The 140,972-nt window shown below is 40.9% G+C and overlaps 11 protein-coding genes across 13 annotated transcripts; 4 read left to right on the top strand and 7 right to left on the bottom strand.

The window, feature by feature from the left end:
* The first annotated feature begins 32,249 nt into the window (after positions 1 to 32,249).
* LOC134640384 (alpha-1A adrenergic receptor-like) lies at positions 32,250 to 43,773 on the top strand. The gene is made up of 2 exons (XM_063492145.1): positions 32,250 to 34,221; positions 42,571 to 43,773. Exons 1-2 carry the CDS (start codon positions 33,258 to 33,260, stop codon positions 43,122 to 43,124), a joined length of 1,518 nt encoding a protein of 505 aa, XP_063348215.1. The 5' UTR covers positions 32,250 to 33,257; the 3' UTR covers positions 43,125 to 43,773.
* Positions 43,774 to 45,655: 1,882 nt separating this feature from the next.
* LOC134635186 (gastrotropin-like) lies at positions 45,656 to 46,892 on the top strand. The gene is made up of 4 exons (XM_063484624.1): positions 45,656 to 45,826; positions 45,935 to 46,095; positions 46,203 to 46,292; positions 46,419 to 46,892. Exons 1-4 carry the CDS (start codon positions 45,760 to 45,762, stop codon positions 46,476 to 46,478), a joined length of 378 nt encoding a protein of 125 aa, XP_063340694.1. The 5' UTR covers positions 45,656 to 45,759; the 3' UTR covers positions 46,479 to 46,892.
* Positions 46,893 to 50,355: 3,463 nt separating this feature from the next.
* Positions 50,356 to 67,720, bottom strand: ccnjl (cyclin J-like). Of its 2 annotated transcripts, none has more exons than XM_063484622.1 (6): positions 67,464 to 67,720; positions 66,696 to 66,782; positions 63,054 to 63,264; positions 54,024 to 54,323; positions 53,773 to 53,932; positions 50,356 to 53,681 (listed from the first exon to the last, which is right to left on the bottom strand). In XM_063484622.1, exons 2-6 carry the CDS (start codon positions 66,762 to 66,764, stop codon positions 53,168 to 53,170), a joined length of 1,254 nt encoding a protein of 417 aa, XP_063340692.1. In that variant the 5' UTR covers positions 66,765 to 66,782; positions 67,464 to 67,720; the 3' UTR covers positions 50,356 to 53,167. The 2 variants fall into 2 exon arrangements, with proteins under 2 accessions (XP_063340692.1, XP_063340693.1); XM_063484623.1 differs by having other exon boundaries at positions 66,696 to 66,779.
* A 2,489-nt stretch (positions 67,721 to 70,209) lies between these two features.
* Positions 70,210 to 73,973, bottom strand: c1qtnf2 (C1q and TNF related 2). Its single transcript, XM_063484621.1, has 3 exons — positions 73,824 to 73,973; positions 73,257 to 73,514; positions 70,210 to 72,045 (listed from the first exon to the last, which is right to left on the bottom strand). Exons 1-3 carry the CDS (start codon positions 73,843 to 73,845, stop codon positions 71,402 to 71,404), a joined length of 924 nt encoding a protein of 307 aa, XP_063340691.1. The 5' UTR covers positions 73,846 to 73,973; the 3' UTR covers positions 70,210 to 71,401.
* A 1,905-nt stretch (positions 73,974 to 75,878) lies between these two features.
* slu7 (SLU7 homolog, splicing factor) lies at positions 75,879 to 81,124 on the bottom strand. The gene is made up of 15 exons (XM_063484620.1): positions 80,982 to 81,124; positions 80,596 to 80,752; positions 80,351 to 80,504; positions 80,178 to 80,258; positions 79,862 to 80,026; positions 79,695 to 79,760; positions 79,462 to 79,593; positions 78,842 to 78,939; positions 78,651 to 78,718; positions 78,062 to 78,201; positions 77,063 to 77,224; positions 76,872 to 76,973; positions 76,679 to 76,756; positions 76,470 to 76,589; positions 75,879 to 76,383 (listed from the first exon to the last, which is right to left on the bottom strand). Exons 2-15 carry the CDS (start codon positions 80,742 to 80,744, stop codon positions 76,204 to 76,206), a joined length of 1,695 nt encoding a protein of 564 aa, XP_063340690.1. The 5' UTR covers positions 80,745 to 80,752; positions 80,982 to 81,124; the 3' UTR covers positions 75,879 to 76,203.
* Positions 81,125 to 81,790: 666 nt separating this feature from the next.
* LOC134638259 (histone-lysine N-methyltransferase NSD2-like) lies at positions 81,791 to 95,409 on the bottom strand. Its single transcript, XM_063488782.2, has 23 exons — positions 94,936 to 95,409; positions 93,502 to 94,370; positions 93,016 to 93,157; positions 92,693 to 92,865; positions 90,811 to 92,608; positions 90,600 to 90,715; positions 89,600 to 89,819; positions 89,392 to 89,495; positions 89,228 to 89,287; positions 88,934 to 89,128; positions 88,746 to 88,838; positions 88,509 to 88,632; positions 88,227 to 88,427; positions 86,356 to 86,535; positions 85,512 to 85,668; positions 85,214 to 85,419; positions 85,017 to 85,129; positions 84,657 to 84,926; positions 84,444 to 84,560; positions 84,192 to 84,333; positions 83,957 to 84,063; positions 83,645 to 83,849; positions 81,791 to 83,348 (listed from the first exon to the last, which is right to left on the bottom strand). Exons 2-23 carry the CDS (start codon positions 94,351 to 94,353, stop codon positions 82,570 to 82,572), a joined length of 6,354 nt encoding a protein of 2,117 aa, XP_063344852.2. The 5' UTR covers positions 94,354 to 94,370; positions 94,936 to 95,409; the 3' UTR covers positions 81,791 to 82,569.
* Positions 95,410 to 96,392: 983 nt separating this feature from the next.
* On the bottom strand, positions 96,393 to 98,320 carry LOC134635106 (UPF0461 protein C5orf24 homolog). Of its 2 annotated transcripts, none has more exons than XM_063484614.1 (2): positions 98,094 to 98,320; positions 96,393 to 97,937 (listed from the first exon to the last, which is right to left on the bottom strand). In XM_063484614.1, the coding sequence occupies exon 2, from the start codon at positions 97,850 to 97,852 to the stop codon at positions 97,106 to 97,108; it is 747 nt and encodes a 248-aa protein (XP_063340684.1). In that variant the 5' UTR covers positions 97,853 to 97,937; positions 98,094 to 98,320; the 3' UTR covers positions 96,393 to 97,105. The 2 variants fall into 2 exon arrangements, with proteins under 2 accessions (XP_063340684.1, XP_063340689.1); XM_063484619.1 differs by having other exon boundaries at positions 96,393 to 97,828.
* A 334-nt stretch (positions 98,321 to 98,654) lies between these two features.
* On the bottom strand, positions 98,655 to 102,780 carry LOC134640372 (ATP synthase subunit O, mitochondrial-like). The gene is made up of 7 exons (XM_063492119.1): positions 102,703 to 102,780; positions 102,385 to 102,435; positions 102,180 to 102,290; positions 101,769 to 101,898; positions 99,962 to 100,074; positions 99,701 to 99,787; positions 98,655 to 98,910 (listed from the first exon to the last, which is right to left on the bottom strand). The coding sequence occupies exons 1-7, from the start codon at positions 102,727 to 102,729 to the stop codon at positions 98,800 to 98,802; spliced, it is 630 nt and encodes a 209-aa protein (XP_063348189.1). The 5' UTR covers positions 102,730 to 102,780; the 3' UTR covers positions 98,655 to 98,799.
* A 4,759-nt stretch (positions 102,781 to 107,539) lies between these two features.
* On the top strand, positions 107,540 to 111,255 carry LOC134640364 (serine/threonine-protein phosphatase 2A catalytic subunit alpha isoform-like). Its single transcript, XM_063492108.1, has 7 exons — positions 107,540 to 107,799; positions 108,223 to 108,432; positions 108,759 to 108,932; positions 109,018 to 109,107; positions 109,309 to 109,470; positions 109,585 to 109,703; positions 110,616 to 111,255. Exons 1-7 carry the CDS (start codon positions 107,698 to 107,700, stop codon positions 110,686 to 110,688), a joined length of 930 nt encoding a protein of 309 aa, XP_063348178.1. The 5' UTR covers positions 107,540 to 107,697; the 3' UTR covers positions 110,689 to 111,255.
* A 447-nt stretch (positions 111,256 to 111,702) lies between these two features.
* sfxn1 (sideroflexin 1) lies at positions 111,703 to 120,738 on the top strand. The gene is made up of 11 exons (XM_063492095.1): positions 111,703 to 112,112; positions 114,163 to 114,332; positions 114,426 to 114,596; positions 114,899 to 114,997; positions 115,111 to 115,186; positions 115,447 to 115,532; positions 117,543 to 117,670; positions 117,756 to 117,805; positions 118,017 to 118,066; positions 120,315 to 120,362; positions 120,530 to 120,738. The coding sequence occupies exons 2-11, from the start codon at positions 114,169 to 114,171 to the stop codon at positions 120,624 to 120,626; spliced, it is 969 nt and encodes a 322-aa protein (XP_063348165.1). The 5' UTR covers positions 111,703 to 112,112; positions 114,163 to 114,168; the 3' UTR covers positions 120,627 to 120,738.
* A 154-nt stretch (positions 120,739 to 120,892) lies between these two features.
* Positions 120,893 to 139,519, bottom strand: atp7a (ATPase copper transporting alpha). The gene is made up of 23 exons (XM_063492084.1): positions 139,240 to 139,519; positions 137,805 to 137,935; positions 136,151 to 136,655; positions 134,068 to 134,850; positions 133,727 to 133,939; positions 133,475 to 133,638; positions 133,134 to 133,295; positions 132,947 to 133,023; positions 129,779 to 130,001; positions 129,391 to 129,624; positions 129,183 to 129,274; positions 128,728 to 128,855; positions 127,693 to 127,847; positions 127,468 to 127,602; positions 127,191 to 127,385; positions 126,427 to 126,609; positions 126,117 to 126,330; positions 125,879 to 126,025; positions 125,647 to 125,789; positions 125,254 to 125,457; positions 124,782 to 124,899; positions 124,573 to 124,675; positions 120,893 to 124,474 (listed from the first exon to the last, which is right to left on the bottom strand). The coding sequence occupies exons 2-23, from the start codon at positions 137,922 to 137,924 to the stop codon at positions 124,198 to 124,200; spliced, it is 4,575 nt and encodes a 1,524-aa protein (XP_063348154.1). The 5' UTR covers positions 137,925 to 137,935; positions 139,240 to 139,519; the 3' UTR covers positions 120,893 to 124,197.
* Between the last annotated feature and the right edge of the window lie 1,453 nt (positions 139,520 to 140,972).

Below are 140,972 nucleotides of genomic sequence, written 5' to 3'. Positions count from 1 at the left end.
TCACAATTAAATATTTACCTTTTCTAAACTCTAGTGGCTTAATTTTTCACTTTGCTACTCTAAAGGTTTACTATAGGAAAATTTGACATCACTGTTTCTAAACAGAGTTACCAAGGCCAAACAAAGCATAGCGGAGACCACCTTCAGCCCTGTTTCAGTGATACTGGGTGTAGAAACAGTCTCATCTTTACATGCAGCCATCTACCACCTGGTGTTAAGTTACAGTACATAAGAAATCAGTGTGATAGTGTGGAGGGGATATCTTAAACCTGATTCTGCAGCTCCCCTCAGTTTTCAGCACTTTATGGTGACTTTCCATTTGCTGTTTAGCTGTCTATTCTCGTACTTTACACTTCATTCTCACTGTGCACATGGCATCATTTTCAGCCACAGCAGGGAGCTCTTAAAATCCTCTATGCACTACCCGCTTCGCACCAGATACCCACAGCTCAGACAGAATCAGCAACTAGCAGGTGAACATACTGCAGGATTTAACAGCTTAGTCACCAGATATTTCTCCCCGGAGCAGGCAGAAAATAAAAAGAAGAGCGGATAACAGTTTTACATTCATCAGGTGGCCAGAGGCACAACTTTGACCTAATGATAATGGTGTAATTTGTTGAACGTATGTTTGCTCACGAGTTTGCAATATCAGCTGAAAAGGTTATAATATCAGTGATTGCAATGTCTGCAGAACCAAAGGGAGCAAACCAAATCATTTATTGCAGGTTTAAAGATACAGATTACCCTCAGGTGTAAAATATATTTTTCAAACTCAACTGAGTGCCTCAGGTCACTTGTGAACTGTTCTTAACGACCTTTTCAGGGCATATTTTCGAAAACAAATATTTGTTTGCCGTTCAGGACATTCTGCACATCATTTAAAATGTTATAAAAACCATCTTTTCCAATTTTTTAGGCTGATGTATTTCATGTTTACTGAGTGCAGGCTGAATGCACAACAGTTCTTTCCTTGTACATACTGGGTAGCTGGATAGGAGTGTAACAGTAGGTACAAACATTTAAGACAACAGCATGAATAAAAGCAATTACTGCAGTTTTGATGCCCAAATTTCAACTAAAATAAAGGAAACAAAATGCAGTCAATATTTTATTGTTTTTCCCCCTCCAATTAAATCAGCCACCACTGACAAACATCCATAGATTGCTCTATAAACACTCCTACCAAGATCTAAAGGTTGATTTATACTTCTGGAAAAAGCTCTACACAGACCACACTGAAGTCTTCACGCGAGCATGTAAGTACTGCTCAGCAATGCCAAGAGGCTAAATTGAGTTGAGGGGCTCTACTTATCTTATACTTGCTCAGAATAAAAGCATAAATGCAAAATTACTGCAACTCTGAAAAGAAAGAGGTTGTTGGAAGAAAGATAAATGAACTGACAGGGCTATACAGTTGACAAAAAAAAATGTGGTTACATTAGAAAATTAGCTGAATGGCTATTGAGTTATAAGAAAACACCATACGCCTACTGTGTATTACAGCATGATCGTGATCCCAGTTGCTACTAAGCAAATTAATCAAAGTAGCCATCTTCCATATCTTTGAAAAACTATGGTTACAATTATCGAAAGACGCGCTACATGCTAGGCACAAGTTAGCATGTAGCTTAAGCAGCTCTGACAATATAGATTCAGTTTTTTTGCATATCAACCTTTATCTTTTTCATTTTTACTGTCTTTACAATTTACTTTCCAAAACATATTTTGTTCCGTTCCTTTACAGGATCCCTTTTCAAAACTCATCTGAGTAAGTATGACCCTAAAAGCTTAGCCCTTCGTGAGACGGCGGTGGATAGCAGAGTGAGGTATCAGCAGGAAGAATGAGAAAAATGTGAAATCCTGTACATTAGCATGCCACTGTGCAGCAAGTATTTGGTCACTGATAAGATAAAATATCCAAATGTCAGTTTTAGGTCAGTAAAGGTCCTATAGGTTAAGCTGATGGATTTTGACAGCGTGCTGTATTATAGTTGGATGTGGATGATTGAGACAACTATGAGTTGTGCCTCTGGAAGAGACTCCATAGTCAAAGAATCATCAAAGTACTAAACAAACCTTGATGCTGCTGCCTGATTAAAATTTTACTCACTAAAATCACGTACTGGGTGCTTTCTAAGTCACTCTCAGAAATATGTTTCCTGTGAAAATTATTAAAGTCAAAGTTTCACATTGGCTCCTGCTCCTTCAGTCTTTGGTCAAAAAGATGCAGCAGTGAAACTGTCTGCTCGTGTGTGATGATAGCTATTGCTCTCATGAGCAGCTGCTAACACTTCTGCCTTGTTCAAAAGATTGAGAGCTGCACTGATGAAAAGCAAAACTAAAGTGCAGGTGGAGTCACTCAAAGCCTGAAAGCGACAGGCTTACTTTCCAAATCTGTACAGTGCAGCTACATACCAATAGCCTGATGTTTCTTAAATAATTACTTAAAAAACATCGAGCTGTTTCTTAAATAGCATTCTTTCAACACAGGCTAAAAGTGTTTTTATACTGAAAAACTGTTGTGTTAAGAGAATGACATTTGTAACTTAATTATTTTTAATTGAATTATGTAAACTTTCCCATTAATAGCTTGTGCATCATTGGTTTCCTGTAGTGCCAGACAGGTAAGAAAAATTAACTGTCCAACAACAACTTGTCGTTTTGTTTAGAAATGGTAAAGTTTTGTGTGCAGAATTTCCCTGTCGCTTGAACTTTGTGGGGTTTTTTAGGTTTACATGGTATATCTTATGGATTGTCTACATCTGACAAGTTTCACTGCCTTCATGCCAAGTTAAACTTAGCCTCTGGTGGTCTTGGATGACTCCCCGGTCTTAGCAAGCCAAGGAAATTAAAAGTTGCCTCCTCCTTTTTGAGAGGACCCTTCAGCCCACTGAGTTACTGCTTTAAATGTTTTGGGGAATTTTTTTTCCCCCTTTCCTTCAGTATTGGGTGCCGGGGATAGTTTCTTTGGCAACTTAGACATGCTCTGTCATTTTAATTAGTTTCCTTATAAAGCAAAATTCAATACAGGACATTTTCCTATTATAGGCAGCTTTTATCTAAAAGTATCATATAGTTTGTCATTTGATGTGCAGCCAAAGAAAATGAATTAATGTCAGTGCCCTTTCCAACAGGGCAAAGAGAAACACCAACTCATTTACTGAACATGGAGTCATTATTCAGAATTAAACTGAACTATTTAAATAGCCTCACTTTCACAAACACTGTTCAACCATACACCAGAAAACTGTAGAAAAAAATAAAAATAAATAAATAAATCACATGAATAGTGAAATTGTATTTGTATGTAATTCCATTATTAACATTATTAACTGTTCTTATTAGCTATTAATACTTTTATTTATAATTTTGATTTGTACAGTTTAGTTATATAGCTTATGGCTTTCTTCTTGTGCTTACTAGACCAAAACCACATATGGCCATAAAAGTACAGCGTATGTACAGTGTAACATGGGGAAATTTGTTTTTCCACTAAATTACTTGGACATTACACACTACTTAAAATTATTTACAGTTTAATGGTTTCTTCATTCCTGTAAAAACATGAATTATTAGGCCCTCATTCTACCTCATCTAAGTAGATAAATATACAGTCCTTAACAAGTTTATTAGATCACCACCAAATTTAAGGTTTTTGCCACAGCTGTGTGTGTGTGTTTAGTTCATTTCCAGCAGCAGGCCAGCAGGTCCTGCAGTATGTGACCTGGTGCTCTCTACAAATGCACCTGTTAAACCTGATGCAGGCGGACGAAGACCTTTTTTAGGCCTGTGCAGAACCAGCACACATCTCTCCTTCTGGTCGGCAGCAGTGGCAGCATCGGTGTTTTCTGCGAGGGCAGGAGCAGAGATCTGTAACTTTACCACGATTGCTCCAGGTCTTTCTCCTTCTCTGATCACGAATGAAATGACCCCTCAGCCAAGATGCATGCTTATCTTTGGCTGTGAAAGCAGCCAGATGCATAAACACACTAACAACAGTTTGTTTTTGAATACAGCAAAAGCAAAAGGCCATGTTTCGACTGAAGCATGTCTTCAAAGACACATCAAACACATCCCTCCAAGATGACCTTTTTCACCCCCCCAAACGATCAGTGCGTGTTTAGAGATTTACACACTCTCTCTCAGATGCACACACACACACACGCAAACTATTTATCTCTTTCTCTCAAACACACTCACACATCACATATTCAAAGCCTGGGTATTTTGGTTTCAAATTTGTTCATATTTCATGTTTTGTTGTGATTCTCTTTTGTTGTTGATGTTATCAGTGGTGTTGCAGTTTGCATAATAAATGTTTCCACTGAATGAACCAGATGTTGATTTGAAAATTGTTTCACACACACACATCCATACAAATGGGGCTCCCTCCCTCCATTGGGGCTCCCTGGCGGTCACACAGCTCCATAATATAACTGGCAAAAGTACAAGAATTTCATGGATTGCCCTACAACAGTAAGAAGTTTGTACCTGGTGGAATGCAGTAAAATTGTCAAATATCACTGCTTTTCTTCAAAATGAAATGCTGACATAACAGAATACATGGTTTTGTGCTGCATTGGCAGAAAGGCTTAAAAAAGTGATTTCAATAAAGTGAATGTGGCACAAAGGTGTCGAGAGGGAGTATCTGGCACTACACAAAAAATAATGATACAAACAAATCAGTTTTGTTGCTGATCATTGACATATCCAAGACTCTAATCAACAGCAATGTCCCATCCCCATCCTATTTATTATATGAAAAATAATTATTTTTTGTAAGTTTTTTCAATAAATACTTAATAATTCAAATGTTTAAATTCAAATGGCATTTAAAGGGTTAAAATCCTAAAAATAATTTAATGTCATCATTTTGAAAGGGGTTCAAGTTGTTTAAGTGATTTATGGGGGAAAAAGCAGAAAAAATATTGTTGTATCAGGATCTTATGGTAGACTTTGTGCATGTACATTTTTGTTCATGAAGGTGTTGAAAAGGTGCAACATGCATCAGCAGAGTAGGGATGGCATGTAGGAGTAAAAGACACTAGTTTTCAAAAATTTGACTAAAAAGCAGATTTCTTGCAAAAACTCCAAGCCACAAGCTATAGCACAGCCAAACTGATTGGCAAATCAAAAAAGGTAAAAAAAAAAAAAAAAATGAAGAGGGCATAAGGGTTAATATAAGAAATTAATGCCTTCAAGAAACACTTCTTCCAATTAAAAAAGACAAAGAAACCAACCAGAAAGTGAGCCGAAGCCACTGAATGGTGTGTTAAAGACTGTCTGGGGATGCAACCTTATACCAAGGGCTGGAAACACTCAGTTACAACACTCATAGCAAACAGATGAATCACTTGTGTATCCCACAGCAAACAGTGAGGAGATTTCTCCTGGGGTAACTTTCTCCAGTGTCAGTAAATGAAATGAAATTTGAGGACAAAATACACACAGGGTTATGTACGGTAAAAAAAAAAATGTGCCAGCAAAAACCGAATACATAACAAACTGCAGAAAATGTTGCTCTGATCAATGTGGTGTAATAGTTTTGACAAACAGGAAGACTCTTCATCACCAGTATAAATTTATATTAATCTTTCACTAAAGGTTCTAAAAATAGGCAAAGAGATAAGTCGCATCACAACAAAACATGAAGGCAGTGAGGCAGAAACCGCAAGCCGGAAAGATGTCTTTAAAATGCCTCATTGGATTGGTGGTTCTGGAGGAAGTTACTGGTGAAAGAAGGGCTGGATTCAAGAGAGAACAGAATGTTCCCAAGTGTTATTCATACACAAGAGAATATTTAACTGGACATATTTTATTGAGTTATATTAATACCAGTGTACTTATTTAATCTATTAGTTATTTCTGTTCTGTTTAACGTCATTTTTAGCTGCTGTAACAAAGGAATTTCCCAGTGTCTCTTTTCAAGTCCTTACTCTGCTGAAGTAGCTTTGCGTGATTCACAGTTCAAATTAATCCTTATTTATCTGATCCTATAGTAGAGTTTAATGCAACCCCTCAGTTTGTCATCTATCAAAAACCTAGATTTAAAGATTCCAGCTACAGTAGCCGCTATAGGCCGAACATGTCTGCACACTGTTCATCTGCCAGCCTGCTCAGCAGGTGTCCAAATTTATTTACTCTTGAAGAGGCAGTAAAATTTTATGAAGCAGCCCGATACAATTCATTGACTCAGTGAAGCTCACATCTGTGTGATGACAGCAATGCCGAGGTGTGTTGTTGGGGATATCCTGAACTTTTCTTTCTGTAAGTGCTGCTGGTTTTTTCACCGTTAGCCTCTGTTAACTGCTGGTCCACATACAGGTAAGCTGTTACCTGTGTGTGTGTGTAATTAAACAATTCTTACCTATGGCATAAGATCTACAGCAGGGGTAGGCAACTCCAGGCCTCAAGTGCCGGTGTCCTGCAGGTTTTAGATCTCACCCTGGGTCAACACACCTGAATCACATGATTAGTTCAGGGGTGGGCAATCTCAGTCCACGAGGGCCGGTGTCCCTGCAGGTTTTAGATCTCACCTTGGGTCAACACACCTGAATCACATGATTAGTTCGTTACCAGGCCTCTGGAGAACTTCGGGACACGTTGAGGAGCTAATTTAGCCATTTAAATCAGCTGTGTTGGTTCGAGGACACATCTAAAACCTGCAGGGACACCGGCCCTCGTGGACTGAGATTGCCCACCCCTGGATTAGTTCATTCCCAGCCCTCTGGAGAACTTCAAGACATGTTGAAGAGGTAATTTAGCAATTTGAATCAGCTGTGTTGGATCAAGAACACATCTAAAACCTCCAGGACACTGGCACTCAGTGCCTGGAGTTGCCTACCCCTGGTCTACAGACTAATGCACCTACATTTGAACTCACATTTGTAAATGATTGTTCAGATTTTGAGATCATGGATTTTAGTATTCCCTTAAAAAAAAAAGATTCATAGCCTCTTTATAAATCATTCAACAGTGTTCTCACCAACTATAATCCAAATTTGCACCTCACGTTGAAAAGAGAAGGAATTTCGTTTTAGGTTTAGACTTTTTCCTAAAACTTTAAATCACTTGATTGTTTTGAATGGATGGAGCTTGTCTTGACTCGGCAAGTCTTGGGCCGCTGTGAAAGAAATTATAATACTGAGCTTCCACATCAACTCATCTCCAGACTCCTTAAACTCATCTATAAATAATGGTCGAATGCTATGAAAAGGGGACAATTTGGGACCATTTTATCAAATTATATATCTGTATCTCATATGCACTCAGCTACATTAAAAAAAAACTCCTTTTAACATTTATATTTTCTTATAAAAACCTTCCTTTTTTCTCACAATAAAAGATATCCTCCATGCCAGTGTGTGTTTATATAAAGGGGTTTCTGTGGATTGTGGCCGCCTTACAAGATTGAAGAGACAAATTAGCTGAGACAGCTGTGGAAAAAATCCTGTTCACAGATTGCCAAAATCCAGAGGCACATTCTTGTTCAGTATATTTGGGGAGATAAACTCCAAATATAAACCTCTCTGGGGGGCGGTACATGTTACACATGCACGTACATAGTCATCATCCCCTTCTGTAACATGACAACCACAACACAAGAATATGCAGGCGAAGGATGAGCAAGCTTCTGTTTTTAACTGTGTGACTGTTGTACTCATTTTAAGGATTACAAACTCTGAAACAGAAAAAATGCCTGCCAGTGTTACAATCAGAAAAAATAAATAGATCACATTGTTTGTGGTCTTTATTGTCTAGAAGGAATGTACACAGCTGAGGCACCAACTTCCTGATAACGAAAAGCGAAATAATCCAAAAAATGTCAGTGCACAACTAATTTGTTTTCGCTGTTAACAAATCAGACTGAACCATAATTGTTCACAAAAGAGAGCAAGGAGAAATATAATTAATGACTGTTAATGAGCTTAAGTGTTCAGCGAGACCTACTTCGGTAAACATGACATAGAAAGTAAATACTGAATGTCTTACGGTCCGTGCCATGTGAATTTCTTTATTTGGTAACCTGCTGATAGGAAGGCATCTTTCACAACAACTTCAGCTCCATTTCATCCAGTAAACTGCAACAGACTCACTTTAGTGATTGACTGAATCCGTGAAAGTAATTTTTACCATTATAAGCAATGATGAGCTGTTCTCTGGCACCTGAGAACCAGATTAAAGGCAAAAGGCTCCAAGGATGATGTCTGCTGACTCAACAGTGTCTGAAGCACATATAAGATATAGGTCCATAATCCCCAGACCTTGTTTTTAACAGATGTGCTTCCTATCAAGGATTTATTCCCTGTGAAACTGTTGGTTATTTTCTGTAACTGAGAGATGGATTCAGCAGTGAAATTCAGAGACTCTCACCTCTATTGTATAAGAAGTGAAAGAAAAATATCACAGACCAAATAAATCTGCAGTAAAACTGCAAAACCTGAACTACCAGCAAGGTGAAGAGAAACTATTGATCAGTTAGATAAAGGCAGTGAAATTATGACTCACTGCATTTTGATCCATTAACAGCTATGTTCAGTTAAGCTAAAACTAATTTGCAAAGAGATAAAAAGTTAGAATTAAGCACCCAGAACTGGGTTTTAATTATGTGGATACAATGTGACAAGACACATAATTAACTAATCAGTCTAATCAAATTAGGATGGTTGGGTATGCAGTACCCACAATCCCATCAGATAAGCTTGTGAGATACAGAAACAGCACTCTTACTGGCTATGTTGGGTACTCTACAGTACAGCATTGGACCCCCCTTTGCCTTCAGAACTACCTTAATTCTTCATAGTGTTCGACAAGGCGCTGGAAACATTCCTCATGTCCACATGGACATGATGGCATCACACAGTTGCTGCAGATTTGTTGGCTGTACACCGATGATGATAATCTGTTACTGTTATCCTGCTGGAAGTAGCCATCAGAAAACGGGTACACTATGGTCAAAAAGAGATGGACATCAGCAGCAGCAACAGTTTGGCCGTTCTTCTCTGGCCTCTGACATCAGCAAGGAGAACGGCCGCTCACTGGATATTTTCTTTCTATTTTCCGAAGTACTCATATCAGCCTGTCTTACACCAACAACCATGACACGTTGAAAGTCACTTAAATTACCTTTCTTCCTCATTTTGATGCTCAATTTAAACTTCAGCAGGTCATCTTCACCTTCACATGTTTACATGCCTAAATGCACTGAGTTGCTGCCATTTGATTTCCTGGTTAGATATTTGCATGAACTAGCTGTTAATATACGTAATGTATGTACCTAATATGTTGGCCAATGAATGTCTCGAAATTAAAAAAAAGACAAATGTACACACCACTAGAAAGTTCCCAGTGGAATACAACCACAGAAAGGAGCAAGTGTGTTCTACAAGCAATCCTTTTTAACTGAATAATTAATAGCAGCCTATATTTAAGCCAAGCTTGATGAACATAAACCTCACGTGCCAATATCTATTTGGGCATAAAGCCCAGAGAGCAAACCTTTCTTTATAACATTAACTAATTAAATTCCCTATTGCAACTTATTGCATACATTTGAAAAGTTGTTAAATGTAAAAATGCAGTACAATAGTAGGATTATGATCACACAATGACACAAGGAGAAAATAACAATTCAAATGTTACAACTACAAAGCAAAAACAACTAAAGCTAAAAAACAAGCCTATTAAGAACACAAATGATCACACCAGCTGTAAACTGCAATATCCTGGAGGCTGACATTTCAGATACCATACAGGCTCAGCAAAACATGGCATCATCATAACAGGCAGTGGTTATGGAAAGACTTAACTTTCTGTAAACATTGCCATTATCACTTGCTTCACAGACAGAAGGTTGATGACTGGCTTTTAGCGGGGCAGCCTATCATTGTGGTGCCCCAAACCAGGTCAAATGGCTCACTAACAAAACGAGACGGCTTTTGTCACTTCCTCATTACCTGCATACCATGTTATGTGACCAATCACCTTGGTTTCCACAGCTGACATAAGTAATAATCGCTCTCTCTCTCTCGCTCTCTCTCTGTTTGTGTGCGTGTGTGTGGTAACTACACGTTACCTTTCAGGGGCAGGATCCTCTTCATCCCAGCCCAACTAGTTTAAGGTAAAGAAATAAGAAACTTTTGGTGTTATCATTTATGTGCTCCTGTTCTACGGGTTTGTTTTTTCTTTTTGTGTTTCCATTCTGTTCCTCTAGTCTGGTCTCTGTTTGTCTTCTGTCTGATTCAGGTTCCTATGTGTTCTTCTCAGTCTTAGTGATTTCCTGTTTTATTCTGATAATGCACATAGGATGGGAGGCTATGTTCAGTTTCATTTGGCCGTGTTCCCCAGGTGTCTCCACTCTGCCCTCATCTCCTCCGTATTTAAACCCTCATTTGGCTGTTGTTCTTTGTTGCATCCTCCCTCATAGCTGTGTCCTTCCTCATGTGTGTTTCCTGTGATGCATTATAATCAGATCGTTTACTCCTGACCTGTTTTTCTTGTATTCTGTGAGAGCTCAGCAAGAAAGTAGTTTCGTTTTCAAAGCGGAGTTTTACCTTGGGCTTTTGGAGTCCTGCATTTGGGTCCTACCTTGCCAGCCACACTTTCAGCTTGACAGTTAATCCATAGCTGACACCTTCATAATAAAAACAGGTTCTTTGACTTGGTAAATGTGTGCGAACTAGCTACAATACTTTATTAAGCTTCGGTCCTTGGTTGCATATTTTATAGCTAAATTGCCCTAAGAATATATTTGCTCAATTAATACAAGTCTGCTCAATTAATACAAGTCTGCAGTCTTCCCTATCACATTCATGGCAGACCACACTGGCTTAAGTTTATCTCTGACTTCAGGTCTAGTGGGCTGTAGTTACAGTTAAAAACAATGAAATTGTGCTGCAGGTAAACTGTAACAAGCAGATTTAGAAAGGCGTTTTTATGCATTTACAAAAGCTTAATGACTTTAATAATAGACAAGATGCAACACGGATGTGAAATATGCTCTCCATCACTCTCAATAAGTCATAGCTAAGATAAAAGCAGCAGGAGTTTTAAATACAAAAGCCATCCACACAAGTTACTATTTGAGACTTTACTGAACAGTGGGTTTTGATGTGGGTTTTGAATTCCATCTCATCTTTATGGAAGTTCCTGTCGTCTCCTGTGAGCAATAAACTGTGAGAAAATGTTTTTTTCTATATATGAGAGATTTGAGCATGTTCCATATTATTTTAAGCGTCTTTTAAATTGAACAGCAGAAGCCATTACACGCATACCATCCTGCTTTGAATCCAAACAGTTATCACTGAATCATGTTTCCTCTGACCCACAGCCAGTTTCAACTCGCAAAGCACTTGACTCTCCTTTCCATTAGTTAAACTGTAACACAGTAATGTTGTATACAGAACGTGGAAGAAATTAGTGATAAATGGCATTATGTATGCTTTCCTTCCTGACTGCTGCAACATGGATGTGATGGGTCAGTGCTGCATTTTCTATGGTCAGACTGTTTACACAGGCTGAATGTGACTGTGGTTTTAAGGCCCACATTAATCACCCCCTATGTCCATTCAGGGCCTTGAGTGACCTTGCATTGTTGGACTAAATGAGGAGAGTACAGGAAAGAAGACAAAAAAAAGCCTCCTGTTGGGCTCTGTCCTGATTTCACACAGCTAATGTTGATGCTTTAAGGGCACTTCCACACAGGAGTCAGAGATGGTCAGCTGTGAATGCCCTAATTCATTTAAACCACCATAGTACAAAAAAAGGGAATTGTATAGGGCTTAAAATCCCTGCTGTTCTGCTAGTTTCTCAGTCGTAAGTGATAATGAAATAAAGACGAGTAAACGGCACTTTGATTTTCTAATAATGCATTATAAATTTCTAATCATTCCTCATTAAAAGGTTAAAATAAGTTTTGTTTATTCAGCATTTTTTGCTAGACTTGCATACTCTGAGCGAGAGCTCAGGCACTGGCGTGCAGCCTTAGAAGAATCAGAGCTTAGCTCTGTCCCCAGTTGCCCTTTGTCACATGTTGCACACAGCGGGAGATCATGCATCAGATGTGTTCTCGCTGCTGAAGCAGACCGTGCAGACGGCCGGACTCACGACGCCCACTTGGTCACTGTGAATTCTCTGGACAGTTCCCTGTACTATTCTTACATGGGATCAATTGTACATCACACAGACTTGTTCCTGGGGGACTGGCAACATAAAGACTGCTTAATGTCCACTCAATGAGTTGATATTTGTGTTCTCACCTGCTCCTCTGAGGAATTTCCTGGAAAGCTTCCCGGCTGCAGTGCTTTCTGTAGTAAAAAAGGCTGGTGCTTTAATCACTCACAGAAATCTCACAAATTAACAGTGTACTTCAACATGTTAACACATTAACCATTGCAAGCGGGGCCAAAGACTAGAGTCCACTGGTGTCCATAATTTCCTCCAAAGAAACTCAAACAGGAAATTTGTGTCTCGTCTGCATATTAAATAGTCACTAATCCAAATGGTTACAACCGCTACAATGAAGGCAGAGACTTGTGGGCTTCTATTCCACAAGTATGTGGCAAACTGTGAGCACTAGATGGTCAAGCAAAGCCATGGCCTTTTTGGCAAACCCAGTCAAGTTTTCACATGGGAAGCTGGTCACAGCGGCCTCTTGCTGGGACTCCGGAGGAAGACAGGGAGAGACAGGAAGCCACAAATGAGAACAGAAGCTGTTTATATGGCCTTATGCATACCAGACTGTCCATGTACATGCTTGGTCTACCCTTTAGGGCAAGTGGTCAAATGCCCCTGGGCCACTGACCACTGTTAAAGATGTAAACACATACCCAGATAATGTGATTTCTGTCCCTCTGGGCATTCAAACTCTGCAGGTGAAATCAAACTTTAGATCCCCACAGCACATTTGTGCCCAAGAACCTTTGCACTCGTGTAGCTGTTAACAACAAAGTGCTCCAGACTGACCTTCTTGTTAAGACAAAAATATATTTGTGGCATTAAAGACTTACCTGGAGCATCAAGGACACAATAACCTCTCTTAATTTAATGTTTTCATATGAACAGAAAGCCAAAGAGCACCTTTTACTGGCCCAATAATGCCCCGTTCTATAAGTGGGTAAGTAGAGATCACATTGTTGTGCATGTGCATGCACTTTCAAGCAGTAGGGAACACATTCTGAACAAACGGATCATCATTCATCCGACCTCTTCAAGCTGTTAAAATATCAACTTCATGTCATATACACAGATGTTTTAGCAGCATAAGAATTTCCGTAGTTTTTGAGGCCGGATGCTGTTCCAGCATCTCTTGGTCCTGAGGGAATCCAAACTTATATATCCCTCGAGGTTGTAATTTTCAGCAGTAGTCAGTGAAGTTGAAAGGGTGCTGTAAAATATATCTGTAAAGGCACTTCTTGTTGTGGATCACATGAAATAAATCATAGAGAAGTTAAGATTGTCTTAAAAATTTCAGAATGATGCGATCCTCCCCTGAATTGTCAAGGCCAAAAACATGGCTCATTGCAACCGAGTCGGCAAACATTTATCAGACTTAACTGAGACAAGCAGAGAAAGGAAAAAAAAAAAACCCAAACAACGAGCCGCAGTGCAGCAGCTGCCATGGGTCTGCTGAGTTCAGTCAACCACGGGGACTGTGGTCTGCAAGCAATTACCGCTGGCTCACACTGACACTAAAATTACAACCATTACATTACTACACTTTGGTCTAGAATAGGAGATCCCTGTAGATTTTGAGCACGGTAATTAAGTTTGCTCCCTCCTACTAATGTTGACCAATTGCAGAGTGCCAGATTAGATATGAACAAACGTTTATATATTTTAAATGCGTTTACAAGGCTTGTCTCTTTTAGAGATCTTTAAAATCACTCACTAATTATAGTCAGTGATATGGAATAAATACTTCCAACTGTGTGTAATTCAGGGATTTCATAACCAGTTTAGATAGCTGACAAACTGCACTGAAGACCAACTTGCAGTGGAAAGGTGTTGGTCAACAATATAACAATGTCAAAGTAACTGTACTTTGTTGCAGGGATGGTTAGGAGTGTCTCAATAAGTTCTCTCATCTGACATTTGTGTTGTGGTTTGAGGCAGTAAAAATCTCCCTCAGGTTTTCAGTTAGTTTGGGTCCTGGTCATAATCGTTAAACCATTCAGGAACGTCTTTGGACACCTTCATTTTCAATTTACAGCCTCCCTGTTCATGTGTCTGTCTGCGTGTGTCTGTGGAGATGAATAACAGCGGAAGTCCTTAAAAGCAGGTGGTCTTTATTATCTGAGAAAACATTCAAGTGAGTCTAATTTGAAATTGCACTGTTAGTGTAGGCCTTTCTCACAGCCGACACTTGACTGGTCGTGGTAGGAAAAGAACAGGTGTTACTAATAAAATGTGTGATGGCTCTGCTTGATTCGAGTGTCACAGCCTTGACAGTGGCCAATAGCAGCCCCCTGACAGTGAAACGGTTTACATTGTAACTTGTCAAAATGCCTTAAAAAAAGGCTTTCATACTGTACCCCTTTTAGGAAGAGGTTTGTGTCGCTATAGAAAAAGAGGCTGTTGAACTGAAGCTGTTCAAAGTTTGTTTCTGTGTAGAGTAATGAGCTCTTTGGCTAGAAAGAAAAATAAATTATAAAGGGGTTGTGTTTTAGCTTGCAATAGCAAGGACATGGAGAAATGGTTACGATACACTCACTGGCCACTTTATTAAGTATCTGTTTAAATGCTTGTTAATGCAAATATCTAATCAGCCAATCACATGGCAGCATTTCAATGCATTTAGCCATATTCATGCCAATAGTTATCTGGGTGAAAATGCCTTGTTGATGCCAGGTCAGAGGACAATGGCTAGACTGTTTTGAATTGATAAGAAGGCAATAGTAAGGACTGCAGAAGAGCAGCTCTGAATGCACAGCATATCAAATCTTGAAGCAGATGGGCTACAGCAGCAGGAGACAGCACCGGGTGTCATTTCTGTTGGCTCAGAACGGAAAACTGAGCTACAGTTTTCACTGCTCACCAAAACTGGACAACAGAAGATTGAAAAAAATTTGCCTGGTCTGATAAACCTCGATTTCTGACCCTACCACCCTCGATAGTAGGGTCAGAATTTGGCATAAACAGCATGGATCCATCCTGCTTTGCATCAATGGTTCAGGCTGCCCGCAGTGTAGTGATGTGGGAATCCTTGTTAATACTAATTGAACATGATTTAAATGCCACATTCTACTCAAGCATTGTTGCTGACCATGTCCATCCATCTTCTAATGGCTCCAAGATAGCATGCCATGTTAAGAAACAAAAATTACCAGACTGGTTTTCTGAACATGACCGCGAGTTCACCGTCACTCTCACCAGATCTTGGACGAAAATAAATATATATATATATCATAATATATGCAATGTATAAAAGAAGTGGTTTTCATGAAAAAGCTGTTCAGAGGTCAGAAGCCCAGATAAAATAGAAAACACTGATGTCAAAGCGGGTGGGTCAGTCTGCTGCTCATCACGGTGGTTTCAGCTCAGAGCCTTGTGTCTGACCGATCACACAGTCCCTGATTACCTGTGTCTTTAGAGCATTTAATATATTCGTCTTTGTCAGTTTAATGTCAGTTGGCGTTAAACAATTTCCCCATCTTGCCAAAATATATTTCAAGAGTTTTTCACCAAACTTCAAAGCAAGTAATAGCAATATGTGATTAATCCTTTTATTGCTCAAAAAGTCATCGCTAACACGCTGTCAGTGGAAATGAATCCCAACTTATTGAGCTTTTACACTGCAGCTCACCAAAAGAACCAATGTTCCTTGAAATTAGTATCATGCAGGCCATTGATGCATTAACTGAGCCAAAATTGAATGGCACATTTTCATTCCAATAAAAAAAAAAAGTATAAAAAGTATTTACCAAATAGGTGTTACTTAAAAGAAGACAGTATGACAAAGGAGGATGAAATAAAAAGAGACCCTATCTGAAAGCTTGACTGTATTCTTTATTAGGTTCTGGTGAAGTAAATGGCATTGTATGCTTTTTTTCTGCATCAAAAGCTCAGTGGGGCTTTAAATAGACATGCTTTCAGCCAGTGTTCCTGATATAAGATACTTCTAAGGACTGAAGGACAAACAGAATATCTCAGTCGTCTGAAAATTAAATTAATTCTGCAATAAAATAGGGTTAGCTGAGAAATTATTAAGTATAATTAGATCTATGTTGTGTTAAAATTGAGCAAACTAAATTAGAACAGCACGCTGCTTTAACATCCATTCATTAAAAGATATTTACATTTTTAAAAAGTACATTTTCCAGCAGTAAAATTCCAATCTTACAGTCGCGCAGTAAATACAAAGGCACGTCCAAGAACAGCTCCATCCAAAGGTAACAAAATCAATCGAGCAGCACCGCTAAAACTCACACCTCGTATCTGGTTTGTTTAATGCGTCCAAAAAACCTAAATTTGAAAAACTGCATTTTTCTGTCGCAGCAGCTCTGGAATATTTCTCGGCTGGATGCGGCAACTTCCTGGAGACACAGTGTCCAGTCGTACCCACACGTCCTGTAGACATGCACATTGCCACACACATGCAGTAGATGCACTCAAGCTAAAATAAATAAAACATACATATACAAACACATTTGTCATTGTGCATGTTTAGTATCTCTCCCAGCGTAACTGCAACCATGTGTTCCCAACATGGAAGAATCTGAGCTTTTCCTAAATATTTATATGCTCCAAGCATCTGCGCTCACACAGTTTCATGACATCCAAAAACCCAGCTGAGATTTGTTTTTATTGGGCTACATAACTGATAATATCCTCACAGGGAAAGCACATTGATTTCTATGAGCAGATATTAATGTAAGACCCTCTCATGAATCGAGGATAAAGAAAAATTTTGTGGAGCCCCAAGTATTTTCCTTTAGACCTTACTCCTGGGATGAGCCATAAATCACCAAAGTGATGAATGACAGTAAACAGAAGTGGTTTTGATATCTTTTTATGATCACTGGCGAGTAAAAGCACCTGAAATTAGTTTCCAGTGGGAGCTGGACTTGGAGGCTTAAGCGCATGTCTCACAATTTGGAATTCAGTGAATGCTGATAATCCATTGGGTTCTCAGTGACTTTGAATGGGTCCAGACCTATTTTTCGATCAGCTACAGAAAGTCCCTGGTTCTCTTTGCCACCGGAGGATCTCATGGTACACAACGATTCTCAGGATCAAAATATCTCCCTCCTCACAGAGGTTTGGCCATGATCAGTGTCAAGAGAGCTATCTGTTAGGCCTTATTTTGGGACTTATTTACAAACTTCCATGCAAAGTTTATTTAGATTCGTGTCCTTTTTCCTTCTTGGCACGTCCCCCTGAAAGACTCTGAGATTATCACAACGCCTTAAGCAAACGTTTCTGCTGTTCATGTTGCGTTTCAGCGTGTAAGCAAACTAGAACTTATATTTTCCAGTTTGTTGGAGCAGTTGTAGATAACAAAAAGCAGAAATTCCACATTAGCGAGTGAGGACAAGCTCAGTGTACTCACATCATGAAGCTGAGGTTTTAAAGTAGCTACAAAAACAAAAAGTATGTGACCCAATAATTTTTCCCATCTAACCTTGGGAACGATATCTCTGTCTACTAAGGAAAGCATCTCTCTTCTTAGACTTTATGCGATGAGTCCTTCCAGCTGACTGTTGGGGGATATCACAACACAGCACAACCTTCATAATCTCCTGATGCACTCTTAACCTCATTGTGAGCCTTTTCATTTACAAGCTTTTTCCTTTTTTTGCCGTACTACGCACACCGATTCTCTCGCTCAGCAGAAGAACTCATCTGCCTTGACGGCCTGACAATTTAAAGGTGATCAGATTATCAATTAAAGTTCAGGATTCTTAAACCTGGGGTCTGTTTTTGCAATTCTTATCATTTAAACTATGATTTTTGTTAGTTTTGCACTCACCTGTGTCTTTATAGATGTAAAAGCTGGAGAACTCCAGCACAAGAATACATATTGGGGTCAGCAGTGCAAGTTTTCTGAAGTTTTACAAGTTTAAATCAGATGTAATCGGCATTTTTTATATGTACTATGAGTTAGTGGATACAAAAATAATAACTACAGAGGTTTTTTTAATCTTTTTTTTTTTTTTTTAACCAAAGAGGAAAATGGCAGACAGGCACAGTCTGGAAATAGCTGGTGAACAAAGTGCACCATTAAGCAACTGAAGAGCCAGTTATTCCCTGGAGAGGGATTGGTGAAGCACAAAGCAGAGCTAAATGAGAGTAAATAACAATTTACATTCAGAACAAAGTTAGAAACATGGATACAAATGGCTGCAGACTGAATTGCTCTAAATCTACTGGATGTGTAATTTTTTATTTATTTTTTTTAAAGTGATTTTTATGCCATTTGTACTTCACACTCGTTTCTGATGCCCTGTGTAGCCAAATAAACTTAACCAAACAACAGAAATAGGCAACAATTTGTTGGTCAACACCCAGAAAGGTCGATTTTTTTAGAATTTCCTTTAAGAATTTATGGTTTTATTCTTGATGAACACTTATTCAGCTGCTTGATGCTACAAAATGTCCATGCCTATGGGGATGTGACGGAAACTCGTACAGGGTAATGACCTTCAACTCGAGCAACACACATACCAGCTAAGCCACAGCTGCGTTACAGATATTTTTAAATGCAAGAACGGCAGAGGGGGATTCTAAGAGCATAATGTTTTTATGAGGAAAAACTAGTTTGATATATACTGACAGCTTTTCTTTTTTTAAAGGGGGGCCTAGTGCAACCAGAGAGTTCAGGGACCTGCACTCTCTGGTTGCACTCGGTAATATCAACGTGTGCCATATCTTTTCAATGTCACATGTCCCGGCTATCCAAACAGATCCTGAAAGAGTGTCTCTTCCCCATAAGAAATGTCATTGTTTTCTTTGCATATTTTCTTTACTGGAAAGGCATTCCATACATTCCTGAATGTCTCTTCTTTTTTTTCCCCCTGCCTTTAATTATACTATAGGTGTCTCCTTTCAAACGTTTAAGAGGTTTTCCGAAGAGCAGAGAACCTTTGATAGGTTTAAAGCACCCCAAAATAAATTTTCACTGGAGACGGAAAATAAGTGTGGGATGAGCACGGTGCAGCTGGACCTGAAGGAAAATCTCTACACTCTCAGAAATAGGGGTACACTGAAATTCCATTCATGACCTTAAAGGTACAGTCAGCATGAGTGTATCCCCAAGGGCTAATTCTTACACCTCAAGGCTACAACGTGTAGGTTCTAAAAGGCCAAAAGGCACACATATGTCGCCAAGCAGTACATATTTATACTTCTTACAGTTTAAAAGGTACCATATATGGGGTTATATGACCTTACCGATACATTAAGTTTTGTTCTCTGTCTTGCCTGCACATTGGTTCTGGGTTTGAATCTTTACTCTGCCGGTGCCTGGTGAGTTCTCTGAGAATTCTCCCAAAAGTTATACGTGCTTGGTTTGTTGGGCAGATATGAGATCAAAAAAGGTTTTTTACAGAACTCAAAGCAGTTCTGGAAAAACTGAGTACACACTGTGATTCAGTGGTTTCGGCTTTTCAAAGCAGCTTTACACCAATAACTTGAAGTTCTGTTGGACTTTATCAGTCTCTCATATTGTTGTGGTTGACTTTTGGTCCACGCTTCTTGGTAAAGTGACTTCAGTTTATTGAAGTTTTGCAGGAAGTCATCTCTTAAGGTCTTGCCACAGTGTTTCAGTGGGGTTGAACTTTGATGAATTTTGACTGGGTCATGGTAACTCCTTGATTTTTATTTTTGGTATTGTGCTCGGGATCATTATCCTGTTGCATGACCCAGTTTTGACTTTTAGCTCTTGGATGGATGACCTCACATTTGACTCTAAAGTACTTTGGTATATAGAGAGGTTCATGGTCAACTCAATGACTGCCAGGTCCCAAATTCCTTTGGCTATAAATTAAGCCTATCATCGCCCCCACCATCATGCTTGACAGTTAATATGAGGTGTTTGTGCTGATTTTTGCCAGATGTGGCGCTATGTATTACTGGCACAAAATCTCCACTTCGGTCTGGTCTGTCCAAAGGACATTGTTCCAGGAGTCTTGTGGTTTATTCAGATGTAACTTTACAAACCTAAGCCGTTCCGCCGATTTCTTTTCAGAGAGAAGAGACCTTCTTCTGGTAACTCTTCCAAACACACTATGCTTGTTCAATATTTCTAATTGTGCTGTCATGAACTTTCCACAACTGTGTGTTGAAACACACCTAAATGCTCCAGACCAATAAACTGCCAAACTCTTTTTATAGAGGTGCTGACACTTGCTGATGATCAGTTAATCAAGTGCATTTGATTAGCAACACCAAGTGGCAGCTAGTAGCGGCTACCTGCTACTTGCAGCTAGGTGCTTCCAATGGAAGCAGTAAAGGTGTATTTACATTTTCACAAGACTGTATTGTGACAAAGTGGATGAGCAGTTGCAATGCTCTCCATTTGTCCCATATGTGTTGACCTTTTTTTGCACATTATGCACATTATTCTGTTTCTATTTATTTGCTATGATTTGCTATTTGTCAAGTAACATTGCTGCACTAACTATCCCGGGTTCGTTTGTATAAGCGTTCTGTTGCCGGCAAAACAAACATTCTGCAATTGTATTATGTTACAGATTAAGTCATTTGTTCATACTTACTTTGTTCTTTCTTTTCAGTCTTCATGAGGGTCAGGTGTGGGAAAACGCCTCCCTAGCATTTCCTCATTTTAAGTCCTGATGATGTCACACATGACATCAGCAGGTCAAACCAAGTAGAGGGGTTTCTTTTTCCATAGAAATGCTTCCTTTTGTTTGTTTCAAGCTCTGAAGGGATTTGTTGAATCTTTTTCTTTTTGTTAATACAGCCATTTAGCTGTGTAAATGTGCTAATTAGACGTGTAAGGAGGTTTTCTGTGTTTTTTTAATCATCTGTGTAGAGTTTTAGATCCCTCAGTTCAAGTGAGTGGTACTGGCTGGGCTAATTGAAGGGAAATTGATGGTCCTATTTAAAGCCAGTCTCTGCCAGATTCAGATGAAAGCGGTCCACACTCCACACCAGTTGGTGGCGGTAATGCACCATTTTGCTGTTTGCCAACCGCCAATAAACCCTATACAGAAGAAGAAGAAGAAGAAGATGAAAGAGGAGAGGTGAACTGTGTTACCATAGCCATGTACCGTTGAGTTTTGTTAACTGAGTTACTTTGGGGGGAAGTTTTATTAAATGGAGTTCACTATAAATAAATTGCTCACCTCTGGAAACCCGAAATGTCTGCGTACACTGCTTCCCTACCACCTTCCTTGACGTTCGAGTCTGACTACTTCACATGTATAGAGTCCTGTGAAGTCTTTCTTTTCTAACAATACTGTAGTTAAAGCTTTTATTGGTGATTGAGATTGGGAACTCTGTACAAATACTAGTCCATTTCCAAGTAAATGAATGAATATTAGTAAAATATGAACAATTAATTTCAATCCACTTTTCCCCTTTCTTAAATTGACCATTTTTCTACTATAACATTAAGGTACAAAATTCTCAGCTGAGGTTAAAGACATGTCTCTGTAACATAAACCACAAGAGTGGAAAAAAATTGCCACAGTGAAAAGGGGAAACAGTAAGAGCAACAAGCATGTGTTTCCTTGGGCACAATTATTATCCGAGCATACACTTTTGTCTGGATAATTTCGACAACCTGGGGCCACTGGGGCTTGTAGAGTCATCACCTTCACCCAGACTCAATAACCTTTCCTTAAGGCTTCTGAGTTGAGCTGATATGACCCAACTTGGCTCTTCCACAAAGGGGTCTGTTCAGTTTACTTGGATAAACAAGCAATATAAACACAGCGGCTGATATCTTGTGTACAAATTGCCTATACTGACAGTTAATACCGCAGGACAGAACTTCATGGTGGAGGGGGGAGGATTAACGAGAAACTGGGACTACTCCCTCTGGGTTAAATAGCTGATAAAGAAAGGTCAATTTCCAAGATATTTCCAAGCTATCCTCTGGACAATGCACATTTCTTATCTTAATGGGTAATTCATGTGTAATTACCCATGCAAAAAAGCCCATCAAGATTTATCACCAGTCAGTTGAAGCAGATAACAGATTAGGAAATAAAATAATTGCGAGGAAATTTTGCAGTTTTTACCGAATCCAAAAAGGTATGAGCCAAATTCCATAAAGATTTATGGCTCATGTTAGGGAAGGCAGATGGCTGAAAACGTTGGCTCTGTTTGCAGCACACCATGTACACTCCAAACCACAACAAATATCCTAAGACAGACAAGCAAAACACAAAGTCAGACTGAAGACAATGTCCAATCCTGATATCTGTTTAGGAAAAAGTGTGTTTTATAGAAGTCAATGACTGATTTGTTTGTTCTGAAACACTGTGAAAGTGTAAACACTCTAGAGCCATATGCTAGTGCTTCTGTACGGGACCACCAAATACTAACATCAGTCAACCCAGTATCACGGCAGAACATGTAACAGACATCCCGGTCCACTGTGACCATTTCATGCTCTCAAAAACGTGAAACGGACACACACATGCAGAAGTTGCAGTAACAGCAGTAACATGCTAACAACTCACAGTGACAGGGTTTAGCACTTTTAATGTTTACAAAGTTCAGCATCTTGGGTTAATTGTGTTAGCATGCTAATGTTTGCTAATTAGGACTAAAGTGCAATTGAAATGATGAAACATCATTAGTTATACACTGAGGGTGTTTATATTGGAACGGCAGTGTCAGTGTGATTAATACTCTCAGGCTTCACAAATGTCTTCATGGCTTCAGAATCTGATATGTTTTAGGTCTATGCTGGGCTAACCGCTTTGTCGTTCTTTGAGCCGTGATTGAGGTTTCTATTCCCCAGTATATCACCTGTGTTCAATACTGTATAAAATAATCCATAACCTGTCATAGGAAAGGTGTGCAACTCACCAAGAAAGTGTCACTTTATCTTAACTTTATCTTTGTTTCTCCTATTGAACTTATTGATTCTACTCTCTCTATACCAGACAAGCAAGACAACCGAAACATTTCCTTGATATATTGTGAGTGCATAATTTAAATGAGTGGCTTTTACTGACAGCAATTCATTTAACTTTAATGGTCCAGCGCCAAGTTTAGATTTAGTTTGCAGCCCCACAGTTGATTAGCATACAGAGATGTCCTTATCATTCAGCAATTGATTCACAAAGGTTTCCGTTCCCTTTTCTTGCCCTTTTAATTTCCTTGATGCACCGAGACACAGGCCGAAGCCGGAAATGAGGACCATAAGTGAATAAAACAGCGCAGTAAAGATTTGAATTTATTGTAACTGTGATTCCAGTTGCATCAGCTGCAGGATGGACGAACAAAGAAAACTGAAACACTATAATTTATCTGATTGCTTTTTATTCACATGTCAATATTAGTTTGTCAGCTCCATTTTTTCCACAATGACAAAAAAAAGAATGCACACTTAACACATTTGTAGTCTTACATACTCTTTAATCACAACTTGTGCCAAAGTGACAATCAATCTTAAATTCTAATGACAAATACTTGCACTTTCTTTTGAATTTGAAAGACAATTCCACATCAACAAATTGCTACTTACGTCCATTTCCAGGTGCAGTGACATGGTGCCTTCACATGGATTGCTGGTAGTCCTGGAATAATGATGTTGAGAACAGAGGCTTTTTGTTTACCAAATTACTACAATACAGGTTTTAATACGATGAGAATGCCACAAACATGCTATTTGACAGAGTGTATTGTCACGTCTTTGCAAAGCGGAGGTGAAACGGCATGCCTCCAGAGTAAAAAGAGACTAGATGTTTTTTTATGGGGAAATAAAGCTGCAATTTAATTTACATACCATAAACTAAAGAATTGCCTAAAGGCATCTCTCGTTTAAGTCTGCAATGAGAGATCGCTAGTGTTTTTTCCATATCGTGCCAGAGTCGTTTTTAAGATTTTCCAGAGTTGCTGTGGTGGAACATGGTGGATCAAAGACCTCATCATGATCCTTCAGAGGAAACTTTAAAGACATAACAAGTCTCACCCCTTCACAAAACCACAGAGGCAATCATCTAATGGTCGGATCTCACCGCATTGCTAAAGTGTCCACTCAGCAGCACTCAGGCTGTATGTACGGCCTGGGCTCCTGCCAGGCCATTTCCAACCTTAAGCATCATCGGCCAGGAATCCACTCTGATGAACACACCTTCTGACAACCCAACTACAGTAGGGTCTTTTGTCTTTGTCAAACAACTTGCACTAACACTGATTTTGCAGGCTTGAGCATTTCAGCCAGAAACTGTACAGGATTTTATCAAATTCAAGTGATCCATTCCTACCTTCATTGGCTGCAGTTTAGGGGGGATTTTTTCAAATATAAATAGCACTTAAGATAGTGCAAGACTTGCAATTTTTCCACTTAGAGAGGAAATCGCTTCTTTGCCAGCTGTGCATTTCCAGTAGAGCAGATCCCGTATCAATAAATGTCCCGTTGTATGGTTTATGCAACTGTACGGGCAGTCATTGTGACCGTAACTGTGTGGGCAGGGATTATAACGTATTGTGGATGACTCGAAAGAGAGGCAGAGAGAGGTGGAAGCAGATAAAGTGAATGTCAGAGAGATGCTGAGCTAAAAGATAGTGTTTCCATGTATCTTCTACCAGATAAACTCAATCATGTGCTGGGCTTTTTACAAGCAAGAGAAAGGGCTATTCATCTGTTCTTTTGTGCAGCCAAAACAGTTTAGTCTCCTCTGGCAAACTGGCAGCTGAGCAGCATTGATGAAATCCGTTTTCTTCCCTTTTCATTACTCTGTAGTGACTGATGCCTGCTGCTGAGCCGCCTCGAAGCTGTGATGTAACCACCGGGATCTTGTTGTCCTTAAATTATTGTACAGCGCCAATCCAAGATCCACAAGTGCGAGAGCAATTTTCAAATAGTTTAAACTGCTTCGATTCACATTAGACAAAAACAAATGAATCAGTCTGATCGGACTGATAACAGTCGCTGTGTCAACAGGCTCGATTTCGTTAGCAGAGGACGTTCATGTTACAGTGTAACCAACAGGTAATGACACTGCACAGCAGCCAGCAATATTAGAACCAATAGAACCATTAGATAGATTCAGGTTTGGTGTTGCAATAATTATGAAAATAAAATAATGAGAACAAAAAAGAAAAGCATGACAAATGGTGAAGTATATGTTGGATACTTCTCTGTCTGTGGTTCAGAGCGGTTAATGTTAAAACCACCTGACTCTGAAGTGCATATGGTTTCACGGTTTTTCCACCATTCCACTGAAAGCACCTCATTATTACAATGAAAAACTTTTACTGACAAGAATACTATAAATCCCGCTACTTCAAACCAAATACAACATTATCCTCGCCACTACCGTTTGCCTTTAAACTCTACTGCAATGCAACTGATGCAACCCAGAAACTGGAGAAGGAGTGTAAAAATGCAGGGAAGATGTCTGGTTGCTGTTCAGACATAAATTCCAGCAGGACACGGTAAGGGAGCTGGGTAGGCAATGTACAGTGCACACATTGTAAAGCATATTATATTATATTGTGGCTTGTCACGGCTGCGTTCTTAATATCCACCGTCTCTGCAGGTATTTCAATTTGCAGCAGAAAGCAGTTTGGGCAGAAAGGCATTCATGAAACATTGCCAAACTTCTAAAATCAGCAGTCTGACTTATTGGGAGAGGAAATAGCTACTACTCTTTTTTTTCTTTTTCTTTTTTCATTTTAGGTGAAAAGATTTGGTCCATGTCTGGACTTTTTTGTATAGATATCCAGTGGAGTATGTCAGACACAAGAAAATAAGGCTGAATTGATAACTGCACCGTTTTTCTGAGTAGCTTCAGCTGATACATTCTTTTCCTTCCCCGCTTTCATTTATCCATAACAAAGTCTCAAAGGGCATTTTAACTCTGTTTCCCATTTACAGTGACAATCGTAGGAGACTTGGACAGACATATGGCTATTTTGCCAAAATATTTCATGTTATCTTGAATTAGAAACATTAATCAGTTGCCCCAGATGTCTGTTGCCAGGGAAATGAAAACATTAAAGCCAGCATGGGTTTGGCTTCTGTGCTGTGGTTCATGGGAAATGTGCTACCAGACGCTTATGACTGTCACATCTATGAGCTGAGGTGTGAATTGTCTGCTCCTCTGAACAAACCCAGATGGGACCTCCCTTTAGAGAAGTTGTTTTAAGAAACTTTTATTGTTCAAAGTATGATACATATGGAAAGCTTTATTTGATAATCGGACACTGGGAAACACTTGAAAGCAACACAGAAGCACCATTCTGACAATTTCAACCCAGCGAATGATCGTTTTGTATCAAAAGTCATCCTCACTACCTTCTATCAGGGTCAGTATACTGTTGTAATCCAACACAGATTATACAGATTATGGTGACTAGTGGTCATGTGAGAAGAAGGGCATAATTTCTAGTGGTAATTATCATGGTAAGGTAGCCAGAGATGTGTGGTAACGTGTGGTTTGCACAGTGTGATCTCGAAGCTAGTAGTGGCCAGCAGTGCCTAAAGTCTGGCTACCGCACACAGCTCATTAGGGGACCACACAACGGCTTATGCTGCTGGAGTTAAGCCAGTAACAACCATCTCAAAAAGGAGGAATTATTTCTCCACACGACCGGCCTATAAATTGGCATCCAGTTATTATGAACTCTAGCAACAATGAAAGGGAGAAATTTGATGGTTTTTTTAATCAGTTGAAAGTCTTTTTTAAAGCCTGTTATAGATAGGAAGTTCAAAGTGCACTTCTATCTGCATGACCAAAAATATTTTTCCTACAGTGAAAAATAAAGTAAGGAGATGGTCTCAGCCTGGCTGTCCCTATGAAAACTGTATGGTTCCACTGACTGGGAATTACTTTTTCCTAAACCTTATCAGCCAGCACTTGAAAATAAATCATAGTGTAATTATTTTAAGTCCAAAAGACTTTAAATCTGCCAATCCTCCAGCCTTAAATGCAGAATTTTGTTGCTATTTTAACCTGATATAACTGAGCACATAACTTCCATTCAGCAGGGTGAAACAAAAAACACTGAATGACATGATAACTGCCAACTAGTTGGCAATGGAAGCAGTGGATTGGCAATGAGGATAAAAACAACTGATAGAAGCAAATTAATATGCCAATACCATCTGAAATGGCTGACAGACCTCAGGGTACCTCAGGAGTGGTTCACCACAGCGAGCAGCCCTTTGCTGCATTATTGATGTAAAATCATTTATTAGTGAAGCTGTGAGGGTTTCTGGTTTAATTAAAAGCAGCATTTTCTCCTCTATAGTTATGTTTGGTCTTTTCTACCTGAAACTAATGATAACAAAGCCTAAATCCAGCCTCGCTTTCAGATTGTCATTTGTTTCCACAAAGCTTGTGCCTACAGAGAAAGCACCGCTTTAACCACATGCAGTTATCCAGGTGGAGGATTGTTCCCCGAGCCACTGCTGCGGCCTGATGGATGATTCTGGCTTCAGTCAGTTAAGGAGGAAGCCACTGATGTAATGCTTATTGAGTGAGTGCGATAACGCTAATGGCTATGTTTTGTTCAGTTTGCTTTCTGTTTTTCTCATTTTGCTTCCTTCATGCTCGCCCTATAGTCCTATATACAATATGTTAGACATCACTATAAAACATCCCCAACTGTTCCTAAATTATGAAGAAATGGTTGTGACTTCCTGTAAATTGTATCTTAAGGCACTTTGTTACTAGCAGCCTGTTGCAACAGCATATAATTTGTTCTTTAGCTGAATGTGTGAAGAAGATAACACAGTCTGACAGGAATAAAATTGTATTTTTAGCACCAACAAGGTTATTCCCAAAGAGCCATTAGTATGTCTTTAAACTTTTAGGAAACTGAACAAAGTGGAGGACAAAAGGAGAATTGGCAGGCCTAAAAAACTATCTACAGTAGATGTACAATATCTGAAAGTCATGCCTTTAAGAAATAGGAAAAAATATAGCAAAGACCTGACACAGGACCTGAGAGATGCATGTGGCCCCTCGATTAATCCATCTACTGTTCATTGAAGCCTCATCAGAAATGGTCTCTGTGGAAGAGTGGCTGTCAGGAGGTCGTTCATAAGGAAAGGCAACAGGGAGAAAAGAAAAATTCTGACCTACCATGAGACCATTTTCCCAAACTTCTGATGTGAAATTTTGGTGAGCCCGTGTGAAGTGTAATCCTCAGTTTGATGTTCTTAGCTGACAGGAGTGTTCACTGGTGTGGTCTCTTGCTGCTGTAGTGTTTCAAGATTCAGCATGTTGTGCACTCAGAGATGCTCTTCTGCACACCTTGGCTGCAAAAATAATGTTGCCTTCCTATCAGTTCAAAGGAGTCTGGCCATTCCCTTCTAATCTGACATCAACAAGGCATTTTCACCCAGTGAGCTGTCACTCACTGGATATTTTCTATTTTTCAGGAGATGAATGTGTGGGAAAATCCCGGCAGTGTCTGAAATACTCAGAACAGCCCACTCTGGCACCAACAACCACCAGTTTAAAGCCAGTTAAATCACCTTCCTTCCCCATTCTGATTTTTGAACTTTGACAGATAGTTGTGGCCATGTCTGCATGGCTATATGTGCTGGGTTGCTGCCACGTGATTGACATCTGCTTTTTTGATATTGCAAGTTTTCCGAAAATCAGTGTTTAAATATGGAAAAGAAATAACTTTTTTGCCAATAATTGATCATTTTTATTAACATTATTCTAAAGCTAGCATCCACTGAATATCCAAGCCTGATTTATTTTACAATAGAGCAGGAACCTGTGTTCTTGGCTATTCATTACTTTGATGACCAAGAAAAGAAAAAAAACATCTCTGTATGAGATGGATGCTCGAAGAAAAGAGTGACAATCCTGGAAGAGCAGATCGCATTTTCTGTCTCTGAATCTCAGCTCCTCGAGTCTATTTATGGTCATTCCAAAAAATCATGCTACTAATCTGAAAGCCCAGTTATACAACAACAAAAAAAGTATTTTCAAGGTCTCTGAGTATTACACAACATCACCCATATATGGTCTGGGAGAGGCTACATGACTAAACTACAGAAGCCCACTCAACCAGGTGGGCCGCTATAGATTAAGTGTATGTGGGGGCTTCACTACCAGCTGGCATCTGCGTGCCTATTGATGGCATAAAAACATCCACAGCAAGCACAAGGAGAGAATCCTGTGAAATAAGAAACTTTCTTACATAAGTAAAAACTGTATGCGTGTGTCTGTTTGACTATTTTCACAGGTCACGCTGCGCTCATCCTAAACCAGCACCGTGTGTTTGGATTGTTCTCTTTTATTGGACTGCATAATACTGAACATATGGTGTGAGCATACACAGCTTTTCCGCCACCACGTCACTTAGAGGTCAGGTTTTTGAAGAGGAGCAGCACAAGGTCAAAGAGGGACACATTCGGCTCTTAGCTCTCCACAGAGATGTCAGTTTCAAGCAAAGCCTCCTTCTCGCATTCGTGTTTGACAATCAGTCCTTAAAATATAACTTAGAGAAACAGGATTGTGCAAACACTACATAAATCTTTGACGTTTCAGAACAAAATAAATGTGGAAAATAAATGTGGGTATGTTTTTATCTACTGTCTACTTTCTTAAGCTCGTTTGATTCATGTTAAATAGATTAAAATAATGACAAAATGCTGCGCAGAACTAGAAGCCTGTGTCTGTACAAAAGAAGGCAAATTACTCCTTGTCTTATGTAATTCAAGATTTATATTGTTTTTCCTGCCAAGAAGAAAAAGTGATCCTCTTGAAATTGAGGCAAATCTCACCACAGAAGCACATAAAACGAAAGGAGGATGCTCCTGCTGAAGTCGAATTTTCAGCAAATGATACTAAAGGTTTCGCTCACCCGGGGCACTTGGCAGCACGCTGAGCAGCTTTTATGTTATCTGCAGGCTCAGTGTATTCAATCAAGTGAAATGGTCAGTGAAACGCAGTAAAATCCAGTCATAGATACTATTTGAGATAATTCCAGGTGATTCCTCTTTTAAGGAAGATGCACATAATACTTAAGTACTCTGGTGCCTGCTGAAGGATTGAGAGGCTAATTCCTAATCCTCCTCTGAAGGAATGTTGCTCCTCGTGGTAAAGAAGCCTCTTGGTTTTTAGTTGGGAGTCTTTCTGAGCCCTGATTTAGCTGAAAAAGTGCTTCCATGAACTCTTTTCATTTATTTATTTGTGTTGGGCAACTTAAATGTTTTGACCTTCTAACTTTCAAACAGTGATAAGACCAAGGCTGTTTAAAGCCTTGTTCACATAGCGGGGGGACTGAACACTAGCTTCTGTTATGAGCTCTATCAGGATGACTGATCGTTCTTACACTTAATAAAAAAATTAAGCTCATAAACTTATAATCATAATCTTTAGGACTTGACAGGAATGAAAGCGCTCTCTGTTCACTGACGCAGTGAATTGGTTTAGATTTAAATGATAAATAATCTTCTTGGCACATATTTGGTGTAAGTGCACTGAGAGGAACATAAACAAGTAGTGACTGTGCCCTGAAAAACATGGAGAAACCTGCAGGACGAGATCAGAGAATGCAGGTCTGAGGTAAACTTATTTACGTGTTTCACTTCCTTATTTGTTTAAAATGTTGAGATAAACCAGTCTGGAGAGCAAATCATTTTTCTCCTTTTAGCGGGAAAATAAATTCCACTTGGGTTGTTTTTCCGAGAAACAATTTTGGCCTTGAAATCGTCATATCCAAAACCATTAAATGCTTTTACTTTTCTTTTCACTCTCGGATTATTTTGCATTTTTTCTACTCTAAAGAGATGGATGCTATTAAGCCTTGTGAATATGCAGGAGGTGGAAGCAGTCACTTCACATATTAGTCATGAAGAACCTCTTAATGCTCAGTTCAGAAATTATGCGAGTTTTATTTGGTACATCAGTAGAAAAGAAGAAAAAAAAACACATTTTACTTCATGAGTCCTGCATATTTCATGACTATCTTTATGAAAATGTTTGACACTATGACATCACAATGGAGAATTCATTTTCAGCACTTTTGACAAAATTTATAGATGGTTAAATTAAATTAGTCACATACTTTTGGTCTAACCTGTATTATTTAGTTTGTCCAAAGGAGACCACTCAGGTCGTTGCTGCAGGTCATGTGTGTGTTGTGTTTCCCACAAATATTAAACATGACAAATTGTTTCAAACAATCTGGTCTGTGAATAAAAGCCAACTTTGCAGAGCACTAAATTGTAAAGCATGCAACTTCAGGTTTATCAGAGGACACCTTTGTGTGTTTGTCAGCTGCCTGGGTAGCATAAATAGTTAAACAGCTCAGCAGCACTTTATAATAAAGCCCATGATTAAAGGTGCGATTTCCCTAAAACTGAAAGGAATGTTATTACATTTTATCTGACATTAAAAATTTTATTATAGTTACCTACAAATACACACACTTGGATAAGGGAGTAAATATTCAAGGTTTTGCAGGAAAGAAGAAGTAATTAATCTGACAGTGTTTAAGTAATGAGTAACCTCAGTTATTTTCTTCCAGGAAAGAAATTACACCCTAAGAAATTTTAAATAGGGTGTAAATCTGATGTATTTTAACATAAAAACAAACAATGTTTTCTTTCTTTATGTTGTGAATAAGTATTTACAGAATACATTGGGGGGAATATTGTTTGATTTTATGTTATAAATACATGGAAGTAACTCACTACTAAAATTACTTACAGCAGAATTATTGGTAGCACTTTATAATAATGTCACACTATTAAGATTTAGTAAGCTATTAGGTGAGTGTGTAATTCATCATTTATATTTACTCCTCCTTAATATATCATTTATAAATACAGATATGTTTATATCTGTATTTATTATTATTTATGACTAAAGTCAGTGCTGTAGTTATAATCGTGAACATATATTTTTATTTATAAATGGTATACTAAGGACAAGTAATGCTATATAAATTATAAATTAATCACTTTTTGACACCTTGCTGATGATTAATAGTGGGACATTATTTTAAAGTTCTGCTGGGTTCTTTTGTTTTGTTTTTCTTCTTTCCTGTAAACCTTTAATTTTTACTTTTAAATTCTAGTTTATGTACTGGTAATTATTTGTAGGTACATATATATTCTTTGTAATTCAATAAACATGAAAAAAAACATTTACTTTTGCGGAAATTAGACCCATAGTGGTTGGCCTTTTTATAAAGTGCTTCTAAGAGAGGAACCTGTCTCTGGAATGCGCATGTGCCAGTCCACTAAGCCTGCCACTTCTTCCTAACTTATACCCAAGATGAGATTACTCTGAGGAACTCTTGCATTTTACCAAAATAGGAATATAATTCACGAGAGATACCTGTCATATGAGAGAGGATTGTATGTGATGTGTAATCTACGTTTGAACTTAATCGGTTTGAAGTTGAAGGCTTAACCATCTAAGCTGACTGCTGGAACATCCTGAATATTTACCGCACTGAAACTGAGCATCTCTTACAGTCAGGGCACCTTGGCTTAAAATTATGTCATTATTTTCTCTGTCAACAACACACTTTTTTTTACCAGCGTACCGCCAAGCAAGCTAGAAGTACCTTTAAAAAAAACTGCACCAACGAGGTTTACTCTCACAAAGTTAAGTGGTTGTGGAACTTGTAAATGCCCAGTTAAGCACCCTCCCACAGTGGGGAAAAATAAATCGGACACCAATGAAGTGCTTCACCCAAAAAGCGCGATTCCTCGCTGCGTCCTGCAAAGTCAAAAAAAAGAAAGAAAGAAAGAAAATGAAGCAACGGCACAATGTGCGTATTCTGCGCAATCACGGCTCTTCGTGCAGTGCGTCACGCACACTTCATAAGCGCGTATTTAGGTATGTTTGGTCAGTATATGGCAACGCTGCGTGCGGAGGAGAGGAGGCAGGAGATGACTGCTGCCCCCCTCACTTCTCCACTAACCTCTCAGGAGAGTGGGGGGAGACGGACTGCATGGGGAACGTACGGCTGCACAATGATCGCTTTTCTCTGATAAAACGTTTGGAAGCGAACTCGAAGAAGCGCAGTGAGCCATGCGCACATAGACCGTTTTGGCAGTTTGTGTTAAAGCCCTTTCTTTACAGCTACAAGTGGTCTGGAGCCTGCTATGGAGGACTTTGTGAGTCAAAATGAGTCTGAGCATTGACAATGTCACAGACTTGTGGAAAAATGGTTCCTCGAATCTCGACGGGGCGTCTTCCCAGTTCAATTTCACTAACAGCTCTGGGGGTAACCATACGGTGCGCAGCGAGATGGACCTCACCCGAGCCATCCCGCTCGGCTTGGTACTCGGGGCTTTCATCGTGTTTGCCATCGCGGGCAACATCCTCGTAATCCTCTCTGTGGTGTGCAACAGGCACCTGCGGACCCCGACCAATTACTTCATCATCAACCTGGCTATCGCGGACCTGCTGCTGGGCACCACGGTGCTGCCTGTGTCAGCCACACTGGAGATCCTGGACTACTGGGTGTTCGGCAGGATCTTCTGTGACATTTGGGCGGCGGTGGATGTGCTGTGCTGCACCGCGTCCATCATGAGCCTGTGCGTAATATCTATTGACCGCTACATTGGAGTGAGCCACCCGCTGCAGTACCCGGGTATCGTGACGGAGAAGCGGGCTCTGCTGGCCATGCTTGGGGTCTGGGTGCTGTCGGTGGTCATATCCATCGGACCTCTGCTCGGGTGGAAGCAGCCACCGTCGCCGGACGACACGATATGTCCCATCACCGAGGAGCCGTTTTACGCGCTCTTCTCCTCCCTCGGCTCCTTCTACATTCCTCTCGTCGTTATACTGGCCATGTACTGCCGTGTGTACATAGTCGCCAAAAGGACCACTAAGAACCTGGAGGCAGGTGTAATGCGGGAGAGGATGAACTCCAGCGAGCTGACCCTCAGGATCCACAAGGGATCTCAGGTGCACGAGGATCCCGGCAGCTCTGGCACGGGCAAGGGCCGCGCGCACCAGGCTAGAAGTTCGCTCACGGTGAAACTGCTGAAATTCTCCCGGGAGAAGAAAGCAGCTAAAACTTTGGGAGTTGTGGTCGGCATGTTTACTCTTTGCTGGCTGCCCTTCTTTCTCGCCTTACCCATAGGTAGGTTCAGTACGTCACTCAGTGGGGGTCTTTTGTACGCCCCACGACTACACTTTTTTTTTTTTTCACATGGAGCAGTTTGCAAAAAGACATCGACAACCTTTTTCCCCCTGGAAGCCAGTTTTAAAACAGATATTTAATTGGTCAAAAACAGCCTGCAGAAAATAAATCTCAGTCACATAAATGTCTCTGGGAAGCTAAACTGTTGCTGTTAAACGCTGCTGCAGGCATTGCAAATCATATCTGCCGCACACAGAATCTCCTGGGTTGCTCTGCTGTCATTAAACGTCTCGATGGGCTCTACGGGTTTGGCCGTTACTGTTGAAGTAAAACCTTCTATCCTGTAGCAATATGTGACGCAGAATGAATGAATCTATATCATTGATCTGGCCTAAGCCTCTGTTTATGTCACAAAGTTAAAAGTTCACCATTTTCCTTTTCTCTTTCCTGTCACTGTCTCTGAAATCAGGGCCCCATTGGAAACGCCAAAACATTTCAAGGAAGTGGAATTCACTGAAAGCTCATCCAAATATTTTCAGCATAATTCAGTGTCTGATTTGATTTGTTGTTGCACTAAATACACTGTGAGTGGTAGGTGGCCTCTCTCTGCTCTGGTCAGTCATTTCAGAAGCCTGTGGAGCCTGCTGAGGCTCCCTTATGATGCCACTGGCACTGGCGAGCATTCAACAGCACTCTGCCATGAATGTTTAAAAAACTGCAGTGGAAATGAAGCAATATATTGCAGGCTGAGAAAACATCAAGTCTTTGTTTAGCGGTGGTATTTGGGAGTGGAGGGGGAAACGGCCTCACTGAAAAACAAGCACTGTAGACAAGAATGTGCCGGATGGTCTGATTGTGTGGGGATTAACCCCGCGGGGGCATCGTGGGCTATATGTATATGTTTGTGTACAGCCATGTGTCTGCATGTGTTCATTTAGCGTCGTTATAAGGGAGTGTGTTTATGCACCTGGCTTCAAGCTGCAGCTCATCACGTCCTCACACACACACACACACACACACACACACACACACACGCGCGCGCGCGTGCAGTACCTGAGGCAGGATCACTATGCAGTGCTACATAGCAGGGATTATTTTTGCCCCAAGGCATCCTGGATGAGATACCGAATGTACATACCAAATGTGATTTTACAAAGTTCTGAATTTGCAGTTCTGAGAGGCTTCTACGCCTACATTCAGGGGTGGACTTCAGAAGGGCCCTCTTTAGACACTGCCAAAAACAGCCCCCAAGTTTCTCTTTACAGTCTCTGGTGTAGAATACTGATACATTGTGACAAAGCACCATGCAGCTTTATTTACTGCCCACTTTAAGTGGCTTAAGAGATTCATAAAAGCATCCAAAGAGAGAGTACTCTGGCATGGAATGGTGCTACTATATAGTCATGTCAAAGCTGGGCACCGAGTTTCCTCTGTTTTCTTTTTAACATATTTTATTTTAGCCTTTATTTTCTTTAGCTTTTATTGTGTTGGGACAGTGGAGAGAAGGCAGGAAAGCTGGGGAAGACAAGCAGTAAAAGCCCTCGGGGCGGATTCAAACCTCTGCGTTAGCCTGGGTCGCCTGCTCAACCCAGGGAGCTGAACCGGGGCCCTGAGGCGCCTCTATTTTCAGATGCAGATTTGTGGGAGATGTTGTTTTGAAGTTAAAGTTTGTCCTGCTCTCTGCTCTCTGGTGTGACTCACGTCTTAAGTCTGATAGGACAGCGGCACTATCCCTGTGTTGATCCGAGCCTCCACCCACAGAGTGGGATTTCCTGTTTCACACTTGTTATTATCCTGCTCCTTCCTCTGCACACTGCCACTGATTCGTAATGTAACTTATGTGGTTGGTGATGTGTGCGCGTGTGTGTGTGTGTGTGCTGGTGTGCAGTGGATGGGTGATGAAATATTTATCCGTGTTTATGTGAATGCACTGCAAGTTATGCTCATTTGTGTCTTGAGTGATTGTGTCAGCGTGGCTGCAGATGCTTCTGCCTCGTCCGTCACTGCAGCTTTTTAAACAATTAAAAGCTTTCAGATATCAAAGTGAGGCTGGCCCTGCCAAAAGGAGCCACTGCAACCTCAGATCCATCAAGTTTTAACCTGTGCACAATTATGTGAACTGTCCTTTAGCTACAGGTCTCACCTATCTTACGCAACGTCTGTTAATACTGTGGAGTTTATTTTTTTGTCATTGCACATAAATGGCAAGCAGGCAGCAACGGTTCCCACAGTTTGAGTCATTCCTTTTCAGGTTTTAAAGTGTCCTCTTTCCTTTTACGCCTTTAACTTGGAGCAAAAACCTCAGGATTATAAACACGACATCAAATTTTTTTTAAGTTAGTGTACTCCAAGCCAGCTACTTTGGACGAAAAGCGGTCCAAAATCTAACACACACTTGCTGTGAACTTTCAGCATCTGCATATTTGTCGGTAAAAGCGACATACCTAAACTTCGAATGTATTAGCCTATTAGTCTGGCTGTTTCTCTTTTAAAAATTTAAAGCTTGCGATCACTTCAGGTTGGCTTCAGCGAGTTTCCAAAGTTTATTTGATTCTGATTTTGATTTTTCAGGAACAAGATTTAAGAAGTTCAGAGTAGGCACTACAGTGCAAACACAACAATTTGTAAAGGCAACTTTACAGTCGTGTAAACATCCCACTTCCATTAATCATGTGCACCAGTGCCTCCTGATGCTTGTTGTGTTGACTCATCTGACAAACTGACCCAGACTGAAGTCGATTTCCAGTCTTTTAATTTTGTTTTGTTTCATGGTGTTTTATTTTTCCCTAAAGACTCATTTTCATCCAAATATCTAAGTTAGACTATATCCATCCATCCAGTCCAGGTTTGCACTGGGGGCTGGAGCCTATCCCAGCTGTCAAAGGGTGAGAGGTGCAGTAGGGCAGCCAGTACACTCCATGATGTACTTTTACTGTTGATAACTATATATTTACACTGACACTGACCTTTCAAATCTCATGTGTCCCTTAAGCAGGTCTCATTTAACACATGCACGATAAAAGCTTAAGGCAACTCTGCAGCAAAAGCTATAGCAACATGGGTTCACATGCAAATTAAAGTGTTCCAAGGCCACTGTGCACAGAAGCAGATTTTATGATTGTTTACAAATATTTATTTATTTCATGTTTGTGATGAGATGAATTTCATAGTTTTATCAGCTTAATTAGACATTTTCATGTGTTTATCTTATTCATAAACAATTAAAATCTACAAAATCTACAAGATTTACTGAACAACAAAAGTCAATTTGCCCACATGAGTAAAATGAGTGCAGCTCATATTGAATTGCTTGCTAAATAACTGAAAGCAATTCTGAGTTATCAGCGCTGTTACTAATTAATTTTTGCTCCACCGACTAATCAGTTAATTGACTTTTCAGGCCTGCAGAGACATAAATGAAGAAAAGGTTTCTTCATATTGTTATTATATTTTAAATAAATATACACACAAATAAATATATTTTAGAACCAGATCGACTGTTATCCTCACACTTGTCCTCATCTCTGCGCTCATCCAAAGAAAAGTGCTTCATTGCACATATTTTCCCACAGCTCTGTCACAGCCAGCGTAGGCACTAATGTCCTGTGAAGGCCTCGCATCGAACAAGTGGTGCAAGCAGCGTGTCTAAATGTGAGAGAATCCAACACCTGAGGTGTTCATTTTTTTTGAGCAGATACAGTTCATTCTGTGGGATTCTCAGACAGCTTCTTTGGCTTTTAAGGCCGCTGAGCTGGCCCGCCTGTGCGCTCCAGGGGTAACTCAAATGCCTTTTTGAGGAGGAAAAATAATTAGAGAGCTAAGTGTCAAAGCAATGAAAAAGAAAGGAGGTGGCAGAGCAGAGCAGGAGGTGCCACAGGGTATCAGAGGTGAAGACGAGGGGTCTCCGGGATGTCAGCTCAATTTTCCAAAAATAGCTTCATGCTACGGTTTTCATTGAAAGCAATGCGAGAGGGCAATAATGCTCGTGTCCTCTCAGATCAAGACATATTAATCATATTTGCTGCTGTGTTATGAAACAGGATGTGAGAGAGCAGATTGTGTGTGTGTGTGTGTGTGTGTGTGTGTGTGTGTGTGTGTGTGTGTACATGGCACAGAAAAGGCATCACTACTTCAATTAGTTAGAATAACAGGATGCCATGTTTTGTTAAGATGTTCCTGTGTTTCAGAGTGAAATATGCGTGTGCCTGTCCTCAGGAAGGAGGTGCAAACATTTCTATTAACAGAAAGAGTGAGGCCGCAACCCGCCCACGTTTATCTATATACTATTGTCCCAGGGCCGAGCCCATCGCCTCCTCTGCCGTTTATACTATAGCCTTTAAACATAAACACTTGAAAGAGGACAAAAATGGACCACGTTCACACAGAACTTAAACACACAAACATGAACCATATCTGGACACTGGAAGGTCTGCTGTCAGCCAGCATTTCCTACACTTTTATCCCACGTTTGTGTTGAAAGGAGACACGGGAACATGATGGCAGGGTCCCACCTTATACTCTCTGTGGGATGATCGGGAAGTTGTTAAAGGGGGTTTCCGAGGATGGAGACGGTGCTTTGTATCTGTTTTGCGGATGCTGCTCTCAGTGTCCAATCCAGATGCACATGGTGTAGATTTATACAGCTGTCGCCCAAACCGAGAGATTACAGAACGTAAGCACGCAAAATATTTGATAATCAGGGTTGATCAGTTTGAAAAGGTTATGGGTGAGGAAAGAATGCTTATTCTTTCCTCACCCGTTGTGATGCAGGCAGTCAAATCCTTTTGATTTGCAGCCAGCTACTACACAGAGAAACAGACTGACAAATGGAGATGAATGGAGAGAGACAGACATGGAGAGAAATGAAGGAATGACCATATTTTAATTCACCAAATCCCCTCCTCTGTATCCCAATCACGCTCATAGCTCACACAGTTATGTAATCACATTTAAGTGGCCGAGCAGAGGGGAAAATAGCATGTGAAAATACCAGCCACCAAGAAGACACCGATTCATCTGGAGTTTATGGGGCCAAGACTCATTCAGACAGCATTCTCTAGTTTCATCTCACAGTCTAGCTACCACACACACACACACACACACACACACACACACACACACACACACACACATACACACACACACACACACACACACACACACACAGAGCTTCTAGTACTTGGAGCCACTCATTAGGATGAAAGCTGAAAGCGACATTTCCTCATATTGTCAAACAATCACTTTCATCAAGATTACAAATTGTCCAGAGCAGCGTGTACGTGTGCGTGCGTGCGTTTTGGAAAAATCAGGCCTGGATCCATGCTCTCATGTTATTACGACGTCGAAATGAAAGTGTGCTTTTGACCCGAGTACCTGCGTCAGTTCACCCTTTGGCTGTGTTGTGTATAATGCACCTTGTACAGCTTAGAGTAATCGTTAAAGCTGTTGATCTGATTTTCATGAAGAAGTAAGCTGAGGTGTCTCTGGTTGTCAGAGGTAATTTCACACTTGAAAGCCTGAGATCGTGGTGCATCCTCAGCCTATCCAGGAATGTGATATCAATTTAGGAATGTGGGCTGGTGTAAAGAAACGTTGTTTTACTCACATCAGCCTACACACAAACACACGCGCATACGCACAATGTGTCTGTTTCACACTAATCACGCTGTGCTGTGCTTATTAATCCCCTATTTTAGTCTTCAGGCTTCCCCTCTCACCTCATTAGCTTGTAAGATATCCTTCCTGTATTTAAGCTCAGCCACAGCAGGACAAAAAGCACCACTGGGGGTAGATTAATGCAATTTAACCCAGCCCAGATCCACTCATTATCATACATGGCAAACTTGCCTCAGACTCTTTCAGAATGACGTTGTTTCCGTCATTTCGTTTTTCGTGTTGAGTCTGACCAACGATCACGTCCGCACAGCTTCAGCCATGTTACCTGTGTAAACACAGACAAGGCCACTAGGCACCATGCTGAAAGGAGACACTTGTGTTGCTAGTGTAACCTCCATAACCTCTGACAGGACAAACTGTCATTTCACTTCAACCTTTTTTTCCCCCTTTTCAGACCAGCTCGTCTCTCCCACGGTGTATTTATCTAAAAGGGAATTCAGGGTCAGCTCACCTTTTCTGCTTACTTGATCAAGTGAATTGTTTTGCTTTGTTTGGGTTTTTTTTTTCTCAGGAAACACATTATCTGCTTGTGAAGGCCTTCCTAAATACAAGGTTTTCTGTAATGATGAATAACATATGGAACTGACTGTCTTCAGATCCTCATCTGGAGACTGCAAACGGTCTAAGAGTAAAAAACCTTGTTTATCTTAATCAGTGCTGCCACCTGTTGGATATGATGCAACATCAATAAAGGATATCTAAACCAGGAAGTCTCAGTCAGCCTGTGTAATGAGTATAAAATGATCTTAAAAAGACCTGATTAAATGGCTGTAATTGATCCATGTCGATCGCTTTCTGTCAGTTACATTTATTCAGCCTCCAGATGACTCTGAGGTCCCATAGTACACTTTCATATTCCCTTACAGAATATATAAACAACCTCTGCTGACTTTCACAGGAGAGATTCAATCCTCAAATTTGGCAAAAATGAGCATATCATCGCTCAGTATAAATGTAGCTCAGGACTGCATGCTTATTCATGAGTCATTTGGTGAAAACATTTCTTTAGCACAACTTAATACACATTTTTTCCGACATGTACAAGGTCGTTGGAATCTCATCTTCGGATGCTTCAGGTGAAAAGGTCAACTTTCACGACTGTGTTTCGAGTGTGGAGGTTGAGTCAGAAGGCGAGTAGCTTAGCTTGCCATGAACCCTGAATCTCTGCTGGTGAAACAGTGAGAACACGTGACACTACCTAAAATGAGTAAGGTCTTTGAGTAAATAACACTTTTAGTATGTTAACTGTTGAATTACTCTAGCCATCAGATCAATCTTTAAATTAAAAAAGCTGTTTCGATCCGGCTTATTTATTATTTTTATTTAACCTTTTTTTATATAGGTAGTCCCATTGAGACCTAATGTCTCATTTACAAGAGAGACCTGTTCATAAAGTGGAGACTGACACCAGAGTTTGTAGAAGCATTGTTTTTATTCTAAATCATTTAATAACCTCAATAGAACCCAGAGAAGGATAAATGGAAGAGGATGGATGGGACGCCAACTTAAAAAAAAAAAAATCCCAGAGAGTAATTGAAGAGAAGAAGTGTCATCTCCTCCAAGCTATCCTCAGCCATGCCTTTACCCACACCTCTGGAAGTGTAGACAATTGGCAATTAAGCCTTGGCAACACCCAGAGACTGTTTTCAAATCTGAATTATATTAGAGATTTTTGATAGTTTGTTTTTACAGTAATAATCAAAGTCTAGTTAACAACATTATTTTTAACATTATTTTATTATTAGGATAAGCGTTACTTAATTGGAGTCTAACAGTCAGAAACTCAGCTAATTGGCTTCATTTGTACTGTGCAGGCTGGTTTGCTGAGATTTAATTGACGGCCTTGCATACAAACAAGTTAAAAAGCTCAGGGAAAATAGTCAAAACTGAGACGTTAGAATATGTGTAGGGTAATAAAAGAGTTTATGGCTGACACATGTTCTTATATAGAAAAATCGATTTCACTTGAATTAAGATTTGACGGTTTATTTATCTTTTACAAACTAAAGAGGTAATAATGAATTCCATTTAGATATAATCAAAAATAAGAACTTACTTGTGTACAGGTCAGAAAACCATGACACTGCCGTCTTCTTAGGCCACGCCTCTCAAGTCACTAAACCGCTGCTGTGATTGCATTAACATCCTTAAAGTGGTAGGCACCCATTTTAGCTCCTAATCACACGGTATCACCTGAGTTATCATTACATTAGGTTATTTAAACTGGCCATTCTAAATTGGCCTTAGGTGTGAATGGTTGTCTATGTGTTAGCCAAGAAGCTAGCTATAATGGGGCCTCTGGACTCCAACCCCTCCACCACCCCGCATTACTGACTGGATAAGAGAAAGAAAATAGAAGGATTGATGTTAGTTTTATGTGAAATAGCCAAAGAACAGAAGGTTTCTGAGGCCTTTAAGAGGTAAAATTTGGATTTCTGTACAGAGCTGCTGCTCTCTTATTCACAAAAGGTCCCGAAGCCCGGTAGCTCCACGTGTTTGATTTGGCAGATTCTGTCAGATCCCCGGAGCGGTTTGTGTCTCCTCCCTGGATCAAAAAAAGGATCTTTCACTTGTTGTATTGGTGAATGTGTAGAATGTGTAGACGACTACATCAGCCATGCTTACCATTCATGACTAAGAGCAGTTTCTCTTTTTACCCCCTGCTGTCCCCAGGGTCCTTTAATGTGCACCTGCGGCCACCTGAATCCCTCTTCAAAGTAATCTTCTGGCTTGGTTACTTCAACAGCTGCCTGAACCCCATCATCTACCCCTGCTACAACCGTGAGTTCAAGCTGGCTTTCATCCGGATCCTGAAATGCCAGTGTCACCAGCGCAAACGTCCCGGCTGGAGAGAGTATAATTACCGTTCCTCCACCTTCAGCTCCTCTGGAAACTCACGCAAAAACTCGACGGACCACAACTCCGGCTGTCTGAACGGAAGCCAGCGTACTCTGCCATCCTCAGCCAGCCCAAGCCCGAGTTACCTGAGTAAGAGTCTGCCGCCTTGCCCTGAGGGGGAAGCGTTATACATCTGGGGAGCTACCACCCCAACTCCCTCCACCCCCAACCTGCTGCCCGGCAGCCCCATCGACTGCCAGCCGACAGCTCTGAGAGGGGGGAGAACCGCTGAGGAAACTACAGGAGGAGTTTTCTCTTTCTCCTTTGTGAAGAATAAAGATAAGGGAGGGGTCAACAAAGACCTTATTGTGCCTGTTGACAAAGTGTGACTCATGCATCGTACTAAGATGGGACTTACTGGTTCATTCCTTATAGGGATCACAGTAACAAACAGAGCAGGGATGTAGGGTTTCACAGGCTTCACTGTACATGGTCCCATGATCATTCATCAGTCAGTGGATTATCATTGTCATAAGCTGTCAATGTAAGGTGAAGAGTACTGACTATGCTGCTGTATCACAGGTATTTTGTTCCATGTTGCTGTAACTGAGATTGAAAGTAGAGTTTCTTCAGTAGACAGTAACAGCTCTGAGACAGTGTTTGCTGCCCTCTTTGGACTGGACACAAATCTGTGCATGCATGTTTGTTTTTTTTTGTTCAGACTCTAGGAGAAAAGACTGAAAGGACCTCCATCCAGCACAGCCTCTCTATCACTCCCTTTCAGTTACAACTCCACATCCGCTCTGTACAAAGACTGAACGTGTCGAAGAACCCGAGTCGTGTAAAAAGCGTGGAAAGACAAACGATCACTGTTCTGTTGCAGTCACTTGGTATCTTTATGGTATATTGTGGAAATAAAGTATAACCTGTTTTATCTGCTGTGCGCACAATCATCCCATATCATCTTCTTTGTATGTTTGTAGAAATGTGATGAATAAATAAAAGTAGAACGTTGCTCGAATGCTGCTTCAAGGCCAACTCTTCATCTCTCACTTTCCTCTGGCAAACAAAGAGCTCTCTCAGGTATTATCAGAGGTGTTAACATCAGTCTGATGATGGAAGCAGAAGCAGATGGTGGTGTTTATTAGATTTTAAAAAACACAGCTCATGATCTGTTGTCATTAAAGTATTAATCACCCACTACCAATTAAGAGTGTGAAAAATCAGATTTTTTAGAAGATATAAAAGAGAGGATCCAATACTGGAGACAGAAACATGGAGAAGATCAGAAAAGTGCAAAAAACTCAAGAACAAAAACTAACACAGAACTCAGGGGATTGTCTGTACTTTTGTCAAATAATTCAACACATACAAGTAATCATTACACATATTTAAAGATTTATGATGTTAATTTATCTGGTTCTCATACTCTATTACATTAGCAGCAAAACTGATCCAGCAGTTTAATTTTAATCTACTAAAAGATGCAAAATCCACCTTTTTATTTTGTCCTTTATGAATTTCATATAGTCACACTTCCTGGAACTTTCCTTGACAGTTGTTGGTCCTTTCCACCAATGATTTAAAGCAGGCTTTGTCTGTGATTCATTACAGGTACAAAGACACACAGTCTGATTTGTAATAAGGGTAAAGTGGTGGTTTGTGCTGTCACGTCACAGCACCCTGGCATACCCTGTATCTTTCCCAAAAACTGGGATAGGCTCCGGCTCCTCCCTCTGCAAGCCTGAACCAGATAGGATAAGAAGCTGGCTGGCTGGCTGGATGGATGGATGGATGGATGGATGGATGGATGGATGGATGGATGGATGAAATAAAAACTGAGCAATTAGCATGCCTCTGTCACACAGTGACAATACCCACCCACCAGCATGTCTATAGATCACCAACACATCATAAAACACATTATATTTAAAGAATCTGTACGATCCACATAAGAAGCTGTTTAAAAATAACAAGATAACAAAGTGATTTTACTTTGTTTTGTTTTTTTAATGCAAACATTTTGCATAGATTTCACCACTTTATGTTCATAGAGTACAACACAGTACAATCAGCATTTAGAGAGAGATCAGCTGTTTATTCTGCTTCAGAGTGGAAGGTGAGTGAAGCTGACAAAGAGTTGCAGGTAGCAGAGGAGGAGATAAATTAGCACTGCGTTTCACTCTTTATTACCAGCTGAAATGAAGCCATCGCTCTCGCAAAGGTCCAAGATTTAACGCATTCAGGTGAGAGGGCTTTAGCATCTTATTCAGCAGCCTTGTTTTCACCTTATTTTCACCTCCTTTCAAGATTAAATACCTTCCTGACTGCAAGCACCAACAGAAATGTGCAAACATCTTGCATATTTCTTTTTATTCATTTTAATAAATCTTTTTCAGAAAAATGTCACATATTCAGTCTCAAGTGTGAATATTCTGGCATCTTCCTTTTATACTTAACGGTGATATAAAAAAATATATATTACTTGTTCTGTGGAATTGGATTTCACTTTTTTGCTGGTTTTTACCCACCAAACATACTTTTTTTCACAGCACAGCAGTAGAGATCAGACAGGAAAGCAGGAAGAGAGCAAAGGGGAATGACACACAGTTTTTTTTTCCATTATTTCTCAATAACGCCCACAAAACAGTAGCTTCTACTTTCATTTGAAGGAAGTTCTTTTCTGGTGTAAACTGCTGGACCTCACCTGAACGACCTCCTTTGACATGATGCTGGCATTAGGACATACCGTGTTTATCTTCTATTTTACTACACCACATGTTCAAACATGCAGATGTCCTTTTTTACATCAGCGAAGGGCTGGAAAAACCTGATACAGGCAGGAGCGTGGACATTCTTTGCAGCTTGTGACACTAGTCTTAGGAAAAATACCACGTGTGGGGGTGACACATTGTGAGAAACGTGTAAGTGGAAAGGAACAGAAAGGTGGTTCAAAGGGAGCAGGCCACTCCTTTCTTGACTCAAGAACTCCTTCCCTTTTTTTATTTCTGCTCTTTTGGCATTATGGCGTTCAGTGGGAAATATGAGCTTGAGAGTCAAGAGAATTATGAGGAGTTTCTGGAAGCAGTTGGTATGAGGATACTTTTTTTTTTTAAGCCACAAATGAACTAATGTCAGGCATCATTTGTTTACACTTTGTTGGACTTCTTGCTCTGGGATTTAACCCGCTTGTTCACAGGTCTTCAAAATGCCAAGACAGACCACAAGGTAGTGACTGAAGTGGTGCAGGACGGGAATAACTTCACCTGGACACAAACCATCCCGAACTGGACCTGGTCCAATAAATTTATTGTTGGTCAAGAATGTGAGCTGACGACGATGACAGGATCCAAATTCAAGGTGAGGAACTAAAATGCACAGAGGAAACTTAGGATTTGCAGCTGACAGTGTTCACAACTTTTAATGAAACCTTCATGTAACCAAAGCTCCACGATATTTTTCTTAAGGCGCCTGTAACTATGGAAGGCGACAAGATTTCATGTCATTTCCCTCAGTACCTCTTCACAGCAGAGATCGTTGATGACAAGCTAGTAATGGTAGGAGAAGAAGCCACTTATTCACTGCACTTTTTGAATGAGATTAATAATCCCTTAAATAAATCCATTTGCTCTTTTAATACCAGATTATCTTTAATCCTCTTTTTTTCTTTTTTGCGTATGCAGACTTGCATAACTCCAGGAGAGAAGGGTGTAACCTTCAAAAGAATCAACAAGAGGATCTAACACCGCGAGACTCAACACGCTTGGATGGAAAAGAGGCTGCAGAAGGTGAAGCATGACAGTGCCTGTTAAATGGGCCGAGGAAGAGCGTTGCTGGGCCTCACGGGTCTAAAACTTAGGCCCAACACAGCAGAAGTGGCCAAACAACATTGTATTTTTAAACATGTTCATCTGTAACGGTGTTCATTTTTGATCCAATGAACATCTCCTGTTTTACTTTCAAAGTGCTAATGATCTGCCACTGTGCTCTGATTTTGAAAGTCAACAGATTTTCCATCCACTTCCTTTATGTGTTGTTTTACAGCCTTTTTTTTTACTTGTATGTCTCATTCATGTGAAAATCATAAGCATAGGGTGATCTCTTACATGGTTTAGACTGAATGATTTTTCATGACTATTAAACTATGATTTAAATAACTAACAGAATACGCGATCAGTTTTTAGTCAATCTTTTTGACTGCTCTGTCCTCTGTCTTCTTGTGATGTGAAGAACAGCACGGGCTGAACTCACACTGACATAAAAGGCCTTTATTATTACGATTATTAAAACCATTAGTCACACTTTCCCCTCTGATTCTAATGCTGCAAGCACACAGCGACCTTAGGGGTGTTGCTATTTGGTCTCTAACTTGCGAGACCTTGTTCCGTAATTACAGAGCGTCCTGTGAAAGATCATCATTCTCATCTTTCTTTACCAGTGAATGAAACTCGCTTACGCAGTGCAATCTTCCACAGCTGGTCTCAAAGAACAGAAGTAAAACCACATCTGCTGACAGAGAGCGGAAAATGAGTCTTTTGCTCATATTACACCACAGTCTGTGCATCTGATGCTTTTTCAGTTTCCCTTCCTTTCAAAACATGTTATCTTTTTTTTATGCATTAACACACAAAAAAACCCACTTCGTTTAGCTTATGGTATGAATCGTCAGGCTGAAATCCACAGTACACCTTAACAAAGTCATAAACAAGCGGTACAATAATTTTAATAACTTCCTCGGAGTCTTTTATTATCTTCATATTTTCCCTGAAACTTGACGGTGATACCACAGAGTTGATGCGCTGATGAACAAGATAAACTGCGGAAGAACTTCTGCAGCAACAGTTTTTAAAGTGCAAAGTTTCCTGTCATTTTCATCACTTCCTTTTAGTATCGAAATGATTCTTGAACTCAAAGTCAACTTCTCTTTTACTCTCTTTACTTTATTTTATCGTTTTATCTTGTTCTCGAAACTGTAATAAACTCAGTTAAGTGGAAAAGCAAATTCAAAGCAAATTCAAAGCCAGTTTAACAAATGGGAAAATATATTTCTATGCACATTTGATACATGAAAACCCGAGGAGGGACAGATATCATAAATACAACCCCATACACATCTGTGCAAAATAAACCTGCTAGTAAAGATTGCTTCAGGTGGATCTTTAATCTTTTTTTTGTAGTTTGTGGTGTTTTGATTCATCATTGACGTGTGACATTAAGTATTTACATCTGTGCTTCTCCCCATCCCATTAGGTTTTAGTGGGATGATGAGAGGTAACTGATGCTGCATCTCCTCTTCCAGTTCTGCCTTAAAATTATAGACCTTGTACATTATGTTTTCCAAAATAAATGAATTTTTTAGTCATAGATAAAGGACCAAGTCCAATTCTAAAACCTCTAGAGTGAGGAAAGACTGAAACAGCACAGTTTAGTAGTGAGAAAAATCCCGATTGTTCGGTTATTGCATGTCTAGTCCGTCCGATTCACCCTCAGCATGTGGTTTTGTGGCTGTTGGTTTTAATATGACTTTTGTGCTCGACACTCCATGTTACAGGTGCGTTTCTCTAATCTCACCACTAGGAGGTGCCCTATTTCTTCATAAAAACAGAAGAGTTTGGCTTTTAAATCAATTTCTCGGCGTAGAGTAAAAAAGATTTCAATCTTTGCAAGAAAAAAAAATTAAAAGATTTTCAGTCTGTTTCGAAACACTATGGGGATTATTTGCCTTAATAATGCAAAAGAAAATTTAAAAAAAATACAAAGGAAAGTAAATATAGTTGAAAAAAACTTTTATCAGTCTTATAAGACTGGGCTGTGTTCACTTGGACAGTGGCAAATGTATAAGAAGTATTTATGCATATATACTTCTAATGCACTTCTATATCAGTGGTACATTTCATCATGACAGAGAAAAAACAGAACCTCTGTAATTTCCATCTATAATCTGTCAAGTTTTAACCTCTTGTGTGGTTAAAATCCCACATATGATGTCATATCACAAGGTACCTATCATGTAGCTGGGCTTTTTTTATTGAGCATAACATCAGACATGTGGGTTTTTTTCATGTCATGTGTACTTATGTGGAGTGGGGGTGGGAGGTGTATTTGACAGAACACCTGTGCTTCTGAATCAGTGTTTTTAAGTGAGATTGGATAAAATAAAATGAAATAAAATAATGATACAGGGGGAAATACATGATACATGATCCACCATGCTGTTTACTGTCAAGTCAACTTATATACACAGTTATTACAAATTTACATGACATTATAAAAAACTGTCCAATGGATCCTTACTGTATTAATCAGACAATGAACCCACTAAAGTAAGCACTGGATATTTTAAACTATATATAGCACTCCCCTGCTGTACCAAGACAAAAATATCCATTGTATTAAATAAGTAGCACCCACATTAACCTTTATAAACAAAACATTTCTAGCCATGTGTTAGGAGTAATTACAGTATAAGCCCTTCAATAACACTGATTAAATGTTGCATTGTGACATGAGGTGAGCAGCCTTCTCTGCATCCCCCTCCTCACCCAACCCCTTTCCAAATTCCTCTCCTGAGGACACATTCAAAGGAAGCCGGGAGCTTTCTTCTGTAGCTCTGCATACAAAAGCCAACAGGAAAATGATCCATTAACAAACTGACGCCTGGAGCACCACCCTCCCCCTCCCCTCATCCACACCTCTACAGATGAGCCCCTGAAGACTGAAGATCTGGAAAATTCCTCACAGTGGTATCATGTTTATTTGTTTGTTGGTTCTTTAGGATTCTGTGACTGAAATCTTTAAATATTTGCAAGCAAACATAATTAAACAACAACAACGTTCCAGATTTTCTCAGTTCCACAGTAAGATAAATATGCCGCTGTGCTGCAGGGAACAAAGCTAAGGCTCAGCAGTCTCTAAGAGTGCGTGCGACATGAGGAGGGTGGTCGGTTTGCAAGCATTATACAAGAGGATAATGTCTTGTTTGTCAGAGAGAGCCCATCTCTGAATAGGTTTCTATATGTCAAAATGCCACACTGCATAGAAAGCACTGATGGAGCTGCGGAGGTGGACGGCAGGAGCAGAAGAGGGGCTTAACTTGTTCATCAGCACTCTGATTCGTGATCCTCCTTTACTACCCCACCAGTGGTTACAGTGTGGGACTGACTGATTAAATTATTTGCTATAGATTTGACCTTAACTGCAAAGTGCTGGAAGAGTATGCACATGCTAGTCTGCATTCATGCATAATCAGACAAGATTTACTGTCTGGTACTTTTAGTTCTGCATATAACCTCAAAAAGATCTAAACACAGCTGCCAGGTATTTTTATTATTTTAAAGCAGAAGAAATGATTAGAACGCAAGTAACAGCACTTAAATAAATGTATTTCAACTGCTCCACTGACTTTAGCTTAAGGCAGGGCAGGTTTAATGAATGGTGTGCTGCAGTGACAGTATGTGGTCACAGCTGGAGGGCTGTGTGTAAAACCTGCAGGAGTTGTTACATTGTCTTCTCTCTAAGACAAAGTAACAGTGGAAACCGTATGCACCCGAAAAGCTGCAGGCACTTGAGAAGAAACACACCTTTCACACACTCACTTCAATCACTTGTGTGTTTATTTTTTTCATGGCACTTTATGATAAAAACAGATCATTTTATCATTCAGTGTCACATAAACCAAGGCTACAAAAGAATATAAAAATACAAATTGGATGTTTGTGGTGTCATTTTTACTATCACATTAGACGAGGGTTGTTTGGTGTGACTGGCATCAGCATTTCTTATGGAAAAAAAGAAAAGCAAAAAAAGCATGGTTAAACTGGCTAAAAGACAAATGCATTCGGTAATATCTATCACTCCCAAGCCTGATGCTGCAATGTGCAACATATTCATTGCGTTCAGAACCCGCCGCCCCCCTCTAGAGGAGATCCAGCTTACAGCAAGTCAAGTCACAATTATAATTTTTTTTTTTAAACTTATAAGTTATAAAAGATGAACCAGTGGTAAACATGAGACAGTGATGGCTGTGGTCAGTTTAAACAAACAAAAACAACGTATTGCACCTTTGACACCTCAATGAGAAGTTGCTCTTGAATTATGAGAAAGAGAAAAATTAGCTAAAAAACAAAACAAAAAACTCTAATTCACACCAACAGCATTCAATGAAAGAATCAGAAAAAGACTGAACTAAAATATAATGAAGACAAATGGAATGCATAAAATACAACAAAACTGTACACAGAGTTAGAAAACATAAAGGCATAGTATCATGGTTTATATCACTGAAATGCATCAACAAGTCCTTTTGGTGGATGCAGGATTATATTAATCTGGGTAATGCTGTTTCAGGAAGCTTCATGTAGTGTTGTCTAACAAATATCTGTACATGTCTGTGAGCCTGACAGCTGCTCAGGACAAGGCACGGACATGAGGAGGCTGCCCAACGTGCACAACTAACACCAGAGTGAAGTGAAAAGTCGGGACATTTTAACGACAGGCAATTCAAGGTTCAAGAAATTCCAAGTAGCATATCTGAGTTTACACTTCTTCCAGAACGACATCACAGTTTTCTACAAAGCTGAGAAGACACTTTCAGTTCAGTCAAGAGCTGGAACAATTAACAGATTCACTGATGTGTACTTTAAATGTTTCCTGACTCCAGCCTGCTTTTCTTTGCCATATATATAACTGCAGATTTTCTATATTTAAGTAGAGTTTAAAAAAAAAAGTATGAATACAATTAACATCATTAATGTTTTTAAGCTGATTTCAGAAATATCACACAGTTCCTCAACCTAAAACCCAAATAGATGATTTGCAGCCCTAATTCAGTCAAAATATAGTAAAAAAAAGATCCCGAAAATTGGAGTGGGCAAAGTTACAGTATCACTATGATACCAGCTGGCACCGGGAAGACTGAAGAAATGTGGAACAATTAGAAACAACAGGCTGCAGATACTGGTGTGTCAAACAAGCGACCGTGGGCTTATTCAGCTATGTAGCAGACTATTTCATGCATTCAGTTACTGAGTTGTACACAGTATGGTCCAGTGATGAATAAGGGGAGTATTACAGCCCCCGCAGATGCTGAATTAGCATCCACTTTAAAGCATAAGCACAGAATAATGAAGAAAAGGCTGCTAGCTTCAGCCTTAAAACCTGAGCCTGTTTCTATGAACAGTTACAAAAAAAACTAACTGACCAACGGTGGATTTCTAAGCTGGCAAAAAAACTACATAATATCAAAAATGAATATTAAAAAAAAGTCATAAATAAAAGCTATGACATGTTTCAATGGCATCATATTCAAGTATAATCTTGTTAAAGTCCCTGATACTTAGTGGTTCATGTAAACATTTGAGTCATTAACACAGACACAGAACCAACAGTTCAGAAGGCAGCAGCAATTCATATGTACAACACACACCAGCGTCGTGTCTCCTTCACCACGCTGGTCCAGTCACATCAGTTTGTCTTTTAATTCTTTGAGTGGTGCTGGAGAAATTAAAACTTTAGCATGACAAAGCCTGCAGCTTTAACAGAGCCACACGTTCACCTGCATGCGTGAGGGCTCAGCCACAAGGCTCAACTTTGGAGGTGAGAGAGAAAAAAAGATGATGAGGGAGGGGGGGATAAAAATACCGCAGGCCTGATCGAGCTGCGGACTTCACCTGCTGTGCACAGAACAATGACTTCTTCGTCCCCTCTGAGGTCTTATGTGGTGAGGAATTCTCAGAGAAGCCCTTCAGCTCGTTAGATCAATGTTCAATGACATGCAGGAGACACAAGTAAAATTTCCACTGACATACACAGTCTCTTTGTGCCCTGCCACGTCAGCAACAAGCCTCCATTTCTTTCATCTCTCTGAAATGGTAGCTTAAAAACAAACAAACAAAAAAAAAAACAATATCAGCCAAATTTTCTCTATAACATGTTCAATTTTGGGGATTAGTAATTAAAAAAACAAAAAATAAAACGTCAAGCAGCAAGATATGCTTATCACAAATACTTTGTCTTCTGTGCACTTCTAAAATTGGCTCAGCTATCACAACTGAGAACAGGCACTGAATGAGGTGGGTGTTGGATCACACGGCTGCTTTCATCTCATTCACAGTGATGACAGTCTCAAAATAACACAGATTTATAAAGTCAGCTCGGAATATAGGGATAAGAATTTCACAGCGCCTCAGTATTTCATGAGGCAGAGGAGCATTTGTCATGTCAGTGTGATGACTTCCACTGGATCTGTCTTGCTTTTGGACCTCTGTTTGCGTCTGAGGCGTCTCTGTGAGAGGGACGAGGGAGCTGGGCAAGCTGAAGCTGTTGCGGTGGCGACGGAGAGAGAGAGGAGGTCTGTAAGTGGGTGTCTGGGGATTTGGAGGTCTCTATCAGCGGACTCCCGTGGGGGTTTGCGTTCCCTCTCCGTCTCCTGGCGTCACCTGTCAAAGCAGCCGGCTGTGAACGTGTGATGAGCCCCCAGGTAGCTCCCACTGTAAGCCATGCTCAGACAATGTCGCGGCTCTCCAGCAAGGGCCATCTGCACAGAAATGGGGCCCTGGAGCGGCAGCCCACGAGCCCCCGGTTGGAGACCTGAGGTTAGGCTTGGGTAGGAGGGGAACGCCCCCGCAGGAGTGATGGAGGCAGCCCCAGCTAGAAGACCCATCCTGTGACTCTGAAGAAAGTCCTGAGACATGTTTACCACAGACCCCAAAGCCTGGGACTCAGCTAGTGCCTGCAGCTGGGACAGGGATGGGGAATGCTGGGAAATGTGTGGAAAGCTATCTGGCTGAAAGAGCAGCTGTGGTGTGGAGGAGGTGGAGGAGGCTGGTCTCTGGATGGCTGACACTGGAGAGAGGTGAGAGGTCTGCGGCTGGGACTGCAGAGAGGAGGGCCGGTGAGGGGGTGTGGATTTGGCTTTATTGGCCTCCTTCACATCGTTGTCATGAGCACTAAAAGGGAAAGGCACATATTTCAGTCATTATCACACCTTCTGCAAAAATGAAATAAGTCAAGAAATGTGTGGGTTTGTGCGTCCCTTACAGCAACATCAGCTCAATGCACTGGGTGAGGTGGTCCCATGTGTACCCTGTTAGTAAATGCAAAGCAGTTGTCCAACTTGGAGAAATCTGAAGGCAAATACGAGATGCTGCCACACACGCAGCAGCAACCTGGGATGGCCTAAAACTCAGAAAGGCATGGTCTGTAAAAGAGAAAAAAGATCATCACTCTATGTTCAACACCTGTGTGACACATTAAGTAAAGTCCAGTTCACTACCGTCTTTTAAACTCACCCTGCAATGAAACCTCCAGGAAGTAGTGTGTGTATTTCTCCATGAAAGCCTTGGTCTTGGAGAGGGAGGACAGTGGCCAGCCATTGTAGAGGTCGCCCTCCTGCACTGAGGCATGGAGGTAGTAGTCAATAAAGTGGGCGGGTGTGGGCATACACAGATTCCAGCCAAAGGTCTCGAGCAGCAGGAGCTCCATTTTGATCAGATCCTTCTTGTTGAGAACTATGTTTAGGCTGCACATGAACCCCAGAGAGTTCAGCTGCTCCAGTTTGGGGACCCGGTCCTCCTTCTCCTCAAATTTGCCTGCAAAGAAGCAAAGATGTAGTGAGGGTGGCTATAAAACTTTAGTTACACCTTCAGACTTAAAAATAGAAACATCCAATATTTATTTAACTTATGTAACAGTTTTCATATGTATTCAAGGAGGCAACTTCTGTATTGCACTTAGCTTGCAAGTTCTTAAAAATATAAAGCATTACACCAATGTAGAAGGCTTTTAGCTATGGTTTTTGTGTTATGGGTAAAGATTTTGAACAAAAAAAGTCTTTACTATCTTTAAAAATATAAAATACATTTTGTAGGCTTTAATGGATTTATAAAATATGAACCAACTCATTTAAACGGTCATTAGCTGCACCTCTTGTGGTGACAAAAAATGCAATTCATAACTCACATCATCTCATGTACTGACAGAAAAGTAAGTAAGAATGGAAAATGTGAACCAGAATGAGTTGCATCTGGAAAAGGGTGATGATGATCTTTGCACAAGAAAGAATTAATTGTTTTCCCTCTTTTTAACAAGATTACCATCATGTGCAGCAGGTTTACAGTTAGCTCTAAAGCAGTTTATTACCTACTAAGAATTTGCAATTAAGTTGGCTACTCCCGAACATCTGGCCATAGAGCAAAGTAATTACACTAATAAGCCCAGGGAGGCTTACAGTGGACCATAAAAGGACTTTCTATGAAAAACACGGTCAGCTCAATCCCCAGTACTTTTGTCCCTTTGTCTCACTCCAGATCCTCAAAGACATTAGAGAATCGTCATTTTTGGTGAGCCCCCCTCCCTGTCCTAAGACTTCCTGCTTTCCATAGCAACAGCCCTGAGGCCTCTGGGGTCCATGTGACCAATGAAGTGGGGTGTTTCTGCCTTTAATCCAAGGGTCCAACAGGCCTCTTCTCAAACATTAAGAATGAGGGCGAGGAGGGGTCGGGTTACACTGATACAGACTCCCTTTAAAGCCTGCAACGAACTGCATGCAGCTTTTACTACTAACTTGCAATGGAAGTTGCTGGCTCTCAAAGTCAGAGCTCAATTTTTTTTTAATACTGTTTCTAATTATTGGGAAGAAACCTTGGACATTTAGCTGTGCAATAAGACATTTTAAATTTAAACAAATGGGTTACAGGATGAAACATAAGTCCTCCTGTGGACATACAAAAGTGGATCCTAGCAGATAAATTACACCAAAAATATAGTCAATGATTACAACATAATACTCTGCAACAAATGTTTTCATACTGCTTAGACTTGCTAAATAGGAACTGAGTTAATACAGTTTAGTCTAATTGAGAAGCATTCAACAAATAAATAAATAAATACATAAACACATAAATAAATCAGTACTGTATTATAGACAAAGAAAGAGAGAAAAGGTTTCTAAACTAGATTAAATATTTCTTTGGCCCTGGCAACACGACTGCATGTGATCGTGTTGCCAGGGATAATTTGCGAAAAAATACAGTTAACCCAATAGCTTAACAATAAGCCAATATTGATCTGATTAATGAATTAATTTTTTAATTTTGAGGACCACCAGACTTGTCACGTTTATTAAAGCATATTTATATCTAAATGTCCGATTTGCTCTCTCTAGCTGTCTTTGTAAGGGTAGAATTTACATAATATAACACTGAGAATAAAAATTTATTTGCAGACATTTAAATAATCAAAAATACATATTTTTCCTGCCTGGAGACGAAATGTCACCCCATTATATCACACTGGTAGGATTAAAATGTTACACTTCAGCTTGGCGAAAATATGCATTAATCCGGAAACAACGAAAACTCTCTGCAGGGGTAAATCTTCTAATCTAAGATAAGGCCAACGAAACACTGAAAACAGGAGCTTTACTGACCTTTCCCAGCTACAGTTATAAGCAAACGCAACAATTACCTGATACTGTCATTGTCTTCAACAGACCTCATTTTCATATTTGAGCCCACGCCTAGTAGAGCGTCTTGAGTGTCTTCCTACAAGTGTAAATTTTATCACCTATGCTGCAAACCACCATTAAGCAGGGGAAGGAAGAGAGAGGGAATGGGACTGGCAGGCCAACATGCAGGGATGTGGGGGTGAGACAGTAATTAGTAGAGAAGCAGTAATCGTGTCTATCAGGCAGAACAGGAAGCACAAAGAAACAGTGCTGTTTTACAACCACTCGGATTCAGTCCATGACTCAGTCCCATTCTCTCACCCTCATATCCTCTGGATCAGGTCCCCGTCTGCTCCTAGACTGCTATGTCCACACAGACACTGCCATAAAAAGGCATCACTGCCCCCTATCTCCACATAACCCCAGTCTCTTTGATCCTAAGAGACACAAGTCAAGCTCCTTATTGTGTTCTGTGCTTATTCCTCTGGTTTACAACAATGAGTGACCAAAAATAATCTTCAGTCAAACCTGCCAAACCATAACAAGAGTTTAAACCAGAAACAGGTTTAAGTTAATATCATGGACATTACAGTGTGTCATTTCAATAAGTGAACACATCATCAAAAAACATAGGACGGTGAATAAATTCACTTTATTCACCCACCCACTCCTCTCCTGCAGTCTGACAGCATCTGAATATAGCAGCTTAATGTCTGAAAGGCCATCCTCGTGTCATTTACACTTCATATTCAACAAGTCTGAACTACATGCAATCACACTAATCAAGATTAGCACATTTCATGCTTCTCTGCGTGCCTCAGCTCACTAGAGAATAACCCTAAACAGCCATAACATATACATAATAAGAGTGTCTCTCACCAACTCGGTTTCTGATTTGCAATAAGATTAAGACATTCTTGTATGATGCATTGCTGCCATTCCCAGTACACGAGAGCATGCTTCAAGAGGCTGTGTGAGGAAGGGTTCGACTGTCTAAGCTAAACACATACTGTGATACTGTGCTTAGTGGCGATGACAGAGTCCTCCTCTTGAACAAAAAAGTTTAATTATACTTCACTAGATTTGACACACACTTGCAGCAGCAAGTCTTTTTCATGTGTGGCGAATATAGTGTAACATAGCTCTCTCTCCATCACAGACATGGGTGGGTCTGAGGAACCTTGTTCTGAATGACAGAAAGCCTGCACCATAACAGACAGATGAGATCAGAAAGCCTACAACTAAGAGTACAAGTAGTTCCTGGTTCTATTTTTTCTGAAGCACAATAAATCAGACCAGTTACCATTTGGAAATGTTATCTAAAAGAGCACTAAAATGTAACTATACATTATCCAGCCATCCATTCATAGCTTTTTCTGATTAACTATCTTTAATTAAGTTAAATAGTGAAAAATAGCCAATGGGTTCCTCAAAATTGAAAGATGATGTTCCCAAATTTCACATTTTTATCCAAAGAGCAATCAAAAATGAAAACATATATAATTTCCTCTAACAGAAGGCTTAAGTCATTTTCACACATACAGTGTAGCCAGGAACTATTTTTGAGATTACCAGGTGGAGCGGTGGTGGATTGGACATTAAACAAACTTCATGTTTCCAGCAGAAACTCTGTGACATCAGAATATCATTTCTAAGATTTCTAGGATCATAGCTTTTTTTCCTCATACAACAGCACCTAAAATCTAACACTGCTTTCCAGGAGCCAATGGACAAGATGAACTACAGTAAGAAAATTACTTTAGACTAATTTGAGACATTTTTCTTCAAATACTATTAAAATCGTTGATTACTTACCTAAACTGTTGTTATATAAAATTGTTGTTAAATGATAAATATCCAGAGCTAAATAGCATTATAGAGTCATTTCCATCTGTTTTAAAAAAAAAAATTTAAAACAAAACCAACTGTGCAAAACAGTATATAGCACTACACTGTTAAATCCACAAGCGTACACATACCAGTACTAATGATACATACAATCATACAAGTACTAATCACAGTGTTTGGCTTTGTAAATTGTAACATACCTACTCACTGCTATTTTATTGGGATAACAGTGTGCCGTTTCACTGTTGCCAGTATGAAAAAGATGATGCATTCCTCTCCTGTGAGTTCAGCTCACCTGGAATGCAGACAGCTACATGATTGTATCTCAAGTCAGTAAGGAGTATAGAGTGACACTCCAAAGGTTTTATTTAAAAGCTTTCCTTTTCATCTAAACCATCTACTTCTCCATACAGAGCAACTGCAAGACACCGATTATTTCTCACAGAACCCACTGGTGATAATAATGATGAGAAAATGTAGAGCAAGTTGTTGAAAATATTCAGACTTAATGATGTGTGTCACAGGTTAAGGGTTAGGAAGAGGTAAGACCAGGATGCAAGGCTTCCTCCCAGGTGTGTCATTTAGGGAAGAAATGGGAGTTGGGGGTGGAGATGGAAAGCAGTTTAGAGTGATAGGGGCTGTTAGAAAACCTGATAGTTGTACTCTCACATACACAGGACTCATTTTCTGTTTCACTCCATTTTGCTGACAATGTGCAACTCTACCAGTTTTCAATCAGCCTTCAAACTTTCTTCACCTGGTAGTTCTCCACCACATCTAAAACCATTAAAGCGTCTTTCCAGATTTCTTGGTGAAAATATAAATATATATTTGACAAAGGACACATTAAACCAGAATCCCTGAATGACAAAAAAAGACTTTATACACAACAAAGCTTCAAATAAATCGACCAACAGCCCTGTGGTACATGTGAATGACTTCCCAAACAGGATTTGTTACTGCTATCAATTAATGCTGATAATCTCACATAAATAAGGCTCACCCTGCTTTCTCTCTTCAACTTGACAGCCATGAAGGAATTTCCCCTGCTCTTTAAACACAATGTATTTGTCGGTTCATCTTTCATTGGCAGGGAAAAATTGGTCACAGCTCCATCACAGAACCTCTGTGTTGACACCCCAGGTTCTGCCAGCTCTTACAATGTAGGCCTGGGCCGACCCTTGACCCCTGATGCTGAATGGTTGGGTGAGCGGGGAGAAACTGAGAAGACTCAGTCCTGCATGTATATATATATATGTGTGTGTGTGTGTGTGTGTGTGTGTGTGTGTGTGTGTGTGTGTGTGTGTGTGTGTGTGTGTGTGTGTGTGTGTGTGTGTGAGTGAGATTGTGTGGGGGGGATTCAGAGACTGACTGTGTGAAATGCCATGCAGTATGTGTGGTGACACAGGGAGTTCGTGGGGAAACAGAGTTTCAGGCATTGCACAACAAAACACAAAATTCGACTAAATATTGACATTTGCCTGCAGTTGTGGGTTATAATTACAAAAAAGATCTCAAACAAAAAGATGAACTGCCACATCTGTTTATGGATATTTTTAATAACATTTTCAAGCAAACTTGTGGATCCCACACTTCTTTATTGTGAACACATGTCAACCGTTCAATCAGAATCACAGATTTGGACAGAGAGGGAAGTGAGTCCCCTATTAATCAACATTTTAGGGTACCCCACCGAGTGGTTCAGTTGTAACATGTCCCATTTTGCAGGCTACCACCTCTCCCTCCCTTTCTACCCTGTTTAACATCAGCAGTCAACCTGCCTTTGAAGTACCGCTCCACTCATTTCCCAACCCCCTCAGGGATGTGGGAGTGCTTTTTACTGGCTATCCTGTCCCAGGACTGGCTCTCTCTGCCCGACCCTGACAAGGTGAGAGAACGAGGAGGAAACAGAGCCAGCAGCAGCAGAAGGTAAAGGGACATTACCAGAACAAGCCAGTTTTATGTCTGTGTGTTGGTGGTAGTAGTGGCGCCCTTTTAATGGCAAACTCTGAAATGGATCAGACATGAATGTGGATTTTAATTAGGTGACCACAAGAAAGGACTCAGTGGGTTTATCACAAGGTTGCCACAGCAACCATGTCCTCTTTTAGTGACATTAGCTTACGGCAAATCTCTACCATACACACACAACAGCCTGCACACACAACAACCTCCACCCCTTGGAGTGTGCTCCCCTCCCCCTCTATGGGAAGGGTCTGGCTGGCTGGCTGGCTGGCCTGCTTGCATTGACTGGCTTTTGTTTGAGGCCTGACTCGGAGAGCATATGGCAGGTGCCCCTCGGCACACAGTTCCTCCCCACCCCCGGGCTCCGACGCCTATGTAAGTGCATGATGTAGTCTCTTTAGTTGTGTCGTTTCACAGGATGCTCTTTTCTTGTAGAATCAGAATCAGAAGACTTTATTTATCCCCAAGGGGCAATTAACAAACAACAGAGCAGCATAACGTTGAAGATAAGGACAATAAGAACAGGCAATAAGAGTTGTAGGGCTATGGAACAAAATATATGAAAACCACCTTCAGCGAGAGCTTGTAACTGAGATTCACTCAGAAGCGTTCACCTGTCCTGATCAGAAAAAAAATGTCAACAAGACTGATGTATCACTGCAGGACTTCAACACAACAGATACTTAATTCTGAGGGAATATATTGGCTTTCGTCTCAAAATAAAAATCAGCAGTCAATAAACCTCATTTCCACTTACTCGGTTTATAAAAAACTGACCATAACCTTACTACCACAAATAAAGAGGAGCTCATCCTTGCGCAAACACAAGCACTCACAAGTTCCCACAAAAAACACAGATATAATGGAGAAACAGGATTAGGCAGTGACTGCTGAGAAGTATAAAAGAGGTACTGATTAATTAACAGAGTTTGAAAGCCAGGAGAGTTTAAAGAAAGACAATGTATGTGCCTGTCAAAGCCAGTCAGTGAGACCTGGGGAGGTTGTTCAATAACTAGGCCAGATTCCAAGGCACAGATGAAAACCCGAGACAACTTTGATTGAAATGCACTTTCAAGCCCTCATCAATCATGACAGAGACTCCCTCAAGTCCTGGAGGAGTGAGAACAGAGAGGAGAGCAAGAGAAAGCCTTGGTATCTGAAAGCCACAATCAAAAGATTTTTTTTTAATTGATTAATTATTAGTGATTAGAAGGATAACCTCTTTCCAGGCTGAGTTGATAATAATTATATCACTAAATTAACAAACTCACAAAGCTATTCTTGGATTCTCAGGAGATTGATTTAAAAAAAAAAAAAAAAAAAAACCTCTTTCAAGTCTTATATTCAAATTTATCACACCACAGAGACTTCTGATTGCAAAAGCGGCATGTATGCGACTCCATACCCACGCGCTCACACACTAACTGAGCCCTCCCAAGTGAACAGGCCCCGTTCCAGACTCTTACTCTGACAGCATCATTAGTCTAATTACCCATGATGCCAAGGGCTACATTAACGTACAGAAATCCTCACAGTCTGTTAATCACCAGACAGGCATACAGACACTAATAACTACCACACAACCTACACCCTGCATCTCCACTAGGGGGGAGGGGGGAGGTTGATTAACACACCTGCTTTACACAAAACACAAAGAAACATTTTTTGACTTCAGAGCAGAAAAGCAAATTGTTACTAATCAAACTAAACCACTACTTCACTCACTTCTACAGAAACAAAGACAACTTGAAAATCGATGCAACTACAACCAAAGCATTCACATCTGTGCACACTGATGCATTTTTAATAAGTTTGGAAGAACAAAGGAGTTCTGTGACAAAGATGGAAAACATCAGTCTATTAGCAGGCTCAAATCACAGCTGGATTTGGTCTTTGTAAGTGTTTGCTGACAATAAGAAAGCACACAATATCTCCATATTTTCTCTGCTGATCACAGCAGAAAATTGCCATTAGAGAGTGAACAACTAATGGTAGTAAATTAGATTTGTATTGGGATGTTGGGTAAGCTGGAATTTGCAATCAATTAAATGAGGTGTTTTTTTGGGTTTTTTTAAACAAAATGTTTTGCAGCTTTAATTAGAGGACATTTTAACCTCAGAAAGTGCAACACTAGTTCATCTCAGGCTCAAACTGAAGTAGCCACTCAGATCATATTACAACAAGGATCAAAGACAGAGATAAAGTTCTGCAGGCATGAGCATAATCCCAACGGTTTCTCAAAAACAATGGAACCATCATGCTGTCACATTGGAAATCTGGTTTTATCTTAAACCAACACAGTGAACAGTAAACTGTCAATACGGTTCAGTTAGAAGGTGGAGCTGGAAGGGGAAAAAGCATCTCTAGAGTGTAACTCAAAATAGCTTAGTTGCAGGAAGTGTTTCACCTTGTGCCATCTGTGCACAAACCACAGTCAAAGCATTTCTTTTAGCACAACAGACTCACAGTGCAACCATTGTGTAGTTACAAGATGAAATATAACACTTTTTAAGATGAAAACGTAAACCTTAACCTCAGTAAAGGTTCCTGTCAGATTAAAGCTTAAGAAAATCATCTAGAACATCAGTTAAAACTTTCATCTAAAAAAGAGTTTTAAGAAAGAAAATCAACTTCATGCTTCTTAACATGTTCATATGGTCCTTTTTATGTTAGAAGACACAAGCCAAAAAGCACCACGACCAAGCGTTTTTTACATTTACTGTTTGGATCTGTGTTTTTTGATACTCAAAAAACACAGATCCAAACAGCCATGGCTTCATAAATAAACTAATTCCAATCAACTTGAAGAGTGGGGCTAACTTGTGAAAGACAGAGAAACCTTGTTCTGCAACACTAACAGCAGCCCATTTATTACCTGTGTGATAACATGTTCAGCTATCAAGAGGTGTGAAATTACCTCTAATCCATTTAAAAGCATGATAGGATTATTTTGAGATTACTTGTAGGGATTTTATCAAGGAAAATATTTTTTTAAATGCTTGGAATATAGAAAAAGCATGGGGCAAGTTTTGAGAAAATAAAAAGCTGATTCTGAACTTACTAGCTAGCAGCAGACAGGACAGAGCAATGACGTAGAGCTGCCTGACAGCCACGTCATAGTGGTCCATGAACAAGTCCAGCAGGTAGACTGCCAAGTGACGTGCTGTAGGACATAGCTGGTAGCGATTACTCAGGATGGCCAACAAGTCTGCAAAGTACCGTCGCATGCCAATCTGGGGAGAATGGGCCCGGTAGGCCGGCAACTTCAGCTCCTGAAGAGAGAAAAGATAACAGGGATGTTAACGACGGGGTGTAAGAGGAACAGGGTGGGCAGGAAGCAGTGATGAAAAAGCGTGGGGGTTGAAAAGAATATGCATAATAATGGTGAGCCATGCTGACTAGATTCACTACTGTCAGGAGAGTGGTGGGTATGATACTCATATTAAGAAAGGAAATTATTTTTATACCAAAAACTCTTGATTATGATTCAACCCTGGATCAGTTTCGTTTAATTCACCATTGCAGCAGAGAACTGGAGCTAATCTGGGTCATTGCAGGGGTCTCTGAACAAAGGGGTGAGGGTTTGTGTGTGATGAGTTGTGTATGTGGTATGGGGAGGGAAGGGGAGGGCCTCCAGTGGAGGTTGAGTGGTAGAAAGGATTAGGTTTCACCCCTAGCCCATCTCCTATTCATGTTCAATTAGCTGCATGTGTTTCAAAGTGGAATGAAGACACTTGGGGGCATTTGCATTGAATCAGCATTGGGTATCTTCCCAATCAGCTACAGAAAACTGGAGAGAGACCAAGTTTCTAGTTTCAAAATCTGCCTCAGAGTAAGAAATAGGAGACATTTGGAACTGCACGTACACAGAACAGCTATTCCCCCTGAATTCATGATACTAATACTTGAATATGTTTTTATGTTTTTTTGGATGCATAAAAACAAGGGCTTTGGGATTTGATAAGAGATCAAGGATTGGCAGATTAATCTCTTTAGCGCCAGCAAGGAGTCCTTAAAATAAAGGAAAAATATCCACATTATGTCGGGACTGCTGTTCAAGAATATCCCATAGCTTAGGTTGGATCAAATCGTCCAATCTGACTAGTAATCAGTTGTTATATATCCACAAACCGCTGCCTTCCATTCTTGTTTATCATTCTTCCATTAAAATAAATCACAAATTGGAGGGCAGCAGCTAAAAAACCTGGCAGATCAGCCAATACTAGTATCAACCGTTTCTCTGAAATGCACTGATGGAAATGTGTACTATTATAGCCGACACGCTGCACAAAAATTATTTGCTGTGAATGCAAAACTAAAAAAAAAAAAAAAGTCTTCAGACTGGCACTTCAGTGGAATTCAAAAATAAGCAGTACCCCCTACCAAATCAACATAGCAACACCAACCCCCGGTGCCATGACCTATCATATCAGCCAGTCCTCCCCAAACTCTGCTCCATCTGTCTGTCTCGGGGTACAAGGGCAGCAGGAGAATGGGGGTGGATGTGAAAAGAGGGGAGTGCTGCTGGAGTCTGCAGGGCTCTGGGGGGGTCTGCGAGGAGTGCAGAGGAGCCTTTGTGGGGGATCCGCACCATAATTAAGGATTCCACAGCTGCCTACTGATTTGCATGTCTGATAATTTGCCACATGCTACACACCACCGCTATCTCCCACATCAGGGCATTATCGCTGCAGCACACATCATTAAGGCTGGATGAGACTGTGGGGGTAAAGGCGCCATGCAGGAAATGTGAAGACCGTGTGAGGGCCTTTTTACGCACTGTTCTGACACTGACTCACCAATCTTTTCCATTACAGGTTTATGGAAATTTACTGTTTCTGAAGACATAAAACAACCAAGCAACTGACAATTATTTTATTTTGGGGGAAAAAAAGATTTACTCTAGATTTTAAATGAGTTGTTCTGTTTAGAGAAATGTCAGTTTTCAAGTCATCTAAAAGCAGCATTCTTTTTTCATCTGGCATGGTTAATGATCCATAAGTTAAACAGTCATTTCAACATAAAAATAGTTTAGTCTTGAGAACAAAATCTGAAATCTTGAGGTCTGTTCAAATTCAAATGAAAGTCTTATGGTCATTTATTACATGTAATCGGAGGATAACAGTATACCCATGCTTCAATTTGCATTATCTGGTTTAATCCTCTTTATTGTACTATTATTACTTAACTTGATTCTTATCTTTTTTTACTACTTAAAACCCAATGTGATTTTCTATGATCTATTGGCTTTCCTATACATCTTTTATTCCCAATACGGCCTAGGTAAAGGAATGATTGTCAAGAAATTCCCAATTTTCTTTGAAACAACTGTAGTGTGTTTCTACATGAAGACATCTAGTGGTATCTGCGACCTTGTGTAGATGACCAAGACTCCTGTGAATTTGGGTAAAAGACTAAAGTCCATGGCAAGAAAAAAAATGTATAAAAAAGCACTACAACCGTCCACAAATCAGTCGCCTGATCAAAATAATTTAGAAACTGAGAAAAACCTGATTTGAAACTGTCTAACTCACTGTAGTACAACGCAGGCAGGTTTGCACAGCATCCACCAGGTATTTATGTATTGTAACTTTACATCATTTAGTGCTGCATATCATACTGTGGTGAAAACAGTTGCTTTAGATTTGACTAGAAACACTTGAGACGGACAGCATGTCTCTCATTGTCACAGATGAGAAAAGAGTGGGCGTGCTGTTTTGTTTCCAGCTCTGCATAGAGACTTTCAGTGTAATTGACAGCTCGCTCTGAGTCAGACACTGTCCAGCATGCGTAAACTGATTCAAATGCTATGTAAGCGTGTGACTCATTACATGCAGCTCACAACCACCCGATGCGCTACACTCCTCATTCTACACACATTCTTGCGATTTGTGGCACATTTAAGATACCTGATCTTCTAAACCTGAGCTCCATCACTATGAAGATGAAAATGCCAGCAAAGTGACAGATGTCTCCATTAAAGTGACACATGGGGAAGAAATATGATCACGCTCTGAGGTTAATTAAGATGTTCTCAATTAATGAGCCTTAAATCCTCCATGTAATCTAATTTAGACTATGTTTAAATAGACAGCAGGACCGGGTAATTATATTTTCCTCGCAACATTACATCTTGTTGTGGAATATCAATACAGCTCAGGGTCTGATCCAAATGCGTGCCACAACTGCTCAAAAAAAAAAATTACTTTTAACATTTTCTTCTGAAAATCAATAGTAATCACTTGGTCTTTAGAACAAGGCAAAAGGTGCAATTAAAAAACTAAAACTAAACAGTTATAAACCCTTTGAGTAACAAATTTCGGCAAAGCTGCAGTTGAGAGTTTAACATCAGTGTTTGTTGACTCACTGTTAATCACTTTAATTCACGGATTTGATTAGGCAGAAGTAAAACTGTCAATGTTTGCTGGCGTTTTTCTAGACTTCCTCTGAGCTGGTGATAAAGATAAGCACTGCACTGCAAAAGTGTAGCAAATTTTTTATTTATTTTTTTTAATTCACAGACACGGTTGATTTTGGCCTCACTGTTTGAAAATGTCAGCTGCAAAAGCCTAGTGCTGTGAGGAGAGGAGGGGGGTTACTGTTTTTAAAGGTGAACTTAAGTTATCCTAAGCTCAAGCAGTCAGAAGAAGGTCGGCAAAATAAAACTTCCTGTTAAAACAGAGCTTAGTTCAGACAAACTCACCTTAATGCGGAGGGACTGATGGATATCTGCAGCTAACTGATCCTTCCACCATTCCAGCTCCCTCTCCATCTTTCCAAGTTTTACCTGCTGAAAGCAAAATCAGACAAAGTTCAGGTACTTGAAGAAAGAAGCAAGGCCAAGCCAGTATAACCACCACACTGAAAGTGTTGAGACTATTTTTACCACATGAGAGGAAAGAAGGTGAAGCTGAATTTAAGTCTTTCTACAACTGTTCTCTTTAATTTAAAATGTAGGATTAGTAAGCTAGCTGTTTTGTTCTTGTTGACAGTAAAAAAAATAAATAAATAAATACCCTTTCGAGGAATGCGTTTTTGATAAAGTTTTTAAACACCTTTATCTCGCTGCACAGGTCTATTTCTCCGCATAGGCCATTTTCTGTGTTCGGAAACCTAATGGCTCGGTTAAATGCCCCCTTCGACCATGCTGTAGGTCAGTCTCATCAAAGCAGCCTTCCATAAAATCTCATTTTTTAACGTGGTTGTTCGTCGCGACGGCAAATCACCAACCAGTCCTACATTTCAGTTATGACTGAGGCGATTCTGCACCACGAGACTGCGGCCAAACAGACGGGCTTTAAGTTAACTGTGCCCACCAGGCTCAGAAATACTGAGCTTGTTTAAAAAACACAACGATACCACAAAGCCGAACAACTCATCACAAACTCAGCTTATTTTTCCGGCAATCAGCAACAAAGAAAACTTTTTCTTTCTTTTTTTAGTCTTGGTAGTTATCGCCTGTTTCACTCACCGCTCCGTCGGGAATGCCCCCCAGACCCCTTTGTCTCAGTCCGACATCCTGAACGACAGAACTCCTCTACGGCTCAACTTTGAGTAAGACCTCTTTTTGTCGGCGAAAAAACAAAGTTAATAACACAAAACAGAGTAGGTGCCACCGTTAAATCCCACCGACAGGCCTTCGGGTTCCCCGTTTCCCCCAAACTGTTCACACTTTTCCGAGAGAAACCGCTGAGCCGTTTTCTCTCCGGTGGCTTCGCTGTTAACAAAGTAGCCTCTTCGGCTCAGCCAGCTGCTACTGTTGGTCTACAGAGCTCGTGCGCTAGACGTGAGGTTCCTCCCCCAGCCTGGGAATTGTAGTCTTTAAAGGTCACCGCTAGAACTACAAACGGCCACAGTTCAGCAAAGGATCTCATTTCATTTATTTAATATACAAAATGTTAACGAATGCATATTATATTATATTATATTATATTATATTATATTATATTATATTATATTATATTATATTATATTATATTATATTATATTATATTATATTATATTAAACATTTACCTATCTTTTAAGACAGAAATCCCAGACAGCATTCCCTTTGAGCAAGAATTCCAGTGATTTTGGAAGTGCTGTTATTGAAGTTGTCTATTTAAATGCTATCAAGTGCTATCAAGTGTGAGAGCTAACTGTACAGTGCAGTGAAAAAGTATCTGACCCCTCTTTCTTTCTTTCTTTCTTTCTTTCTTTCTTTCTTTCTTTCTTAATGACCTGAAACATGTAAATATGACAAATATGAAACAATAAGAAATACAGAAATTTGCAAATAATTGTCACAGCACTGTATCCCTGACTCTAAGCTTTTCCCCTGTACCAGTACCAATAAAACACAACAATACACACAGGCTTCAACAGCCTTTATAAACTGTTTATCTGGCACAAGATTTATGCTAATAATTATCTTAAACTTCAAGATAAAAAGAGCTTGTGTGTGCTTCTTAAAAACATTGGTTGAATGCTTTGGGCTAAATGATCCCCAAGTAAATGCTGGAACCCGGGGAACCACAAAAGCAGTGAAGCAGATACTTTGCTTTCAGTATGGTATCTGTTTGAATTAGTTTAGGGGAAGGAATAGGATAGGGTCTAGCTGAGGAATTGCTTCAGTATATTTGTTTGATAATGACAACAGCCGTTTAAAGGAAGTTAGATATCACACTGACATTCATTAAGTGCAAACCTGTGTGAGTCCATTTTGCTAAAAATCACTCTTGGCTGACTTTGGGGGATTTAAACTCAGCATCTCTGCATGGGAACATGAGGCTCTATAGTGGTGCATTGGGTTACCTACTGAGCCACTGACAGAGATGAGAGTAAAGCATCATATTTTCACATTTTTGTTGAAGGAAAGTGTTTGATTCAAATATAACACTTTTTAGAAGTGATTCGGTTATTTTTAGCTAGAGCCATCTAAGTAGGAGAATATATAGCATGCTTTAATGCTCCAAACAAAAAGGAAGATTTCACAAACATAAGAACAGGGGAGCTGAGCCTGTATATAAATAAAATGCTGCTTTCTTCCTGTTTACTTAAGAAAGCTGTTATCTGAGTGTTTGTAGCAGAAGCTGTGCCTGCATGAAGCGTACTGCAACAGATTTGACTCCAAATAGCTATTAACACTTTACATTAAGATTGGGTAAATTGTTTAAATTAGCTCTACACTGACTAACTATTCTAAAATGAAGTTTTCAGGTTTGCCATTGATGCATTCGTACTTTTACATAACCACAAGTTTAAATGCAGAATTGCATTTCTTCCCTGAAGTATCATGGGTTATGGTTACTTTAGTTAAGTAACACATTAGATCAAGTGTGATTAATTGCTTCCATGTATGATGTGAATACCCACAGATGACGTTGAGACATTTGAGTATAAAACCCCAGTTAAAAATCCCCCTGTGGTCCATGAAATGGTGATGAATGGCCTCTAAAAATAAAGAAACACAGGAGGTGCAGCATGTTCTTCTGTTTCTCCAATCCTTGGTCTCCTTAATGTAGTCTGTCATTGTCCTGTATTTAGTAACACTTTACAGTATGGCCCACGACTAATTAAATGGAATTGCAGTGGAATGTAGTTTATTTGAAATTACAATGTAATTATATTTACCTACAAATACTTGAAGTGAGGTACACTGGCATAAGGGGGCAAAAGTGGGTTGTTGTTTATTACAGAAAACAAAGAAGTATTTATACTGTAAATACATTTAATTCATGTACAAGTAATTTTAAATAATGCGTAACTTAAATTCACTCTATAATACGGCCAACAACCCAAAAAGGACAATGTACTTATAATTTAAGATGGCACAATTACCAGGAAAGTATGTAGTACTTAAAATTGTTTATGCAGTATTTAAATTTACTCACAGTATCATTTTTGTCTCCTTTCCTGTAAAATACCCAGAAGTTTGACACTACTTAAAATGACTTAAAATGTCACTATTTCTTCTCTCCTGTAAGTTACATGAAGTTTTGTATTACTTAAATTACTCATGTGCTACATAAAATTGTATACATGCAAATACAAATACATATAAATACATACAAATTATTCTAATGTATCTACCTTTAAGTATTTTTAGGAAAATTACATTATAATTTAAAACAAAATACCTTAAAATTTGATTTAATTGCAGGAGGATTATGCCCTTAATCACAGATTGTATTATAAAGTGTTAACCTGAATTCTATTAAGCAATTCAGCCCATGAAGCAACCTTAGACTGGAGCATGATGACTTTAAGTGAGAAATATTTTTAAAATTTTCTACAAATACAAAACTACAGGTTAATATTTACATAATTTGATACACATGTGATTGGCATGACATGCATATTATTTTATCCAAGTGCATCATTTCTGTTTACAATCATTTATTCATTTCATGACTCGCTGGAAGAAAAACCTTTTGAGTTGAATAAATTTTCAGTTTGTTCAAATAATTTCTGGGGCATAAAAAAAGTGATGCAATACGAGTTAATACAAGTGTTCAAGTAAAATGCCATTTAAATTGATAGTATGTGCAAAACTCCAGTGGCGCAATCGGTAGAAATTACATTTAATTAAATTAATAAAACTCTAACATTAGTTATTTGATTTCTAAAATGCTTATTAGTTTCATTTAAAAGATGTTAGTTCATAGAATACACTTCTATGTGTCATGAAAGTAATTATGAACTTGAACACAAAAATACACGCCATGTTAATGAACCATACACAAATACTCAAAAACTGTTCCACCTATTTTCCTCCTCTTATCCAATTCAGGGTTGCAGGGGTGGCTAAAGCCTATTCCAGGTGCATAGGGTGACAGGCAGGGTACACCCCGGACAAGTCGCCAGGGCCAACACAAAGAGAGAGATAACCATTCACACTTATATTCTACCGGCAATTTAGAGTCACCAATTAACCTGACCCACCTAATTGCATGTCTTTGGACTGTGGGAGGAACCTGGAGAGAACATGAAAATTCCACACAGAAACACTACAGGACAGTGCTAACCAGTTTTAACTCAAAAACACAAACACTGTAAAATAATTTATCTTACAATATAATTTAGATTTTATTTCAAATTGTGTTTTATAATGATTAATAAAGGAAAAAAGGAAAAAAAGAAGAAGAAGATGGCACTGTGCCATCTCCTATCAAGGAGTTAAAAAAAAGAAACAGAATTAAATTATTTAGGTTATTTTGGGCTACATAATTTTAAATATTTTATGAGAACAGGGCATAATATTTCAGGTAAAATGTTTTTTGTTCACTATTAAGGCTTTGTTGTGTGATTCCTCCAGTTGATTTTCTTTCTTTCCTAGTGCGCCTCCTGGTGACGGATGTCTTAAACAACTGAAATTCCACAAAGCCCAAACTTGTGAAGTTCAATTAGATATAAATCTTCATTACAGTTCATTCATTTTCATCCTGAGCATTTGCTTTTCTATCTGCTTCATTGAGAAATTCCTGGTCAGGGTAGATTAGGAAGCCCGTAAAGGTGCTGTCTGTCCAAAAAGGATCAAAAAAGAGTCCGTTCTGCTCCGAGTAGAAGATCTGCAGCCAGACCTGGTCTGACTCCTTCAGGTGGAGAACAGTAGAACCAGACGCCACGTCATAGTTCCCAGTGTTTGCATCAAATGTTTTGATCTTGTACTGCCCATTGTGAACTAACCCGATGGCGAGGTGCTTGTTGGCCAGTGTGATGTCATAGGTAAAGTAATATACTCCAGGGATAACACAGACAAACTTCCCGCTGGAGGCATTGTAGTGATTCCCTTCATTCAGCAGGATCCGGGTGAAGCGGATGGGCGTGCGCTCTTTAGGATAGCTCTTTGTCACAGCCACAGAGAAAGCTGATCGTGCTTGCTTGCCACAGTTACAACCACCTGGAGCTCCTTCCTCGCCCATGTCACCCACGTCTCCTTTTTGTCCCCAGGTTCCAGATATTCCGGGTTTTCCACGTTGTCCTTTCAGTCCCCGAGGTCCAGCCTTGCCAATAATACCCTCACGACCTTTCTCACCCAGTTTGCCTGGGTTCCCAGGTCTCCCTGGATCACCTGATAACACATAAATAATGACAAGATGACAATAAAATAGTATAATCTGGGCACCAGTATAGCTGACATGCTTGAGCAGCTTAGCTATGTTCTATAAGGCTATTGAAGATGCCCATTTACCATGTGTCTCACCAAGATCTCCTAGCATTCCTGCCTTCTCTGCACTATTCTATCTAAATAAAGGCAAAAAAAATCCAAAATCATGTTTTAAACAAATACTGTGCTCAAAATAAATAAAGGAACACATTTAAATCAGAGTGTAGAAAATCAGTTAAACTTCTGTGATATTGATTTGGTCAGTTAAATGGCAGAGGGGGTTGTGAATCACTTTCAGCTGCTTTGGTGTTCATGAAATTAACAACAGGTGCAGTAGAGGGGCAACAATGAAACAGTTTCCCAAACAGGAATGGTTTTACAGGTGGAAGCCACTGACATTTTCCCTCTTTCCCTCCCTCTTTTTTGACTGTTTTTTTTTCACTACTTTTGCATTTGTCTAGGGTCACTGGTAACAACTGGCAGGATGAGGTGATACCTGGATCCTAGAGGTTCCACAGGTAGTTCAGCTCTTGAATGGCACATCACTGCGTGCCATTAACATAAGGTTTGCTGTCATAGAAGAGATTCCAGGGGACAGACAGTTACTCTAGGAGAGCTGGACAGGCCATATAAGGTCCTTAGAGACTGGTGTCTGCTCCTTTGTGCAAAGAGGAACAGGATGAGGAGTGCGAGAGGCCCCCAGTATCATGGCAAAGTGTGTGGACATGGTGGACTAGCATGCCTATTACCCTCATTTTTCCCCCATATCTGATTGTTTTCAAAGTGTTCTGTTAATTTTGTGAGTAGTTTAATTGTTTTGATGATCAAAAAATGTTCCCCATGAAATTGTCACTGACAAAAGAAAAGGGCATATTAACTGGCATGTTAGGGCTTCTCTTTAGATGTTTTTTGACTCTTCAAAACTTGTGATAATAAATAATAAATCAACAGGCTCCTTTAAGCAACTGAAAAAGGTCTGAATATGAAGCTAATGACCAAAAAAAAAAAGTCAAATGGCAATAAAACCATTCCCTTTACACTTAAGAACTTGCAACTTCAGACATCTGTTCATAAATGTTGGAGAGGTTGTGCTAAATAAAAATCAGATCAGTGACATATATGATGTGAAGATCATTCAAGTTCACAGTAACATACAACTAGAGATTAACTACTACCTTGATCTCCCTTCTCTCCCTTCTCTCCATCCTTCCCATCTTGGCCGTCTGTCCCGGGGGGCCCCATGGGGCCCATGGCCCCGGGTGACCCAGGGGCTCCTGGGTTCCCTGCAGGCCCCGCTGGGCCCGGCAGACTGCAGACCAGCTGGGATGAGTGGATGGTGAAATTCCGACCTCTCTTAGATGGGGGATTTGTTGACTGCGAGACGACAACTGACAGCACATAGATCATCACAAACATCTGGAGCATGATGGGAACTGTAGAGTCACAACGAGGCAAGGGAAGCAACTGTTTACAACAATTATACTGACTTGAGTTTTGCAGCCATTAATCAGATGATGCAAACATCTGGTAAAAGATTCCTGGAGTCAACCAGAGACTAAAACCTAACACAACATGTGGACGGGCATCTAGATGGTGTGGCCATTTTCATGCTATCCCTCAGTAACTAATGACAAATCTGATGCATCTGTTATATGTTCTGGTTACATAAATGCATGCAGCTTACAGTAGGTTATATAAAGGGAGTGTGTCAGCCATTTTAAAAGCACAGAGTAAGAACTCACCAGTTGAGAAATTATGACCCATGGGTATTTTTCAGCTCTGTCCGAGCCTTTTCTCTGCATCAGAGTGCACAAACCTTCCTACATTTCCAGCAAACGATTGAGGCAGCATTCTTCAAGAGACGCTCTGCAGAGAAATGTGCAGCCCAGAGCCTCCGTAACATCCGCCCTGTTTATGCGAGTGATAGGCCAAAAAAAAAAAAAATACTTTCACCATGATGTCATTACATTCAAGTCAGTGCAACAGCTGAAGCAGTGACACATCAGTGGTTCACAAACTCTGCTGTGAGGAAGCAAGAGATTACACAACAAGGGCTAAAAAGGATAAAGAAGAAACATTTAGCTTGTTACACTTTATGCATTTAGACACTAATGTCTTCAGAAGCGCTCTAATTTTGCAATAATAGAAAAAGTAAATGAAAAAAATATTTGCGTTCCCTTGTCTTATTACGAGCACTAAAATAGTGCCACACTGTAAAGTTTATGAATAAATCTACTATGTAGAGCACATCTTACAAAAAACAAGAGACACAAGAAAGAGGAACCACTGAAAAAAACACGTCTGCCATGTTTTAGGTTTCTGACTGTGTTCATGTGTAATGCACGTGGATAATGTGTGCACCTGGTTAATGAGGCGCACAAGGACAGACTTCTCCCTGCAGTCTGAGATAAGGCACGCTGGGATTGACTGCTTGTTTTGGTGTCCTCTTCTCCACCTTGGAACCCTCATCAGGGCTTTCCAGAAAATCACCCAGTGAATGAAAAGGTAGCCATCTCATGTTTGCATTCATTTTTCAGTTCAGTCCATTAGGTGACGCTCTGGGTGACTTTTTTTTTTTTTTAGGTATTTGAGATTTTAGTCCTTTCCCTTCTTTCCCTCTTTTATTTCCCCAAATAAATTATCCAGAATTGTTCGTCGCTGCTTTGAAGCAGCATTTCATTTCATTCAGAAGGAGGGCGTTACGAAAGGTAAACACACCTTGCAAGGTTCAGTTTTTGTTTTTTAAAAGCAATAAAATAGTTCTAAAACTCAATTTACATGTGAAAAACCGTGTTACCTAAAATAAAAACTAGACTTTAGGGGGGTCAAAACTAACTGACATGATTTTGTAATCCTGGCAAACGAATTAAAATTAAATACAAGTATTGATGAAATGTCTTTAGTTTTTGTTTGTTAGTTTGGTAAAGTTACAGCTTGCCCCGATGAGTTTTTAACTGACATCTTTAATGAGAGTTTGGAGGTCTACAAGACTGTGAATTAACTGTTTTCAGAAGCGGCGGGATTTTTGTGTGAAACTTGAACTGATCTTCTTAAATCTTGCCTCCAGCATTTGCCCTCTGTAAAATGATATTTTGCAAGGCTAAAGCTAATACTGAAAAAAGCAAAACATTAAACAATTAAAAACTAAAGTGAAAAGCACAGGCTCACTCTAAGAACTAACAAGAGAGTCAAAATGAAATTTAAAAATAATAAATACATAATTAGAAAATACAATAACTATAATAACTCTGGTGGGCACTTTTACAAAGAACTGTGGATTTAGACCCTGATCACTTACATGGGGAATATGATCGCTGAGAACATTACATAAACGAGCCGTTCCCTACAGCAGGGATTCAGTAAAGGGTAGAAACTAAAAGGGCAGCTTCAGTTTCATTTTGGCCTGTAGTGGAGGTCAATATGAAATAATCATCCGCTTTCTCTTCAGATTAGTACTTAAATCGATGAAGTCTCAGACCTGACAGAAATGTTGGAAATGCCTTTTGAAGAGTTCTTTCTATATTACTTTCTGTTGTTGTGTACTAATTGACAAATCTCCCCACATATTTAAGTTTCCTCCATGCCTTTCTTTGGATCTGGAGTCCATAACTGGAAAACACGATATGTATATACAGCCATTTTGCTGAGGTTCAGCAAAATTAAAAGGATCAGCCGCCTGATGATAAATGTAGGCCTTGAAAGCCAACCCCAAGTCATGTTTCTACCCATTGCTGATACCTCATGTACAACCCTCCGCCCCCGCAAAAAAATCCCAACAACAACAAAAAAACCATACATTCAGGCAAATGGATTTTATTATAAAAAAAATGCAGTTACGTTTCTCATGTTTCCTGTAAAGACTGAATTTGAAAGGTTTGAAAGTATTTAAATGTCTCCTGTTGAAGCGAAACACCTTTTTTGTTGTTGTCCTACATTTTATGGACCTGCAGCTTCAAAACAATGTGTCAACATTAACTTTTACAAAATACTGTACACAGTTTCTCCAGCACTTCTTTCCAAAACACAAAACTTGAGTGAATGTGGGATTTTATATTTTACTGAGCAGCTGCTCTAGTAGAGTCCTTGGGGAGAGTTTAGGGGAATCTGCAGGGACTGAAAAGGTCACTGTCCCAAGAAGGAAGCCATGGGATCATCTGGCCTGCTGCGTTTCATGCGGAAGGCCTCCATCTCCTCCTCAGTGGGCGCCTTTACTTCAAACAAGCTGTTGTACGGCCTCTTCCTCTCATCCAGCTGCATTAGCATCTCCACCTGCTTCACCCGTTTGTCCTCTGCTTCTAGAGCCTGAGAGGGAGACGGCGGTTGGAGGTCAGACACGGAGAAACTCATCAAAACAAACACGGCAGTCAAACAAAAACAAAAAACATTACCTTCTTCAGCTTTTCCTTCTTCTTCTCCTCATCCTCCGAATCACTGCTGTCGGAGTCGCGCTTCTTGTTCTTTTTGTTCTTCTTTTTCTTCTTCTTCTCTTTCATCTTATCTTGATGCATCTGGTGATCACGAATATTTTAATAATGAACATTACATTTAGGCTTATTAACATTAACTGCAGCATTTTTTTAAAAACAGTGTCCCTTACTTCTAGCAGAGTCTTGGGCTGTTCCTCCTCCTGTGGCTCAGTTAGTACCTCTTCAAATGGAGTGCACTCAGAGTTGTTCTGCAGGGGTTCATAAACAAACACAGTCAGAAAGTGAGAAATCTGTGACCACTTTATAAACTGATATCCTATCCATCAAACAAACGCTTCAAATACTCTCAGTAAATGTACTTACAATTCCAATTCCAGCTGATCCTGTGCAGTAACTCTGTTTGACCATGGAGTGGCAACACTTGTACCCCCAGAAGCCGTCTTTCCAGTAGGAACCCCAAATACACTAAGGAGATATGATCTTGATTTTAGGATAAAACATAATTAAAATGTACAAAAATTAGCCACACATTTGCTACAGTCTGCCCTCCTTACAGTGTGGTTGTTGATGAGCACGTCCTCCTCATATTTGGAGCGAGCGACAGCCTTTTCGAGTCCTTTCAGCACAGCGCCGTGACGCGAATACTCCACGTAGTCCTCAGTCTGGGCCAAGAGCAACTCCCGTGGTGGTGCATCCAAATGCTCCTGGCCTCCATACTGATTGTCACACACAAAAGTAGAAATATCATCAGTAAAGCCCAGACTGTGACTGATATGAAGTTCATTCTGATATATCAGCCAATATTTTTTTTTTCTTTCTGATATCCCTAATATTTGTAGTTCTTTATTTTCTCCTTTACACAGCTGATCCAAGCCCGACTGCTCAGATCGACTGGTTGTTTGCGGTGTTCTCAAACGTGCTGCCAACAGAGAAGCTGCAGAGTGCCATCCGGTGGACAAACTATGCAACATCTGCACTCATAAGATGGTTGAAGAATGTTTCTCCCATCCTTTATGTACAGTTCACTCTTATTTTCATTTACTGGCCATTATAAATGCTCATACCAATAGATCGGCTAACACTAGGTGGTGCTGCTCCAGCTTTTCGAGTAAGGGGGGAGTCAGATTAGAATTGGGAACTCGGAAATTACAAGCGAAGTGCAAATAAATAAACAGCCACTTCTAGCAATCTACTAGTTTCCACACAGTGTTATCAACACAGATTATAGACCAAAAAGTCACTGAGTGGGTTTTTACCTCAAACCCGGGAGGTTTGCTGGATGAGGATTTGGGGTAAATGGTTTATGCATCAGAAACTGTTCAATAAACTACATTGTTCGAGACATACTTTTGAGAGGCATCTACAGACAGTGAAGTTAAGCTACAATGGAAATATTGGAATACTGTTCCTGATTGTGTCATTGCTTGGCTTTATGCATGCTACATCACATATTTGGAATGAATAAATAAAGAAATAAATAAATGAATGAATGAATGAATAAATAATGTAGAGGCCTCATCCTGTTGCTAAATGAATACATAACAGCTGTGTACCTTCTCCAGGATGCTCTCCCTCTGTTCTTCTTTGAAGTCCTCCTTCTTGACCTTGAAGGAGCGATGCAGCAGCTCCAGTTTGGTGGGGTCAGCCTGCAGATGCACCTCGGAGCCTTTCTCATAAGCCTCCCAGGCAAACACTGTCACGAGGCAATGACAATTACTACAAATTACAGTCTGTGGTCCTATCAGATAAGAAAAAGCTCAGATTTCATCATAATTATCCTTTACTAAGTAACTAAGATCCTGCCTTTTGGTGTCTCATATATAACATACGTGTGACAGGAGAGGCACTCTTTAATTTAGCCATGTCTAAACAGATGTATAGATGTTAACCACTATTGTTAGCGGGCTGCTTTTTACTTTTTGCAGCTGATTTTTACTCTATAAATGCTGATTTTTTCACTTTTGGATGACTTTTGGTAACCTATTATAATCCAGTCAAACATTCAACAGTTTTGGTCACAGTGGCCAAAAATAAATAAATCTCTAGACTCATTTCCAATATAAGTAAAGTCATACTTCCAAAACCTAAAGAGTTAAGGTTGTGAGGTGTTTGAAAAGAAGGAACCATAACTTTAGGACTTACATTGTGTTTGAGCCATGGAAATTGTGTCTCCACTGTAGCGAACAAAGTTGTCTCCAGCGTACCCCACTCTGTTACACAAAACAGTTCAAAAGTGATTTCAGTGTCCACTCAGTTACTCCGAGACTATTTCTACTATTCCTCTGTTGATTTGTATTAAAAAGCAAACAAACAAACAAACCCCCATAACTTACTCATCAGGGTTCTTGCCAGTGTTGGAGTACGGGTTCTCTCTCATTGCTCGCGTCTTTGGATCGTAGTACGCTGAATTTGGATCCAGATTTCTCAAGTACTGTGAAAAACAGACACGAGGAGTTCAGATTAAAGAGAAATTAGTAAACTGCAGTACCCCATCTTTCATACACAGAACTGCTGAAAAGTCATTTGATTTTATTATATTTCGCTTGAAAACAAACATGAAGGAAGCGTGAAAACACAAATGAAACACAACATATGATGCAAAAACAGAGTCTGTGTAACTGCAACAGCCCTCTGAATCAATATTTGGTATAACTGCCTTTATTCATTAACATAGCCTGAACTCTCTTAGGCAGCCTTCTTGTATTTTCTGTAAGTTGTCTTCAGTAATAGTTCTCCAGCCTGCTTGAAGGATATTCAAAGCTTTTTCCATGTTCACAATTTAAACAAGATCCTGATACAACTGTCTCCTTGTAAGAAAAATATAAAAGGAACATGGTGTGGCTCACAGCTTTTACACAATAATGTGGGCGGTAACACTGTATTCATTTTTTTCCTGTGTACACAGTTTATCAGTTAATCACAAATGACTAATGTTTTACTACGTGACTCTTACTTTAGCTGTGTCTTCTCTGATACGCAGATTCCTGACAGTGATTCGCCTCTTGGAGTCAAAGTTCTGACCGGGCATGTCGATGTCATCTGCATATTTGTCTTCATCCTCATCTTCACTGTCATGTTCCCGCTCCTACAAAGGAAGAATGTAAGGATATTAAACTGCAGTCTGATATTTGCCTCCAAAACTGGGAAAAATGTATTATTACCGTGTTAATATGAGTGAGCACTTACAGTCTGGTCCAGTTTTCCCGAGGCTAACTCATCCTGAAGTTTCTGTGCTTTCAGTGTCCTCTTGGCCTGAGAAACAAATAAGAATTCAGTCATGTGGTGGTGGACCACAACAACATCGGCTAACCAATGTTTTGACCTCTGGAGTTCAGTCATGCTGGTCTGCTTACCAGATCTACTTTGGCGTATTCTTCAACAATGCGCTGATGTTCCTCGGGGTCGTAGCCATTCCAGCGATCACGCTTTCCATCATAGTCCATGGTGAGCTGGATCTGAGCGTGTTCATCTGGAGCAATCCCTGTTCCTGTGAATTTGGCACCAACTTTTCTGGGTCGCTGGTGGGACAAAATGAAAGGTAAGATGCTAACTTAGTACAAATAACAATAACAATAATAATAATAATACTCCTTTGATATCCAGGATAAGCAAACCCTGAATATTAATTTGTTCCAGCAGATAACTGTAAAAATGTTTCATCGGTTTTACCTCCAAGCAGTCTTTCTTCTTGTGTGTCATGGCACCACAGTTTTCACAAGCCCCTTTACGGAACTTAGTTGCAACTGCATTCTGTGTGGAGACACAAAGTGAAGCTTTTAGATTTTGTGGCAATATATCTACTTCTGTGTCCACATGAGAGAAAAAACTCGCCTCATTCTCACCTCCTGCACTCCTCTCTTGTACCACTCTCCGATTGCGGAGTACTGCTTCTCATTCTCACTCTGTGGTCTTTGATGCTTTAGTGTGGGCCTTTTTGATGGGTCGATGTACCACGGCACTGATGAAATGTACTGTGGGATGTGGGGGTTTATGTCCCTGTAGGACAGATGCGTTCAAGTTACATATCACACCATTCCTTCCATCAGTTGCCTGAAAGCACACACTTTCTGCACAGGCACAAACTTACTTTCCCTCCTCGTCCACCTCAGCTGGAGCGTTTCCCAGCTTTCTCTGCTCCTCCAGCTCCTTCTTCTTCCTCCAGTCCTCTCTGGTCATCTTCTTGGGCTCATCCAGGCCCACGATCCCCTCCGAGTTAACGTTGGTCTGCTCGGTCATGACTGAACCTGCCGCCAGAAACACGCCGTCGGGGACACCGTCACGGGTTTAGTATAAACACCCGTCCTACTCACCTACACTCAGCAATTATGTGTTTCCCTTCTTAAAACAAAGGCTAAAACTAGTTTTTATTGCAGTATTGGCTAACCTAGCTGTTTACCTGCCGAATGACGTACATGTAGAAGAGGCATTTTACTTAATTTCTGTGAAAATTCATAAACCAATTCACTCACTCACCTTGATAAGGCTCCACAAATAAACTTGATGTTTATATTCCTTCCGTAAAATCAGCAACTATCCCTGTATTTGACCCCTTTTTTTAAAACTCGTCGGTTCTGTTTTGACTAAAATGCGATCGTCGCCATTTTACATCAGCTATAGTTACGTCACGTCCTTTCTGTGGAGTCGCTGCCGGAAACAGCGACTTCTAGAGGACAGTCAGAGTACAGCACCTCAACCGCAAGAAAACAGGTGGTCTTTACTTTCTTTTACATGGGAAATTTCATATCATAGTCGAAGCAAGTTAGTTTCTAACCCTTTATTTTAATGTGTTTTGATCTGATATCTCAAGTCTAAAAAAGCATAGCTTAAACTGTATTGTTAAAATTCACTCAGAAGTGTTTCTCTGAAGAACTGTGTCAGTTTTATGCAACATTTAGTCACTAATGTGGCTTTAATTTATGATTTCTCTTAGTGAAATGAACTTGTGTGTCTGTACATAATTACTGGTCACGTTTTAGGTACTCATTATTACAAATCTCAATCAGCTAGCCACATGGCAGCACCTGAGTGTATTTAAGCATGTAGAAATATTAAATCTGGCTGGCAATAAAAAATAGTAATCGTGTCCATTCTTGTATGACACCATGTACCCATCTTCTGATGGCTGCTTAATGGTGTCACGTCACAAAGCTCAAATCCTCACAAACTGATTTCTTGAGCATGATGACTTAAGACAGCTCTTAAAGCATAAAGGTGGTCCAACCCAGTAAGAGCAATGTGTATGTGTATAAAAGATGCTTCAGAAAAGGTTCTTCTTGTTACATGTGGACAGATCCTTGGATACTGAGATCCAGTAAGTACAAGGATTTTATTCTAATTTAGTCAGTGCAACAGCAGCAGCGGTTATAAAACCAACACTGGCGATATCTGTGATTCATGTTTAGGTTGAGAGAAGATGACGCTTTTGTCTTTTATTTCTCTGTTCCAAAGATCCTGAGCTGTGAGCTACTTGTTGTCAAATAAAAGAAACTGGGGTAGTTTTTGTTGTGAGAAGATCATTTATAGCAAGAAGACTCCAGTGGGTTCATTTCTGCATTCGTCACAAGCACCAGGCGGGTACTCCCTCTGCCTAACTGTAACACGGACATGTGAGAACAATGTTTTGAGGACTCCTCTGATTGGAAAGACAAAGTTAAGACAGTAACAACAACATAAGATGCCCTTAAGATGACAGTTTGGTCAGGTGAAGCTTCCCACCTTTTTTCTTATATTCCAAACAGGTTTTTTTTTTTTTCTTAAAAAAAAAAAAAAAAGGCCAAAAAATGTAAACATTGTTAAGAGAAACAACAAGAGAACAAAACAGCACCAGACACATACATATCAACAGAAGTAGAAAGGGGCTGAGTGAAGCAGCCGTCGAAGCCTTAGCACCAGTACTCATCCCTGCTGTCAGTCCAGCGGTGTGCAGATGAGAAGGCAATGTTGTACCAAACTGAAGGCAGTGTTGCATTCAAGTAGGTACCAAAATATGAAACTCTTTCAGGCCTTTCAATGTCTACTGAGAGTTTTGCTGCTGAGATATAAGGAAGGACAGGATGAACAGTCACTTGTCATCATCCTCCACTCTCCCCCAGTCCTCCGAGTCCTCGCCCTCCACCTCTCCGTCGTCTTCCTCCACATAATCACCCCAAGTGTCATCTTCGTCCCCGCCCTCGTCCTCCTCCTCATCATCCTCTGGCAGATTTCCTCCATACAGTGGCTCATCCTCCTCGTCCTCTACTATCTCCATCTCCTCCATATCGTTCTCTTCCTCATCGCCCTCTTCTTCTTCTTCGTCTTCTTCATCGTCATCGTCGTCTTCCACACCGTCCACGTCCAACCCGCACACCTCCCCGTCCTCCACCTCCCCGTCCTCTCTCTCTGTCTCGGAGGAGGCAGGAGTGGGGAAAGCTTTCTCGTCAGTTCTGCCCGTGAGGTAGGACCTGCCGGAGGGGACGAAGCTTGAGGTAGCAGTCTTGGTGTTGATGTAGAGACGAGGAGGAGGCGCTTGCCTTGATGAAGTCGCTTGGTTGGCTGAGGCAGAGACGGGAGCGGAAGGAGCCACTCGTCTGGTGACTGGGACGAAAGAAGGGGTGACGGGCGCAGCAACAGCCCCGGGCCTCATGGAGGTCGTGTTGGGCATGTATTCGCGTATCTCCCCTGGCTCTAGTGGGTCGGGCCCACAGGGGTCGTGCTCGCTGCAGGACAACTTGCCGTCTAGCTTGGAGATGAAGAGCATGCCTTCTCTGTGCTCCTTACAGTACGAGTTGGGGCACATCTCGCAGAATGAAGCCGCCTCTTTGCCACATACGTCACACTGGTGCCATGGACACTCCCATCGGCCTGCAGGCAAATCAAATGTGGAATGAATACAATAAACATGCGCAAATAGTAAGATTTTTGACTCACAAATAGCTAACAAAAATATAATAATTAACATGTCTCTTCAAGTTCACGTTCATGAAAACTACATTTTATTTTTGCCTTTTTTTGGAGAACCTTCACCTCAGAAACCACCCAGTCACCTCTGTTTGCTCCATGCATGCTTGAGGATATTCAAACCCCCTGAGAGCTTGATGTAAAAAACGATTGGCTACACACGGCTATCATATTGTGTGCTCTCCTTAAAGTCTACTTGCCTGCAGGCCTCTTGGCCAGGTTGAGGCAGTCAGCATGATAGACCTTTGGGCAGCCCGGCTTCTTACAGGAAACTATCTGACCCCCGTCACCACAGCTGAAGCACTCATCTTCCCTCTCCTTGGTCACCTCTTGCTTGGTCTTCTTCTTCATAGTGCCCTTCCGTTTTCCTTCCTTAGGTTTCATTTTCTCAGCTGCTGGCTGGTTCTATACGAGGACGAGGAACAGGAAGGTCACAAGGCAGCTCTTCTTGTAAGTGCGGTCAGAGGATCATTTAACTGAAGGTAAAGTTGTGAATAAATATAAAGTTTTACCTTTGGCCGGACACCCAGGAAACCGCTACAGTTGGGTGCTCCACATTTACAGGCGGTCTTCCCATTGCCACGACACTCCAGGTTGTAGTTGAAAGTCAGCTCCTCACCTGAAGTAGTTGTTGCATTAGATTGGATGTGTAATTAAAATAATCTGGATGATCTTGTTCAATACAACCCTCCCCCCTAAAAATAAAAAAAATAAAAATAAAAATAACCCCAAAACAAACTATCAAACCTTTTGGGATGTCTTGTAAAGCAAACAGCCCCACTCTGGTGTCCCCATTCACAGTCCACTTCTGAGTCTCACAGTTTGGCTGGCAGCTGTGGTTCATGAAGCGAGCCTGGTTGCCTTTGGGCCCCGCGTCAATGATGCGATCCTGGAGTGAAAAAAAGCGCAAATGAGTGTGGACACGTCATCCGATCTGCACTGTTAATCAAGCGTGCCGCGTTCAGGCTGCATCTGTTGGTATTTGACTCAGATACTTACTTTGTCCAGTGTAAGCATGTAGAAGTTGCAGATGTCATTCTCCTGAGCGTGCCTGATCCTGGCGCGGCATTCTTCTTCATCTATCACCTCGCCCACGTATTCACTGATAAAAGCTCCCTGGGAGAGACAAAAAGAGACGGAGAAACCGAGGAATGAGTAAAATGTGGTTACAGCTAAAGCGATCAATGCTGGCTTGATTCACTTCCGACCCACCTTCCTGATGTCCGACAAGCCGCGCAAACCCCAGCCGCAGGACAGAGTCCTGTAAATCTCCACAGGTGTGTACTGGCGCTTTGTGAAAGATTGATTTTGGCATCGGTCCCCTGCCGCGCACACCTGAGGGTGACACTCGTACATCAGCATACGGTTAATGCACTCAGAGTCGATGCCGCACGGGTTCTCGTCAACCGCCTTGCAGTTACATCGTGGAACCTCCGAGAGGTCAGCGGTGATAATCTGCACCTTCCCAATTGGCCGGTTTACCTAAGAAACAGAGACGGGTGAGATTTTAACAGCACGTCTCAGTTAACTGCTCTGCCGTGGGCTAGATGAGCACAGATGTACACACGGTACCCTAATGTGTCTGTATGGAGGCGGCTTCTTGTCATTCTTTCTGTCCTCCTGAAGCTGCTTCAGCTCCTTTTCTGCCTGAAGCTCTTTGAACCGCTCGGCCGCTTCATTCAGTGCTACAAAGAGACACACGATCTTTGCTATTAAACATGCACCTTACACCAAGAATCAAGATGCACTCAGCAACCTTAAGCACGCACCCTTTTTGTACACTGCATCTGCACCCTTGCCCATTTTTTCTATATTGTGAGTATCGCCCTCCATGTAGGGAAACACTCTGGCCTGGTATGTCCACACGAAATCTTTGGAGCCAAAGAACTGCACCGGGAACTCCCCAACCTCATGTTTCATCCTTAAGATGTTATTTGGGACCTCTTTGGTCAGGCAGACTTCAGCAGGCCACCACCTGAAGAGACACAGCGGGTTTCAGAAATACAAATATGGCTCCTGTAGTTGTTAGCCAGAGCCTCTGTGTGATTGCCAGTGTTGTTAATCTACCTGTAACGCCCCCACTTGACCCACAGGATGTCCTTAATACGGGGCTTCTTTCCAGCTTTGCAGTCGTTGCAGAACCAGCTACCCTGTGGCATCTCCATATTCAAGCATTCCCGATGGAAAGCAGCAGGACAGGCTTCACAGCACAGCAGACTGCCCCCTAGAAACACAACCCATGAGTGATTAGTGAGCTTTTTTATAACACGTCATAATATGGCCTGCAACAGTCTGTATTATGTTTTGAACAGTGATTATAAGGTCACACAGGCCTGCAAATTTTCTTCTAAGTTGGTAAGGGAGAACAGTCCATATCACGTGTAAGCATTTGTGAGGTAAAACAAGCAAATAAACACCAAGCTGAATATTTATCATCAGCAGTAAGCTAATTCAGTAACTGACTTATTATAGTGCCACTACAAGTGACACTAATCAGTACAAATGTAGATACTCGGGACTAAATGAGGTGAGTCGGTGTATTTAAATGAGATCAGTGGCACTAATTTAAATCAGTGTCAGAAATAAGAGCATTAAACATTAACATGTTACTTCAGCAGTCAAACTGTGTGTTTTTATAGCTGCTGGGTTTCAGAGGCAGATTTGTGAGTAGAGACAAGAAACAGAAATAAATTTATAGATCCATTTGCCAAGTGGGAGCATTTAAGTGGAAAATGGGACAGAGCATAAAAATAATTTGGAGCGCATTATGTTGAATTGAATAATAAAGCCCGGCGCTGAACAGCTGCCTTCCTTTGTGTGTGTGTTTTTTGTTTAACATTTGAACAGTGGAGACGGTCTGTTAAAAGCTCATATTTTAATCCTGAACTCATTATTACAAGACTGTGCTCACCTTCAGAGCAGACAAAGCACCAGCTAACGTTGATGTGCTCGTGGTTCTTGCAGCCTTTGCGAGGAGTGAAGTGGTTCGGACAGAGGAAACTGTTGTTCGCCAGCACCAAGCTGCCCGCTGCCATGCAGTTGTCATTGGCGTGATAGGCGACGGGACAGCGAACGCATCGAGCCAACCGACCTGAGAGGAAGTGAGAGGAAGCACGGCTTAATTCAGGCACATCTGGATTTTTTTTATTTTATTTTAACAAAAAAACACATGCCATTTATGGCGCAATTTTAAAACACTTTCACTCCAAATGTTGTCCCTGGATTTGGAACATAAGACTCAGTCTTACAGGATTATTAAGAGAGATCGTAGTACAAAGCACATGGAAGGAGTCACGTCAGTCCACTGAATTAAAACTCTGGATTACATGCCAAAATCCTGCACAGTCAGTATTTTATGAAACCACTTTAAACTGCTAAAAATCAAGGATTATGATGTACACTTGGTACTGTAGGTGAGGCTGTAAGTGTCAAAAAATCTCAGGCCTAATTTCACATGACACACGAGCAATGAATCACATACTCAAGTGTCAGCCTGTGCTTATGCAAAGACACTGAGTCATTCATAAGAAAAAGCTTAATCACAGAAACAAATCCTGATATCTCCAGGTATGAAATGCAAAGCCCTTAAATAATCCAGAGTTCAAAAGAGGCCATCAATATTCAAACTAACAAGTGACATGCAAACAAAGACTGTGTCCAGAATCACGTAACCTGTTGCTCTTATTTAAGAAACAAGAATCCTTCCTGTGGTTGGCGAGCCTCAAGATTAGAGCGGCAAGGTGAAACTGTAGGGCCTCTAAAACCCTGCAGTCACAGCAGGGTTTGAGTTTGGAAAGGATTCAGTTTGTAAGAGATTTAACACTGCGTGCTTAGATCATGTTTAAAAGGGCAGAATCTTTATTTATTTATTTTTTTAGATGTTTTCTAGTCTAATCTGCCCTTTCTTTGTTTGAGTGTGTCACGTGGTTTGTATGCTGAGATAAACCCTCTGCATTTCCATTCATGCAGCCACCTTTTTATAGACGTTGACAATGATGCGCCTGCCTCGTCGAGTGTGCTCTTGGCTCGGCTAGATGTTCTGAAAAGATGGTTTTTAACCAAGGAAAGAATTCTGCAATCATCCACTTCAGTCGTTCTCTTTAGTCCTCATGGTCCTTTTTTCTTGGTTGGGCAGTGCTCATAAGTGCATTCCTTCTTTTTAAGAATAAACCAAGGTGTTGTTGATGCGCTCACTGCTAAAGTTTCTGCTATTTCTGCTATGAATCGAAGACTTCCTTTACTTGCATCAACACCTCTTTGGACTGGATGCAAATTTTTAATAATAAACCACGGTGAAAATGAAGAAATAACTATCAGCCAGCTGGAGATCTACTTTTAAGCACATTTCCGTGGGCTGTTTAAAAGCCACTTTAAGCTGCTCCCCTATTCACAAGGGGCTGGCCACAGTCGGTAGCTCCATGTTTGATTTGGCAAATTTGAACATCGGATGCTCTTCCTGATGCAACCACAAAATGGATCTTTGTCTCCTCCCGGGAAACAAATGACTGCAGTTACTAACCAGACTGATTCTAGTTGTTAAACCTACCTAATTAAATGTAAAACACTACACTTTAAATAAATCTTGACTGCTCTATTTTTAATTCACTGTCCTGTTAAAAAACCTCACATGTCACCTAGTTGAAGTCTCGCAAACAACGACCCTGGTTTCTGCAAAATCTTAAAACATACTAACATAGAAGCATCTTCTGGTGTATGGTAGGCCTAACTTGGATGAGGAGAAAGTAGATGGCTGGTTGGATCAAAGCCAGCAGTGGCGCTCACCTTTAGAGCTGCAGATGTTGAGGGGATTGGTAATGTGGCAGGACAGGCACACATGCAGGGGGCAGCGAAAGCCTTTGTTGTGAGGCTGGGTGGCCGAGTAGGCCATTATACAGTCCGTGTGGTAGAATTTCCCACACAGCGGGATTATGCAGCGTTTCACCCCATCTCCGGACTTCTTACACACGAAGCACGCGTGAACGCCTGAGAGGATCATTAACAACCAGAAGAATTAAACTCAGGTATGCCGTAGCGTGCATTTTTTGTGCTTTCAGGCGTACCCACCAGTGTTGCATTCGCGACAGAAGAATTTTCCCTTCGGAGGCGCCGACAGGCCAATGCACTGTAGGTGAAAAGCTCCGTAACAGTGGCCTTCACACACCAGCAGGTCTCCCGTCCTCTCACACACCTGCTCAAACACACGGAGGAAGAGACCCGACTAATGATTTACTGCTCCCAAATACAGGGAATGTGCCACAAACCAAGCAGAAAATCTAGACTTTCTGATAGACTCCCTCTCACCTGACAGACACTTTCCTTCACGGATGCAGCTCCTATTTTGCCTTTTACATCAACCTGTGAGGACAGACTGTCATTCCAGCCGGCCGGCAGCACCTACGGAGGTAGTTGTTAGTCAAGTGCTGCTCGTAAATGAAATACCACAGGTGGGCGACCAATAACTCAGCAGCTTATCAGCACGACATACACACCTCGGCTTTGGGAGTTAGTGTTCCAGTGTTTTGTTTCTCCTCGGTGCTGCAGGCCTCCACCTCAGCCTCCTGCTTAGGGGTCTTGGATCCTTTGGGGCTTGGAGATCTGCTCTCTGTGGGCTTGGAGGCAGCAGAAGCAGCAGCAGGAGAAGAGGATGTGCTGAACATGGGCTTCTCATTCTTCACAAATCCCAACTATCCAATATGATGAGATTTTTTTTATGATTAATTCTAGTATAATATTGTTTGGTGTTATACGAGAATCAGAGAAACCACATCACGAGGTTTTAGTACCTGTCTTTTCTTCACCAACACCTTCACCTCCGACGTAATTGCACTGTGACGTTTTTGCTCCTGTAGAACAAAGTAATACTTTCAGTGCTACTACAGAGCGCTCACAGAAAAAGCTTTTGTCCCTATCACAAACGCTCCTAGCTACCTAATGTCATCTCAGTTACCTTCTTCTTTGCAGGAGCAGCAGGCACCTCTTCTATGTTACAGTCCAGCACCTTGTGCGACAGCTTTCTCGGCCTCTTTCTTTCTTGGATTAATAATTCCGTCTCTGGAGTAAAACGATTCAGTATTGCATATTTTAAAATAGCATCTCAGAGACAGGAAAAATAGTTGATGTTGTAAATACACCGGTTACACTGTTAGCTTATTTACCTGGTTCAGGAGGTAGATCAGTTTCCTCTGGGGTGTCTGGGTCAAAGGGGGGCTGTGTCGTGACTGAAGCTACCGAAGGTGCTGCAGGAGAAAGCTCGTCCTGAGACGGACTCTTTTCCAACTCTGCCGGAGCCTCGGCGGGCTCGTCTGATGGAGAGGCTGGGGTAACAGTCTCTGACGTGATGCTGAGGTCGTGGAGTGCTGCAATCCCTGAAGTCTGCTGAATGTGCACATGACAACAAAGCACTGCTGAAATCCATCACATACGAGGTTTTAAACTAAACACGCGGCAATCGTTTCCGTGCACTGTGGTGGCAACATGTTCCAGCAACATGTAGCAGTCATAGCTGTTATTTATCAAATTTGTTTCTACAATTATATCTTATTATCACTCAACCCAAAAAACCTTAAATGTCAAAACAATAGGCCGATGTATCAAGGCATAATCAGAATGATGTTATTGCCTGATTTGAAAGCAATTCACTTTATTTACTTTATTTAATTCTGGCAAAGTACAAAGAGATATGCTTTATGCTGTAAGCTAGAGGTTCTAAAACTTTCTAAACTTAGGGACCCCTTCTAGGGAACAAAACTTTCCAAGGACCTCATAATCATCACACCAATCCAGCTGGTTCGGGCTTAGCGTCAGATGAGTATGTGAACGGGCTTAAATATTAACAGCTGGGAGTGATTTCATGACAGATTGTTTTCTATTGTCCCAGTGATAATGCGGGAGGGAGTTATGGACACAATATGCTTGTTTTATTGGTGTAAATTGTTCCCATCTGTAAAGATTCACTTTTAAATGATACCGCACAAAATTCATGCTTTAAAGCAAAGCACGTTGCAGGCCCCTGTGGATATACTGCGTGGAGCCTTAGGGTGTCAACAAACTCGACGCTAAAGACTGTACAGTTAGCACTTGAGTTGTATTTATAGCTTGAAAGAGGCTGCTTACTTCCATTTTTATTAAAAGGAAAATGAATCATACATTTCTTACCATTTGGGAAGATTCTGACAAGTGCTTCTTTGATCTCTTTTTTGGGGCAAATATTTGTTCATACTCCTCGGCCGACTCCAACAGACGTTTGGTGGGTTTCCGGAGGCGTTTGTTCTCTAAATAAAAATAGGAAAATAATAAATGATGCATCATTTACTTACTGATTTTACCAGCTCTGGAGATGAAGCTCAAAAGGAGCGCTTTGTCTTACCGGCTGAGCTGCTTCCGTCGGACAAATGCGAGTCGCTCTCCGTGCACTTCTCAGCCCCCGGTTCAAGATCTGGTGATGCCATCATCTCATCAGACGCCTCACTCAGGAGTTCACCCTTCCTCTCGGCAGCCTCCTCAACCACCTGCCAGCGCTTCTTTGGAGCCAACATGGCTTCTGAGTTGTTATCGAGGTAGCTGGTGGAAGGATCGGCAGCGACAACAGGAACCGATCCAGAATCGGCCAAATCGGCATGGCCGCTAACAAACTCCCTGCCGTAAGCCATGTCAGCCAGGTCGGAGGAAAGGCCAGATATGCTAAGTTTAAGTTTGGCGGGTAATCTTTGTTTCCTACGTTGCTTTTCTGAGCTTCCAGGCGGAGTACGAATGGGAGAGTCTTCACAGTGGTTGGTGTCAGTTCCGGTGATGCCTTTAGTCCTAATCTTTGTCCTTTCCTCTGTCCTGTGGGGTATTGCGGATTTGCGTGACTGGCCATTTTCAAGTTTGACCCCATGAGTTAATCCCTCACAAGAACCATTGGGAGTGTCAACATCTGTGGAAGTAGGGATCACTAGGGGTTCCTCTTTGATTAGGGCAGGTGATGGTGGGATTGTCAGCGGTTTGCCTTCTTTTTCCCTGGTATCATGCAGGTCTTTCAGAAGCATCAAGAAAGTACTGAATTTATAATTGGAATCAGGCCGAAATGCAGCAGTTTCAGAGTCACTGCTCTCCTCCTTTGCAAGAGATTTAAACTTTATTTCCTGGATATCTGGAAAGGTATCCATCGGTGACAGGGACAAGGACTGAGAAGTGGTTGTGATATCCCTGACAGTGCTTTCTGTCTTGATCTTAAGAGGTTGCAAAGTGGACTCAGTCGTGGCCACACACTTGGACTTAATCCATGAGCCATTACGAATTAGCTTCTTATCAAGCTTCCTTGCACGCCTTTTTGGAGAGCTGTGGTTTACAGACAGTGATACACTGCAGGAGGATTCCCGAGTAGGAGACATTTCAGTGTTGATGGAAGCATTAGTAGGTGTATTAGCAGGAGAATCATCAGCAGAGGCTTCTGCTGAGAAGTGGCTCGTGGCCACTGCATCTTTGAAATCGGTCTCTTCCTCCGCCTGCAGAGCCCTCGTCATCAGGCCACTGCTGGCAGGAAGATCCACCGAGGTCTTTTCACTTTCAACACAGCTGTCCAACCTCTGGCCAGAATTTGTGTTTTTTGATGTCCTTTTGTTTTTTAAGCTGCTAAATGAGTCTGCACCCCGGCTCACTTTTTCTGTACTCTTTTTAGCCTTTGTTGAACTTTTTTCTCTTTGGACCAGTCCCTCTATACTGTGTACTGGAGACAGCGCTGTGCGTTTTGGTCGATGCAGCATCGGAACTGAATCCAGGTCAGCATAAGGTGAGTCCTTCGGCTCTTCTTTCAGTGCACGCGGTGCTGTGTGAAGCTGGCCTGTGGAGGATTCCTTTGATCCACTAACTATATGACCAAATATGTCTGACAGACACTTCTTTTTCTTCTTCTGAGCTTTATTGTTATTGCCTTGATTTGTAGAGTTTTTCATGAGATGGTGCTCATTTCCATTGGAGGCTGTAGAAGATGCTGGAGGTCCACTGGCGTCCACAGAGACAGACGGGCTCTTGTGTGCCTTCTCATTAGGGAGCGGGCTGGGTATACGTTCATCTCCTTTGACCGACACTGAAAGCACAGTTTCACTTTTCCTTTGCCGACCCGGGAGCAGATACTCAGCTTCTGCTACACTGACTTTCCACGCAGTCAGCAAACTTTTGGGTATCTGCAGAGAAGTAATATAGTTATTGAAATATTGTTCACAGTGAGCAAACAAAAGATTTTCAAAGATTCACTTCACAAATTATACCGTATACTTGTAGTCTTTCTCCTTCTGCTTCCCTCGCCGCCTGAGAACAGGAAGGTCTTCAAACTGATGGCCTCCTTCAAAAGGTAGAATAACGTTCCCTGGGACCCAGGAAGACTCTACAATCTCGCCAATCGTCTCCAAGAAATACATCCGGCAAGGACGGGGACTGGGAACTGGATCAAAATGGGGTTTTTTTTTAAAAAAAGAAAGAGCAGTGTGAACTTTGACACACACTACAATGCCGTCAACAAACTATCAACAAAACAGTCAAGTTGTGTGAAACGGATTTGTGTAAAATAATCAGTATTCACATCAAATCTCACCTTTCATCTTAGTGTGAATCCCCTGATCCAGGTCGCTTGTGATCTGACAGGGCCACCAGGGCCGTCTGTTGAATTTTGCCCACACCAAATCCCCTTCCAAGTATTTCACTGCAGGAAGAGGCCTTTTCTTTGGGCTGTTGGACTAATCATTACAAGAAAAACACAATCATAAGTGATACAGAAAAAAAATAATGCCGCATGTATCAAATCAAAATTCTTGTCATGTATAATGACAAGAATAGATGATATCCGCTTTAGAATTCTAATGGTGATGACAAAACATCACATTGATTGCTTTGCTGGCCTCAGATTTGAACTGTTTTCTACTCTTTTGGGTCAAATTTTAAAGCTTGGAAGATGGCGTACATGCATATTGGTGGCTCAGGGTAGTTAAGCTATGCTTGATTATAACATAGCCACATGAACTTGTGTGGATTTGGTTGTACAGAAGTTGCAAAGTTTGTATCTCAAGAGTTTTATACTCACATTAGAGTTGGTGCCACCTGGTGAGATAAGTCCTGGGTCAACAGGGGAGAGAAGTTCACCATCACTGTCAGATTCCTCACCCAAACTCCACCCATCTCTCATGGAGATGTCTGGCAGCGCGCTGGGGCTTAGTGTAGGGTTGAGCTCAGATATAGTTTTGGACATTAGATTAAAGACTGTAGGTTTGTATGTTCTTTTATCCACCCCTGAGTCGCATGTGGTCTTACACTCTGTAACAGTTCGATCCTGACTCGGCTGTGGGGAGTGGCCAAAAGGCGCGAGTTCCTCGCCGCTGTCCCCCTCCTCATCGTCCCCCTTTACATCGCTGCTGTCGAATAGTGTGGACTCAAAATGCAGGCATCCGTTTGGAATGGGGGAACAGCGCTCGAAGCTGTCAGGACTGTGTAGGAAGAAACCATTTCTGCTCATGTCCGGCAGAGTCCCAACAGGCTCCATGTCATCGTTGCCTGGAGAAGGAGGCAACTGGACAGTTGGCGCCTCAAACTCATCATCATCATCGTCGTCGCTAATTGGGCTTGCACAGAGCAAGTTGTTTCGAGGATGAAGGTCCCTTTCTGGGTCAGGTTTGTTGATCGCAGTGTTCAGGTCGTAGGGCCTCCTCAAAGAACTGTAGCTTTTAGATCGGTTAGTCTGATTGTACCCTAGTAAAGCGGGTTGTTTGAGGCTGGAGGATGGCAGCTGCACAGTTGATGACTGGTCTGATCCTCGCTTCACAATGCCACATTGGTTTCCATAGGAAGTGCTCACAGGGCCATTGTGGGGCCTCAGCTCTGGCGGGCCTGAGCCAAACACTGAGCCTACCCTAAGACCCGGTCTGTATGACTGCTTCATGTTGTCATGCCTACATCCTGTCAAATGAAACAGAGGCAGGGTTAGACAAGGTAAACGTGCTATAGAAGTTTCTCTCTAAATACACTCCTGTGTGCTTATAGAGATGTGTAAACAAAGTGGCTTGTACGAGTGATAAATATCAGAAGCATATCCATGAAGGTCCAGCCATGGCCAGTGCGCGCGTACACACATACACAGGCACCCACACACACACACGCCGATAAGCCGACACTGCGTGGCCTCCATTCTAGAGGCCAGTCGTACGGCACAAGACAAAACACAGAAAACAACCGTGCTCACACACTTCATTCACAAACTATTAGAAAATAACAGCGCTTTGTCTGCTAAATGTGGGTCACCCCGGCGATCGCTGACTTGTACAGTCAATGGAGGAGCGCTGAAGCTGTAGTAGAGGAGGTGACACTGAGCCATCACAGAAACAGTCAGTGGCTCACACAAACAAGCTACAGCCGCACACCGACATAGGAAGCTACTATTAACTCACGAAAAAAAAAGAAGGTCTGATCGGCACTACAAGTTCACCGCACTATCAACACGTGGAAAAAAAGGCGAAAAACTCACCGTTTGGAGGTCGGTCATCGCGAAGCCAGCAGCTGCTCTTTGATAATGTGGCACCAGGCGAGTGTTTCTCTCGGTTTGTGAAAGCAGATCTCCACAATCCCAGCTGCAGCAGCACTAGTAGTAGGCCAAGGCACGGCTCTCATTCTCGCTTCATCAGCGTCGGCCCTCTTAAAAAAATGTCACCTTAAATAAAAAATAACAGCCGACTGCTCCATTACGCCGCAACGTCTTCAGTGAGCCACAACCGGTCCTGTAACAGCCACAGCAGTTTATTTACTACATGGTTATTATTATTATTTTTTGCCTGCTTGTCGATGTGCCCCTGGTTATGTTAAAACAAGCCCAGGCTGTGTGTTGGTGAGCAGTAACCAATCCGCAATGCTACCCAACCCCCCGTCTGTAGAGGGCCGTGACACTCACCCTCCGCGTGCACGCGTGCACACACTGGCGAGCACGGACGCACGACAAACACGCACGCTCACACGCGTGCACACCCAGGTGAAGTTTGCAGTAGTTATTGGTATGTAGTAATCGTAAATGAAGGCAACGGATTTCTAAGTAGTTTGTCCCGTTTCTGCTCTAACCCCCCTCCACCTTCAGTCCTATTGTTTAACTTTCCTAGTTGATGCAGGCCTGTGTGCGGGTGTGTGTGCCTGTGTGTGAGTAGGAGGAGAAAGATCGACCATATAGGAAAGAAGAAAAAAAAAGACTGCACACCGATAATAACCACACGGCCTTTCCGGTCAAATCACACTCTCCGCGCGCCATGTTGACTCTCCACGGAGCGCTCTGACATGAGGAAACAGGCCGCCAGGCGCTCAGGAAAGCACGATCGAGAGTTGAGGCATTGAGCATATGAACGGGTTTCTTTCTTTCTTTCTTTTTTGATTTCCTGCGATTAAAAAAAACTGTCGGCGGCCGTTTTCAGCCCGCCGGCACGTAACTTTGATGGTTTGTTGCGTGTCTTGTTGCTCTAACTGAAGCAGATCCACAAACGCGCAAACTCAAACAGAGAAGCACAAAAGGCTCGCTGCAGTGGGCCAGTCCTCAGATCAAAGAGCGTGCAGTTACATGCCGATTTGCCAGCAGAGGCCGGCTTTTAAAATGTTTAATATCATACACTGTGGTTTGTTTATGTCTCCAAAGGCGGTGCACTTCTATATTTTGGTGAATTATCATGTACAGAACACAAAGATTGAAGACGCACCTCACATCATGGCGGCTTCACCCAAAAAAAACATGACCTATAGTTTTTTTTAACCTCTTCTTCTGTCACGTACCTGGTAAGAACACGCCCAAAAAGTAAGATCATAAACGTCGGTACGCCTTAATTTAGTCTAATAAGGTGTAAATAAAAGTATTATGATAAAGTGACTGCCATGTCACAGGACTCAAGCCCCCTTGTGTCCAGAGCAAGAATTACAAGTGACAGGAAACTGTGAAAAAGACAATTTCTTTCTTTTATTTTGGTTTCACATACAGGAAATCATTATTATTACATATGCCACAAAGCATTAGTCGTTTCCCCCTCTACTGATCAGTCTAACATACATGCACAAGTGGAAGTGCTTATCAAGTGACTGTGGATATGGAAACAGGCTGTTACAATACATGATGCAAACTATATTTACAAAGTGCAGAAACAAAGGGGGTATTATGCTTTAAGCTTTACCAGTTTGAGTCAATAAAAATGTACCGCAGGGCTCCTGCTCTCCATAAGATGCTGAATTGTATCACAAAATAAACCACATATTAGACAAGCGGACAAAACACAAAGGACGACTACACGGTTACATATTTATGCTTGGGAAAGATTTGGTTTCATTAATTTTTTTTTGTTCTAAAATGTTTATGCATGTAGAAAATGTCACACAAACAAACATATTCATGTCTTAGAACAGAGTAAGAGAACATGTCACAATTCAGAGGAACCAAATACATCAGGGTTACTGAGGTCTGAACCACTAACTATACTGACTGGTGTTATTTCATGTGCATGCACCTCTGCCACACTGGAGCAACATATTTGTGATTCAGCTGTTTATTAGGAGAGGATGATGAGAATGCCAAACACTGTACAATGAAAACTTAGAACCACTGTAGATGAAAAAACAAACAACTTTTTCTCCCAGCATACATGAAATGCCACAATTCCTTCTAGTCCTCTTGTTCATGCAACCAAATGTTTTTCAAACACCGGGGAAGCAGCTGCAGAATTTATCTCTGTGGTTTCATCCACTTTATTGCTACCGGGCTCACAGAGGTCTCTTTTCTCCATCATGGTGTATGGAAAAGATGAAACATCACAGCTAGTGAAGTCCAGCTTCTTGGGAGCACTGCAGTTGCTAAAGTCCAGCTTCCTGGTGCCGTCGCATCCGAATTCTAGCTTCTTGAGGCGAGTAAGGCTCTTGATGCTGCCGGGCGGTCTCCCAGGGCTCACCTTATATCCTGCAGCTTTGGTGGTTCCAAGGGGCCTACCTGGGCTTGTCTTGAAACCGGCTGCTCTAGTTGTCCCAAGTGGACGCCCAGTACTTGTACGGTACCCAGCTGACTTTGTGGTCCCCGATGGCCTCCCTCTCCGCCCTGACTTTGCTGTGCCCTTCTTTTTCTTAGAGCCCTCAGGCCCTAGAGCTTCACTGGCTCTGATTCTCACCGCCTGTGGCTGGAAGTCATTCTGGGTGTCTTGTAACTGGCACGCCATGGCTTTGTGCATGCCCTGTGGCAAAGGGGCAAGGCCGGCGAGGGACAGCTGCAAACCAGGGTTTGTCGGAGAGGGGTAGAATTTGTTGGACTGTGTACTACATAAATCAAAGTGGCTGCCTGGATGACAGTCCTCTGTTAGTGCACTCATGCAATAGTCACTGCTGCTGGTGGTCACTTGGTGCATCATTTTCTGTTGGGGTACATAGAAATACATGAGCTAGAAAAGCCACGTGTTTTCCTGACAAACAATCCAGTTTTTAGTAGCTGACTCCTAGTGGCCCAAACAGGCCTTTTTAGCACTGCAACACAAAACAAACAAAGATAAGTGATGTCCGAAATAAACATGTTCAGAGTTATAGTTTGCAAAAATGCACGGCATGCATAACAATAAATTTAAATGATTACTGCCGTAGATCGCCGAACTACTCAAAGAGCGAAAGATGAACAGTTCGTACCTCATTTGTTGGTGGACGTTGGGATGGAAAGGGTTAATTTCGACTCGTCTACACTTCCTCTCCCTGACGGCCACAACATCTTTGTGAAGGCGCTGCACAAACTACGCCCTGGCGTCTGCGAGTGTTGTCTCGAAGCGGGTCTGCTGCATATTTCAACGCTCAGTTAATCCTCTACGCAGAGGTTTGGATGAGAGTGGCAGCCATTTTCACCCAGAAAAAAAAAAGAAAAAAAAAAAATTAAACCAGCAGACAACTGCGCATGCGCAATAAAAGCGTTCAGGAAACGTAGGCACTGATCCGTGTGACGCAATGGGTTTCTGTAGAATCGGAAAAGTATCAACAATGTATCTAGTAGTGAAGCATGGAACTGTGGTAGCCATGGAACCAAAATTGTATCAGCAGCACAGCAGTAACTATGTAACTGGTACACTGTATTGAACCAACTGTACATTTATTAAAATGTAGTAATGAGAATGTATCAACTAATCTGGCCATGAGATCACTGGTCAGTATAATGGAAGCTGTGTATATGTGCTTTACAAAGACAACAAACATCAGCGATCAATTTTTTTTAGTTTTTATTAACATTTTAAGCACAAACACTGGATTTATAGGGCAACAACAGTGCTGGAACAGGTCACAATCTACAATTTTCAAAGTTTCCCCTTCGCCAATGGTCATCTTTGCAAAATTAAGTCCACAGGACTTAAGTTTCCCTGATGAGCTTGGTCAGCTTCTGGATCTTTGTTTTGGTGGACATGTCCACATACTTGTCTCCAATGCTGACGATCATGCCCCCCAGGATGGAAGGATCCGACTGTGAAGAGACAGGTCGATTGTTAGCCAACACATATGAACACGAGACTTCCCCTTAAATTAACATAAAACAATCATTTCTTGTTTCACAAGTTTCCTTTTTTTTTTCTTTTTTTTTTTAAATAGTGGATTGAGCCGCATTTAAAATCTCTTTGATATACAGTTAAAGGCTTTTGCAGAGGACACAATGGACATCGGTTTTTAATCTATAAACATTTTAACTTGTCAACAGCCAGAAAAAAATAAATATAATGTTCTATAATTTAGGCTCTGAAAGATATGAACATAATTATTAGCAATTACCTTGAGAACAGATTAAAAAAAAAAACTATTGATAAAGCTTTAATTTTATGTAAATGATTGCTCAGAGCCTTGCGGGGGGGAAAAAAAGAAAAAAAAAAGATGTAAGATGTTTTTCCATTTCCTGGAATTCACTATTTAAATGTTCATCTTACAGCCAATCATAATACAAACTCCTCTAGTTGATTATGTACATTTTTAAATTCGTATTTTTTAATGCAAGTTTCCAGAAAATATTTGCTTCACTATGTAAATTATACAAATTGTTAGATTTGCACTCATTTTCATGAGTGTCAAACAGACAGTGTAGTAAACACCAAAATGTGCGCTTAAACGTTATCTCACCAGTCTGAGATAAGACATGTTATGCAAGCAAAATAACTCCACATCTTAGAATTGACTAGCGCACAAAAAGAGTTTTCCCCTGAAGATAAAATGCATCAGCAAGATGGTTACGTGCAGATTTTTGGGACTGTGCATTCGAGTTGTACCTTTGTTTCCAGCTTGATAGTCTCACCCTTCTGAAGAAAGCCTTTAAGAGCTACTTTCAGCTCGGAGAGATTAGCTTCATCCAAAGACTGCAATGGATAAACATTCATTATGAAGGTACAATATGTCTAAATCAATAATACTGCAATTGATAAAATGAATGATATATATAGCAGCAAATATTGTGTAAGTGATGTGACCTGTTTTCAGTATCTGAAAAAAATAATGTAGGAACATATCTTGCATATACACCTATTTCATACCTGCGCAGTAGTGACGGAGCAGATCACCTCTCCACGGTGTGCACTCATCATCTTGCTGAAAGCGTTAATAACATCCCCAGTTAAAGTAAGACGACCATTGTCAGCCAAAACATCTAAAGAGGGAGAAAAAAAAACAGACAATACATGTTTGAGCAAGATTCTCCACTTTTCTATCTGCTTAGAGCAAAGTGTAGCTTTTGTATTACATCAGTTTAAAGTAAACAGTGTGTGATTTTGCCCAGTTCTTCCTAGTAACACTTTATTTACCCTTAATCAAATCAAAGTTTACATCTATAGCACATTAACACAACTCAGGCTAAGTCCACACTAGCCCGGATAGATTTGAAAACGGCATTTTCGTCTAAAAACGCTCCGCATCCACACTAGCGTTTTCAGTCGTTTTCACAGAGTTGTGTGTCCACGTTGAAACGGCCGAAAATGCTTACATTCCAGTCCTGCGCATGCGCAAAAGCGAGTGAGAATTAAAGAATTTGAAGAAAAGCTATCTGGAGCATGCACAAACTGATATTAATCTTTTTTAGGGCTGTCAAAATTGAGAGCAATCAAAACAACTGCTGTATAATGCCCTCCGCTATCTTTGTTTAATTGGTCACATGACTGCATCACATGACTAAAATGCGTCATCGTTTTAGAAAGTCTGCGTTTTCGAATGTCCACACTGCGACGGGACAGCTCCGTTTTGAAATGTATGCGTTTTCAAAACGCTGCGTTTTTCCTTGGGGAACGCGCTGTCCCAGTGTGGACGGGAGGCCAAAACGGAGAGAAAACGAAGCGTTTTCAAACGAAAACGCATTAGTGTGGACGTAGCCTCAGTTGAAAAGGTGCCGTACAGGCTATGCAGTATAGACATAAGAGTCACAAAATCAACAACAAACATACACCAAAATACACAATACAACCATAAACCTCAATTAAAGGAGGAAAAAAATAATCAAACTGTCATATAAGTAAATAGGAATACAGAATAAAATCTGCACAATAAAAAACCTGGGAAAACCTGCTCAACTTAGACTGTAAACCAGTGAGAATAACCAGTTTCTTTTTCATCAGCGTTTTAAAATGACGGAGCGTCTGGGCAGGTCTTATGTGAAAAGGTAGATTGTTTCACAGATTAAGAGCCGCAGCTGAAAAGGTTCTGCTGCCTCTTCTCTTTTAAGCCTGGATCTAGGAATGTTCAAGAGCAGCTGGTCCGTAGACCCCATAAAACACAGCTTGTGAATGTGGTCCAAACCTTATGGCTGGTGTGTCAAAGTATTTTCATATACATGTTATTTTCTTATAATGAACATACTTCCAGCTGCTCTGTTATTTCTCCAAGGGAGTTGCAACAGCAGAGCTGCAAGATTTCATTTGCCAAAGATTTTATGCAGGATTGCCTCCCTTATGCAACTGAATTAATGTATGAATGAGGATTGTAGTAAGGAAGCCTTGTTAGAGTGTTCAAATAGGGTCGAAAAGAGCTATGCAAAGAAAAGACCATTTAGGCTTCAGACCGATACTAAGCTTAACAAGATGGCTTTCTTTATGTTTTGATCAGAAAGAGGTTCCTAAACAATATTCAAACCAAATATGCCCAATTGGGCATTAAGAATAATGAAGCATGTGACATCTCAAGGACCTGCATGTATAAGTGCTGCAACCATCACACAACTACTTGCAACAGCATGTTCCTTACTTTGCGACCTTGGTAACATCATATCTGGAACGTGCTGGTGGACCACACCACATACACACACGATTAATGACACAGGGGTCACAGCAGTAACACGGGTCTGTGATCACTCACTGATGAGGTTGACGGTGATGGGTGAAACCTTGGCCTTTGTAAGGGCATCGTTGAAAGTCTTCTGCTTGAGGCTGCGCTTCACATGAGGATTCATTACAACACTGTTGATTTTAGGGTCCTTGATCAGGGCCTGAAAAATAATGTGGCAGACAACAGCAAAAAAAAAAAAAAGGAAGTAAGTACTAGACGAAAGGTAGATGGGACTGAAACTGCTTGGATTATCAATATTTAACAATCAGGTCACTAATCTCATTATTAATTAAAAAACAATATATTTAAACATCCTGTGATGCCATTTAAATAAATCACAGTAATATGCACACAACCGTGTGATCGAATACTAAGTAAAGCATCATTTTCATCATTCAGTGGCAGCAACATGAAAAATTGTTTCCTTTTTTGTTGACTTACAGACACTTTTCCCAGCTCCTGCTCCACTTGGTCCAGTTTGTTCTGCTTACTGGCAGCTGAGAACAGAGCAGTGGCATAACGGCCCTCCACTCCATACACCTGGATGGGAGGCTACAAGGACATTTACAGGGATAAGCTACTTTAACACCCATATTAACCCTGTCACAAATTAGTGAAGAAGGTTATTGTACTGCACGTCACTCACCTTAACCAGTTTGGCTGCAGGTCTGATCACAGACGTGCTGAACTGGCGTGCCTGCAAAATAACATTTGTATCAAAACCTGAGCTGATGAATTATTGGCCCGCTTTGCACCGTTTACGTTTAACTCAGTTAGCTGGTTGGCTAACACGTTAGCAGTCATTCAAGTGCAATGCCTCGTGTGAATTCTTTTTGAAAGTTCAGCGCTCATTTCTGCTCACCAGAATTAATAAAACTCACTAAACAAGTTTTGGAAGATATGAAAACAAAAATGAGCCCTATTATAAAGGTTAAAATTTAAAAGAGATAACTGAATGTCATACCTGCTGTCCTAGCATGAATGCTGCCATTTTCTCCTACAGCTGTCCAGAGTAGAACGACCGACTGCGCATGTGTGCTTTAGAGGAAGGCGTCTTGCTGTGGGTAATGTAGTTCTTCCGGTGCAGTTCATTGTGAATACGAGTCCCCAAAACAAGAAGCTGTTACGGAATTAAATAAGTTTGTTTTGTTTTGTTTTGTTTGTTTATATTATATATAGTAATTAATGTTTTACGCTATAGCAAATCTATATACCATCGAGGAGTATTAGGTGAAATATAGCATAATTCTCTTAAGATTTAAAGTAGGCAATAGCAGACAACAAAATACTTTTTTCTGTATTCGATATGCCTGGTCACATTAACAGGCTAAAACCAGAGACTGTACATAAAAGATGGACAAAGCCACCATAAAACCACCCACTGGTAACATTTTGTCTGCCTCTAAAAACAGCTGCATTAGAATGTTGAAAACAACATGATGTTTATTTTATAAATAAGTATATGGGCATTGACTGACATTTGGAAACAACCTCAAGTGGTCATTTAATAAACTGCAGTTGTTTCACTGCTTCACTTTTTTGCCCCAGATTTAGCTGCGTGACTAAAGGAAGCGGAAATTACTTAGAACGTCTAATAACTAATTGGAATACAAAAACAGTGAGAAAAGGGAGCTGCTAGTTTTACATTTTAAAGCATACTTCATGAGTTTAGTTATTTCTCATTAGTTAGTGAATGCATTATATGAGTCCTATGAAGCCATTTTAATTTTAACATTTAAACAAGGTGACTCTATATGCTAAAATGCTGCATGGATAATTTCTTGTGTGTCACCCCACCTTCTTGCTTTCCTTTTAATAAAGACTAAAAAAGCAGTTTATTCATTTTTGTTTTTCTGGTTAAAATGTAAAATATTTAGTACTGGGGAAAAAGTATGGAGTCACCCCTCATTTATTTATGTTTTTCTTCAAAGAAGCCAGACCTGTAAACTTCTTATTAAGTTTTAAAACATTGTTGAACAGTAGTTCTCCAGGCTAACTGGAGTTTTTCTTTGTACATTGGCTGCTTTTTCATTCATTTTCAGTCCATGACTTGAATCTGGACATTTTCTGAGGAAGCAAGATGTTTGTTAAGGTAGTTAAGAAACAAAAATATGAATCATTCAAGCATAAAAAAAATGCACCTAACTCAACCAGCGTTGTGTCTACAAATAGCAGAGAACTTACCAGAGAACTAATTTTAAATTGTGTGTTTAGCCAAAGTTAACACAGTTTGATAGAGTTATTCCCAAAAAAGCATATCTTGGGATGGTGTCCTTAAAAATCTAAGGAAACCAGACAAGTGGAAGACAAAAGAAGTGGGAAGCTTAACAAACTATCTACCTGATCTGACACCGGACTTGAGAGATGCATCTAGTCCTATATACATACTGTTCACTGAAGCCTCATCAGAAATGATTTCATTAGAAGGATGGCTGTCAAGTAGCCATTCTTTAGTAAGGGATACAGGGAAAACGGGATGAGCTATGTCACATTATACAAGAACTGGACTGAAACTTGGTGGCAACAGGTCTGAATGAGTGATGAATCCAAATATGAAACTTTTGGTTCAAATCAGTATGTACAGAGGAGGTCAGAGAGAGAGGTTCAACAGTGAGTGTCTACAGCCATCTCTAAAACTATGGAGGCTCTTCTATGGTTTAGAGGTGTATTTCGGCCAGTGTTCGTTATCTTTGACAAAACTGATGGAGTTATGAATGCAGAAAAGTACCTTCAGATTTTGATTCACCATGCAATAACATCTGGAAAGCATCTGACTGGCAACAACTTAATTTTTCAACATGACAATGATCCCAAACACTTTTTGCACATTTCAATAAATCACTGCATGTTTTTTGACATTGTGGTTTGCGCAGTTATTTGACGGGAGCAGGGGCAGACCTACTGTGGTGGCATGGGGTGGAATTTGCCACCCTTAAATAATCTCTTGCAATAACAATGTTGTTTATTAAAATAAAATAGCATTACCACTTTGAGCCTAGCTACAATTAACATTGAATATACATTATAAAACTGAATATATTGCATAGTATTATCCCCTCCCCACCAATTAAGAATGAAGGTGAGTTTTATTAACCCTCTCAGGTCGATGGATGTGCAGGCGTGTCCAAATCACATGACTGATTAAAGATGACAGAGCAACAAGACGCAGCCACGCTGAGTCTCCATTTCAACTTGTGTTGAAATTGAATGGACTTCAAACTATATGTGTTGATAGGCCACGGAAAACCAGAGTCATTACATGTGATGCTTTTTACTGAATACTATTGTCACATTTAGTGCAGGAAGAAATGGTAAAAACTGTGATTTCTAAGAACACCACTTGCAAGCATTATCTGTTTGCAAGCAAAACACAAAAAACAAGAAAAAAATGCAACCCCTTTCCTGTTGTGCACCAATGCACCATGTTGACCAATCAGCATTTGGGTGATTAGGAACAGGGAAAGGTTTTGGGACTAACAGTGGCAAGAGAGAGTGAGTGGGAGACAGTAATATCCATAGCGAGCTTTGAGATGTGAGAGATTTGTGACATTTGGCATGTTTGGCGTGTAGTTTTGCTTTGTGTGTCAAAACAATGAGGGCACTAGTGAATGCGACAGATGCTGTCAAAAGGCCACCAAAGGCTGACTGCAATGTAAAGAGTGTCTCCAGGTGGATGTGCTCCTCTGTCTTGTGCTGGAAACAAAGCATTTTTTTAGAGTAGCACAAATAATTTGTCACATCTTATTGTGATACTCTATTGTTCTTTAATTTTAGTTTAAGTAGTAGTTTTAAACTTTTGTACAAAAAATGGCTCAGGCATTGGCTGCATTTTGGGGTATTTTTTTTTGCAAACTTTACTGTTTGTGTCATTTTAAATCAGTTGTGTTAATACAGTATGTTAAAATGAAAAAATAAATTTAGACATGTGAGATTGTGCTGAAAAGCATGATACCAAACAAGGCAAGATAAACAGTTGAAATATAGAGGTAAAATCAAAAATAATCAAAAATGACCAATTATGCCCTGGACCCCAGAGGGTTAACCCAGTAAATTTTTGGTAAAAAAAAAAAAAAAAAGATTTTTGGAGATTTTTGACATCTTGTATAAATTAAAGCATATAAGAATTTGATTAATTAATAAAAAGAGTGTGAAAAGTTAAACTTGTATTTCTAACCTCATTTTGTGTAGCTTCTGGATTTTATACTTATGCTTATTTATTATATATGCTATACAGTGCATAAAATCAAAATTCAATTTTTTATGTAACTGAAGTATGGGCTAAAGAAAGTCACAGACTATGTTTATATGAAACGTGTATACTTAGAGCATTTGACGTATTATAACCATATATAACACATATTACAGCATGTAACACCTGCACACAGGGGCGTTCGTGGCCTGTTTGGTGCCCTGGGCAAACACTCCCTCTGCAAGAGTATGCAAATGGTCAACAAACAGCCATTATAATTACTCATACACTGACAATAGCAGACAAATCAACAATACACCTCTCCCAATTAATGGCTAATTAATATTATGCTGAACACAGTCCAAAACATTCAATAGGTCACATCAGTGTCAACTGTCTGTCTACTGTTTACTATCATAGCCAAGTGGCTAACAAACACAAGTTTTCCCAATCCCTACTAATGAATGTTATCTTGTTTCAGGATACATAATACCTGCCTTTATCCAAAGACACATCTGCTTACCTTTATCTTTTGCTCATTTCTCCTCTTCTTTACTCTTTTTTTATAAACTGAGGACCTGATGGCTTTGACCTTGTCTTGTCCATCTTCCATCAGTAATTTTGCACTTCAGTACTAACACCCAACCCCACAACAGAAACTAATAGACCTACACCTTGTATAGGTTTATTTTTCTGGGATTTCACACAACCCAGGAAAAATACTTAATACATAACGGGCTTGGATTGACAATATTATGAATAAAATGTGCACTATTTGGAAGCAGTCCGCCCCCTCACTTTTTGACAGGTTGTGTGTGAGACTTCAGCACAGCAGCAGCAGCAAGCAGGCTGACTGAGGGCCCTCGCGCTCACTTTTCACGTATATGTGTGTGATAGAATTTAGAAAACACATCGGAGCAAATTTTAAGTCTATATCATAATGTTTTCAGTTTTTCTGTTTGTTGTAGGATGTTAACGCGTTAAAGCCGTAATCACGATTAACATGATTAAAAAATTTTAATGCAATCAGCGAATCTGGAGCGCAAGATTGAAAAACTTTGGACAAACTGCCTGAAATGTGTTGACAGAGACATTTCAAGGATTTTGAGTCATTCCGCGCTCCAAATGGATTCATTGCATTAAAATTTTTAATCATGTTATTCATGATGACGGCGTTAACGTTGACGACCCTAGTTTGTTGATTTGTTTTTATTTTGTTTTATTTAGCCAGCTGGTTATTAGTTGTGCTCCATCCAGCCAGAGAATCCCCCGCTGCCCTGCCCCTCTCCAAGCAGCAGGCGCACCTCACAAACGGAGGGCGCCTTTACTCCCCGCAAATGGGCAATAGAAAACCGATTGGTGCCCATGCAATCCCCAAAATGCGCTGGCATGATGTCGCGGCAGCATGGGTGCAAGCAACTTTTTTTTGCCGATGCCATGATGCCACCCCCACCACGATGCCGCCCTGGGCAACCACCCATGTTGCCCATATCAAAAACCACCACTGCCTGCACATGTGTAAAGAAATGGCTGCGATTTTGCCACCCCGTTTGATTTCCATGCCACCCTAAGAAAATTTCTTATCCGCCCCTGGATAGGAGCACACGCGCGTGCGAGCACACGCACATGCACGCGCTAGCTGCGAATACGCCAGAGCTCTCAGTCAGTAGGACGTAGCGTAGCAGGGACACCGAAACGTAACGAAATAGCGAGATATTTTTCCGAGGAATTTTACAGCTGGTCGGCTCGCTAGCTGACGGCAAAGCAGGCATGGACGACAAGTCATTCACCAAGGAGCTGGACGGATGGATCGAACAACTGAACGAGTGCAAGCAGCTGACAGAGAATCAGGTCAAAGTCCTCTGCGAAAAGGTGAGGTTTACCAGGCGACTTAATATTAGTACCCCACATTATTAGCTTTCCGCAGTGCTAGCCGACGCTTAGCCCGTACGCCCCCCTGAATGGCTCCTTTAATAGAAATAATGCCTGGACTCAGACGTTATTGCATGTGGCCTTACAGGAGCACACCATTTGACTGTAGCTGCATGCAGTGGATTTCTAAGACAAGCCGAGAAGATGGAGGGGGGATGCCTGCGAATGTTTTCCCTACCTACGCCCACTGCTTGTCCTAAAGTGCACTTACAGAAGCACACAAGAAAACTCTTTAATAATCAGATTTTTTAAAAAGCAGGAATATTGACATCTGGCTTATTAATGACTTGTTTACTCCACAGCCTCCCAAACTGCACCACATTCTGGTACATGCTAACCTGTTTTCTTGGTTCTCATGCGTAGGCCAAGGAGATCTTGACAAAAGAGTCCAATGTGCAGGAGGTGAGATGCCCAGTAACAGTGTGTGGAGATGTCCACGGACAGTTTCACGACCTGATGGAGCTGTTTAAGATTGGAGGGAAATCTCCGGACACTAATTACCTCTTCATGGGAGACTATGTTGACAGAGGCTACTATTCTGTGGAGACTGTTACACTTCTGGTTTCTCTTAAGGTATTAAAAAAAAAAAAGTAATCTTAACATGAATATGGACTTAAATTTTTTTAATGAATTAATGCTGTGCAGAACTGCAAATTTTGGTATTGATGCAATTCCAAGTAAACAAAGAGCCAGTATTACTGATACGTTTAATGTATAAAGGCAGCTTATTGAGGGGAGAGCAGTGTGTCATGACATGTGAGATGAATGTTTATAAATTTACTGACCTTACAGGATAGAAGCAAAGTATCCATCCTATTGTGCTAGTTTCGATCTGATACCCGTATCGATATTTGGATTGATGCACCAAACCTCTATTACAAATGTGTTTTTCTTCGTAGGTAAGGTTCCGCGAACGGATCACAATTCTCAGAGGGAACCACGAGAGCAGACAGATCACGCAGGTGTACGGTTTTTACGACGAGTGCTTGAGGAAATATGGAAATGCCAATGTTTGGAAGTACTTTACAGATCTGTTTGATTATCTTCCCCTTACCGCGCTGGTAGATAACCAGGTAATGTTGTGTTTCCAGACCCAATGTGAAGGACAGGTACACTGAGCTGTTATGTGTTGTTTATTTCATCTTTCTTCTTTAAAAGATATTCTGCCTCCATGGAGGATTATCCCCATCAATAGATACACTGGAACACATCAGAGCGCTGGATCGCCTGCAGGAGGTTCCTCATGAGGTAAACCCAGATTACGTAAATGCTTTTTAGAGATGTTTAGAGATTAATTTAGGAAATATCCCAGCTGACTGCTTAAGTGTAAGCATATGCATTCAAGAAAGTTCACCATGGAGTCTGTAGGTAATCACTGTATGCTACCTCTCTTCTTTTTACTGAATAGAAGTTGCACTAAACAACACTGGCGTTCCCTTCACCTTTCAGGGTCCAATGTGTGACTTGTTGTGGTCAGATCCTGATGACCGCGGTGGCTGGGGCATATCACCACGCGGTGCTGGTTACACATTCGGGCAGGACATTTCTGAGACATTCAACCACGCAAACGGCCTCACTTTGGTTTCAAGAGCCCACCAGCTGGTTATGGAGGTACTCTGACTTTGTTTGTGTACTACAAGTAATTCTGTTTTTTTCTTCGTCAGATGTACCCTTCAAGGTCAGTGGCTATAAAATAGCTAACATGCAGCTGATATCTTGATTTAGGGTTATAACTGGTGCCACGACCGCAATGTAGTGACGATCTTCAGTGCACCAAACTATTGCTATCGTTGTGGAAACCAGGCAGCAATCATGGAGCTTGATGACACGTTGAAATACTCCTTGTAAGTAAAGTTTGTCATGTCTAATAATGCAAACATATCTTTTTGCAATGAGGGGGGAATGCTACGTACAAAGTTCAACAAAGCCAGTCTTTCATTACTTTAGCTGGCTCAGCAACACCTGGTTATCAACTTTCGCTGTTAAGTCACCCCTTATGTCATATGACTCTTCTTCCTCACAAAATGATCCCCGTGAGTGCTACCTACTTCAGTCACCGATGCTATCAGATGATAATGATAAAGTGGTGATGACTAGTCTATAAAGAACATAATCTAGCAACTTAGTGCACAGAGCAGTAAAATAAAATTTTAATTCAAGTTAATAATTTTATGGCTGAGTGCAGTCTCAGTGCTGCTGTCTGTTCATTTCTAAGGTGATGGGTGCAAATTAGAGCTCTGACACTTTAAACTGGATCCATTTAAGCATTAAAGGTTACTTAGTCTCATAGCCTAATGAAGGAGACGGGGAAATCTCTTTAGTTTGTTGGCAGATCAGATTAATTAAATTAATGTTATTCATTGAACGAATATTCCTGGTGTGCATTCTGGATTCAGCATAAATAATTACATGTACATTACTGTGGTAATGCATCGGGAATGTTTGCACTTCATTCAGTGGTTTTAGTTTAACAGCAATTTAACAATCTATAATAAACTTACTATAAATAAAAGAGTCAGGGAAAATGTGCCACTTTCAGCCGATAGAACATAACTTGCTCTCGACCAGGTTGAGCATTCAGCTCAACATTCGGTTACCATGGTGATTTAGCCAGGCTACCTTTGTGACGCAGAAACTCTGACTTTAAAGTTGACATAGCTGGCTAAACAATTAATCTCACTTTGCAGACTTAAATAAATAAACCTTATTATTCAGTCTATGAGATGACGAGGAGCCCTGCCCTTTGTTTGTTTTAGCCTACAGTTTGACCCTGCACCACGCAGAGGAGAGCCCCACGTGACGCGGCGTACGCCGGACTATTTCCTGTAAAGATCACTGCTGAGAACGGTAATGGGCTGCACAGAGGCTTGGGGAAAAGAAGCATTCAATCCCTCTCCCATGAAAATGTGTGCCATAATTACAATAAAATGGAAACTGTAACGTCTAGATGAACACCACCGTCCTTTTAACTCCTTCCTCTCTGTGCATGATGTTTTAATTGCTAGAAATGATTGCTACTATGAACAATACTGTCATAATACCTGCTGGATTGTCAGGAAACATGAATGAACTAACGCTGAGAATAACGACTAGATGTTGATAAGCAGAGTGTGTCGCCACATACAGTATATACGCTGCATCTTTCACTCGGCATGGCCTCAAACAAAAGGTTGCAGTGCATACAACGTGAACTCTTTTCTTTTTGTAACCGAAGCGAAAGTGCTTATTTTGTGAGATGATAGAAACGAGTATGTTCTCTTTGCACTTTTGTATTTGATTTTTATCACACGGCACTGACAAACTTTGTTCTTTTTATATCCCGTTATAGTGTAAGTAGTTCTCTTTCTGCTGTCTCATATGGGAGTTAATGTATTTCATTTAACTAGGCAATACTGCTACAAATGACATCAGATGTAAAATAAATAAAAAAAATAATATAACTTAATGTTTTGCACTCACAGCTATAAAAAAAAAATTAAAACTGGAGTTGCTGTGTCATTTATTTCCCCTTTTGTACAGCTTATGACATTATTCCCGAGGAGTGACCACTAGATGGAAACAGAAACCCAAAATCGGTGCAGGTGATCAGCTCAGACACTGATAATGAGCTTTATTGTGAGTGGACTATTTGCAGTAAACTGGTCATTTTAACATCTGTTTTTCTTGTTTATTTAATTTCTAATACAGGATTTTTGCACAGTCTTTTTTTTAACATGAAAAAGGTAGGACATTGTTTGCAGCATGATGTTTTACTTTTTTTTATTATGCATTTCTGATATTAACCAAATAACCTCTCGTTTGCTTTAATTTTCATGCACATGTCATGGACCACTATTAATATCCGTTTATTACACGTGCATGTGTGGAAATCCTCCGAAGTTTTAACAGATTAATGATTTACTGCCTGTAAAATCAATGTAGCGATAGTTCACAGAGCACCAGCGGATGTAGTGCTGAAAATAAAAGCATGATTTAAAGGATTTGGCGGATTGCAGCTCAGTTTCTCCCCTCAGACTGCTGATCACAGCTCCTGCTGCTTTGCGGAAGATTGGATCAACACTGCGTGTTTTTTTTTTCCTGTCATTATAAGATGTTTTTCCCTAGTGAGAAGCGAGGCAGGGCTTTTATTTTGTCGGTGAAGCCCCTCGCGGTTCCTGTGCGCCCTCCGGCCGAGCTGACACTGCTGCATTGAAAATTAGCTGGCCGCAGCCTTTCAGGGACTCCTCTTGCGGACCTCCGGAGACCACAGTGCAGTAAGTAACCTGTGCTCGACAGACCGACAGCTTTGTGCCGTGTGCGCTTTGTGTGTCCGAAGTGTCAAGCAGTGATCAGACAGCTTTTTGCTCCTTGGGAAGCCCACTGCTCGTGTGTGGATGTGGCAGGCTGATACTAGTTGAATCTGGGGCGCACAGCTGGACAATTAACGGGCTGGACAGATGTAGTGGCTAATTTGGCATTTTTAAAACGGTCGCACCTTGATTTTCATTATTTTGGGGGGAAGATTTTGGCGCCTTTTTTTTCTTCTTCAGATCACAGAAACACCTCCAGTTACAGTCCAGATTTAACTGGTCTACGTCGGGTTGGACAACAAACCGTATCCATTCAGGGGGCATGTTTACCCTGCGACCACGCACAGAGAGCGGCGTTTTCTATTGTAGCACATACCAGGCTGATACAGGATACAGGGGTTAAAATATGTGGGATAAATAACATAATTGATTGTAAGGAGTTGTTGTGAATTGCAGGTTAATGTGTAGCCACGCAGGCCGCCGTTGATTGGCTGAGAGTGAGGGCAGAAGCAGCTGTGCGTTTATGGATCAAAGGCCGTATCGGTACAAACTTCACTACTTTCACAGCGCATTTATTACTGATTTGGCATCATATTATTCACCCTAACTCGGGGGTTTGAGGCAAGGAAGTGCCCTTTAACCTCTTTCCAGCAGTAATTTTGTGTCTTATTGGGCCACTGAAGGCTTTTTGACATCTCGTGAGAACCCCCGTTGAGTTTAATTCAATTTAAAGCGACAACATGCTTTCTGTACTGCACAGATTTCTTATTTAATGCCGATCCAGCAGCCATGTTTCAGTTCGAGTTCATTGCTGCTGCATGCCTTCTCACAGTTGTTCATCTGAGGCAAAGAACAAATCCAGATCAAGCTGGGTTGGAACAGCATGCTGCATGCACATCCACAAAAAAACACATCCACTGGTGTTTTTCCATTGCAAGCCAGTTCTGTCTGCTTTCAGACTAATTAATATAATAAAGTTTTAAGTAAGTACCCAGTTACGGCAAATAAAGCCACAGACTTTACTCAGTTTGTAACTTTTTGGTTAAAAATGCCACTTTCCCAGCTGTCCTATACATGCAGGGTGCTTTTCAGACTGGGAGTTGGTGTGTGTGCCCAGTTGCAATTTGGTGTTTCGCAGTCCTCCTGTTAGGTCAGCCCTCACTTAGCCACATTATGCTGAATTAGCAGCGTGGCAAAAGAAGCATTGTGCTCCGCCAGTCCTCCCTTGCTGACTTTTGTCTGCAAGAGAAATGAAGCCCGAAGGGGAGCTAACTCCTCTGCTAAGTGCTGGAGCAGGGCCCTGGATTCCTGGAATAGTTTCAGCCAGTTTCCGGAAAACGTTGTAAATGTGAAAAGGAGCTTTAGTTCAGTGTTATTGTTTCATAATTACTTCACAAGAAGGTTCATAGAAATGCTTTGACCTGTTCGTCCTGCCTTTCCATGTGAGGCATTAACTCAGACTTTAGACTGCTCTGAACACTAGTAAAATAATTTTTTATTTTTTTGGGTCTGTATGATGTCATCCACATGCACCTGCTGTTCAGACCTTCTGTTTGCAAGGGGAAGCCAATGAGAAGTTGGGTTGAAGGGAGTGAAAACATTTAGAAGGTGGTATTAAGTGGGTTGTGTACCAATCAGATTGTTGGTGAAACAATTTCCAGCTTCTCCGGTCCACATGTTGACACATCCTTGGAAAAGGTACTGAACGTCGAGTTGCCCGAGATGCATTAATCAGATTGTGTGTGAGAATGTTTGAAAGCACTTTTGCATAGTACATGTCTGTGTGTGTGATTGAGTGAATGGGACTTGTGGTAGAAACCACTTTGAGGGTTCAAATATAGCAGAGACACGGTAGCAGTCCATCCCTCTATTTTATCACTGCCCAGGATTATTTCAAACTGTGACTCTGCTCTAGTCCAGGAATATAAGTGTGGAAATGAAAACGACTATGATAAGTATTACCATGTGCAAAATCGGACACATTTATTGCACCTGTAACGTTTTGTTTCCCCAGATAAAAATGGCAGCCGAGCTATCCACTTCCATAAACATCAAGGAGCCCCGCTGGGACCAGAGCACATTTGTGGGTCGGGCTAAACATTTCTTCACCGTCACAGATCCCAGGAACATTCTCCTGACAAACGAACAACTAGCACACGCGCACAAAATCATCACCGATTACAGGTAACCAGCCCGCCCAGTTTTTCAGAAACAGGCTGTAAACTCAGTGCCGGTGTAAAACGAGAAATATGATTTTACACGCTCGCTGTCTTGCAGGGAAGGTATAGTCTCTCCAGGGCTGACGGAGGACGAACTGTGGAGAGCCAAGTATGTTTTTGACTCAGCTTTCCATCCCGACACTGGAGAGAAGATGATCCTGATAGGCCGCATGTCGGCACAGGTTCCAATGAACATGACGATCACTGGATGCATGATGACATTTTACAAGTAAGATCATGTGCGAGTTAATTGTCAAACTGTCACAGCCACACCCAGGCCTATTATAGCTTCTTTTTAAGCAGCAGAGCATGTCATCGAGGGAAATTCAAACGTGCTGGTTTAAATTTTGCTGCTAAAGTTTCACAGGGCTGGTGTAGTGCATGCAGCATCGCTGTTTTTGCTTCTATGGAAGGAGCCAGTGTTATTGATGCTTGTTGGGATGATGGCATTCCTACCCAGGAGAGTACAAATATCTGTTTACACCCAGTAATGCACATTTTTAATGATTTAAAACTATTTTCAATTTACAGGACGACTCCTGCTGTGCTGTTCTGGCAGTGGATCAATCAGTCTTTCAACGCAATAGTGAATTACACCAACAGGAGTGGTGACGCTCCCATAACGGTCGGGTAAGAGGCAGCTGCTTTGGCGCTGATGCCGGCACATATTAACCCTTTAATTTAACAGTTCTGGTGTGGATGGTGGTTTTGTGTGACGTGACCGGTGCCTCTTTTGTTCGCAGTCAGCTTGGCACAGCTTATGTGTCTGCCACCACGGGGGCAGTTGCCACCGCTCTAGGACTAAATGCACTAACAAAGGTATCAGTTCATCTAACCCCATCCTACATCTCCTGTTAATGCTTTGACTTCAGACGCGTGGGTGTGCTGCCATGAAGTTAGCCACACATGAATTGTTTCTCACTGAAAGCCCATGTTGTTTAGAGCATCACGCTCAGTAATCATGTTGTCATGCAAGCTTTTATTTGGAGTTTGTGGCAGAAAGGCCTTTCTGTAAAGCATTTCTGTGAATTGTTCAAGCTATGTTTACATCTGAGCTTCCTCCTTTCCTCCTGCTGCAGCACGTTTCACCTCTGATCGGACGGTTTGTTCCATTTGCTGCTGTAGCTGCTGCTAACTGTATCAACATCCCGCTGATGCGACAAAGGTAAAGATCACTGGTCTGTCTATCTGTCCATTCACTCTTAATGCAGTATGTATACTAAATATTTACTTGGTCTCAAAGATGAACTGATTAGAGTCAGTGTCATAACTTCGGTACAGGAGGAGAGACACACTGACTTGATGACATTATTTAAACTGTCCTGAGTTCGCTTAACTGCAGTACTTTTGTACTATAATGAATTGACAAATTGAGAAGAGCAGGGAAGTTAATGTGTGTTAAATAGTGTCAAACTCCAAGTTGGTTACGAACCATGGCCAGAACATCAAGTTACTGAACCCTGGGCTCAGCTTGTTTTGATGTTCTGATGACTTGTTTTCCTTTCTTTAATCATTAGACATGCCATACAGGAATAGTTATAAATGGAGTTATAAATGGAGAACACTGCACCTTACTGAAATGATAATGAATAATCAAGCAGTCAGAGCTATTTTTAATGGCTCTCCCTCTATCTGTTGCTCTTTTTTCACAGTGCTGCTCCTGGATGGGTATTAAAACAGTAATTAATGCATAAGCAGAGCTCAGAAAGCTTTTCTCTGGAAAAGCACACATTTGGGATGTCTCTAATTATAAAATGAATCATTATAATGTCTTTTTTCCTCTTTTTTGGAAAAAAATAATAATGCAGGGAAAGCAGAAATATTTCCTGGATGGTTGCAGCAGGTCGTTCACTGATGAGGCCCACCTAGCTTCTTTATTTGGATTCAATCAGAGTTTCAGATCATAAATCCACTGTGATTGTGAGGTGCTGCTACTTGGGTGTCACCCTGCTTTAACGTCTTAGCAACTTCAAACTTAAGAGCAATTTATTTTCTTTCCTTCTGAATATGTTGAACAAGAAATGGGAATTTTCCTAAAACTTGCACATTCCCTTTTTGTCATTTGATATCTCGACTTCTCCTTGTTTTCTTTGTTTTGGAAGTTCTGTATGCAGGATAGCTAGCTGAGTTTGGGAGTGACTGCTAACCTCTGTAGTGCAGGGGAGAAACGACTACTACTGTACTACTGTATTCTACCAATGATACCATTTTGTTATGGTAAAAATCATGTCTCCATGCTTTTGATAATATGTTTTCAAGATATAAAGTTTAAGAAAATAAAATTATGTTAAGCTTTCGGGGGGTTTTGCCTCTTGCATGGCCGCCCCCAACACCATTGGATAATCAGGTCCAGACTTTACTATAGAACTGTGAACATGTTCTCAGTTTAAAAGGCATGACTTTGAGTGATATTTTTTGGTATTAAAATGGTAAATGGCCTGTATTTCTATAGCACTTTACTTAGTCCCTAAGGACCCCAAAGCGCTTTACACTACATTCAGTTATTCACCCATTCACACACACATTCACACACTATTTGGATAGGAAGTCTGTTAAGATCATAATTCATGCATAGTGTCTGTAAGCAGTAAGTAGAAGGCTACTGATGGAAAACCTAATGGGTTGTCGTGCAGACAAAGGTGCTAAGAAGGGCAAAAAGGTTACTGATATAAATGCTAATAAGCAACTAGTTAATGACTGAAAATGTGTAGTTTACTATAAGGTGTCATTGTTCTGTGTTTTCAGGTCATACACTCAGATTTCCATACTTTGATTAAATCATAAATATTTGTCTGCTCATTGCTGTTTCTGATTTATTACTTTATTACTGGAGTTCGTCCATCTGTGTGAGGAGTCCCCATGATATGATAAATTCATACATGTACTGTTCAGAGTTTACAGCATGCAGTGAAACTGCATTCAGTGTTTTCACTTTTATAAGAAAACTTCAGTTGTTTTCATTTAAAACAGGTTTCCTGACATTTAATTTATTGAAGTAAGATGCATTGCACAGCCTCTTCCTCCACTTTACTTCCCAGCTGTTGCTGTATTTCATTTCAGTTTCCAGGTTCTTCAGCAGGAGCTCTTGTGCATTTCCATGCATATTATTCAGAGCATTCAGCATTCACAATCATCTATCTCTAGAACTGTAACCAGTTTTGCTTGTTGTCTTCAGAGAGCTTCAGCATGGTATACCTATAACGGATGAAAATGACAACAGGTTAGGAGAGTCATCAAAGGCTGCGCAGCAGGCGATCTCTCAGGTTGTGGTTTCCAGGATTCTCATGGCTTCTCCGGGAATGGGTATGGAAGTGTTTTCTCACTTTAACATCTGGCTTCAGATATTATTATTAATTTCAGAAATAAAATAAATTTTCCTCTCTTTTAGCTATTCCCCCATTTTTAATGAACCATTTGGAAAAGAAGGCCTTTCTGAGGGTAAGCACACGCCTGACTTAAGACAAAAAATCAGAAATGCATTTGTTGCATTAAATGTCAGCAATTTAGACGATCATTAACTGCCTAGCTCCTTTTTATGATCACATATTAGAGAGACGAAAAGCCCTGAGTGCATGAGGCCGCTCTCAGATGGGAATTCTCTGCCGCTTTTGTGCCTCTCATTCATTTTTTTCTGCCTGGCCTTTTTCAGAGGTTCCCATGGATGAGTGCACCTATTCAAGTCAGCCTGGTGGGATTCTGGTGAGTTGCCAGAGATAGTTCACCTGATACGTTCACCATCATGTGCAGTCTTCTTTTTACTGCAAACACCCCACAATCATAATCTAAGATCACACTGATGATAAATGCTTCCATTTACAGTGTAGTGTAATGCCCCTAATAAAATGCCCTCATAAAATTTGTTAGCTCAGTGGATAACGATATGAAGATGCTTTAGCCCGTGTGTGGCTCAGTAACTCAATTAGATTTTACATTAAACTGAATCTGCTGCTTCCTTTTTTTTCTTCTTTAATGATGACTCGCACATCAACCCAGCTTTTCACTTTGTGCTTCCTACTCGGCGTTGCCTCACGAGCCCTGGGTGCGACCAGTTAAAGTCTTGTGTAACTCACATGACTGTGATCAGGACCACATTCTGCAAGCTAATCCACAAAAATGGGGAAGCAGGCTCCTTTTAGGAGAACGCTAATTCACATTGTGGAAGTGTACTTCCATAATGTGTAATGGAAGTTTACTTATATGCTTCATTACTTAAATAATGTGCAGATGTTTCTGCACCCACATGGATGAAATTACAGTACACCTCAGCTTGGTGTTTATCAGTGCTTCAACAGTGCTTTGTGCTTTTGGTTTACAGATAGTGTATATGCCCTCCATTTATGCCGACTTTCTTCTCATTGGCTGCCCCTCGTAAATTGAAGGTGTGACATCACCCGTTGGTTTCTGGAGTCCCATTTTGAAGCTTCGAGATGAACGTTTTTGTCGCTGCCATCTTGCTTGCCAGAAAATGGATGTGACACGGACTCTGGCTCTGATTGTTAGCTAGTTAGCTCATGAGTGTGCGATTTCCATATCTTAGGTAATCCTCCATTTTGAAACATGGTACGACCAAGATTTACAGAATAGGTTTCATTTTTTTATTTGATGTGCCCCTAAAGAAGTGATTGATCCCATAAACTCAGCAGTGTTCACAGAGGTCAAGAATGAAAACTTTTCATGGAGATTTCTATAATCAGAGCTATCGCCATCTGGTGGCCTTCTGATAGAATGCAGGTTTAAAGCTCTTCCCCCTCCCTGTGATCTTATAGATAAGGGGTCTCAAACTTAAATGACCAGTGGGCCGCTGCTGCCACTGTCATCTCATTGGAGGGCCACTTTAGTGTTCAAGTAGTAAAAAAAACCCAACAACGAACCAAACAAGAAAACACCCACAAATATTTCCGAAAATGTAGTGTCTTGTTTTTTATTTTTTTATAAATTTCAAATAATTTTGCCCCCCAGGCCGCGAGATTGAGACCCTTGTTATAGATTATAGGTGGACAGATTGATCCAAATACCAATAATTTCAGGACCAGCACTGGTATTAGTATCAGACTGATATCAGTATCTCCCCTCAATAAGCTCCCGATAAATGGACATTTACATCATTTTTTGAAATGATAACCTTGTTTTATAGAAGCCTCCACCATCACAGCAGTGTGTCTGTTTAAATGTGTGAGTTTATGTAAACAGTTTGGTCCATTCTTCCTTACAGCGTTGCTTCAGTTAATTCAGGTTTGCAGGCATTCATTAATGCCACAATGTCACAGTATTTCAGTCAGACTCTGACTCGGCCATTGCACCTTTTTTCTGTACTTGGGATTATCGTCCTGTCACATGACTTTCACATGACTCTAGAACACTTTGGTATACAGATGCGTTCACTGTTACCTCAGTGACTACAGGGTTTCTACAACCTGATGCTGCAAAACAGGCTCTCCAAATCATCAGCCCTCCACCATCCTGCCTGACAGTTGGTATCAGGTGTGCTGGTATGTTGTGGTTGAGTTGCTCCAGAAAGCTTGAGGTTTGTTCAGATGCAACTTTGCAAACTTAAGCTACCATGTTCTTTTTAAAGAGAATAGGCTTTTTCTTGGAAACCTGTCCAAAGACACCATACCCGTTCAGTCTTTTTCTAATTGTGCTGTCATGAACTTCTTAAATTCAACATGCTGACTGAGGCCTGCAGAGTCTGAGATGTAGTTCTTGGGGGGCTTTTGTTACCCCTCATCTATACTAAGCTGATGGGGCATTGTTATCACCTGGCCAGGCGGTGTGGACACGTAAGTTTGCGAATGCGATAACTCGAGAACCAAGCAACATAAGAGCTTTAAATTGGTACCATAGGTGTAGCTACTAAAAATCTCGGACAAGTTTGAATCTCGGTGAGCTCGAGAGGCCTTTAATTTAAAAACATGTGAGCTCATCATTTCCGTTTCTTGTTTTTCAGCCTTGTGTTTGCCACACCACTCTGTTGTGCTTTATTCCCTCAGAAAAGGTGAGTGAACCATTTTGTAGTTTTTAGTAGTAAATAGTCTTATTATTATGTGAATATATGCAGAGTGTGCATGAGTCTTTTTCTGCCCAAAAGGATGCATTACATGCCTACATTGTATGCATTTGACCCATTAACCCCTTTTATTTATTTTTTGCCCTCTAATCCAGCTCTATGTCAGTCAGCCGCTTGGAGCCAGAGCTGCAGGAGAAAATCCGTGCCAGCCACCCAGGAGTGGAGAGGGTTTACTTCAACAAAGGGCTATGAGTGTGTGCAACCCCCCCATCGCCGCCCAACCTCATCCGAACACTGCCATAACACAGCTGCAGGCTCGGTCTTCACGTCTCTGCCAGCTCTCCTCATTCAGTGTGCCAAAGTTAAGTTTTTCTCTCCTCACCTCCACCGGTCCAGATGGATATCTGAGGACTCCCTCTCGTTGTCAGCCTCTTTGTAATGAGCTGTTCACGTTTGTCAGTGTGATTGTAGATTTTACTGAAACTGCTGAAGATGTTCTCCAAGCGGGATGAAAAGTTTGATGTTTATCTCGACAGATGTTTAGTGGCCCATAGTAAGGTTTTCTTCTGTGCCATATGTTTTTATTACTTCAATGTCTGTGGCTTGTTGATCTTATGTTGCCATGAAACCACTGTCACATCTGTCTGCCCGGCGGTTTTTCTTTTTTCTGGTCTTTATTCTGACTAGTCAGATCTGATTACATTTGCCAAATCTGTACTTTTTAAACCTCTGTCAAGGATTTCAACCTCCTGGTATTCACTTTAACTCACCTGCCAAATGAGTGATACTAAACAAGCCTTCTCCAGGGATACACCCTTTAAAATGGGATGTTATAATAGGCCAGCATGGTGCTATTTCATGTCTGAATAATCAGTGTTTATTGTTCTATTTATTCTACTTGCCAGACACGTGTGAACAAACCACTCTCTGGCTTGTTGAAAAGTATTTTTCTGCCTCTTTAGTGACACAGAGGCTGCGTTCAGGAACACTGACAATAAATGTTAAATTCATATTAATCATTTCAGAAAAAACACGCTGGTTCTCACTTCTACCAAGCCCAATTCTAGTATGAGAGATCTGATTACAACAACACAAAGTGGCAGATTTTAAACTGATGTGGAAGATTCTCAGTGTTCTCGAGGTGTTTTTACATCGTTATATGCATTTAGAGTGTCAGATATAGATGTTAGTACTTCTGATGGATGCTATTTGTCAACGCCACACCTAAATGGTTCATCTCGCTAACACTCTGCCTGCTTTGAAGACTTCAAACAGTAACACATTTTGAGTCCGATGAGTTTGAGGAATGCACAAACTCCCAGCCAAAAAGATATCTGCAGCAAAGACCTCCAGCTCCTCCTTTTATTTTATCTGCACCTCAGTCATATCAGCACACGCCATGACCAAGTTCAAGCCAAGCAAGCTGATAAAGCAGGTAGATTTTACGCTCTGTACTTTTGTTCTGCAGTCAGGATTCAGATAACACATATGTGTTTGGACACAGTTGACTTAACCTGTTGTGTCTAAAAGAATGCGTCTGTAAACTGTTGTAAACTCACTTCTGGTGCCATGCCAAACTCATCACCGGACATTTCTAAAATCATGAGTGGGAGAAAAAAAAACAAAGATTAGCTCAAAGCAACCAAACTCACACCTTTAACCCAACTCAAATGTGTTTCTAGAACCCAGCGTGCATTCAACAAAAATGAAATTCTTGTTTTAAAGACTCCTTCCCATATGATGTGATTTTTTTTGTGAGGTGTTTTTAATGTTTAACACTCTGTAATCTTTGAATTTATCGCTGTAAAAGTACAATTCTAGATTTTCAGTGTTTTCAGAGAGACGCCCTGGAGCTCTCTCCAGTTTATTTGAAGTGAAATTTGTTATTCTCGTGTTCATGGTGACTGAATGTAGCACTTTCCAATTCCAGCTGTTTGCGGTGTGTCTAGAAAAGCACAATGCTGTAGCAGTTTTCCAAATGCTGCACATTTTTAGAACCACACCGATTTCAGTCCGTGCTTGATCAGTTAACTCTAACAATTAAGAAAATTCAATTTACCAAATCAAATGAAATTTCAACACAGCCAAAGCGAGACGAATCAACTCGAGAGGAAGTCATTTATAGCTTGCATTAATAATTTTTAAAATACTGTGACAAAGAATGTTTTCTGATTGTTTTGCAGTACACTGGGGTGATGTAATGTTTTGACTAACCAGATGAAATAAACTTGATAAAATCCCACAGCCAGGGTCTTTGTTGATCCACGGTGCCATCTAGTGGCTTAAAGCAAAAACAGCAATGTGATGTTACAAAAGCATTTTTATTCTAAAAGGCACACAATGTTCAGAAGAACGTGCAAACATGGACACAGATATCTGAGGCCTTATGGACACTTGAAAAAGGCATTGCACAAAAACAGCATACTGGCAGAACTGACCAGACCAGAGTGCATCATGGGGAAGCGGCAGGACGTGCTGATGTACTTATCATCAGGAGGAAAAGCAAGAGAGAAATAATTCGGAAACCAAAATAGCTCAACTGTTTTCTAATGGATCACAACAGCAGTGGCTGTTCAGTATCCTCCTCAGATCTGGTGGGATCTAAATAGTACTGAACTATTACTATTATTCTTCAGCGTTTGCTTCTCAGTAACTTGTTTGGCGGACTGCTGGGACACAGCTGTGTTTACTCTGTTCGTGCTGAGTCTCTTTGATCAAGTGCAACAGCATCAATCCTATTAAAAAGGAAAGAAAAAAGCTGAGAAAGTGACAGCCTTGCATTAACGACAGAAACACACAAGAACAGTAACACAACCTTGCTTACTGCAGAAACAAGGAAGGACACGACGGCATTTAGAGTTCAGCCATTTCGAAACACAAGCCTAATTGCAACAACTCATAAAGACATCCAAGAACATCATAATCCATGTAACAACTTCTGCTTCACTGCAACAGCGAAAAATCTTCACATACATTGACAGACGACTGACTACAGCTGGAGCGAGTTGACGCATGCTGAAACTAGAGCTTAAATCGACCTTCAGCAGACCTCTGCTCACACTTTGTGAAGATCAAGTCCAAGATAACCTCTGAATGCTGCTATCTTTGGAATGTGTTGGACTTTGCCGGGTGGCACTTCAACTGGCACTTTAGGTAACACTGACATTCACATCTCACTCCTTAGTTTTGCTTAACAATCCCTTTTGCAGCTTGTTATAAAGTTTTTATGCATTACTTTTCTGAGCAATCACACATTTTTTTGGGGAACGTCAAAATCACAATTTACATTTGGATTCAAGAACTTCATGTTTTACATTGATGTAGTGAAAAAAATAGATAAATAATAATATAAATAGTTTGGAATATAATTATACAACACTTTTCCATTTAAGGAAGATTAACTAAAATAAAACTCTACTGTGTCCACTCTTAGGAAGGGCACCACTGTTTAAATGTCTTTGGATAGATGTTCAAGATTGTAAAGTTGCAACGATGATCACAGCTCTGCTTCCTGGATGTGGCACCTGCTTCATGGCTCTGAAGAAGCTGACGCGGGAGAGTTGTGGATCATAGTGTCAATGGGTTTGTCTAAGAGTGTCCCCAAGGGCGTAACCTCAACAAAACCCATCTCATCATAGTCTGAAGAGTGTGATCAGCGGGTTGAGCTAAAAGAAAACAAGGGACATGAAAGCTTTCTTCACGTAAACAGTGCTGCCCTGAGGGCACCTACAGTAGATGGAAGGACCATTATTCAATGTAACCCTTTTGGCTTAGCATGGCCCAGCCTTGAATAAATGCACTTTCAATTGTAAGCTCCTCAGATTCAACACAAGTCATCCTCGTGGCTCGCAGCCTCCCCGACCAGCAGCGAGTGTTTGTCGGGCTCGCTGAGCACGAAGCTGTTGACTGAATGCTTGTCAGAGCGCAGCGAGTTGATCGACGCTCGACTGTAGTTGACGATGCGGTCTAGCAGACTGAGTTTCGGGGACGGGCGACGCATCTCGCCCATGCCGATGTGGACGCTGACGTCAGACAGGCTGCCCTGCCGCCTGCTGGTACCCAGTCTGGCCTCCAGCTTCTCTGCAGTGGGTTTAGTGTAACTACATAAAGATGAAGGGGATAAAGTGGACAGAAATTTTTATGAATTAACACAAAATACACACAAAATACTTCAACAAAACCCCAAATATTTCATTACCATTTGAGTAGAAGTGAGGACAAAACCACAGAGACAGATGACAGCGCCATGGCAGCTGAGCCCATCCACGGCTGTAACACCAGGCCGACGGGAAGGAACACCCCTGTAAATAGATGAAGTTCGTATTTCCACAGAGCTCAAAGTGATTTCCCTATGATACTAAAAAAGTGGATGACCTCACTCTGCATTCAGCCCACCAAAGAACCTACCAGCAGCAATAGGAATTCCAACCAGGTTGTAGATAAGAGCGAAGACAAAGTTGATCCTGATCCTCTTGACGGTCTTTTTAGACAGGTCAATACTGCCGACCACATCCAGCAGGTCATTCTGAAGACAAGACAACAACACTGGGTAAATGAGGAGGGCGTTAACAGCAATTTGTGGCAAAAAGGTGAAAAGGTTTAAAGGCTTTAAGTAAAATCCTCTCAGCACAAAGCTTAAAAAAAACAAAATACACACCAAGTTAACAAAGCATCTGCTTTACTCAGGTTTTTACAGATCAACCGTTTTTATTTCAGTCTACAAGGTTTTTTTATGTTAGACTTTTGTTTCTGAAGTTGGAGAGTCACTGGTGACCTCTGTGTCTGCTGTGTTGTCTGCATGTGATTCACATCACGCTAAAAATCATCTGTGCTGCTTTCATGTTACAAAACAGACACCTTTGTTGGATCAGATTCTCACCCTGATCAGCACCACATCTGCGGCCTCTATGGCCACATCTGTCCCGGTTCCTATGGCGATGCCCACGTCAGCCATGGCCAGAGCGGGCGAGTCGTTGACGCCGTCACCCACCATGGCGACCCTCTTTCCCGCCTGCTGCAGCTGTTCCACTTTGGCCACCTTGTGGGAGGGCAGCACCTCAGCGAACACTTTTCTGATGCCGACCTGGTGGACAAAAAGCAGAATGATGAGCTCAGAAATCAAACACGTGTTGGGTTTCCAGCTTAATATGACATTAAAGTAGAAAAGTAAAAAATCTAAGCCATCATCTCTGTTACAACTTCACCATCTAGTAACAAAAGTCTAACGATAGCATCAGTATTAATCAGCTCTTCATTCGTCTGCTTTGCTTACCTGAGCAGCAATAGCCCGAGCTGTCTTGCTGTTGTCTCCAGTCATCAGCACAACTTCCAGACCCATGTTGGTCAGCGTGTGGACCGCCAACTCAGCCTCTGGTTTCACTGTGTCTGCTATGGCTATCATTGCACACAGCAGGTCTATGCACAGAAAAAAGGTTTTTAAGTTTCAAGCAGTCAGAAAGTGAGAGAAAAGAGAAAGGGGAGTAAATTTTAATATTGCTACTCACCGTCTACAGCCACCAGAACAGCAGTGCGTCCTCTGCGCTCGTGCTCGATCATGGCTTCGTCGATTTCAGGTTTGACTTGCAGGCAGTTCCTCCTCATCCACTCCCTGTTCCCAATCAAGACTACATAGGTGGCTGTCTGAACCAGGCCTGAAAACAACAGCAAGAAGACATAAAAACAAGTGAAACACAACTTTACAGCAACTGTAATCGTGCAGTAGGAATGCACTTCCAAACATACTTTGTGGCTGTGGGTCCATGATGAGTGGATGGGAGCTGGTCCATGTCCGGCTGTTGCTGATCTGGACTAGGACACTGTTGCGCTGGTTGTTGTCCTCGCTGTCACTGTCCAACTGCTTCAGCAGACTCTCCGTGTTGCTCACCTGACATCGGATGCCACAGCCCGGCACCGCCTGAAAGTCCACGCACGTGCCAAGAGACTCTGTGCCAAGCTCCTGCACGCAAATAACAATGGATCAACATCTTCCACATATACATACTGTAGATTATCATTCATCTCACCGTGGGGTCAAATCTGATGAAAGGCAAACCTGTTTGCAGTATTTGGTAATAGCGGCTCCCAGCGGGTGTTCACTGTTGTTCTCAGCTGTGCCTACAATGGCCAGCAGGCGGGAGCGAGGCATCTTATTCCCCTCCACCGCGATCTTCACTTGAACAACCTTTGGTGCCCCGTATGTAATGGTGCCGGTCTTGTCAAACACCACAGACTGAACCTGCATATGAAAGATAATATTATAAGTTATTTACTTTGTGACCCCAGAAATGATATCTGGGGGGGACAGGATCTTCCCATTGAACATTTTATGTGATTTCCTTCCTCTTTGCAGCTAAAAGAGGCCACCCAAACACATGAGATATCAGTGGAAAACCCAGGATGTCCTCTATTTAGTACATCAGGACTTAGTAGGGTAACTCAAATAAGTCAAAAGATATAGACCAACAACAAATGTTCATTACAGAAGACATAAATGAAAAGGCTGGTTTTCAGGAGGATCATACCTGAGAGGTGAAAACAACCCACTAAAACAAAAATACAGTAAATGCATTTGTGAGGTCTAAAAAGCTCATTTTAGATGATGGAAATAAATCACTATGCATGTCACGTAATCGAATAAGTGCATACATGTGGCACTACATCGATAAATCAAATTTAATGCATTCAGTCTCACCCATCTGATATCTGCCTGCATTTATATAATTATAATTTTATTCAACGTGTTAAAACTGACAGATGCTCTCTCATATACAACCGCCTGGCTAACAGAGAGGTGTCAGAAAATCATCATTAACACACCTTATGTGCCATCTCAAGTGGCTCTCCCCCCTTTATCAGGATGCCATTTTGGGCTCCGACGCCTGTGCCCACCATGACAGCTGTCGGGGTTGCCAAGCCAAGGGAACAGGGACAGGCGATGCATAACACGGTTATGGAGGCCTGGAAGGCGAAGCGAACCACTGCCTCAGTTCTGGAAATGGATTTGTCGTAACCCTGTGTGAAGGAAATGATGTTAGTTTTTCTTTCCAATTCATAAAAATGACATAAAACTGAAGTAAAAAGGAAAAGAACTCACAGGAAAGTACATCTCCACTAGAGAGAAGTTCAAAAAGCCAATGATGATCCAGGCGATTAGGGTAAGCACAGATATGCCAACAATGAAGGGTACAAAGTAGCCACTAATTTTATCTGCATACTGCTGGATGGGAGCCTAAAAATACAAAGTAAAGACATAAACACTTGTACAGCGTTACTCTCAAAGCTGGTACATACAGTGCACAGGCCAAACCATGTAATTCACCTTTGACGTCTGAGCCTCCTCCACTAGTTTGACAATCTGAGACAGCGTGGTGTCCATGCCAACATGTGTAGCACTGACGAGCAGAGAGCCGTTCTGGTTAATGGAGCCTGCAATCACCGAGCTCCCGGGCTTCTTTGTCACTGGCATGGCCTCACCTGGAGTCATAAAGCAACAGCTGGTCAAATAACTGCAGTACAGATAAGAAAAAAAATAAACAAAACACCCCCAATAATATTTGGTTTGGTTCCCATAGCAAGTTGCACTCCAACCAGATGCTTTTGGCCTTCTGGAGAAAGGTTTTAAGGTCAGACAAGGCAAAGACTGAGCTATTTGACCGCCCTGACAAGAGGTATGTTTGGAGGAGAAAAGACAAGGCTTTCAAATCTAAGAACACTGTCAAGCATGGTGATGGTAGCATCATGCTTTGGGCAGTTTTGTTGTCAGTGGATGTCATGTAACAATAATAAAATAACAATAAAGGAATTCTTCACCTTCCCCTGAAATCAACAGCCAGAAACACACAACAAAACTGCTTCTGGAATGAATGAAGCAGGCTAACATTAAGCTTCTGAAATGGTTTTTCTCAAAGTCTCAACTTCAACCCTATTAAAAATTTTTGGATTATGCTTAAAAGTCAGGTCTGTGCCAAGAAACAAACTAATTTAAATGAACTCTAACAATTCTGCCAAGAGAGGTCAAATGTCCAGGAAGAATTATGCCAAGGTTGATGGCTACCAAAAGCATCTGGTGAGGTGCAACTGGCTGAAAGAACTAAATATTAATTATAGATTAGAGAAAATCTAAAATAAATCTAAACTTATGAACCAAATTCTTGTCTTTTTAAAGTAATGAAAGATGTATCCTGTACAATCATTCCACCCTAGAAAAATAACATTTCAAAGAAATGATTAAAAGCCCCAAATGACCATGAGATTCATGCCCACAATGAGCATAAGTGACCTATTAACAACTGTTTATAGACATCCAGCACTAGTCCATGTATAAATACAGGTCCTACAATTAATGACGACCAACCTGTGATGAGGGACTCATCGGCCATGGAATGTCCTTCAATGACCCTCCCATCGACTGGAAACTTTCCCCCAGGAACGACTTTGACTATATCACCCCTCTGAACCAGCTCCACATCCACCTGCTCCTCACTGCAACACACAAACATAAAATAATGTCAAACACAATTACTATAAAACTACTATAAAAACAAATTTATTTTTGACACTGAAAAAAAAAAGTAATATTATTAATAATAATGATACTAGACTGTTTAGGAAAGGCTGTTAGAAGACACACAAGATCAAAATTGTCAATTAAATCTGACACTAACTCTGGAAACTCCCCTGCTGTTTTTTATACACCTTTTGTTATGCTGTTGTCTATTTCAACAGGTACTCTAACTGCAAACATTTCATTATGTTGTCATTTAAAACCAAGTCAACATGTGAAAGGTGAGGGTAGAGAACCAGGAGTACCTGAGAACTGAATTATCACTGCCGAGAGTGACAACTGTGGCCTCAGTGGCTTGTAAAGACATCAGTTTGGACAAAGCCTCAGAAGTCTTGCTCTGGAAGACAGCACATGAAACAATTTGACTTTTTATACACGTGTATCGATTTGCAGACTTTTCAAAAAAGTAAAGTTACTTGAAATGTCACAGATATTAATAAATATGAGCTAAACCTTGGCTATCTGTTCCAGCCAGCGTCCCAGAGAGATGAAGACAAAGAGCATAGGCGGTGTGTCGAAGAATGTGATGGGATTGACTTTTGCCTTCTCCGCCATGGCCACAATTAGGACGACGCATGAGTAGGTGAAGGCTATGGAAGTGGCCAGAACAATTAGCACATCCATGTTGGCAGATTTGTGTTTCACGGCTTTCCAGGCTTGAATGTAGAAGTAGCGACCTCCAATAAACTAAGGAGAGAGAAAAAAACAAAACAAACCATTAATATGATTCCACGACTTTTCTCTCCTGAGGGCAAAAGTTAATACTACTATTATTACGACTACTACTACTAAAAATTCCCTATCATGTTCCCTGGGAGTGAAGTTAATCCCTGTGATTTACCTGTACTGGCACACAAAACAGGAAGGAGAGGAGGTTCATGATGGAGAGGCCTGGGAGCAGCTGCCTCTCCAGCAACATGGTGGAGTGGTAGCGGTTGCGGTCTTCTGCCGTATTGTTGTGATGATGTGAAACTGTCATCTGGTGGTCCATAATAATCATGTAGGTCATCATACCCATCACAGGCACACAGAAAACCAAGCTCACAAGGAAAGACTTCCTCCACCTTAGCAAGGAAAGATATTATTCAATTAGTAACAGATTTTTTTTAAAACAACAAAGCAAACATATGCAGACTTTAATAATCATAACAAAAAGAACCAAGACACAACTCTCTCACAGCCAGTATGACTAAACAAAACTACATTTATACACATTTGGAGCGATATTTTGCGGGGCGATATTATAATGATATTTATTAAATAAATATAAATGCTCTGGGAATACTACAAACAACAGGGCTAATCTCATGCACCAAAACCCTGAGATAATGTTAGTCGAGCCAACTTACATTAAATCATCTCAACTCAAAAACCATTAAACACTGGTAACACTTAGCTTGACAAAGCTACCTCCTAATTCACACCAAGCTAATGGCTCAGTCACACAAGTTAAAAAAAAAAATTAAATAAAAAGGGTTGCCCAGAGCTTGAGGGTCTTACACACTCACAATGACTTTAGATCGAAAGTTGAGTGAACAGGTCGCCTGGTCACAAACTAACTTGGACTGACTGGAATAGCTAGGTTTCATTTGACGTAGACGTGACGTCGACGTAAAGCGCGAAATTTGACTGGCGGTCGGAAGTGAAAAAGATAAGCGCAAAATCACAGACAGACAGTACGCAAAATGCCTATGTCCTGTTGTGTTTACGGATGCTCCAGTAGGTCGACCAGAGAAACCGATAAACGGTATTTTAGGGTACCAAAAATAGCCCAACGAAGAGGAGAAAAATGGAAAATTCTAACCGAAAAACGTAGGAAAAAATGGATTTTAAATTTACGTTTACAGTCGGGAGGAGCAGAGTCTGCCAATGCCCGTGTCTGCAGCGACCACTTCGTCAGAGGTAATGTTATGTTTGCAAACGAACTTATTAGCATTAGGTTGTCGTTAAATTCTCGTTTACTTAGTGCTTTTAAGTTAGTAGTCTAATATTGACTTGATTGGGACTATAGGCTGCCCAAGTGCTTTGGATGACGAAGAGTCGGAGGACTGGGCTCCGACGGTCAATCTCGGCTACGAACGAAAACCCAGATCGGAATCAGTTCTCAAACGAGAGAAAAGAACAAACACTCACCCTTGCAAACACCAAACTGTATCCATCACGGAGACGTTTTGTTCCAAGGTTGTGGACCCACCCGCTGACAAAAAAATTGTACGCCTCCAGACTCTTGAAAGCTTTCATTTGCTGCCTAGTGTAGTAAGAAGTCTGGAGGACCAAGTAGTTGGTGATATCCACAGCCTCGATAGTAGGCAAATCCTTTACTTCTGTGGTGTATTCGGACATTTTCAAAGAATACGGATCACGTCCGATATATTTTTTTAACTATCTGTTTATATCTCTCCCGAGAAACGGGGTCTAAAGTTGCACAATAGCTGCTCTCCTGACTCTCCACAGTGTCCTCCATGTTTACTTCCGCCCTCCACTCAAAAATCGCGCTGCCTCCGCACGTCATCAGAACCACGTGACCGCAACCCAACTATTACTCAGAGAGACTGTTGAAGGTTTGACAATAACTGCAGTCTAATTTATAATTGCAGACAGATGCCAACATGCTGCCATCAGTCTGAATGAGTCAACGAGCAAAACTCGACTGCCAGCTGATTATGTTCCTATAGTACAGGAAGGCCACTAAGTATCAATGTCAGTTAAATCTTTAGTGCAACACGTGTGATTTTCAACCACTTGTCACACTTTACTGTTGTATTATCAGGAACAGATTGCATGTTATTGCCAGCTTGACCCCATTCAAATGCAGAATGATATCAGCCTGGGGTCTGATATAAGACTGATACCAGACTGACCCTGTCTTATGACGCCACTTATGCCTGGCTTTCAAGCCAGTGTTGCACGGTTAACAGTCTATTTGGAGGAAAACCTAAATAAATAAATGAGGTGAGATAACGTTATCTTAGATAAAACAGATACTGAAGTTTAACTCTGCTGTTTCAAAGAACAGGTGATAAATCGCAATAAATGTTACCGCAATACTCAGCATATTTCAAAATGTTAAAAAGTGCAATAATATGAAATAGTAAGTGAAGTAGTGTGATAACATTGTATCATGAGGTGTCTGGTGATTCCCACCTCTATTCAGTTCCTAAAATATTTGATCTCTGACAGCATTTTTGGATGCTTGTAGAAACCACAGGTTTGCAGGTCTTATTAGTATTATTATTTTTTAAACAGCTTTTTATAAAATGGCCCATGATATTATTTAAAACAGTGCAAATCAAGTAAATGGCTTCAAAGATATAAATAATTTGAATAAAGAAAAATGACAGTTATATGCTCCAGGTACGACACATTGTACCGTATCCTCAATTTTGCAGCTGAGTGTAAGGTCACTGTTACAGCCTCTGCTCCCATGGGCATGCGAGAGGTCGTTTGGATCTGAAGGACGTAAATAAGAGAGGGACTAAAAACAGGGCTCTGTCCCATGACCTGCAGCGAGACACGACACTACAATGCTTAATTACGCATGCACCCTCCAAGTGGACTTGGCCTTCGTGGCCTTGCATATGAAATGTTTTCCCTCAGCAGAGGATGCTTTTTAGAGCTGAATATGAAAATAACCTCCTCTGAAGCATATTACATGTGCAGCTTAACTTAGCTCGATTACCTTATTGGGTACAAAGAGAGCTACATTTGTGACACTGAAAACTAGCTTCAACCTCAACATACCTCACTAACTGATTAGTTTCACTCCCTAGTATCACTCTCTGATAAGCCTCAGTTAAAATTTTACTGCCTATAATGGCCTAAGCACTTCACTCTACAAAAAGATTTTTCTTAGGAAAGTCAGATAAATGATCAAGCCAACATTCAGATGAACAAAAAGGAAAAAGAAAAAGAGTTTGAACACCAGACTCATGTCCCAACACAGTATAGTAACATACATAACCACACAAACAACAGGTTTTTAAATTTACAAACACCAAATGCTGCTTACTGTCGTATCTCTTTGCTGTGGTCCAGATGGCTGGCAGTGCGGTCCCTCTTTACCAAAGACGCTTCAAATCCTAGATTCTACAAAAAACAAACTCCTGGTGAGGCCTTCGAAGACTTTTATCCAGACCAATGAATTAGTAAAAGTATAACTGAACACATGCATAAATAAACAGAGGAAGGCGTAATACCTCAATCAGCTTGATGATGTCTCGTGGTCCAATAACTTCAGAGTCGAATTTAATGTGTGCTTTGTTGGTTGCCAAGGCAACAGAGGCATAGATAATCCCCTTTTCTTTCGTGAGGTTGGATTCAATTTTGTGAACACAAGAAGCACACGTCATTCCCCTGACCTGAAAGAAGGTGAAGAGGAGCAGACAAGCAGATGAAGAGGTAGAAAATAATGAGAATATGAAGGGAGGAATGCACCTCATCTAGTGAATTCTTATTGAGAAATGTTTGTTTATGGTTTTGAATGCATGCATGCATGCATTAATGAACATAAAGTCAATGCAGCCTCACAGTGACTCACCACTAATTCAACAGTTCCATCTGAACCTTCATAGTTCTCCATAACAGTGGCGGTGAAGCCCAGCTCCTTCACGCACTCGGCTATCTTCATAGGATCGGTGACTTCAGGGTTATAACGGACCTCTGCTTTACTCGCCATTAGTGCCACCAGAACAGAGTAGATACCTGCACGACATTACAGATTTTCTCTTTAGTTCCTAAGGAAAGCCAAAAAGAATTCCTATCAAAAAAGCCCCAAAAAACTTTAACACACCAGGTTCATTCTTGAGATTTCGCTCGATGTTTGACACACAGGAAGCACAGGTCATCCCTCCGATCTGGATGTAGCATTTAGAGTTGGTTTCTCCACTATGTCCCTGGGGGGTTTCTTTGTGGTGGTCACTGTCCACCTCTTTACCTTTGACAGGTGCTATATTTGAAGACTTCGATGAAAGAGGATGTGGCGCAGGCAGCAGAGAGTTGGTCTCTGTTTACAAGAAGATTTATTCATTAATGATGCTAATTTTGCTCACTAGCCTCTAAAAATAAAAGTGCTCTAGGCCTGAAACTATCTGGGTAATTAAATGACTCTGCCAACATAATCGGTCCTCTTACCAGGCAGAAAGGCATCAAAGCCCATGTCCTCTATGGCCTCCCTCAACTCCTCTGGTGTGGTCAGCAGAGGGTCGTACTCAAAGATCCCCTGGTGATCAGTCAGAGAGACCTCGGCTGACATGACCCCTTTCTTTTGGGAGATCATGCCTTCAATGGACTGAACACAGGAGTTGCATGTCATGCCCTCAATGTGGATATTCACTACAGATCCCAGTGGCTGATTAAAACAAGGCTGCAAGACAGCAGGTTTAGCCTGGTTTGCTCCTGTAGGCCATGATGATGACGGTGGTAAAGTGGGAGCAGGTGATGTGGACACAGGACTGAGGGGACCGGAGGAGTCCCACGGTTGAGTCTTAAAGTTTCCTGGAGGCAGTGCTTCAATTGCCTGCTGCAGCTGAGTCACTGTGACCTTTTGGGGGTCATAGCAGATGGAAGCCTTCTCGTTCTCCAAAGACACCTCCACAGAAGACACACCAGGCAGCACTGAGATATTGTCCTGAATGTTGACCACACAGGAACGGCAGTGCATGCCTTTAACCCTAAGCACGACGAGCGTGGTGTCTATGAAGATTTCAGTCTCCTCTGAAGTCTCAGATGGTGACGAAATTGTTTGTTTTTGAGAATCAACAAAGCGCTCCATTTCACTGGGGGACAGCTGCAGGGGGCGGGGCTTAGACTTCACAAAGGCCTTGAATCCAACCACAGCAATTTGATCAATGATGGTTTGGACAGTGAGGAGGTAAGGCAGGTAGACGAGTGTAGCTTCCTGAGACTCTAAAACAACTGTGAAAGAGATGGAAACAGGAAAGTTAAAACAGAAGCACAAAGCAAATAAAAACAAATGAAATTCTTTGACAAGAAGCGGAAGACACTGTGTGTGAAACAAGGACAAAGATGTTGGCAGAGAATCAGACACACAAGATACAATCGATGTGAGATCATTTTGATGGTCCAGCTTAAAGCTTCAGGAGACAAAGCCTTTACTTCACTCTGAAGGCCGTTACACACTGAACATGTTGCATAAAAACAACACGAAATTCCAAAATTCCAGATCTGAACTTGGCCTACATACAAACCAAACACGTTATATTTTTGTGGAACATTCGTCCTCAAAAAAAACAACAAAAAAAAACACGGACTGTGACAAAAAAAAAAAGAAAGAAAAAAAGTTCATCCTGATGTTTCCGAAACAAGAAAAGGAGGAAACAGAGATTCTGGGTTCATCAAATTCTCACGAGAAAGCAGCAGCAGGGACAATTTTATGCTTTGATCTAGAAGTTAAAACTGTATCTCGCTCGCTTTCGTACATATTTCAGGATGTCAGTGGGGCACTTTGAGCTCTTTTAGCAGAGATGGGACCACACTTGAGGAGGGAGAGATAATTTCATTTCAGAGAGACGATTATGAGCTGGAGCAGTGTTTAGCCATGAGGGCACTTGCTGCCAAATATACTGATCTGATTGGTCAGATCTGTTTATTTGGATCCAAAACATCAGAAAGTTAAACTACACATCCTGTATGAATGACTGCAAAAAGAATAGGTGAGCCCAAAAGATCTTTTTAGTTCACAAAATATTTGAATGGATTTTACATGTCCGGAATTGTCTTATGCCAAAAACCCATGGTTAATAAGTATGAATACCATGAATCCTCTCCAATACCGAGCTTCAGGGCAACAAACTACAAAAGTTAAAAACTGACTTATTTCAAATACGCATCATTTTTTCCTGTCTTTTTTATAAAGGAAAATAAATGTCATTATTACTATAAAACTGCCCTTTTTGCATCAATTTGAAACAAAGTTTACAGAGCAAACAGTACACTGACAGGCTGTACCATAATCAACCACCGTAATCCCGTCTACAAGTCATTCTTTCCAACCAGCCGGGATTTCATGAGTCATAATCATATCGCACTAAACAATCTCTACGTGCTGAACCTAAAGACGGCCTCGTTGATCCACAATGACATGACACCTGAGATGTAGGACATGCAATTCAGCAGTCGTGTTACAACATCTCTTCCAGCTCAGACTGTAAAGTTATATATGACTGTAAGTTTGCAAATGGGTCGAGTACATCACCTTTGATCTTTTGAATCCCTTTGAGTTTACCAATCTTTCCTTCAATAGTGGTAGTACAGGAGTGACAGGTCATTCCTTCAATGCGCAGCTTAAGGATAGCCGCTCCACCTCGCGTGGTCTGAGGTGGAGAGGAGGTGGGGTCTTTTTGCAAAGGGCTGCTCGGTGTGGAGATCTCCGGCGGTGTTACGCTGGCCACCACCTCACTAAGCTGTTGCGTGGACGTCAGGGAGGGAACAAAGGTGACGGTGAGACCCGTCTGTGGCAGGTTCTCTCTGACATCCAGCACTCCCTGAATTTGTGATAGTTTCTTCAATGCTTCCTGTTGGGCTGTGGGTGTCATGCCTGAGGTGGAGACCAACTGGGTATCAGTAGGGACTGGTGTGGCTTTGCTGGAAGCTGGCAGACTTGATTCAAAGCCCATGTCCTCAATGGCCTCTGACAGAGACTCTGGGCTCTGATGGCTGGGGTCAAATATGACAGTTGCATTCTTGCCCTCTAAAGACACCTACAAAAGTGGAGTTGAAAGAGAAAATGGAGTAAACACAAAATTAGAATAAATGCTAAGCTTAACCTTAATATACAATATAGCTACATTTAAGATGTGGCTTCTATTTTATTCAAGCAACAATCAGATTTACCTCCAGTAATACTCTTAAGCACTTAATGCCGGTTCAGAGTTAATTCCGATACTATGAAAGGGATATTTTTGGTCTTGTGTAGCCATACAGATTCCTTAGATTTTATTATCACCTAATGCTTTTACTGTCTTGTCTCAGAACTAAACCTTTATTAAAACAAACAAACACAAAAAGAAAAGAAATGCATGACTTTGGCAAGCTCACAGCATGTGCTGTCAGCATGATCCCCTCAGCTCTCACTTTAGCAAGAAAGAAACATGTGACACATTGAAGGCATCACCTGACTTGGCCGTAAGTTAACCAGCAAGTGAGTGAGTAAGTGTGGCTGCCTGCAGGATTAACCTTTATTCTCAGAATAAAGGGGGAAAACTAATCAGACAATGACTGTTCTACTAAGAACATAAAATAAATCTATTTACTCTTTGCAGATCATGTCTGTATAGATTAATGTAAAATAATCCAGGACCTAAACTGTCTTAAGACACAAATGACATTTTCTGTGGATACACAAAGAGAATGTATTGATCTGATGTCAGAGTCCCGCAAAGGGCAGAGCGCTATCTGGAACACACTATTACATTATTGTCTCATTTACCCTCAGCCTCAGGGGAAAACACACAATAAACAAAACAGCAGGCCGCAACTATAGCAATTAAACCCTCTCTCATGGCTACATTGATGCTACTTGGTTCTTAATCAGATGAGCGAGTCCCGAGGGGGTAAGATTAGGGTATCAATCAGGCCTAATATGGGTGGAAGGAACCTTTAGTTAATATACTTTTTTTCTTTATGAGATCTAATACATGGTTTTAAAATACTTGACCACTGTTACAACATCTAGTTATTTCAAATCCTGTAGTTAAACAGTAAGTATCACGAGGGAAGTATTGAGTCAGCAAAACGTTATTATCAGTTCCTCAACAAAGCCTGCTGAATGACATTTAAACTAAAAATTAATTAAAACAAAATTCAAACCCACTAACCACCACAAACAGCTCTAAAGAGCCCACATTTACCTTTATATGCATCACTCCAGGAAGAGACCCAATGCGCTGCTCTATGGACTGGACACAAGAGCCGCAGGTCATACCCTCCACTCCAAGAGAAACTGAACACAGGCTGCGTTTCTGTGTCATGACTGTGTTTCCTAAAAGAACACAAGAAAGACAATGGTTTTCCCACCAAGTCTTTGCTTTGAGGAAAAAGATCACAAGAGCTGAGTAGAGAGAGATGGGGTAGTTCTTCTCAAAATGACAGTTACGTTAATGTATGGGGCAAACACAAACACGCATATAAAACTAAACATGCACGATGCCTTATATTACCAATAAAGTGTTTAATTTTAAATCGAGACGGCCGTCAGGGTTATCTTTGCTTTACTAAAATTAAAAAGGCTTAACATCAGATATGAAAATTGCTCAGCTTAAAGTTCGCCTGTTTTTAAAAATGTGTCATCAGGGTGAATCTCCATTTTTATTTCTATAGCAAGGTTTGAAATTGTCAGAAAAAGACAGTAGGGTGATGTTATTCGATGTGCACAGCTGGTCTGCAGCTGTGCAAAAACTAAACGAATTTTGTGACATGCAATTGGTGCTTCCAATTCTGGTACATTTACTAGACAAAAAGTGGAAACAAAACAAAGCTTTGTTTGTACAAGACGAGTAGTGTTCCTGTACTTCCTTGCTGGCATGGACTAATCAGGTTGTCCAAACATTGCCGTCGAAGGAGAAGCTTGAAACATGATCCCAGTTTCATTTGGCTTACGATCACGTTCGTTTCGTTGATGGGCTGGAAACATATCTAAAGTTCAAGTTTTGGTGGATAAACAATGTTTAACTTAAGTATAATCTCTGTTATCCCCTCCTGGGCTTTGAGTGAATACTGTCACACATACAGACGATCACTTACGAATCTGGCGCATAAACAGCACTCTTGGCTGTAGCTATAGCCGTTTAAAATCCCATGAAACTGATGAGGCTCATTGTTAAACCCTCCTCAGATCGGATCCGTTGAATGACATAAAGGGACTCGTATGACACTAGAGCGAAAGACCCGGGTCACGTTTAGAAAAAGCGAGAGACACCGATGAACTAGGTCTAGATAAACGTTAGGTTAACACAGAGGAGGTAACTTAGTGAATGTTTGTAATACTGTTTAGAACAGGTCAGTTACACAAAAACCGCATCAACTACAATGGAATGAAAAGTATTTGTAAAGCTAGTTTAGTGACTTTGTCAGCCGTGCGAAAAAGCTACTAATCCCTTTTGTGAGCAGCAATAAACCCTTTCTGATTCTGATTCTATTTGTGACAGAAAGCATCACCTCCACGGAGCCAAAAATACCAAAAATATTACCTAATGTCTTTTTAGGATTATATAGGAAACAATTCCGTCTCTTACTAGTTACAATGCGGCCAACGTGACACCACAGAAATATCTGAGAAAAACTTACCGTCTCAGTTCACAGCGTGAAGCAAACTGTTAGCCACAGGCTAGTACTCCGACTGTCAGACTTGGCTAAGTTTAGCTAGCAAGCTAACTAGCTGGTATCTACTCTTCATCCTACGTTACAGTCAACAAAGCGGACACGTCGCTGCATCGTGAGGACTGCTAGAAATAATTGACAGTGCTGGATTGAGAGTTTTCTTCCTCTGTTATCACAGAACTCTGCTATGTGGAGCTGATTTTGTTGTGTCTCCTCATGCTGACGTGACGGGCGGCTGCACTCCTGTTTGTCCACGGATAGAGGCGGAGCTAGGAGAGTTACGGCAACGTAAAAGGGTGGAGCTTTTCCCTGTACTTTGCCTACAAGGCTGTGGCGTTCTCCAAAAGTAACCATCTTTTATATAAATCGTGGTTATGTGTTGTTAGATTAGATGTTATGCAAAGAAGTTACTAGAAACGGGTTCGCTTTAGTGGACTCGAATTATCAGTCGACAGTTTAGTTTACGAGCCTTAAAGACGAAACTCAGGGTATAATCTGTGAGCAATAACAGAAGGGAATTTATTTGTTCCATATTTTTTATCCCTTTTTTTTACTGCAGTCGAAATAATAATAATAATAATAATAATAATAATAATAATAATAATAATAATAATAATAATAATAATAATAATTTTTTAAGATGTATTCATGCCTTTTCTATGCTACGTTTTGCGTCTCACCTACCTACAGATATTAAGGTTGTTATAGGCAACAAAAATAAACACGAGACTGGATGTAAAAAAAAATAAGCCTTAAACTATGGAACCTTGTTTCCTTCACTGAAAAAATAAGTAAATAAAGTAAACAATAAAATGATATTCAGGCAGCACTGAGTCAAAATGTCAAATTGTTATGTCTTTTTGGGTTTTTATCCCAAAATTTCAGGTTAGGTATTTCAAAATGTCGAGTTACTCACTCTGACTTCTGAATAAGTTGAAATTTTAAGTTATTTAGTTGAAACTTTGAGTTACAAACTTAAATTGTTGAATTATGGCTTACAACACAAATAAATAAATAAATAAATAAAACATCAGTGACATAAAAAAAGCTTCCATATTAAAGCCTTGCAACCATAAAATAAGACTTTACTGTTAGTCAGTGCCAATGTTTAAATTTAAGTGTTGTGTTCAGTTTTTCAGACCTAATTGAAAAGCTGCAGATCTTGTCTTTTCCCTAATTACTGCCAGACTTGTTGAATCAATGAGCACTTAAATAGAACCTGTGTGACAGAGTGAAGGAGCTGTTGTGGAAGTTTTTCCACTTAAATAAAGCCTGCAGACGAGCGGTGAGCGGTAGCTAACATTCTTTAATCCAGACACACAAAGACAGACAACCAAGCTTGATGGAGAGCCTGCATGACGCGGGGCAGGTCAGCAGAGTCTCACTGAGAGTAGTGTGTCTCTCAGTTAAATACTTTCTCCATGAACAAAAGGCAGTACACAGCTGTTTCACACCTTCCCAGAGTCCTTGCAGAGACAAAAGACTCTTCCTGTGAAGTGGTCTGCCTCCCCCAACTTCCTAACTAGACCCCCACCATTTGTCTTACAGTATGGGTGTCAGACATGTTAAAATCCAGTGGCACCAAGGCATTACAATAAAATAATGTGATTAATACATAAGTGAAAGAAATTCCTATACAATCCCACCCTTTGATTCTCAAATCAAGAATCACATTAAAACCAGAATTTCTTTCCCGACAT

The sequence above is a fragment of the Pelmatolapia mariae genome, linkage group LG2 (assembly GCF_036321145.2).
Source record: "Pelmatolapia mariae isolate MD_Pm_ZW linkage group LG2, Pm_UMD_F_2, whole genome shotgun sequence".
Classification (NCBI taxonomy): Eukaryota; Metazoa; Chordata; class Actinopteri; order Cichliformes; family Cichlidae; genus Pelmatolapia; species Pelmatolapia mariae.
The sequence above is the reverse complement of the archived record's forward strand: the minus strand, read 5'-3'. Positions and strand labels throughout refer to the sequence as shown.

Bases quoted from the DNA above. Each gene is read 5' to 3' on its own strand.
- LOC134640384 (XM_063492145.1), top strand. From the start codon at position 33,258: ATGAGTCTGAGCATTGACAATGTCACAGACTTGTGGAAAAATGGTTCC. The intron at 34,222-42,570 runs GTAGGTTCAGTA...TGCTGTCCCCAG, and splicing joins CTTTCTCGCCTTACCCATAG to GGTCCTTTAATGTGCACCTG.
- LOC134635186 (XM_063484624.1), top strand. From the start codon at position 45,760: ATGGCGTTCAGTGGGAAATATGAGCTTGAGAGTCAAGAGAATTATGAG. The intron at 45,827-45,934 runs GTATGAGGATAC...GCTTGTTCACAG, and splicing joins GGAGTTTCTGGAAGCAGTTG to GTCTTCAAAATGCCAAGACA. The intron at 46,293-46,418 runs GTAGGAGAAGAA...TTGCGTATGCAG, and splicing joins TTGATGACAAGCTAGTAATG to ACTTGCATAACTCCAGGAGA.
- ccnjl (XM_063484622.1), bottom strand. From the start codon at position 66,764: ATGGAGAGGGAGCTGGAATGGTGGAAGGATCAGTTAGCTGCAGATATC. The intron at 53,933-54,023 runs GTGAGTTTAAAA...TCTCTTTTACAG, and splicing joins CCTGGAGGTTTCATTGCAGG to ACCATGCCTTTCTGAGTTTT. The intron at 53,682-53,772 runs GTAAGGGACGCA...TTTCCCTTTTAG, and splicing joins TGCATTGAGCTGATGTTGCT to TGCTCATGACAACGATGTGA.
- c1qtnf2 (XM_063484621.1), bottom strand. From the start codon at position 73,845: ATGGGTCATAATTTCTCAACTG. The intron at 73,515-73,823 runs GTGAGTTCTTAC...GTGACTCTACAG, and splicing joins GGGTCATAATTTCTCAACTG to TTCCCATCATGCTCCAGATG. The intron at 72,046-73,256 runs GTAGTAGTTAAT...ATGTGTTATCAG, and splicing joins GGGAGAGAAGGGAGATCAAG to GTGATCCAGGGAGACCTGGG.
- slu7 (XM_063484620.1), bottom strand. From the start codon at position 80,744: ATGACCGAGCAGACCAACGTTAACTCGGAGGGGATCGTGGGCCTGGAT. The intron at 80,505-80,595 runs GTAAGTTTGTGC...TCTGTCCTACAG, and splicing joins GAGGTGGACGAGGAGGGAAA to GGACATAAACCCCCACATCC. The intron at 79,761-79,861 runs GTAAGCAGACCA...TTTGTTTCTCAG, and splicing joins AATACGCCAAAGTAGATCTG to GCCAAGAGGACACTGAAAGC.
- LOC134638259 (XM_063488782.2), bottom strand. From the start codon at position 94,353: ATGAAGCAGTCATACAGACCGGGTCTTAGGGTAGGCTCAGTGTTTGGC. The intron at 88,839-88,933 runs GTGTGTATGTCG...CTACCTCCGTAG, and splicing joins CACTAACTCCCAAAGCCGAG to GTGCTGCCGGCCGGCTGGAA. The intron at 84,064-84,191 runs GTTTGATAGTTT...CAACTACTTCAG, and splicing joins TTTACAAGACATCCCAAAAG to GTGAGGAGCTGACTTTCAAC.
- LOC134635106 (XM_063484614.1), bottom strand. From the start codon at position 97,852: ATGTATTTCTATGTACCCCAACAGAAAATGATGCACCAAGTGACCACC.
- LOC134640372 (XM_063492119.1), bottom strand. From the start codon at position 102,729: ATGGCAGCATTCATGCTAGGACAGCAG. The intron at 102,436-102,702 runs GTATGACATTCA...GTTATTTTGCAG, and splicing joins CATTCATGCTAGGACAGCAG to GCACGCCAGTTCAGCACGTC. The intron at 100,075-101,768 runs GTGAGTGATCAC...CTCCCTCTTTAG, and splicing joins CATCACCGTCAACCTCATCA to ATGTTTTGGCTGACAATGGT.
- LOC134640364 (XM_063492108.1), top strand. From the start codon at position 107,698: ATGGACGACAAGTCATTCACCAAGGAGCTGGACGGATGGATCGAACAA. The intron at 108,433-108,758 runs GTATTAAAAAAA...TTTTCTTCGTAG, and splicing joins CACTTCTGGTTTCTCTTAAG to GTAAGGTTCCGCGAACGGAT. The intron at 108,933-109,017 runs GTAATGTTGTGT...CTTCTTTAAAAG, and splicing joins CCGCGCTGGTAGATAACCAG to ATATTCTGCCTCCATGGAGG.
- sfxn1 (XM_063492095.1), top strand. From the start codon at position 114,169: ATGGCAGCCGAGCTATCCACTTCCATAAACATCAAGGAGCCCCGCTGG. The intron at 115,187-115,446 runs GTATCAGTTCAT...CTCCTGCTGCAG, and splicing joins GACTAAATGCACTAACAAAG to CACGTTTCACCTCTGATCGG. The intron at 120,363-120,529 runs GTGAGTGAACCA...CCTCTAATCCAG, and splicing joins GCTTTATTCCCTCAGAAAAG to CTCTATGTCAGTCAGCCGCT.
- atp7a (XM_063492084.1), bottom strand. From the start codon at position 137,924: ATGACACAGAAACGCAGCCTGTGTTCAGTTTCTCTTGGAGTGGAGGGT. The intron at 133,296-133,474 runs GTGAGTCACTGT...ACCTTCTTTCAG, and splicing joins ATGGAACTGTTGAATTAGTG to GTCAGGGGAATGACGTGTGC. The intron at 129,625-129,778 runs GTAAATCACAGG...CTCTCTCCTTAG, and splicing joins TGTTTTGTGTGCCAGTACAG to TTTATTGGAGGTCGCTACTT.